Here is a 121,896-nt window from a genome sequence, read left to right as displayed (position 1 = left end):
CAAGACCTAGCTTATGAACATCTGTATAAACCTGCACAGCAGCATGCACGGAAGATGCCAGACACTGAAGCACGACACTGAGTACATTGTTCCTAGGTACTGGGATGGATACTCAGCCGCGTCTGCTCTAAGACCACCAACACCATATGTGTGGCCCACCCCTCTACCTGAAATGTACTTGTTTCCATAGTTGCTAAAATTCCTTCCTAGTAGGAGACATAGCAATGTCTACCCCTTCTCCTAACGTCTCGATGACATACTGAGGCACAATTCCACCAAGTTCATTTGGGGGAACCAATGATTGATTATATTGGGCTTCCTTACAGAGCATAGATGAGCAGGGCGGGGGGTGGGGGACTTGCAAGAGTGTGGTCACTTCTCCCAAGTGGATACACTTGGAGGTCTTAACCCAGCAGTGTTGAGGGCTTCCCTCATGGCCACAAAAATCAAACACACACACACACACACACACACACACACACACGCACACACACACCTCCTCGGCCATGAACAGTTTAAGTTGGTACAGAGGCAGCTGCATACTCAGGAAGGGGAGGGTATAAATTGTCAATAATCCCAGATAAGATGATTGTTTTCAAAGGGGACACAGATAAATGCCTAACATGGCAGTTACTTGGAGGACAGTCGCTCTCTATACCAAGTGGATACATTTCCCCACTTCAATCCAGGTTGCAGGGTGTAGTCTGAATGTTAGAAACCACAGCAGATAAGCATTTTAACATAGGCATCAGGAAACTGCCAGACGGGTTTACTCAGGGCCAGTTTGCAATTGTTCACAGTTCTATTCTGACCAGTGGCACAGGAACCACCTTGGAAAATGAAATCTGGGTCCTTGTCCTAGCTCTGTCATCCTCTCTCTGTGCGTCTTAGGCCTGTTTCCCCTAGGATTCCATTATCCTGCCTTTAATCTTCACAATCTAGGTGAGTTCTTTGGTCTTTCCCTCTCTAAAGTTCCATTCCATTCCATTCCCACCTCTGAATCTCCTCAAATACGTGCAAGTACTGGGGCAGAGAGTAGAGATGCCTTTGAAGGATGCCTGGTGAATTTTCATGCCTTCTCTTCTTCTTCTTCTTCTTCTTCTTCTTCTTCTTCTTATTATTATTATTATTATTATTTACATTTCAAATGATTTCCCCTTTTCTGATCCCCTACTCCCCGAAAGTCCCGTAAGCCCCCTTCTCTCCCACTGTCCTCCCACCCACCCCTTCCCACTTCCCCGTTCTGGTTTTGCCGAATACTGCTTCACTGAGTCTTTCCAGAACCAGGGGCCACTCCTCCGTTCTTCTTGTACCTCATTTGATGTGTGGATTATGTTTTGGGTATTCCAGTTTTCTAGGTTAATATCCACTTATTAGTGAGTGCATACCATGATTCACCTTTTGAGACTGGGTTACCTCATTTAGTATGGTGTTCTGCAGCTCTATCCATTTGCCTAAGAATTTCATGAATTCGTTGTTTCTAATGGCTGAATAGTACTCCATTGTGTAGATATACCACATTTTTTGCATCCACTCTTCTGTTGAGGGATACCTGGGTTCTTTCCAGTTTCTGGCAATTATAAATAGGGCTGCTATGAACATAGTGGAGCATGTATCCTTATTACATGGTGGGGAGTCTTCTGGGTATATGCCCAGGAGTGGTACAGCAGGATCTTCTGGAAGTGAGGTGCCCAGTTTTCTGAGGAACCGCCAGACTCATTTCCAGAGTGGTTGTACCAATTTGCAACCCCACCAGCAGTGGAGGAGTGTTCCTCTTTCACCACATCCTTGCCAACACCTGCTGTCTCCTGAATTTTTAACCTTAGCCATTCTGACTGGTGTAAGGTGAAATCTCAGGGTTGTTTTGATTTGCATTTCCCTAATGACTAATGAAGTTGAGCATTTTTAAGATGTTATTATTATTATTATTATTATTATTATTATTATATTTGTTTCCTCCTTAGGTATACAGTCTTGCAGAGTCGGCATCACCAGGAACTGGAGAAATTGCCCATACACAATGACCCAGAGTCCCTGGAATCATGCTTCTGATTGAAGACATGGCTTGCCATTTAGCCATCCATCCCCATCCGTGTCTGCACGAACAGGTTCCTCTGGAATCATTCCTGACCCTGGGCATCACCAGTGAAGCATGAAGCACGGGGAAGCAGTGCCCAGGGAAGGCATATAGGCGACAGTGTTGAGTGGGACCTGAACTCAGCACATCAAGGATTTCAGAACAGTGTGGGGATTTCAGCATCATCAGACCCAGAGCCCAAGTGACTCCTCCCATTGCATACTGACATGTGATCAGTCTCTGCTCACACCTCTCCAGGGACAGGAGTGCACTACCTCCGAATGTGGTGGGGATGCTCTAACTGTGTGGCAGTTCTGTCATTCAATGACAGACAAGTCCTGCTGTCTGGCTTCTGTGGGGACGGTACTGTTGGTCTTCTCTCTTAGTTGAGCACTTCCCACTTCCTCTTCACACTGGACATCCTCTTGACATGCTTTGGTGGGCTCCAGATGTCTGTCTGGAAGCTATGAAGTGCTAATAGCTTCAGGATTTTTGGTTTACAATCATTAACATCTCTCTCTCCCTCTCCCTCTCCCCCTCCCCCTCTCTCTCTCTCTCTCTCTCTCTCTCTCTCTCTCTCTCTCTCTCTCTCTCTCTCTTGCTCTCTATTATAGCATACCACTTGAGGTAATAGTTCTCCCTTGAAGATAGATTTCAAAGACTCTGCTTAGGTTTTGCCTTTGAATCTATTACCAAGAAGCCTCTATAGAGCTGGTGTGTGTATGTGTATGTGTGTGTGTGTGTAAAGTTGCCATTTTCCCCACTGGCACTGGCATGTCAGAAATTGAGTTATTTAGAATGAATCTGTTTACTTCCCTTTCATGACAGTGGACTAGGACCCTGTTTGCTACAGATGTGGACAAATAACAGTTTTATAACTACAGAATTAAGGGGTGGAGGTATGGGGCTAAAGAGATGGTTCAGTGTTTAAGAGCACTTGCTGTTCTGGCAGAAGACACAGGTTTGGCTCCCAGAATTCACATGGTGTCTCACAACCATCAATAACCCTAGTTCCAGGGGATCTGACAGCTCTTCTGACTGCCACAGACTCCTCCACACACATGGTGCACATACATACACTCAGGCACACACATACACATATATACTATAACATTAAAAAAAAGAGTTAAGAAGGGAACCTCATTTGATCCCATGAATGGCCTTTTAGGAATGATCAGGGTCCTATACTGAACAACCCAATGCTGATCCTAGGTTATTTTTTGTTTTGAGCATAAAATAAACTGATCTTTCTGTATCTGTAACTGTCATTGACACTTGCCTGCCTAGAAAGCTACTACGGACCCATTTTCAACACATTTTGCAGAGTGTTTTTTTGTTCCAAACTCCAAGAAGATGTGTTCTTTCCTATGCTAAACCATCATCACCATCTTTGTCTTGGGTAAGTTATTCCTTCAAGAGAGAGAAGACTTGAGACTCTGAAGACAGTTTTTGTTTCCTTCCTTCCTTCCTTCCTTCCTTCCTTCCTTCCTTCCTTCCTTCCTTCCTTCCTTCCTTCCTTCCTTCCTTTCTTCCCTCCCTCCCTCCCTCCCTCCCTCCCTCCCTCCCTCCCTCCCTCCTTCCTTCCTTCCTTCCTTCCTTCCTTCCTTCCTTCCTTCCTTCCTTCCTTCCTTCCTTCCTTCCTTCCTTCCTTCCCTTTCCTTTCTGCTGACAAAGGCCAGTTTGATTTACTGCTGGTAAAACGGAGGGAATGGCGAAGGTGACCATGGTCTGGCATCCTTACGCTGTGCATTGCAAGGTCAGGATGCAGCAACCAAAAGTTTTCCTTCCCTGTTTCAACTCCTTCTTTCTCTTCTCTCTCCCTCCATACATCCTTATTCCTTACTCCCCTTCTTTCCCCTTTTTGAGATAAGGTTTTTCATAGCCCAGGCTGCCTTCAAACTCAACTGTGTAGCTAGCTGTGGCTGAACTGAACTCCTGATCCTCCTACCTCCATCTCCCAAGTGTTGGAGTCACAGGCTTGGGCCACCACACCAAGTTCTACTTGCCTTTCTACTTCCTGGGATGACAGGTCACAATGCTTCCTTGTACTTGTTTAATCTATGAAAGAAGAATTCATCATCCAACTTTCTTTCCCCCATCTTCAGATAGAGTGAGAACGGGTGGCCATCTCTCACAAAGGAAAGAAGGGACCACCTATCCAGGTGTAACATTGGAAGTCTCACATCCTGAGACACTCCATAGCCCTTGGCAAATTCAAGATAGTCACCACCCTTATTGGGAACCCTCTAGTAAACCTCTTAGAGCTGAGTCCCCCTTTATTGAAAACTACTGAACCACTTAGAGCCCAGTCCCTTACTGTCTTTCCCTGAAAAAGAAAATTGAAGGGACCAGGAATGGCAAGCACGGGAATAACCCAAATTGAAAGTCCTGAGACAAGACTGGATCCATTCCATCTGCAGAGCTGCTAGCCTAGCATGGGCTCCATGCATGGCTTCCAGGAATCCAGATGATGCAGTGTGAGTAGGGAAGACTCAGAAGACACACAGCTGTCCAGGGTTCAAGGAGACCTAAATGTGCCTGTCTCTCATAGGCATCCCCTTTCAGGAAGTCTGTGGAGTTAAGAAGAGATGCTACTGGGGAAGACAGTGATGTGATCCAGCTACTGAGGCCAGGTGAACATTGGCAATCACTTGGATGTTTAATGGAGTCTGTGTCCACGTCCAGGATACATGGATTCACTGTGCTTTCTCTCCATTTGACTTTGTAGCCTGTAGGTTCTGAAGATTCCTCCCCAACCAGTTGGGAGCCAGACTGATCCAAGGCTCAGAGGCCCTCATGAAAGGGAAAAGGAATGTTATTTCTTTGCTGTTACCCAGGAGCAGACTTGGAAAGGTCCAGTCTAAGGCCTGGGCTTTGAAGGAGTTAAGATTTCAGTTCCTAAGAGCCCAGCTTTCCCCTCTGAGGGGCTGTGGTTATCAGTCCTAAGGCAGCTGTGTCTGAGGTATCTTGTGTTCTCTTTTTGAGCTTTCTGATTTAGCTTGCTACTGACCTTGGCCATTCTCCTTCTGCAAATAGTATAGAAGATGTTGTACTTCTTAATAAGCTAGCTCAGCTTAATACGTAGCTTGTGCGATACCTCCCAACCACAGCTCTCCCCTCAGGCCATCTCACTTAGAGCACTGTCACTCAAGAATAAGCTGCTGGTCTAGGTCACCAAGCCTCTCCATTAGCAACTAGAACGTAAAAGAAATAAAATCTATGTAAACAACAAAAAAACAACAGCTGAGATTTTACCTTCTTCTCCCACTAATATTTTTATTTCCTGCTACCAACTTGCTCTGTCCGGAAGCAAATAACTATCTGGGATATTGGGGAGGGTAGGATATTGGGGGTGAGAGAGGGAGGAGACTCACTGAGGGGAAGAGAATGGAGACAACCACATTACCTTTAATATTGTCTTCAAGTGAGAACACAATGTCTTCTTGGTGCTGTGCTCCCTAGCTATTTCTCTGTGGTATTGAGGCTCTCAGGTGAGAGATGGATGGTGCTTTTCTCTGTTTTTCTCTATTACTTCAATTTGCTGTGGTCAAAATCTGCTCCAAAACACTGGGCCTAGGAAGAAAACAAAGGCCAAGGCGCTTGGCTCTTTTGGCCAAACATTTTCCTATTTCCACACAGTCTAGAAAACTAAGACTGAGTATTTGATTTGAATGTAAACAGTGCAGGGACAGACTTGAAGATCTGGGTCAGGCACACTGCTGTGCTGGTCCTGAGTGGGACTTGCCTCACTCTCCTCTCCAAAATGCAGATGGTCTCAGAGCCAGGTGGACCTGTGCAAACCTTCCGACACAGATCCCCATGGGCCGCTGTTACAAGTTTTGCTAAGTACATGCTTTGCTTTGTACTACTAATTATAACCGTCAGTATTTTGCTCAGTCATTTAGTTCAGAAGGAGACAATTTTATCAGACGCAAAAATAGAAAGTCAGTTTTATGTACTGTAAATAGAAAGTAGTTCTAGAGAGAAACTAACAAAAATAAAACCAAACTACTGAATTCTAACCAGATGTCAATACTTGGAGAGTGTCCCCTGCCTCTGCACATACCAGGAAGACAAACCTGTCAGTAGCTTACCTAGCTCCTCTCTGAGTTGGATGTATCGAGAAAGAGGTTTAGAGAATGAATTGCAAACTATAGAAATTCACTGATTTAATAGTGTTCCATAGTTTTGCAAACGAAGACAGAAGAAAAAACCATCTGCTTAATATTTTTATTAGTATTATATTTAATTCAGATTAAGTATCTCCTCTCTCTTTTATTTTAGCTCCTTTAAACTTAATGAATAATAACAACAGAACAGAAAGAGAAGCTGACATCTATTATACTTCTGTCAGGCATTTGGTAGAGCTTTCTGTGAATTTACTCATAAAAACCTTTCCTACAAGTACTAAAATGACTCCCTCTTGGAAAATGAGCAAACCTCAGCAGAGATATCACGTGGTACCTGACCTGACAAAGTATGGATGTGGATTGTAGGTCCAGGCCTCCTGATTCTACAGTGCCACCATCTAAAACATTCTAGTGGTAGTCAATGGTAGGACGCATGCTCTCTACATTGAGTATTAGACTGTGCTAAGAGACAATGGGAGAGCTCTTTGCTTGCATGGCCTAAGTACTTTCTCTCTCCCATATTGATAACCTTGGGACCCAGACCTGTGCCTGTTCTGGTCCGAGTTCTGCCATTCACTGCTCTGTTTTCTCCTGCGTGTCATTTCCATATTTAAATGATGGAGATATTCTGGTTCATGACAGGGCAGAAGGAAGGCCTTGTGCAATGATCTTTTAGGATCTCCAGGACTCAGAGCCTGAGGTTACTGAATAGCCAGCAGCAGATTGAGAGGCAAATGGATGAGCCCCTGAATATTGCCAACTGTCAAGGTTGCCCTGAAGAAGGCAATTTGAATTTTCCTTATTTCTTGGTTGAATTGAAACTCTCTTTGGACCCAAGCCCAACTTTCCCAGTGAGTGTCCATTCACCCCTATAAGCACTTTACAATCTATCTGCCCGTTCACTGGGTCTCAGAGCCTCACAACAGCTTATGGGGAAGATTGCTGATTCAGTTTTATACACAAGACTTTGTCACGGCAAGTGACTTATTTGCCCAAGGACACATGGCAGAAGCCGGATAGAAAACACATTGGGTCCTCCTATCATAAATAAACACAGTGCTTATTTTCCTCCAACATAAATTATATATATATATAAAAATGAAGAAAAAATTGATGCAATCCACTTCCACTGTAAAGAGTCCCCACAACACAGATGCAGTAAATACTCTTGACCCCAGCTCGCTAGCATCCCATTCCCAAGGTATGTGTGTGTGTGTGTTATCTTTGGCATATGCCGTTCAGTACTTTGTGGTTTTGTTCGCTGTTCTGTATGAATAAGGTAATCCTGTATGTAACCTGCTACTTGCCCTTCAGTAGGAAACCCCATACATCGTTTCCCATCAACACTTGTGTGCTTCCTGCTGTCACCTTGCAGAGTGGGTGATGCCACTGTTCACTGCATCCAGGGTCTTCCACAACATCAGGGGGACTAGTTTCAGAACGAAGCAGCAGCTCAGACAGCAACTGTCCTGTTGGAAAGAGGCAGCCCCACAATGGTCCCAGCTTCCCTCCTGAGGACTGGCATGTCTTTGGAGTCTGACTCTGCTTCCCGTAATGCCTAAACATCCGCTTTTGACCAAGTTATCTAAACTGCTAAACTGGATGTACATATGTTAGTGTTGTGACAAGCTTAGGAGGTATTGAGTAATCAACCCCTCAAAAGGCTCAAACTGCCTCTGTGGCCTGACTAGTTCTCATAATCACTCTCTTAGGATGTGACTTAAGAGACATCATGGGGATACTAGGAGAGGAAAAAAAAACCCATGAAACTAAACTGGCAACACACACACACACACACACAGACACCCCCAGAAAACTGAACAAACCTTTCATAAATAAACCTGGGATTATTATACTGGATGATTTAACACACACACACACACACACACACACACACACACACACACGACCAGAAAACTGAACAAACCTGGGATTATAAAATAAATCGGGGATTATTATACTGGATGATCTTCTTGGGCCTCAGCATTGCCTGGTAGGGGTGGTGGGTAACTATTCATCACTTCACACATTAAGAAAAGTGGGGCTCCAGCACAGACAGGCTTGTACCTGCCTCCTGGTCACAGCTGTTGTCTGAAGAAGTTAAAATCTGAACCCAGGACTTTCGACTCCATGTATGGAGCCACTTCAAGCATCGCATTAGCTACTGTTTAAAGTATTAAACCCACAATCCAGGCAGCATGACATACATGGTTCTTTCTGACACTGACAGTCAGAGGTCATCTGTGAACTATTTAAAACCCTTTAAAAACAGGCCACTGTACCACAAAGTTGGTGACATAACCGTATGGCGAACTCACTTCTCCATCAAGTGTCGACAAACTGGCCAAGATGTGGTCTGTAAGCCTTCAGAATTTTTACTTTTCAATATGTCCAGGTAGAAGTTCCGGAGTAATAAATATTTTGTGATGTATTAGTGAAACTTAAATTTCTGTCTATAAATAAAGTTTTGTTGTAAAATAGCCATGTTTGTGTGTTCTTCACGGCTCTCGAGGCAGAGACTGTCTGTGGCCCACTGAAAACAAAATACTATCCAGCCCACAGTTTACTGGCCTTGCTATAAAGCAACCTACCAGCTATTTGCTCCTGCACACTGACGAAGTGCCTACCAGAGTGGGTAGCCTCTGGTTTTGTTTTTGGGTGTCCACCTTCTTTGTTGTGTTTGATGAGTTTGTGATAGGATGGGTAAACCAAGAAAAGAGCAGTGGCTGCTTGTGGCTGATGAGCCTTGCTTAGATGAGTTCCTGCCTAAGGCTACAGGCTGAGTCTTGCTGAGGACAGCAGATTATTGTTCTGTATTTATTCTTTGCCTCTTACTGAGCAGTTATAATCTCAACAGTGAATAAGTTAAATCATTGAGCTAAAAAACAGTGTGAGGACAGTCTCACATTTAAGATTGTTTAAAATCTTGTAGTTCAAGAATCTTAAAAGCCTTCAAGTAGACTTTGGACCCAGGCACCTGACACTCAGAGTCTGGTGTTAGGAAGTCACCAACACTCTTGCTTTTCTATCATTAGCAAGTCAGTACAGTTGGGATCAGAAACTGAGATTCCCGTCCTACCCAGCCAACACTAAGTCGTACCATGAATAACTAAGATTTTCTTTCTTGTTCTCAATTAATTACTAGAAAGGGAAGGGGCTGTACAAATCCTGAAAGACCTGACACTTTTCTACAGACCATAGTTCTTTTTGTCTTTAGCTGTTGGATTCTGAAGCCTGTTAAGGTCACTTATCTGTCAAATGGCAAAGCCACGGTGCTGCACTGAGAGCCAACTGTGCCATCACTGGTGCCGGGCAGGATCTCGCCGAGAGAGGAAGGCAGGCAGCTCCTCTGAAATAGCCCGAGTTATGGTCCCGGCATTCTGTCACAGTCGTGTGTGCTCTGTGTCTTCCAGCCACAGGTTTAAAATGGATGGAGAGTGGGCACAGGCACTGAGTTAGACTCACATATACGCCGCTTTCCCGGGGAGTACTTGCCACTGTGAATAATAAGTTTCAAGTCCATGGCAAGAATGAAGTTTTTACTAAATGTTTATTTTTATGTTCAAGATAAAGCATATGCACAATTGAATGTGGAAATAAATAACTAGAAATGCTCTGGAGACACTCTATTTGCCCTTCAAATTCATTTAAGTTCGTGAATCTCTTTTCATGTAAATGAATATGCCAAATATAAACACTAAGAAAAGAAGAACTACATCTTAGTACAGAAACATAATCTTCTCTAAGGGCTTAGTTGGCATTATGGTAACAAAAACACACAAGATGCGACACTCTTTAGCAGGTTGACTCAAACAGCTCTGCTGGAGAAGAAAAAGGCACAGACTGAAGGACGTGGTGAGAAGCAGAGGAAGCAGCGGGCTCAGATCCTGACACTGTGAACCAAGTCAGGAAAAGTGAACACAACCAGTGCTGAATGATTTGCCTTCCTTCAAATGACTTCTTTAAATTAAGATGTATAAACATAGGATATAAAGACGTTACTTTTGGAAGTATCTTTGTATATTTCTTCTATATATAAATCTTTGTATACAATTTCCATGTTCCTTATATATTTCCTATATAACAAACTGAGCCAGGGCCTCCCAATTCCAAGCCCAAGGTTCCTGTGTAGACTCTTGGCCGCTTTGGGCCAGAAGAGCTAGGAAAGGTCTATGGTCTACTCAAATGTAGTCGTCTTCAACTGGCTCTCCATTGACATCACAGTAGTGGATGAAAATCGCCACTACTCGTTGAAATACACCGCGCTTCATCTGCCGCATCTCTGAGATCTCCTCTCCTATTGTCTCCATGCAGATGTCTGCAGACAACTGTCCTTTCCTTCTAGGGGCATAGATGGTACCTGGGGAATGGGGAAGAGAGGAGAGATAGGATGATTAGAATCAGTCGGTCCATGAAATACTAGTACATACTCGCATGTGCTGTTGCTGATGTAAGAATAGCTCAGGGAATTTGTCTTCACAAATTCAGCTTCATATCAGATCTGATACCAAGGAGAGCAGAGACCATCAAAGTCTCCAGGTAAAGATAATGTACCGGGAATGAATTATACATAAACCAAGTAGTTTAAAAACTTGCCTCCTTTGAAACATTTGTTTCAAAGTTTTATCTATAAGTGAATATACAAATATGCTAACACTTCAAAAAAGTGTATTAAAAGCATCCCCTAATTTCTCTATTTAAACCACAATAAGTTGCTATGAATTAAAACAGTACTCCTAAGAAACAGGCAAATAATTAGTACAATTGAGCAACTCTGAAATATCAATGTTTGTAAATTCTTCAGTAAAGATCAGTGATTTTTCAGGCATGCCAAATGCAATTCTAGCAACTGGGATTAGGTGTTCGAGGTTAGGCTTGCTACACAGACAATTCAGGCAGGGTTGGGGTACATACATGAAATTCTGTAAAAACTTCAACAAGCAAAGTTATAAACAGTTTTATGATTGGCTCATGTGCTTTTCAGAGTCCAAGTACATGTATCTCATATATATACATACATACATATATATATCACATATATGCGTGTGTGTGTGTGTGTGTGTATATCAGAAAAAAATAGGAAAATAAGATAGAATTCTCATCATGTAGACATATTACCCACTGTGTAGACATGTTAGACCCACTATGTATCTCATGTAGATATATTAGAACCACTGTGTGGTAGCTGGGCCTTTTTTGGGACATGTTAAAATATTAAGGGAAACTAAACCAAAACTTTGCATCATTCCTAATTTATAAACAAAATGTTAACTGCTTAACACAGTACAGTCGATTCAATTTAGAGAACACAAGTCAAATCAGGTCATAATTACTCTCTTCATCATCTTCAAAATCGTATCTGGCAAAGCTGTTGGGCTCTGCTGCCCGCAGTGACCTCAGCCAAGGGAAGTCGGAAATCATGGAATACGGAGCTCCGTCCACCATACCTGAAACAAGCAGACAGCTGTGAGAGGTCCACTGGCTCGTGAATGCGGACAGCAGCAAGCTGTACTTGTGCAGCTACAGCGACATCCAGAGCCCGAGCCCGCTGCCTTCAAAGTCAGTGCTAAGCAGGACTCTTAATCTTTATTTACCTTTTGTGTGCCAACAGATTCTGCCTATCCTGGGGATGGCAAAGATACACAGACACACTAGTATATATCCACTCTCTGCGTCTTGCAGGGTGCAAACCTCTCATTAGCCTGATGACTGCTAAGACCCTTTATATCCCCCACTCAGGGATGCTCTCCCATCTAGTTCATGGCTTACAATTTCTGCCCTACAGTCTAGGCAAATCTTACCCTCTAAAGTGTAGATTTCTCTCCCCCAGGGATACTTAGGGTACTTCTTTAAATCTTCTTCAGTTCGAGTGGCTTCCAGGAAGAATTCGTATTTAATGAGCTCTCTGGAGGTAACAGGAAAAAAGTCAACTGAATAAACCATGGCAAAGAATGCTGGGTAAAAGCACCTGTCTGGACTACTCAGGCTTAGACTCCATCAACCATCTCGGGCAGGACAGATCTGACAGCTCCAGTCACCCCAACTACAGAATAAATCTAATTGGGTCTAAGGTACAGTCTTTAGTATCTTTCAAATCATATTAGGAAAGAAAATGTGAAGTTTTTAAGCCAATGGGTTGTATGTTGAGGATTATTAGTACAATGTTTGTATAATTTTCTGAGAAGTGAAGCATCAGTCTCAAGACAGTCATTAACTTGATTTCTTTTTCATCCTCTATGGCTGGAGAGATAACATGAAACATGCATGTAGTGTGTATAATTTCTCCTCTAAGTTTGAATAAAATATTTCACGAATACATGCATGCTTGTGAGTCACCAGTTTTTTACAAGCTCAATGGCAAGCATTTAAAATAAAGAACCAGGGTCTAATCCCAGGGGCCACCCGCCAGAGGACAAACAGTAACGACGGACCGCGGGCCACTGGGCCACTTACTGATTGATGTTGGCTATGGTGTCCATCCAGTTGCGAATGCGCACCTTGTTCCGCACGTTGGGAGGGTTGCTGAACTCGTGGATGATGCAGATGTGATAGGGGTAGGGGCCGCTAAAGAGCTTCTGCTCCAGAGTTAGGGTGTCTACCTGGAGACGACATCAGAAAAAGGTCTTTGGACCAAGCTTAGGGCTGAGACCCTTATCTCCAAGACCTTTAAAAGCTTCCTTTAAAAACCCCTGACAGATTTGAAAATCAAATAACAAACCCTGTCCCAGAGAACATCCTGCTGTGTTTGGAGGAAGACTTAGCGAATTCTCTACATGGCAGACTGAGCCATCGTCATGGATGCCCTTGCTCTCCTTAGCTCTGCAGTGTCACCCTGACCTTAATGAAGCATGAATGTAACCTTTACAGAAAGGTGAACTTCCTAGAGGAAGTCTAAATGTAAGCATGTAGTCAATTTTGAGTATCAAGTCACTTAAGAATTTGATGAACTTATTTTAAGGGCCTTCATCGCAGAATCCAGGAGATGTTTACTATTTCTTTTTAGTAACAATTATCCTACATATGCACTTAATTTTATTTTATTTATTTTATTTTATTTTTTTTGGTTTTTCGAGACAGGGTTTCTCTGTGTAGCCCTGGCTGTCCAACACTTAACTTTTAATAATAATTAGTTACATTATTGCTTATGAAATACCAGCAACTGTCCTAGTATATCATATATATTAATTAAAATAGTACAAAACTATAAGTATAATTCTAATTTCACATATAAGAGATTAGAGACAAAAGTTAAAGAACTTGCTCTATGTCAAAGCAGACTGTGGACTAGGAAGTTTGTGATCTGAGCACATACTCTTTGTCCATAGCCACTTCTAGCTAAATGAGTACTATGTAAATGCTAAGAATGCCTAGAGACTTAGTAGAAAAGCTTTAAAAAGCAATATTGACAGGACAATATGGCTTAATTATAAAACCTCCACAGATTTTAAAGAATCATTACTGAGAGTTGGACAAAATGGATCAAATAAACAAATATGCATTTTATCATAAACAGTAGAGCTTGTTACCTGCTGCATTGGGCGCAGGTAAATGATGCGGTTCCTCTCTGGAGGCATCCTCAGTATTTGGTCAAGTACCTGGTCCATATTTAGTTTCTTGCATTGTGCATAGTCAAATCGATTTACAATCGGTGCATTTTCTACCTTTAAATGCTTCAGTACCCTGCACCTGGTAGCTACAGAATAAAACAATAAGCTTTATAAATAATTTATACAAGAATACAAAGCATATTCTGGAAGACTCCCTGGAGTCTGGATGCTGTGCTTGAAAACACAGCAGCTATTCTGGTCATACAGAGCAGTTAAGATGTGACAACATGACTCAGATTCTGAAGAAGTCAGCAGTCCTCATGCAGAGGACATTAGGCCCTTCCTGCCTCTACTGTTGCCTGCTAAAGAAATTAAGTCCTAGAAGTTGGCTTGCCCAAATAGGAACTTCCCAGGAGCTATTTCTTTAACAGGAATGTGTTGTGACTATATAAATTCACAGAATTACCTTGTACTTAATGATAGGAACTGAACAGTTAATTTTAATTTCTGCAACAATATACAAACAGTATCTAGGGAAAGGCATAAAATCTGTGGTTTCTAAAATCTTTGGCTATACATTTTAGCATGATGGAAAGATCTACTGAAAGGCTATCTAAAACATGATTCTTCTAGTTCAACCCAGCAGACAGGAAGTCAGAGCACCCCAGCCTGCTCCTTCCCTGGCTTAAATTGCCTAGTGCAACTTCAGAGAGAATTCAGTGGATGCAATTATAAAGCCACAAAGCTGAACTGCTCAACTTTTTAAACTTTTCACAAAGGCTTCTTCTACGAGATCCTCAAGGCATACATCGTCATCTTCCAGAGGCTGGACCTAACTTCCATGGCTAAGCAGCGCCAGCAGCTTGCCTTCAGGCTCTGTCATGCAGAGGAGGCGGAAATTCGATAGAAAGAGAAAAGAGAGAGGACCAGATGGTGATAAGGACCTGATGGCTCTGTGCTGTAAAATCAGACACAGTGAAGAAGAAATCTAACCAGATTTCACCACCTCATCTGCCACTGACGTAGCTGCTGTGTAGAGTTTGAGCTGCTGTGTAGAGTTTGAACTACATACATGTCTAAGACCCTGTGTCTCGGGACAAGCTGAACTGAACAACTTGGTTTCAAGGGCAGAAAGTGAACCTGAGGACGCATGACCCACCAGCAGGTTAGGAAGGCATAGGAACCCCATGGGGTAAGGCCCAGCAGTAGAGCCAGTGAGACTCTCTGAAGCGCTTCACTGCTGAGAGGAGAGGATAGCTAACTGAGCATCAGGAGGCCTTTTGAGATGCCCAGACACAGACTGTGGAGACCCGAGCAACAGTCGGGAGCACGTGTCTGCTGTGCATCCTTCAGAGCTTTCTGTTTTAAGAAACTCAAAAAGGAGGTAGTAACTTGATTAGATATTCTTTGGCAAAAAACCTGGTCAGTTGAAATAAGACAAACAAACAAAAACTTCAAAATTTTGCAGCTGGAACAGCTGGACATCCTACAGAGTTCGGGAGAGGTCTTATCTGTTTTAGGCTCAGTTTTATGGTAGGTTTGGAAGGTGCCTTTTAATGGAATTCATGGAATTTCTTTACTTATCATCAATACAACAGGAAATGGAAAATGGAAATAATTTATTTTAACAGTAATTCTGCAATACTAACATAGCAGAAAGTTGTATTTGTTAAATGGTTCCTTGAACAAAGGTTTTGCTCTGTGGCACAGGACGGCACTAGGTTCACAGCAATCCTCCTGCCTCAGCCTCTTAAGTGCTATCATTACAGGCAGGAGTCAGGCCCTGTCTTATAAGGTGTCTTCCAGTAGTCACACCCTGTGCCATGTTGTGTACAAACATGTATGTAAATATGAATGTACACACACACACACACACACACACACACACACACACACCACTGCATTTAACAAAAACAAATGCCATATGGCTTAACCAAAATTATGTATACTTTACACACTTAAGAAAATGAACACATAACATATAATTCATTTAAGGAAGGGAACAAGGCAGATCTCGATCTTGATTTTTTTTAAACACATGCATGGTCTCCCTATGTAGCCTTGGCTGGCCTGGAACTTGGTCTGTCGACCAGGTTGGCTTCAAACTCAGAGTACTACCTATTTTTACCTCCAGGGTATTTTGGATCAAAGGTATATGCCACAACCCCAGCCTAGATTACTATTTGTTAAAATAGGGATATAAAAAAACTTAATTTTAAATTAAAAAATCTATTATAAATGGATATACTAAACACCCAAAACTTGAAAATCTCACTTAGAACAGCCTATTTTTTTTTAAAGATTTTATTTATTTATTATATATAAGCACACTGTAGCTGCCTTCAGACACACCAGAAGAGGGCATCAGATCTCATTACAGAAGGTTGTGAGCCACTATGTGGTTACTGGGATTTGAACTCAGGACCTCTGGAAGAGCAGTCAGTGCTCTTAACCACTAAGCCATCTCTCCAGCCCCAGAACAGCCTGTTTTTAAGACAGACATGTAAAGAAGGACATGGGAGGCATGCAAGAGAATATTAAATGAGTGGCGAAGGATGGTAGAAACAGAACTGTGTGTGGGCCTGGTGAATGGGGCTGGCAGCAGCAACAATGGGCCTGAACTAAGGATCTATTGGGCACATAACCAGACACAAGGCAGCAAAGCACAGGGACCCAGCCACTCTCTCCCAACGCTTTCACACTGCCTTAGGCCCAGAGCTGAGCAGAAGGGGAAGTGACTGCAGCCTGTGCAGCTGTGAAGCAGCTCTGCCACGTTGGGAAGCAGGTAACTTTCAAGGGGAGGCTACAGACAAAAGGGTCAAGCTTCAGCAGGGGGACCCTTGCTATGGAGTAGTTCTGCGAGAACCACACATCAAAAACAAAATTAAAGACAGCCCAAAACATTCCTGTAAGGAAGAATAATGTCACCGTTGCATGGGAGAACTTGTCATGTTTGCTTGGCACTACTGAGGTTTGAACCTAGGATGTACACGTATGAAGCAGCAAACATTCTACACTGAGCTAACATCTCCAGTTGCTACACACACACACACACACACACACACACACACACACACACGTTTTAATTCTTCAACTTTTAAATTTTGTGATTAGTTCTTATAGTGTGAAACAAGTTGACCTTAAATTTGTAATCCTCTAGTCTCCTGGGTAGCTGGAGTTGCAGCCTGCTTCAACTGGTCTGGCCTTAATTCTCTGAAGGTTTCATGATGTTCTTATACAATACAACCCCAGACACATACCATGGATGAACATCATCTTGGGGCAGTCTTTCAGCACTAGATCTGTGATCCCACAGTTGGTCATTGTGACTCCAACGAGATTTTTGGATTTTAATACAAGAACCTACGATGATAAAAGTTGAGGTTACAAGAAGCGCACCTTCCCAATGCTTTGCTTTCATAAAGGGTAAACGTTTTCACTGTGACAACCTAGAGGCTGTTGACCAAATGAGAATACAGACAGTATGTAAAGAGAGAAACTTCAGTTTCTTCACATGAACTGAGCTGAGCGGTGGGAGACGGCAGCCTTCCTCCTTACCTGGACGTGGTCATCCTCGATCACGGGATCACTGGTGCTGGTGGACTTATCTGCAGTTCGCTTCCGCTTCATGGCATGGCACGGCTTTGTTTTGGCAACTTCTATGAAAAAGAAAATCCAGATTGGATTCTTCTTTGTTGAGAAAGCTAGGTGCTGTTTCTAAAGACTCATCCCCCCACCTTAAGCACCCCATTATGTATGCAGTTCCCAAACCTTATCCATGTTCTTGGCTGTAGGCTGTGACTCAGCGCATTAAGGATACCTCTGGGGAATTAAACTCATTACTTCCCTACTGCAAAACCTTCCCAATGACTGCTGCGTAGTGAGCGTGTGTCAATACTGACAGTGGAGTAAGGGCCTCACAGGCACCGTGTTATTCCACTCTGCAGGCCTCAACTGTCTCCATCACCTACATCTGAAGCCATTCATCACTGTAGCTGTTTAGCTCAGAACATCTTTTGTGCCTCCAAGGTGCGAGAGATGTCCTGTCTTGGTCCTAGTCAATCATCATTTGGTTCTAACAAATTGGTTTGGACCTCCAACTAGTATGGATTGCTCTGCATTTCCCCAACACCTGTCTCCATATTTAAAGTAAAAGTTGAACCTTAGAGTGAACAACTGTCCTTTCAACGTCAGCCACTATCAAGTAAAATGAACACTGAGAACCTGGCACTCTACTCCCCGTGTCCTGCTCTGCCCTGAGTGCTTTCCTTGCGTCAGCTCACTTGACTCTTACAACAGCACTGTAATGTAAGTTATTTTTAAATTCTCCTCACAGACAGGCAGTGGTGGCACACACCTTTAAGCCCAGCACTTGGGAGGCAAAGGCAGCGGATTTCTGAGATCAAGGCCAGCCTGGTCTACAGAGTGAGTTCCAGGACAGTCAGGGCCACACAGAGGAACCCCATCTTGAAAAACAAAAACAAAAAAAAGAAAGAAATTGTCCTCATTAAATATATTAGGAAACTGAGTTATAGGAAGGAAGGTAAACTAGCTTGCCATGACGTCGTACATACCAAGAGTCAATCCACTCAAACTGGTTCTAGTCATGAGGTTACCAGACTTACAATATTTTCCAGTGAGGTTTAACCTCAATTTTATTTTACTAAAATAGTATAATTTAATTATAAGAACAAATAGAATTTTATTTAAGAGCAAGGTCTAAACATAAACCCACACAATTAAATCTATTAAGATGTTGAAAATCTCCTCATTTTTGACATGTAATAGTATGCTAGTGATGTGCACACAGAGTGAATACAGCCCTGACGCTAACTCATTAACCATCCGTCCTATAGGCACAGATCCTGCCAGTGTGGATCAAACACGCAGGATGTGACTAGTCTTAGAAGTACCCAGAGTGGTATTTTTAACCTACATTTTTCTTGGTTGGAACCTGCAATATTCTATTAATTCAAACTTCTGAAAGTAGATGTTTTACTGAAGGCAAAATGAGAGGTACTTTTATTCATCCAACAGTATCTTAAAGAAATTTCAGGCAAAACCTATCTCCATGACCAAAAGCCAGCTAAAGGCAGCACATTATACCACCACCGAAATTCAGAGACCTCTCAGAACTCTTCAGGACATCGTCAAAGTGCAAACAAACCCCAGAAGCCTGCTCTAATCATCTAGCAGTTAACTACAACAAGTCCTCAGGCTTCTCCTTTTCTGATCTGATCTCAAACTTCTCACCCTCCTGAACTACTTCTCCCTCCCATATTGCCTGTACCATAACCGTCCTGGTTATGCCCCCTGCTTTCCGCTGGGACTAAATTGGTTGTATTTTCTACAAACCTATAAAATGCAGCAACAGTTTATTTGTAGATGATTTTTAGCAAATGTTTCCACATGTTCAAGGAAAAGGGAATTTTCTAAGTCTGTTATTATTCCTTCATGTCTTCCTTCTTCCTTCCTGTCAGGGACCACGCCTAATGATTGCGTACACTCTCCACGTCTAATGACTGTGTATACTCTCTAGCATCAACATATCTTATGGAGGCTACACTTACTAAACACACATCATCCATTCAACCTCACACTGGCATAAATCATAGTACAAGAGACTGTGAAGAGAAAGGTAAACAAACACTGTCCCTGTTGTGTGTGGCTCCTGGTCTACTGTGCAGACCGACAACAAAACCCAACATTACAAGTGTGGGTGTTAAAGGCACTCCAGCAAGAGCAGACCAGACCAACCTCAGAGTACCAAGGAGAGCACAGCACCTAGGAGAACTATCTTAATCAATGCTACTCTTTCAGAACCACATTAGGTGTTCTGTGATATCTGTTTCATAAATAAAATACTTTTACAAAGTATTGATTTCTTTTCTTCCCAGAAAAACTTCTTAAAATTAAACTGGACATTTGCATATTTTTAAAATATTCAGAAATAATTTATGCACTAAAAAAAAGTTATCTCAAACAGAAAAATAAAAATGAGGAAAACTGGAAAATGTTAAAGTAAAATTTTTCTTGTTTTTATCCAGGGAATTATTTGACCTCTGAAAAAGTCAGACCATGTGACAGATGAGAATAAAACAGAAAAAGGAGTAAGAAAAACCCAAGCCGATAAAAATAAAATAAAATAAAGAGCATCAAAAAAAAACCCCAGCAATTAATATAAATGGTTCATGTTAAAAAAAAAAAAGTTCTAAAAATCAACTGAAAAACTTTAGAGACAGATACTAAATAATTGGCCATATAATAGTTCCTAAATAGGACTCAGTGTTTGAAAGATATTTTCATCAGTCAACTTAAAGTTACTACAAACTCTGACATAACTAAAGAGGACATGAACAGAAGCATTTAGCTGAGACAGTCTCTCTAAAGTACATGTGGGCAGCAGGCCTTTGACACAGTACAGAAACATACATCCAACTTCAGAGCCAAAACCCAGGCAACAAGGGTCTCCCGGGAGGCTTCGGGCTGAGGCTCAGGTTCAGGAGGATAAGGAAGTCGAACACTGGTGTCAGGTGCAGTGTGACTGTTCTCAACCTACTGAGCTAGCTGCAAACTTCAAAATGGCCATGCTACCTACTTTTTCATGTTTTTTAAGACTATCATAAAGCATCTAAAATTCAAGCTGGGAAAAGTATTTTTATAACAGATCAGAATTTAAAGAGCACACTGTATCTTCAAATACAACTTGTTTTATATGAATTTATGCCACCAGGAGGACTATGTGCCCATAGGTTAAGTCTTGCACTTCGAAACTTACTTTTGTGAGCTTACTGCCTCATAAATTCAGCGTATTTAGTCAATAAAAAAGCAGGCCCTGCCTCTGTTGTAGGACTGGTTTTAAGATTTTAAAATTGAGATGCTTAGAGAAAACTAAAATCCATTACTATCTGCTGGTATACATTTGTAATTTAATAAAAGCAAGAGGGATCATCTTAGGATAGATATATAAAATGAAGTGTGTGCGTATATGCACGTGTGTACCTTCACCCAAATCACCTGAGGAAAACGACTGACTTACCTGTTCATCTCCTGCTAAACCTAGCTGGGAGCTAAACAGATTCCAGAAAAAAACAAAAACAAAAAACAATTGCTAACACCCAGAGGCAGCCTCCTGCCCCTGCCTCCTGAGCGTGGGGCGGGCCTCCACTCCCAGCCTGTGCAAGCTCAGGCACAGAATCAGAACTGCAGCCAGGGCAAATACACACCGATTAACTTTTCTTTTTTTTCTTTTTTCTGTTTTTTGAGACAGGGTTTCTCTGTGTAGCCCTGGCTGTCCTGGAACTCAAGAAATCCACCTGCTTCTGTCTCCCAAGTGCTGGGATTACAGGCGTGCGCCACCACCGCCTGGCTGGATTAACTTTTCTTAAAGGTGAAATGATTCTCAATTTTCTGGATTCAGAATGTTTTATATCTGCTTCCACCAAAACACTTTAAAACTTAATTAAAGGTTTCTATGATCCACAGAACTCCCAAATAGAGTATCATTCACCATAAATTAGCTTTTCATAAGGAAACTCATGACCCCAGCTTGGGCCACTCTCCGCCCTGCCCTGCAGTGGCTCACCCTGTGGCATCAGCATCGGCATACCTGACTCAGATATCAGCGGTACATGGGACAGTCTGCTCCGGGCCCTCGTGAGGGGCCTCCGAGGGTAGTCTTCGTTAGACTGCAGGGCACCACTCTCAGGCGGGGAGCTCCCCCTCCTGTCCTCACCTGTAGCCCCACAGCCACTCCCGTTAGTCCTCTGATCATGTGCTGGGCCTGAGGACCCCCCTTGGGGCAGAGTCCTAAAGGAAAAGGCGGATCTCGTACCATCCGCGCCATTCACAACACAGGCTCGGCTGGTGGAAGGCCGCTCCTCATCAGAACACCTGCCCGGTCTCCTTTGAGACTCCTGGGGCCGGAGACAGCAGCATCTGGGGCAGACAGAGCTTTCTGCATCTCCCTCCTCCACGGCCTCAGAGTCCTCTGACCCAGCAGGGGAGCAGACACACTGTCTGGATACATCCACTTCTGGAGGGCTAGGCTCGGAGGAGCCGCCGCTGGTCACCGTCCTAACGAAGTCCGGGCTCTGGGAAGCAGTGCTGGGGGAGCTGGAGTTGCCCGCCGTGCTAGCGCTGGCGGCGCTGCTGCTGCAGCTGGGATAAACATCCTTGGATTTTTTCTTCTCAGAAACATCCCTAGCTGCTTTCATATCGGCTTTGATCTGCTCGCTGGTGACCTGACAGCCTTTCTCACAGCTGCTCTCCTCCAGGGGAAATGGCTTTGCCTGGTCCATCTGATGGGAGTTGTTGGACCTCTTTCGAAGTGGAGTCTTGCCTTTTCCACTTACTGCTTACAGAAAAAGAAGAATGACCCGGGGAAAAGAAAAGATTTCAGTACAAATTCCAGACAAAAGGCAAGAGTAAATGTGAACAGGAGACTTGTCACCCAGCCGTCTTCTTCACTGTCTGCACCTATCTCTAGGGCTTCGCTCCAGCTTGCCGGCTAAACGCCTCCATGTTCTGATTTGAATCTAACTTCCCATCCCCCCCCCCTACCTGCACCCTGCGCCCAGCCCAGCGTCTCCATCAATATAGGCCTTCCTTAGCACTGAAGGGCCTGGGGTACTGTGCAATCCCTTGGTGTGCTCCACCCTAAGGCCTGAAACGCTGTGGTCTAAGTTGTCTACCTGACTTCAACTGGACTAAAGGCTCTCAGGGACAGATGGAACCTGACCCTTCCCAGCACCTACAAGGTCACTACAGCACAGCGAGGCTCAATGGATACAGACAAAATAAGCAAAGACGGCTGGTTGCCGGCCAGCACAGTTTAGTTGCCTGCTTTCAAAACTGAATTTTCTAGGAAAAATTCATAAGTCAGCTGGTCCCATTCTTCCTACAGTTTAGTTTCCTTGAAAGTTTTCAGCCACAATGTATTATTTGAATTTTAAAAAGAGTGAACTAAAAATTGAATCGGCCAGTGGTCAGTAAATTACTCTAAGTCCAAAAAAACCTGAGCCTTCCAAAATAAAGATTATATATGATTCAGGTACAATGTTAACTGGGTACTGAACACTCAAACACATTAAGAGGAGGAAAAGAGCACACAGTTTAGAAAAAGTAAAAAGAGACTGAAAGAAGTATCCTTTGTTAACAATACCGAGCGCATGGCTATGAGCACGAGGAGAAGCTGGGTAAGGAAGCACTGTGACCCAAGACAGGAAACAACTATAGTATGAGCACGAGGAGAAGCTGGGTAAGGAAGCACTGTGACCCAAGACAGGAAACAACTATAGTTTCTTAGCAAGGCAAAGAGAATCAGCTGCTGCCTGGGATGAATGGGAAGCCAGGAATTATTTAAAAAACAAAGCAAAACAGAACAAAACAAACAAACAAAAACACCCAACTTATTTTAGGTCAGTGGCAGAGTGCCTGCCTGGCATGCTAAAGGCCTTGGTCCAAACCCTCAGCACCACAGAACCCACATAAACACAGGGAAGCCCTGCATTCCTGCTCTTCGGGACTCCCTCGCACTGCAGCAGCCACCAGACCCAGACGACAGCTGGACAGAGTATCGTAACGGCTGTTGAGTGACCGCTGATGACCTGATACCTACTCCCCACAGCGGCAAGGCCTACTCTCCTGCTCAGCCGCTGCCTCCCTCGCTCCGTAGCACACGTTAGATGTGCCAGCTGCACTGTAAGCTGCAGTGCTCACACATCATGGAGGCCGAAGGGAGCGGTTCTGAAGGCTCCCACTGCAAGCCAGAGTCGGGGGTCTTCTCTCTCACCTGCCGTTTCCCTGGACTGTCCCGAGTCTCCAGTTTTTTCTTCCCGTTCTGAGTAACGGCGGGCACCATTCTTAGGAATCCACACTTCTTGGAGTTCTAGACTGTCTTCCTCGTCATCGCTCTCTGAATCGTGAACAGCAATTGGTGTTGGTTTTACCACACGCTGTAGACCACTAGGTCCTGAAACAAAAAGCAGGAGACGAAGAATACTTTTTGCTCAAGAGACATTCTCTCAGCAAGTACTGTTTCAGAGATCCGGGGTCACAGAGATACTTTTGGCAGGGCAGCCTCTGTCACTTAGTCAAACACTCAGGTGAGATTCTGTCACAGCATTTTAACAAGTTAAGGCCATTATGACAGTATGGAGTATGCCTAGAATGGTGACTAGAAACAGATTAAACATGTCCCAACTTCACTACTTCAGAAAGCGTAACAGGTCATCCTAAGAGAACCAAAGCAACAGTGGCAGTATTTAAAGACTAAGCTACAGTTTCCCAGTTTTGCAAACATATCAGCCAAGCAAAGCAGACAAAGCTCAGAATGCATTAAGTGAGAGAGCGGACCTGCCCTGAGGGCCTCGTGCTGCCCTTTGGTAGGGGGAGGTGCCTGTATAAAGCATGCAGGAGCCCCATTCCAGACCCTCCGTTCTTCTGACCTGGCCCTGACAAGTGGCTGACATTAGTACGACTAACAAAACGCAAGCTGCAAGGAATCTGGTCTGCCTGACCCCCAGGACACTGTACAAGCCCAGGAAGCTGACACCAAGTCTACTGGGTGGGTGACTGCCTCTGTATCGAGGCATCGAGGTATCGTGATAACAAATCAGAAAGGACAGTGCTGCGTTCTAACCTCCCATCAGAAAGCAAAGAGCTGCTCACGGTCGCTAGGGGCCTATGGCACTATCCTGCCACTGCAGTCAGAGAGGAGGCTCTGGTCTACTCAGTGGCCAAGTTCAGGCTCGCCTCCTCCTCCCCCCTCTGAAATGAGGTCAGAGTGGAAGCACATTTTTTTTTCTTTAAGTTAAAAAAAAAAAAAGCTTCTGGGCCATTCATAAACGGGCATTTACTCACATCATTTTCACAACTCTCTTCTGACCTCTCACACTTATGACTTCCTGCGCAGACAGGCACACACATGTATACATACACACACACACACACACACACACGAGAGAGAGCAAGCTTGCTGTGTGTACTGAACACTGCTCATACAAACAGAAACATACTTAATGGGGTTCTTTCTCTCAACAATCTGACGGCTTTCTTTTTCTACATCCACACATAAGATAGTAAAGAAGAAAAAGCAGTTGTTGATGTTGTTTATTGCGGCTACAAAGAAAAGAGAAAAAAAAAGCAAAAAACAAAAGGACGCAATCACGTAAGCTATAGCTGCATACGACACAGAGACTAGCAATGACTTCTAACTTCTCCATAGTGAAGAGCAGCCAACACTGCAGAGCTGTTCTCGGTACTTCCTGTTCTCCGTTATGCTCGGCTCTGCTGCCCTAAGGATGGATGGAGGAAGACTGGCGTGGTTACCTGCTTGTTCCTCATCAGCGTCCACAGGAAGAGCTCCCTGATGGTGAGCTGCCATCCCGCTTCCACTCTCAGCCGCCACTTCTCCATCTTCCTGCACCATGTCTTCCATATCATTCAATGCTTAAATAAAAATAAAGTAAAAACTAAAGGAAACACAAACAACTACATTGTGTGCAAGACTGTGGCAGTGTTAAGGACAGAATACCCTGTCACTGTAACTGCTTCAGGAGAGAGATAAAGAAGTGGCCACCTAACAACAGAAAAGGAAATCACAGCTAGAAAAGGATTATTGCATCAACCAATGTTAGACAAAAGCAGGGGAAAAGGTCACAGTTGATACAAAAGACCGTTTTCATCTCTGAAGGGGACAGCTAGATGATATCTCCATTAAGGTGTTTGCTTGATGATCATTATCATCTTATGAACAATGACCCTTGTGGTACCCGCTGTCTTATCCAGGCTATACTGAGCATGCAAACTCAAATTCTATCATTCTTACAGATGTTCTTGAGGTTAGGCTGTGATCTATTGATTAATGCATAGCAAAAATCATTAATCAACTGCATATAGTTTATAATACTTTAATGGCATTTAAATGCTGGATCTTCTCTAGTGTTTACTATACCTAGTGTGTACCAACGATGAGAACATGAGGTTTTATTCTCACATTATTCCAAAGGATAAGTCTTGTGAAAACTTTAAGAGCAGTAAGTTTCAACTTACAACGGCTAAAAATAGCTGACATCACCAGTTGTTTAAAAAAATTAAGCGTAAAATCTCTCAAGGCAATATGCAAGACATTCATCCCTGCATTTAATCAAGCAACATCATACTTCCTCAAAAATCTTTGGATGATCTCAGTTTATGTCAGAACAACAGCAGTGTTGAATACAATAATGACATTTTGCAACAAAAGGTATTCTCCTCTCTGCTGAGCTATGGGCACACTTTCCCATTGCCCTCTATCACCACAATTGCACTTACAGGGTTTGTATAGTTTTGCACTGAATTGTAAGAACTTCCCAGAGATGAGTTGTGCCTTTCCAATCTGTGTCCCCGGTGCCTGTGACATGTACATGGCAGGACTCTTGGGACACGTCAAATGGACGATATGCCGTTCGCGCCTTACCTCATCTCTACTACCTACTGGCTCTACACTTCATTGTACCTCTTGCAGCTCGGGTCAAGAGGCTGACCAGACTCTACGCTTACAGTATCTATGAGTCTGTGTATGAAAATAACAAAGTCGGGAGCCATCTACAGCCTCATTTACTCAAAAAAGGGGAAAGTTTAATGTTAGAGAAAGATCTAGAGCTCAATATAGAGTTGGCATTTATGATGCTATTCTAAATGACAATGAATAAGGAGAGAAGAGGAGGGAGGGAGGGAAAGGATGGGAGGAGGAATGCTAAACAAGGTCGAAGTCAGAGCAGAAGAATGGCTAGAGACCCTGGCTTCAGAGTCAGTCTGGTGACTTTGCAGAGACAAAAAGGTCTACAGGTAACTCTCCAGTCAGGACATCTATGTTCACCAGATGCCTTCAATTACAAGTCTTCCCACAGGAACAGGACACCCTATTTCTTAATAGTTACAATGTCTACGGGAAAGACAAAGATGGGGTGTGTAGAAGGAACCTCGTGGCACCTGGGTTGACATACTGCAGCTGGCCAAGAACTATTAAAGCATCGGGCAGGTCATTACAGAGCTGAAATTTTACCAGTTGGAATTAGCACACGTACTTCTCTGCTGCAGAGTTGTGAAGCTTTAGTTTGTGAAACATGCCCATGACTACAGCTGGTGCTCATCTCTTTCTCATTTCAATAGTTGGAGAGACTGCTTTGCCACAGGCCTCAGAGTTAAAACTTGGTTAAATTAGGCCTCTAATGCTACCAGTGTACCCTAGTCCCCAGGATCTATCAGTCCTCCCCACTCTGAATTCTCTGATAGACTTTGTGTGTGTAGACAAAGAGTGAGAAGCCCAAACAAGAAAGACAAGAAAGCCGGGCCAGGGCCAGACAGGCCAGAGCAAAGTTCATTTGTCTCCGGAGCTCATGAAAGATCTGCATTACCATCGGCTGCAAACGGTGCCTCTCCTGGTTGTAGGTCTTGACGAAAGTCATTGTCCTCATCAGAATCATCTGGGTGATGGTGATTGTTGTCGTGGATGTTGGCGTTATTATTCTGAGCATTGTTATCATTGTCATTGTTAGAATTCTGGTTGCTGACAAGCGCTGAGGAAACCCCAATTCCAGTTCCTGCACTCAGACCAACTCGAGCACAGCCCTGGACAAATACATCATGTGCTTAGTAATTTGGGCTACTACACACAATACCTTATTAGTAACCTTTCATTTATCTTTACATAAGGACTAGTATTTAAAATTACAACTTAAGAAACGTTTTAAAATATATATAAAAGGATCATTCAAGGCTCACAACATTCCAAGCACTAAAGCCTCCCTAGCCTGATCTGTGAGCATCGGGTGCATCCTGGGAGAGAGCTGTGGACAGTACACACCCAGTAAGTGGGTCAGCTGGGAACTGAAAACAGCTTCTGTGACCTATGCTTTTTCAGTTCTAATAAACTGTCAACAGCGAGAACAGAGCCACAGCAGCACGGAGCACCATGAGCACAATTCTGTGCATGAGGCAGCTGTAAATTACATTTTATACAACTGCGCAACCTTGGACATATAACTTATTAGGAGATGGGGGTAAAGTCAAGCATTTCCAAAGGAAATACCTGCTCTTTAGACCTGAGTGCTTGCTGGCCCGTCTCTAAGCACTTTGGGAGAAGCCTCTGTCCTGCCGCAGATTTGTAGCTTCACCCCATCTTACCCTTCATTTACAAAAGGGAGGCAGCATCCTTTCCCTTCCCTGAAGAGTCCTTTATTAACATTCACTGATAATAACAAGAGGCCACCCATTACTACAAATGTTGTACCTTCTCTGAAGAAGGAACTTTTAAAAAGTTACAACTATACAACACCATAAAGGCACATTTATTAAGAAGAAATAAAACATCAGACTGTTTTCCTTTCTTCCATGTATCAGAAGAGACCGAAAAGAACACAATACAAAAACTTTTCTCAACTATGATTTACCTTGGGTGGCTCACGAAACATCTGGTCCAGTGAAATAAACTCCAGGCTGGGCAGTAATTCAACAAACTGGCCAAAAGAATCCAGCTTCAAAGCATGGCACCGCACGAGGTTGATATCGACCAGTCGAGTCCACCTTGAGTGGTCTGTTCAAAGTGACAAAACAGAACGTACTCAAGTAACTGATGAAGTTTTGCTGCAGATCACAAAAGACTTTCCTTGCAATCCTTTTCCTCTGAGTAACTTCTCCTTACTCATGGTCTTTAAGGCTTGATGACTCCCTACTATGATGCTTCCATAGCTAATTTCACTGTGAGAGAAACATGACACAGGAAACACTGATGTGAAACCAAGGTGGCCCTGATTTAGATGTCATCTCTTCATCAGCCTACAGCCTTTAAGCAACAGGACACTGGGTAAAGCAAGCACGGCACAGTCACTTGTCGAACAGATGCACCTGCTTTGACAGAATGAGAAGAACTAGATGCTTGCTGAGATGGACAGCTCTCCTGAACATACTTAGTACAAAAAATAAGGCACAGGACAGGTTACACATAGGAAGATCTGTCTGGCTATAAATCACTTTAAATGCTATAAATGTATAGGATGTAATATGCACAAAGTAATTTGTCCAGAAGAATATATAAGAAACTGTTGATGATGGTTACCTTGAGAAGAGGAGACTTTTCATTTTGTACCTTTCTGCACTGTCTGAAATTTATCAAGTGCATGTATTACTTTAATTTAAGTGTTAACAGGAGTTCTGAATGATGGGATTATAAGCCATTTTTTGTTTTCTTCTTTATACTCTTCTGTATTTAAGAAAAACAAACCAAAAACCCAATAAATGTTATTTTTTAAAATGATCTATACCTGCTATATACTAAAATTCCTAATTTCCAGTAACACGTGGGCCACTGATAGGTGAGGTGCAGCCACTGTGGCACGCCATCTCAGAGGAGGCTCGACAGCACTGAACAGTCCCGCAAGCGGCTCTGCAAAGAGGTGCAGGTTGTGGCCATTGCTCTGACAGCAGAGGCCAAGGACTCAGTAAGAAGTGCAAGGGTCTTTGCGTGGTTAAAGTAGACATCACAAGAAACTCATGCTCAAATTGCCTATCTACTCAAAGCCTTGTGAACACAGACATTTCAAGGCTATGAACAGCATTACTCTTTTAGAGAAGATGAACTTGTGCCATTAGGAAAAAATATCAAAGTACCGGAATTCACTCGCATACATGATAGGGGTAGGCAGGAGAGGCTGAGATGAAAACAGGACTTCTGGTCAATAAAAGCTTTCACTTCAGGTTAGAGTTCCAGAAGTCACAAAAGGAAGAGTTTAGAAATATGCCCATATTTGTCTTTCCAGATGATGTGCCATCTTGAAGGTAATTCTCAAGGAAACAACAGTCTAGGTTCTGGGCTGTGACTCGTAATCGTCTGTGAAAAGATGTGTGTGTGAAGACCAGCACACAGAAATCTGTAACCGGGGCAAGGTAAACGTCTATGCTAAGAGCTGTAAAAACTGAAGGAGATTTCCAGCTCACTGAATAATGGTTCTCAAAACTTTTATGAACAATCCACAAAAGATATATGTATAAAAGATATCTACATTAGGAATATAATGATATCACATTAAAAAAGACATTATTTCACTGCCAAAAAATATAGCGGTATTTCCAAGTTTACAGTACCTGAGATCCAATTGTACGGGTTGTGTAGATGAGGACAGTTATAAATTGCCAGATATTTGATACAGGAAAAAACTTCATTGACTGCCTTCATCCCGATATCGGTAATGATACCAGGATTTTCTACTACATCAGCCAAACCATACTTCACCAAATCTGCATTCGCCATTCTGCCTAGAAAGAAATCAATGTCAAACAATGTCTAGGTGTCACGGAGGGTTGCCAACTCTGTGCCCTACCCTTTCATGGGATTAAACTGTTCTGCCAATGGTCGGCGACAGGCTGGCTTCAAATTTAGAATGTACGGTAGCGTTCTCATACAAACAAGTGTCTCATACATAACATACGTATTGAACTCTGATGTGGCCATGGGAAACTAGGATGTGATTTCACTATGGAGCCCACAGCACAGGTGACAGGTGTTCACCTGTCCCCTGCGTTGTATTCTAACTCAGTTACATTTCACTGGTCAGGTCACAGGAGGAGGGTCAGGGGAAGGAGGGAAGACATATAAATCATCCTAAATCATGTCACTGGGAACTTCATCTCTTGCATATCCACACTCCCCCCACTCCAAATGGCTGGTCTTCATTGGGATAGTTACTCAATCATAAGAGCTCTTTGAAGGATCATCTGTTTACTTCAATTGTATCCTCAGTATGTAGGATGGTACTAGGAATTTAAGTACCACACACAGTCTATATTCCCTGAAAGTAACTGAATAACCCTACAAAGAAAACTCAGTTGCTCTTCAAGAAACTGTCTTAAACAATAGAGCAATGTATACCTTTAGCTAGAAATATGTGGAAATAGTTAACCTGTCACTCTACCCCAGCACTACCACATTTACTTTCCATATAGTTCACACTTCCTACTGCTACCCACCAGCAATATTTGCTGCTATTTCCTGCAGCAGTCATCTTACACCATCCTAAACATCAACCTCCTTGCTACTTTGTGGATTTGAAGACTAGGTGTTCCCTTATGATGAGTGAAACCTTGTACTGACTCTATTTACTAGGTGTTGTCCACATAAATGCTGCACTGTACAAGGACGAATGTATGTCCTGCCTTTAATTAAGCCCATCCCTGCTGCTGAGGCTTTCTACTGGCTTTAGTTCTTAAACCCTGATGTACCAGGAGTTCAGTTCTCTTGTTTTCTCTTCTTACAGGGCAGCTAAAGGTAAAAACCACTACTTACTGGACACCTCAAGTATTAAAGACTGCTATAAATGTATTTATGGTTTTGCTGTTATTTTGTTTCCACCCTGACAAGCTTCCCACAAAGCTCTGAGAGAACAAATGCATGTGAACAAAGACTCCTTCCTTCTCTAAGTGTTCCTCGGGGCCCTGATTGCAGCCATCTTCATTCCTGGTACATAGCAGCAGCTTTTAGTACTTGGTGGCCCGATCTGCTAGGGGACAAAGATGATGTTTCTACTTAGCTATTTTTCCAGACAAAAAAAGTGGCTTGAGTTCCAGCAGAGAATCCCAGTTCTTCACCTTCCGCTTCTAGCTAGGAATTACTAAGACGGCAGATGAAATGAAGGGCAAGAATGAGAACTGACTACGTGGCCCTCTTTAGCTTTTGCCTTGTGTGTATGGGGACATCTGTGTGCCGTGTATGTCTCTGATGTTGGTCTTTGTCTTCCATATTACTTGAGAAAGGATTTATATATAGTTCTGGTGCAAGGGCAGGCTAACTGTTGTGAGACTATCCAAGGACTCACCTGTCTATAGCCACAGCTGTCTAACAGAAAGCTGGCGCTGTAGCTGGGATTCTTCTACCCCCACCCCCCGCCCCCACAAAGACAGGGTTTCACTGTGTAGCCCTGGCTGTCCTGGAACTGTCCTGGAACTCACTCTGTAGACCAGGATGGCTCAAACTCAGAAATCCCCCTACCTCTGCCTCCCAAGTGCTGGGATTAAAGGCGTGCACCACTGCCACCCAACCTTATAGCTACGATTCTTAAGACGTGTTACCACAAGACCTGATGCTAGCCTGACAATCACTGTACCCAGTGACCCCTAGCTTTTATCCTTCTGAAGATGGCCTGTAACCTAACACTTATCCTTATAGACTCCCTGGTAGTCTTTGGAGAAGCAGAGTCCATATACAGGCATACTGAATAGTCTCAGAAGGGAAGAGCTTATAAAAAGGCTAACACCAAGAGCCTACTAAAACTATTATGAAATAATGATAGTCAAGCAGTAGTGTTTATATCATACTAAAAACATGCGGTGAAGAAATACAAGAGAAATACAGCAGGGCAGAACTGGTGAAAATACAGGAAGCGCCCCAGTATCCCTGCAAGTGGGGTTTTCACAACAGGTTACCCTTCAGGAGTCTTAAGGGCAGCTAACCTGAGGATAGGGACCTTGTTAAGCTATGAGATCTTTGGAGCAAAAAGTCCTATAAAGAACAGATTCTGACATTAGGGCATCTACACACCGATGCCACAGAAACAGGCTACTAGCAGCTTCTTTCTTAACCAGAAACGCTTGATAAGAAAAGGGTTAATTTTCTATGAAACCATTCTACTATCTTAGTCTCTTAATGATGTTCTGATAAAACCTCATAGTTTTCAAGCTACATAGATTAAAGTGGTTCTGGTATTAAATTGTCTACAAATGGCTACTTTGATTTTTTTAAAAGAATCCTGCAAGTATACTAATGAGAAGCTAAAGACAAGGAGGAGGGAAAGAAATGAACAAAAGCACAACCGCCACACTGTAGCACTCTGACATGAACAAGGAAGGAGTCATGGGTGGGTGCTGTCCAGGACTGTCCCATTGTTGTATATTTTAACTATATTACAAATGTCATGTGGGAAAAGTTTGAATAACGAATTTGACTGACTTAAATTCAACCCTGAGGGATGAGCCCTAATTGTTACGGCATACTCAAAATGCTATTAAGCCAGCATCAATCACTGTAAAATGGATACTAAGCACTGTGTGCTCATAGTATCTGCAAAGCCCAGAACCCCAGATGGCTTACTATGGAAATGCAAAAGAATGGAACTTCATCTGAGGAAACCATCAAAAGCAACAAGAAGTGTGGCAGATCAGAGTCAACAAATGACACTATGAAAGACATCCTGAGTAAATGAAACGCAGAGTCAGAAAGAAACGTGGATAGTAAAGTGAAGACAACTGCAAACCCAGATAAAGGTTTTCTTCGCCCAGGGTTAATCACTCCAGCTCCAATAGCATGCTCACACCAGCGGCCACATGGAAAAGGAAGCCAGTACCTGGATGTAAAACAACTCTTCTCCAGCTCATGCAAGCACTTAAGACATTAGTTCGGCTTATAGTCAAGAAAATAAAGACACAGACAATTCAGATTTCAGTATATCAAACACGCTCTCCACAGCACACCCACGTAATAAAGTATGACGTCTTACTCTGTAGCAAGAACTCATCTACATATCCCAGGTGAAGGGTTTCAAATTGGGGAAACTCCAATTCCGCCATCTTTAGGGCAGAAAAGACACCATCTTTGGTTAAAGAAGGCTGGATGCGAACTTCATGTAACCTACAAACAGAAAAACATGTTAAAGGAAAACAATGGACTTAGATTCTTCCTGATAACAGAATTTAGAAACAAGTTTATAATTTTACAAAAGTTACCACAGGTATCAAGAATTTTTCTCTCTTTCCATTAAAAACCACACGGCAGCAACAACAACAACAACAAAATCAACCAGCCAAACAACCCCCTGAGATTTCTCTTTTCAAGTGCGGCTTCACACTAGGCAGTGCACTTAGCTTTCCAATTCGTAACAATAAATTATACAGTAAGAATCCTAGAACCTGCCCAGGAACCTGTCTTTCCTCCCTATGAACTTCCTTAAGGATGACCTAAGTGAGGTACAGAGTTGGCGGACAGCTCAGTGAGGACCACTGGCTATGCAGGCCCGGCAACCTGAGTCGCTAAGTTTAATTTGAAGAACCTACAGTGCAAAGTGGGAATTGACAATGCAAAATTTTACCCTCTGTGTATCTGATGCTGGTATCTGACGGTTTTCTCATACTAGTGTTAATGCTTTAATTTAATAAAGGATACATGTCTGTGGAATGTAAAAAGAGTAAATTAAATTTAGAAACACTTGTTTTATTTTCAATAGTCTATTATTGGTATATATTGGTAAAATTTTTTGATAAACTAATAAAAAATTTCACATAAGGAAATTGTAAAAATATACGTCGAGATAGACCACTAAGAGGTGGGAAATTGCTAATGTAGTATAAAGTGATATGAAGATACATTTAAAAGATTATGGACATGCAACACTGCAAGGGCTACTTTAAGACAGATTTCTGACTAGGAAGAATATCATTGACTAAAACAATTTAGAAAACCTAGTACAGAAGGAGAATGGCTAGAGAGGCTTCAGATACCAGTATCACCAATGTCTATCCACACTACACTCAGACACTGCTTTCCTATGCAATGATACTATATGCCCTTCCAGGGCTGACCCACCTAGAATGCAGTTCAAAGGCTCCAGCTCTGAAGCCAGACAAACATGAAGTGATACCACCTGCTACTGAAGTAGTTCCTTTGTATATTAGATCCAAATGAGACAATCAAATTTTATATACAAGTATGTATTCATTAGCCCCCAAGTTTTCTAAAACTTGTAATTGTAAAAGAAGAAAATGTAAGGTAAAGTTAAGACATACCTACGGGCAGCAGTGATGATGAGGTAGCCAAGGTCTACTTCAAGGGCATTCTTGCAAGCTCCTAAGACAATAGTGTGCAAATTCCTAAAACCACCTAATTAAAGAAAAATGAAAGAAAAATAAACATGACTGCAGAACTTTTGGTAAAGGAGTTATAGATGCAGTAGAAAAGCAATTCCCTGTTTACAAGTAAATGCTTTGTTGCTACGATCAAATTACCTCAAGGTGAATTAGTCCTAGCAGTTACTCCCCAATTCTGGAAACAGACCTTGAGCACCTGAACACTTCAAGGCTTAGGACAAAGAAAATGCTGAAAAGCCAAGAGGAAGTACAGAAAGACTGCCACCTCCTGGTTAAATCCTGACCCACAGTGTAGCACAGAACAAGCCAGCACTGCTTTAGCTCATTGTCATGCTTGACTTTTCAAATTTTGTTGTAATTAGTCAATTAATTTCCTGTGTGCATAAACCAGTGCACACACCCATGTGGGAGCCTAAGGTTCCTTTATTCCTTGTCACCTTATGCTTGAAGACACAATCTCTCAATGAAACTAGAAGTTGTCATTTTGGCTATGATGGCTGGCCATTGTCTGCGTCTCCTAGTCTTGTGGTTACAGATGCAGGTGGCCTATGTAACATTATGTCTTTTGAGTGCTGGGCCAAGTCCAGCATGGTCATACACAGAGACATTTCTGCAGCCCCCATACCTTTTAAAAAAGGTATCACACCAAAAGGAAGGGCAGCAGACAAAAATCATTAATGTATAGCAAAATGATTTTGCTTGAACACAAAGTCACCAGGTATGTGCGCTTTCATGTCTGGCTTCACTGACTAAAGGCTCCTCTGTGACTCAACCACACTGCTGGGGTGTGGCCCTCAGTCTGCTCCTGTGCACTGTGCAGAGCGGCACGTGACGAGGCCACACTGTAATTATCTTATGGAATTCTTTATACGTTCTTAATGCAAGCCTACTGAAGAGATCCATCCTCCAGATCTCCCACTCCCTCCTCCCCGGCACAGACTGCCTTCCATGAGACCCAGCGTCTGTCAGCTCTCGTCAGGCCTCCTCTCTAATGGATGGACACTGTGGTCTTCTTTACTCTTTTGACTTTTATCTTGTTTACTGAAATAAAAATAAATGCCATGCTGCTGGTCTGGAGGGAGTCTATTCCACCTCTGACTTGGCGTGTGCAGGGACCGCTTCCGACTTGACTAGGTGAGAGCACGGCTACAGTGTGCTACAGCAGCATTAACCTCACCTTCACTCCTAACTCCCGGAGGAGTTTCTGCTCTATTAATTTTTTCATTTTATTTTCTTTTCCATCTTACTTTATTATTTGTATTAAGTGAATTTCTCGTTTTAAGTACTATGTATCTATGCCAATTTTTTCTTATCAATGAAATGATTAGCAGAGTGTTAGTTTCCTCTCCCCTGCAGCTAAGAGATATGAAGAGTTATTATCTGACAGATGCAGCTAATGTCCAGAAACAGGCAGGGAAACTTCTATACACTATAATAAATACCAAACATGGCTGCATTCCTAAACCCTGAGCTGTTCTGGAGACCTAAGTTGCTCAAGACATGCAGTATCTCTCCTTAAAGGGCCACTCGGTCAGCAGTTTTAAGAAAGAGCTCGATAAAAGAAGGCATGGTTTATTTACCAAGTAATAAATAACAAATCAAAAACCTGCCTCATCACTCTGTATCTTGAGAAGGTTTAACATGCACAAAAAGGCAAAGAATATGAGCCTGTGCTCATGGATACTTACCCTCATCAAATATACCATAAAGAAAGCAAAGACAATTACCAGTATTATTTAAAAAAAAATTAAAAGACAAGTAAACAAATGATACAAAACGAAAGAGACAACTAAACAACTAAACAAAAGAAATGAATACCTGATCTCCAGCTGTCTTCAACCACATGTTGGATAAGACCTCCCAGGAACGGGACTCGAACCATTTCCAAGTGCTCCAGGTTCCGGGCAGATGCCAGGCCTGTCACCAAGGGCACGTATTTCAAGGAATTTGTTGGTCCTGGAAAAAGTAAACAATAACAAATCTTAATATAGTAAACTATTTTAAAAGATGACTTTTTCAAAACAGAAACTGAATAACTTATAAATGACAGACTATTGGTCTGGGCGCCAAGCTTTTCTCATTCAAAGTGCTAACCATAAACTTGTTCAGCTAAGAACAGTTCAAAACTGGTGAGATATGCAGTATGATTTGAAAATATACCTAACTCAATTTTCATTTCAAAACAACAAATGGAACAAAACCCTCAAGAAGAAACTTTGACCCTTCACTCAAGTGGGCTGCTTTGCTCTCAGCATCTCTATGTCGAGAGTATGAGAGACAAGGGAAGACCAGAAAGCAATGTCCCTGTCCTTAAGACTTCCAATAGAGAAACAGCAGATAAATAACCCTGGAAGGATAAAAAGACTAAATATATGAGGTACCAAAGACATGCTGCACTCAGTAAAAAGGAATAAAGAGACAAGAAAGAGATGCCAAGAAAAGCAGGCTCTAAAGGCCATGAATAACCTTGCAAGAGGATGTGTGCATCTCAGGTCAGACAGCAGTGCCAACAACAGAACCAGGTAAGAAGACACACAGCCCAGGGTAGACAGCCACAGGGTAGACAGCCCAGGGTAGACAGCCACAGGGTAGACAGCCACAGGGTAGACAGCCACAGGGTAGACAGCCACAGGATAGACAGCCACAGGGTAGACAGCCACAGGGTAGACAGCCCAGGGTAGACAGCCACAGGATAGACAGCCACAGGGTAGACAGCCCAGGGTAGACAGCCACAGGGTAGACAGCACAGGGTAGACAGCCCAGGGTAGACAGCCACAGGTCTTAGAACATCAAGACTGGACTGGGAGAGGCCTGCAGAGAAATCACCCTCAGCAGTGCAGACAGCAGACTAGAGTGCTAAAGGCTTGTTTAGCCGAGGGGCCCCATAAAAACAAAGCTTGATATGGAATAACTGTTCCTCATATGTAGAAATCGAAAACTAAAGTCTGAGATGTATTAAAACAATCCAATGGACTAAAAGTCAAGCTTATAAAACACTAAGCTAGTTTGTTGGGGTTTGTTTGTTTTTGCTAACTAAGACAAAAGACATGCTGCACTCATAAACTGTATGAGTCAAAAAATGTAGATAGTAATAACAAAGTTTTCAGTACAAATGCAGAGTTCCCTATAACGTTTTACCATAGTGTATGCATAATTCACCCATACCTAAAGGATTACCTGCACAGTTCCTCATGACAAACGTTCGCAAGCTGATGCAAAGGAAATCTTTAAATGGCTGTGGCTTAGTGAGTCTCACCCACTTCATGTACAGGTGCCGTAGCATAGGGATACAAGGGATTTCAGGAACATTAACCCCTAGAGCACACACACACAAAAACAACAAAGTGACAAAAGTATTATGTAGTCTGTGTACGGTGTATTAGAATACAGTTTTCAATGGACAGTCTATCATTCAAGGAGAGTTCTATCAGAACCAATTACATAATTAAAGTCTACCAGATTTGGTTTATTTAAAACAGGTTATTAAAGAACTTTTATGTAAACTGTATTATAAAGAAAGGGACTTAAAATCTATTTTTGTGTTTAAAACACACATCTACCTCACAGCCATACCTTGTAAGATTCAAAAAAAAAAGTAAGTTTCTCAAAGTACAACTGTGAAGACAGAGGTGAGTTACACGATACCACAGGGCTGCCAATCACCTCAACTCCATCAGTAAGAAGAAATTTCTCAGCACAAAGTGAGGCCAAATACATTTCCATATTATGGTTTACAGTAGACAAGATACACCCTGATGTCATTTATACACTTATAGGGATTTTAGGCCTCTATAATATGTGGAAGAAGCTAGCATAGCTATGGGAAAAATCAGACACCTATTTATTTTACTATCTCAAATTATTAGGGATTTTTTGTCTTTGATGAATCTTATATACAGAGAACTCAATCTGGAAAGGGGAAGGTGTCAACAGGAGAGGCATCAGCAGATATGGAAGAAGAAAGAACGATACTTGTAAATCCTAAAGGAAGCAGGGAGCTTCAGAAACCTGTTCCTCAGTCTGCCTTCTCAAAATGGCAGTTTAGTTTCTGCTATAAGGAAAAAAAACCAAAGAGTGGTACAGAATTCACCTTTGTGTCATCACCAAGGTGGCCTGCTGGCGATATGAGTCAAAGGGCAAGCAAGCCAAGAAAGAGCCAAAGACAGGCATCTGATGCTCAGGCCTACTTTCTGCCAACCTTAGCCTATCAACAAAGGATAAGATGTATTTCTTCACATTACCACCAGTTAGTACAAAGTTAACTGTGAGTTAATCACGTAATTAATGCATTTCAGGGAAACTAAGAATTCCAATTACTTATAATTCCAATTAACTGGTACAGGCTTTATGGAAAATGTAAAGATTAAAAAAAAATCTTCTACCTTGAGGTTACATCATAACCTTAGAAGCAAAATCTCTTTATTACTTAAAAATCCAAATATTCCAATCCTTGCTCAGACTTACTCAACAATCTTACAAATGAGAGACAGAGGCCTCTAATAGCCTTCTGTAGTCACATATATGACTTAAGCACTATTCTGTATAATCCACCAGGTCCGCCTATGACTATTTGAACCTATTTGAACCTATTTCAGAAACTTCTAGATCCTCAGCATGTCTCCAATATCTGCAGAAATCTTTGGGCATATATTCAACATAAATATTAATAGAATAATAAAATAATAAGCTTAAAAATAAAATATAAACTTAAAATATGAACACAGTATGAAACTGAGAACATTTGGGCTGAGGATACAGCTCAGTTGATAAGAGTACTTTACTTGCCTAGCATGCACAAAGACCTACCTGAATTGTGTCTCTGTCTGACATCACATGAAACTGGGCATGGTACTGCATGCCTGTAATCCAAGCACGTGGGAAGAGGAGGCAGAAGGAGCAGAAATTCAGGGTCACCCTTAGCTAACTAGTAAGTTTGAGGCCAGCCTGAGCTACATAAAATTGTCTCTAAATAAATAAAAAATAAAACGTCACATTGTCTCTTAGCAGATTAAAATGGATGAAAAGTTAAACTTGATCAAATATCTTCCCATTGAAGATACTTCACAGTGCATGCGCATGGGAAAGTACAACATACCCATGCAAACAAGCGATCTCTGGAAATGACCACTCACACACTCCATCACCATGTCTGAGAGGAAAAGAGGGGAGACGGAATGCTCGTCCCAGTGCCTCTAGACTGAAGACCATGGTAAGTTTTTACTTGAGGAGAAAAACTAACAATTGCCTAGGGTTTTATAATGTTCTAGACTGAGGTTCAGTAGGCACTAGCTGTATCTGTCTCTTTGAACTTAAGTACATTAACTGGGCGTGGAGATGCACACACCATGCCAACACTCAGGAGCTGGAAAGACAAACACAGATACAGAGCTCATGGCCAACCTGAGCTACACAGAAGATCCTGACTCATTTCTTTTTTTAATAACAAGGAGTTTATGTAAATTGTAAAAGTTTAATTCCTTAGTTTCTGTATGCAGAATGGGCCAGTCAGCATAGTAAAACCTCACCCATGGCTTAGCAGATAAAAGCACTGTGGCGCAGGAGAGGCGCTTGTCATGCAAGCCGGATGACCCAGTTCCAGCCGTGGAGCCCAGTTACAGAGGGAAGGGAGAACTGACTATGCTTACACTGGCCTTTAACCTCCACGTGGGCACCGTGGCACATACATGCCCACCCACCGTCATACACACAAACACACAAAATATTAAATACACTTCCTCCTCTCAAAAAGTTGTACTTGAGATCTCTCCTCTACAGGGCATAATCAGAGTAAAGACAGAGTTCTAGCTTGATGCGAAAATACAAAACCAAAACTGTCTTCAACACAGCAACTGAAAAGCAACATGTGCTCATGAGAGATCTTTAAATAATGGAAAATCTGAGCTTTTATACAAGTCTCACAAGCATTTCTCTTCTACAACCAATCAATAAGATGATATTTAAAAGTTTATACCTGTTCAGTGATTATTCACTTACAGTGTTTCAAGGCATGACAAGGGAACCAGAAAGCACGTACTCACCAACTAAATGCAAAGTTTGGATTTTGGCTCCTATGGGGATTTTCAGTTTATTTTCAGGAGGAATTGGAAATGCTCCGTTACGGTTACGAAATTTCCCCAAAATATGAACATGCGGCATATATGTCCAAATGGATTCTACCAACTCCAAATGAGATGTTTCTACACCCTAGAAAACAGCACCATGGCAAGCATAAGGAGGGCTTTCATTTCATATCCCAAGTGTCTCTCTGTACAAGATGCTAACTGTGAAATGGAACTTAAGACAAGTGTGTCATGCGTGCAGTCTGCATGTGAGTGACTAAGCCCCACAGACCTTGTGGTCCACTATTCCATCAACCGGCTGCTGTTACTAAAGTGTTCCAGCAGCACACTTACCACCAAGTTTGGGCATGCTTGCAAAGCTTCTAGGACTCCTGGAATGCTGAAAGCCTCATGGCCCCTCACTCTCCGTCTCTCGAGGTATCTAGGGTGAAGGCCATATAGCTGCTCAACATCTGGCATCTTCTTCAAAAGTGTCAGGAAACTGGAATCTGTGAAGCCTGGGAGGTCAGAGCATTTGGAACAACTTCACATATATGTACTAAATACTTACAAGTTTCAACAAAAAATCCAAACAGAAAAGGTTCCCAGTGAAAGTTCTATGCCAGTCTTATTACATGGGGAATACTTCAACATGCTACCTGCATGCTAGGTTCATCCTGTTCTAACCATTTCCTTGCAGCTGCTCTTTTATATGTTTAACTATTATTTCCCATTATTTCAGACAGTTCATTAAAAAAAAAAAAGACAAAAGAAAGTTGGCTAAGAAAATAAGAACAATTGAAGGTGAGCAGATGCTGAGATGGTCACAAACAAACAAACAAACCACACTGTGTATCTGGGAGGCCAGCTGTGCTCTGTAGCAGAAATTACCAAGGTGCAAACAGAGACAAGCAAACCTTCACAACAGGAGCTACTGGTTAAATAAGTATGGAGACAAGTCACAGGCATGACATGTTTTCTATTACTGGAGTCTCAAAAGATCTGAAAGTCTGCCCACTGCTAACAAAATATTAAGTTTCCAACTAAATCAAAGAACTGAAGCCTTTAAAAAAAAATGTTCTATTTGTATAGGGCTAATCCAGAGTTGCTAACTATAAAAATCACAAAGGTAAATGGTAAGAGCCAAGCATAAAGTTAAGAGAGGTGGAATATGGCTTCAAAGAGTTCACATGTATGAACCACCAGGTACTTCTATCAAGATTCAGGGCTTCGGCTGGGCATGGTAGCACATGTACTGAATCTCAGCACAGGAGTCAGGAGCAGAGATAGGTGAATTTCTGTGAATTTATGGCCAGTGTGGTCCATATAGTGTATTCCAGCCAGCTGTGGCTATATAGTTAAGAACCAGTCCTAAAAAATGATCCAGGGCTTAAACTTTAGAAAACAGGCCGGCACAGCATTAAACACACTTAATGTGGATCTCCTCCTACAGACTGCTGGGCCACACGTTCTTTCATACTCACTGCAGAGATGAAAAGCTTTGGGCTATGGGTATTTATTACAGTCTGAAAATCGGCCATGTGCACACAGATTGTTGCTAATTTGATAAGTGCTCTGATGTTAATGCTAAGCTTGGAACACATGAGACCTCTGCTGTCCCCCAAAATCCTGTTTGCAACCTCTCCTAAAGCAAATCTAACAGAGAATGAGGTAATTATTCTCATGCTGCCCTGCCTGATTTCTTGCCTACCTCAAACCATAACTCTCTAGAGTTAAACGAACACTTTCCCTTCACACCGCTTCCCAAGTGACTAAACACAACTGTGTTTTGTCTCCTTTAAGCTAAGTTCTAGCCTGGCATTGCAATGTTCTTTCCAAGAATGTGTATGTCGGAATCTCTTGAAAGGGTCCCACACCGAAAGCTGCACATTACAGACCTCTAGGGGTAATCTACAGTTTGTCCAGGTATCTCCTCAGCCTCCACTTCTATGCTTCTGGTAAGAACTTCTTTGATATTCTCTTGTTGTTGAGTTTGTCTGCCTCAGCCTCAATCTTTGCAAAATCTCATGGTCTGAATATTATTTTTTAAAAGCATGATTTTAAAAGACTAGTTAATAGCAGCAGATAAGCATACTGATTAGCAGACAACTGTTAAGAGAAGGCAGCCCTTTCTAGTGCTATTTTAAGAAGAGGTTCCTATGACATGTGCATCATGGATACCCATCATCTTTTGTTCCCCTTCCTCCTGCTAGACTGTCCTTCTTCCTCCCCTCCAAACAGTCCCCCTCTGCTTTCATGTAAGTCACATTCTATGGACGCCATTTTTATCACTTTCAAATAGGGCTCAAATGTACCTTAAAAACCTGTGTACTTACCACTTGGCATATATTCCCACCACCGCCCTGCACAGAGATCCACCACTCTCACAACTCTCAGATACAGAGTAACTGCTTCCTTTAGCTTCCGAGAAAGACATTCCATGCACATGATATCCTGCAGTGGCAGGTACCTTTGTAATGGAAAGAAATATCAATCAAGTATGCAGGCGGGTCCTTTCCCTCTCTCATGTTCCCACCCTTTAAATGACGTGAGGTCCTAGGAACATTCCAGCACTTGGTCATTCATATGATTAATGTTTTGCGGGCATGTATGTATGTGAAAAACATGTACTGCTGGTGACCTTGGAGGTGAGAAGAGGGTTGGATGCCTGGGACTGGTGCTACACACGGTCGTGAGCTACCACATGGGTGCTAGGAATCAAGCTGCATCCTCTGCAAGAGCAACAAGTGCTCTTAACCACGGAAACAACTCCCCAGCCCCCATTCAGCTTTTAAGTAAATAAGGTAAGCCAGCAAATACTGAGTACCCAAATAAAGTACTAAACTCTGTCCATGCCACAGCTGATAAAACCTTCAGGATCCATATGAAGACCAAGCTACAATACATCCCACAAGGTTTCAAGGACAAACAAAATATGTAAATAAAGACAAAGATGAACATACCAAAAGGCAAAAACAGTGCGAAGAAGAGAACAAACAAAACCAAACCCTCAGCCCATTTCAAAGTAGACAAGGGAAGGAGAGACAGACAGACTGGGAGGCAGACCCAGACAGCATCCGGGTCATTTTCACAGCAGGTACCTACAGCTCCCTGCCAGCTCGCACTGCTCCTTGAATGTCTCTCTCCAATCAAGCACATGTGTGCTGACTTTTGGCACACACTGTTTCACATGCTCTGTCATACGTGTTGCTAAAGCCTTTCCTTCAATTTCCTCTCTTCCCATTCTTTAATATTTAATTTAATTTAATTTTGTTTACTTATTCACTTTACATCCCTCTCACTGCCCCCTCCCAGTCACCCCTCCCACAATCTTTCCCCCCATTTCCCCTCCCCTTCTCTCTGAGTGCATGGGAGCCTCCATGGGTATCCCTAACGACTCTGACACTTCAAGTCTTCAAGGCTTGGTGCATCCTCTCCCTCTAAGAACAGCTAGAAGAACATATCCCACATACGGGCAACAGCTTTTGGGATGGCCTCCACTCCAGTTCTTCAGGATCCATATGAAGACCAAGCTGCACATCTGCTACATGTGTGTGGGGAGGCCTAGGTCCAGCCTGTGTATGTTCTCTGGTTTTTGTGGTTCAGTCTCTGAGAACCCCAAGGGTCCAGGTTAGTTGACTCTGCTGGCTTTCCTGTGAAGTTCCTATCCTTGAGACCTACTATCCTTCCTATTCTTTTATAAGAGTCCCCAAGCCCTGTCCACTGAGGCAGATGAAAGGAGGGAACTTGGAGTGGGAGAGGACGGGAAGGGGAATGGGAGGTTGAGAATCAGGTGTGGGGAGGGACAGGAGAGATGGCCAGATGGCCATGAGAATGAATGGAAATCTTCAACTGGTGGGGGTGGAGAGGTGGGGAGCAGCTCCAGGACCAGATGGAGACCTGGGATAAGGGAAGACCCAGGAATCAGTGAGGATGACCATAGCTGTGACTAACTACACTGGGGATATGGAACCTGAAGAAGACACCTCCTGTAGCCACACAGAAACACCAGTGGAGCACTACAAACACCAGCCCATCCACAAGCATTTCAGCCCAAAATGTATCCTGTTTATAAGAAACACAGGCACGGGGAAAGGAAGAGACTGAGGAAATGGCCAACCAATAACCTGTCCAACTTGAGACCCATCCCATGGGCAAACTCTAATCCCTGACACCATTAATGATACTCTGTCATGCCTGCAGACAGGAGCCCAGCATGGCTGTCCCCTGAGATGCTCCACCCAGCAGGTGACTCTTCCAATCTTCTTTCTCCTTCGTGAAACCAACAACCAATCTGTTTCTATCTAGTTTTTAACTAACATCTATTTTTAAATAGCAGAAAACATCACCTTTGTCCTTAAAAACCCTCCACATGCACCTAGACTGTCAAGTGGAAGCTGCCTTTTGCCCAGAGGGTATTCCAGGGAGAGCATCTGGTTGTCTTTTGGCCACACAACCCTTGTGGTGGCACCCCGTCCCTGGTCCTCTAGCTAACAACTCCTGTGTCAAGGAGAAGGCAGGAGCAGCAGGGCTACTTCCTGCTGCCACCAGTCTTCTGGATGAGTCTGCAACATTCTTCCCTGGATCCTTCAACAAAGTCCTTATTTTCAAAGTCCTGCTGCGGGTATCTTCTTCATCCGATAGGAGCTTCACTCCTCAGGTAGGGCTACTATTGGGCCATTTTAAGTGTAGTGAAACTAGCTAGAGACGCTAAGCCTATGGCTAGGAAGTCCTGCAGCTAGGTCAGTGGGAAGAACAGCAATGCCCATATCCTGCAGGCTGACTCTAATTCCAACAGCCAAGTGGCCGTGCGCATGCTCAGTATCTTCCCGATGTACTGTGTTCCTTCCTACCACTGGCCCTTCCTCAAAGCTCTTCCTAAAGGGAGTAAATTCAAATTAAATTTCCACCAAAAGCATTATCATTACTATCTAGAGCTTAAAACAAATTTCAGAAGATATATGACTACACATTATATAAGCAATGAAAAACACTGGATTTAATTTCTAAATCAAGTTTTATACCGTTCCAATATTTTACTATTATCCAAAATATTTGCCTGCGTTAGTTTTATAACTTCTGAGTAAGATTTAAAAAGAAATCAGGATGATTTTTCATCAAATTTTCCCTAGGAAGTAGAAATATATGTTTTTCTATGATAGCTACGGTTAAAAACAACAGCATCAAAAGGGCATACAAGAAGTGGGGCGGGGCAAGGGAGGCAGGGGATGGACGCAGAACAAAAACAAATTTTACATGAAAAATAGCATAATAAAACCTATTTTTTCATAAGTTAATAAAAACCATATTATAAAAGTATATAAGTACATTTTAGAAAAGAGTAAACAAAGAATTTTTTTTTAAAGGGAGAACAACTTTTTTTTTTTGTCTCAAGAGCATTTTAAGTAATCACCACACAATTACAGCAGGAGTCTTCAGATAAAACTATTAGGAGCCTAAAAATAAAACTTAACCTATTTATTCTAGGAAAACCCAGACCACGAACTCAGGGCAGCTCAGAGTTTCTGCATTCAGTTAATGTGATCAAATTTATTAGAAACAGTACAAGACCTTTTAACTGATTCTCATCTTTACATTTGAATAATCTACCCAGCTATTAGCTACTGTCTGCTTCAACGTAAAATATGGCCCAATATGTCCAAAATATATCCAAACATTTTAAATTATTTCTGAGACATAATTTTTGTGCATTTTTATGGAGTTCGCATGATCAATCAAGGTAATATATAGCATGTAGTGATTATCAATCAACAGCTAATGATCGTAACTATGCTTCAGAAATTTAATGTTTAACTCTTCCCATTTATAATAAAGCTACATATAGATCTGAGATAGAGACATGCTTTTAGGTTTTTTTCTCCAAATGTTTGTAGGCTCTGAGATCATCACCTATCCATCTTTTCCACAATGATGTGAAAACCAACTTTTTATACTAGATCCCTTCATGAATTTGAATGCACACATGCAGCCTAGTTGGTCTGTTTTGCCCAACTCCTGCTATTTTCTTTAGCTCTTAACCTAACTACATTTTATTTACTGTATTTTTAAAATGTATTTGAACATCAGGTACAATTACTTGCCTTTCCTGAAACTTTTGACATTTCCACATGCTTTTTCTAGCACATTAATTTTAACATCATTTTGCTATAGTAGAAAAGATACCTACTGTTTTAATTGGGCCTTTTATTCTCAGATATTGACTATCAAAAACTACACTGTACTACATAAGATAAAAGCTACAAAGGATTAAAAAAATGCAACTGTATATTACAAAAGTGAAGTGGTCATGACTCCTTAAATAACTTACTACTACTTAAACACCTCATAATCTGAAAATATTAATAATGTGTAAAATTCAACACATTTCTGAGAACTTAATAGGTAGGAGTAGCCAGGCAGTGGTAGTGCACGCCTGTAATCCCAGCACTCTGGGAGGCAGAGGCAGGCAGATTTCTGAGTTCGAGGCCAGCCTGGTCTACAGAGTGAGTTCCAGGACAGCCAAGGCTACACAGAGAAACCCTGTCTCGAAAAAACAAAATTAAAAAAAAAAAAAAAAAAAAAAAAACCACAACAACAAAAAAAAAAAGGTAGGATTTTTTTTTTCTGGGCAAATAATCTAATGATAACTATCTAATAAAAAAAAAAAAAAACCCAGAGGTTAAGAAAATTTAATTATAAGCATGGAAAAAAGACAAACCAGAAATGAACCATATGTAAAACAAGGGAAATTTTAAGTACTATGTCACATGTATCATTGATAGACTAGAAATCAAAGATAACATGGTAATTAAAAGTATTGTTACAACATAAAGACTGGAGAACAAAATACAGGATCATTAAACTACACATCCATGTCTTATAATGTAATGAGCGCTTTGAAAACACTGGCCACTGAATCCTAAAACACCTCTGTCTGAATCATTGACCGTAGGTAGAGAATGGTAGTCCAGAATGCTAACTTGGGTCTCCAACTCCAGAGAAGTATTCTATCCTTTGAATGGTATGGATAAAAATAATGAATAAAAAGAACAAAAACTGGATTAAAATATTTTCTTTCTTGGTTTAATTAATGGTTCTTAAAATACAGTTTGAGTAAGAAATATAACTTTACAGTTTTTTGGAAGCTTGGGAATGGCTCATCAGTTAAGAGCACTTGTTCTTGCAGAAGCCAGGTTCGAGTCCCTGCTACCAATGTATACCATGTACAACTCCAGAGTTAGGGGATCCAAGACTCTCTTTTGATTTCATGGGCACTAGGCACACACATGGAACATAGACATACATGTCACATGGCACACAAACGGATATGCTAGCAAAACACTGATACATATATGGTAAAATAAAGGAAAAAAGCTTTATAAAACAAGTTTGATTTTACTTTTACATTATAGAAACATAAAAGTAATCCAAACGAAATCCCACCTGAAAATATGACACAACACTTCATGTGACAGTTGGTTCATGTAGTCCTTCTCTTCTTCCGCTGCCATTTCCTCGGGGACCTCACTGTCCATCACACACACTTTAGCACTTTTCTTTCGTGGTCCCATGGCTGTGCTTCCTTTAGTGTCAAAGATCAAATCTCTCCTATGATTTTAGTTCAAAATACCTGAAAGGCAAACAGAGTAGAATAGCTTAAAGCACAGCAAACTCAAACACAAAGTATCGCTATTACAAGTGGGTTAGAATATTCATTCGGGGTCACTAATGGGCAAAGGTTAAAAATACTGATGCTATTACAATAGTACATCATATGCAAATTTAAAAAGGTATTAATTTCCTCTAGAGACAGAACAGCTTTTCCTGAAGAACAGTTTGGAGTGAACAGAACCCAAGAATAAAGTCCCATTTCTCGTTTGCATTCTTGGGCTTGCCACTCAACTGCTTCATTCAGTTTCTCCAGGCATCAATTTCTTCAGTGTGGAAAGCAAGATAACTAAACTAGGCAACAAGACTGCTTCTGGCTAGGAGCTCATGATTTGCAACATGCACTCAAAATCAATATGTAAAGGCATGTCTGAACTCAGAGGACTGACCCTTTCAGCTATCAAGTTCAGTTGCACCCTCACCTGTGTGCCATTAATACCAGGGGAACCCAGCATTTTGTGTAAGTTAGCCTAACACAGCAGACTCTAGGACCCGAATTTTTAATCTGCCACAAATGACTACTTCCAGGAGAGGAATCAACCTTTTAAATTCTTCATTCTACTACCTATAAAGTGAGGGGATTAGACCTTATCTTCTGTGAAGGGAATAAAACCAAATTGTAGACACTCTCCTTAAAAAAACATACAGAACTTGCAATTTTGAAGGGCAAACTCACTTTTATATAGCATATATGCTTTGCTTTTCAAATGAAGCCTTAGTAAGGGAAGAAGATGGGAGAAGGAAAATGAGGCTAGAAACAATGTATTCTGTTCTATTTATTGGTGCGTGAGTATACCGCCCAGACTGTCAGAATGTCTGGAAATATTTTAATGATCGAGGTCCAGATATAGACTGGTTCTGAAATGTGGACCTCTTCAGCATTAATGGCACATTGTAGACTGAGTGGTCAAGGGAAATCAGATTTATTCAGGTAATTCTTAAGTCACACATGCCTTCACATACTTCAAAAGCCTGTAGTAAGCCTAGCATCATGAAGAAAAGACCTTGGAAGTCAGTGAGGAGGTAAGGAACCATGCAAACTAACTTAGAACTTCAAGCTGAGATAAGTGGTAAAAGAAAACACACAGTTTCAAACAGCACATAGCACACCAGCCTCATTCACTGCTGGCTTTTTTGAAGGAAAGGCTCATTGAAATGATAGCTGAAGGAAGATCAGCAAATAGGGCAAAAAGGGAGAGAGGAATCAAAAAGAGAAAAGAAAAAAGACAAGACAAGAAAAGAAAAGAAAAAAGAAAAGAAAAGACATTCTAGGAGGTCCCAGTAGCTGTGGGTGGCTCCCTGGGAGCTGGACCTTGCTGAGCAGACAGAAACGCTGAAAAGTCAGGTGGGCTGGGATCTGACTGGAAACTGCAGCTCCCTGGATGATCTGATCGCTGTATAGAGCTGAACAGGGAGGCAGGGCTGTACAGCTGGACCAAGGACACGGATTTAGCTAATCTCAACAGGCAAGCTGTCTCTGTAGGGGAGCAGACTTTAGACTGTGGACATTCAGGAGGGAGAGCTATGGTGGCCATTTTCTGCATAGATTATCACCATCCACACAGAGGAGGAAGGGTTTGCCATCTCCTCTCTGGGTTTGAGGCTAGGGTCCTCAAGAAACCACACCCATGTTAACAACACACATTCACTGAGGTCCTCACACACTCGGCTCCCCAATGAAACACCAGTCTGTCAAGGGGAGCATGTATTATACTTGTAGTTTGGGCCTCCTGTAATAAAAGGACACAGCTACCGAAATATGCATAGTTCCCAGGGATCCTCTGCTTCGGCAATCAACAGGAGCAAACATCGTCTAAATACATCCTTATATCCTTGTGCTTGTCTGTGTTCTCCTCTTCCCTCACTGAAAAGTCCAAGTGGTATCAGCAAGCTCTCCAGTGCCTGGGTTGCAGTGTTCCACATGTAATCCTATGCAAACTTCATACATGGTTACTTCGACTAGTCCCAACCCAGGAAACCACGGGATGAGAACCATGTATATGTTCTCATCCAAAGGCACGTAAGAGCATGGGCCTAAAACAGTTCTCAACCTATTGGTCGTGATCCTGTTGGGGGTCACATAGCAGATGTCCTGCATTTCAGACATTATGATTCATAACAGTGGCAAAATTACAGTTATGAAACTGTGTCAAAAATAAATATACAACCCAGTTTTTGACTATATCACACCAGTATTTTCCTGTTTATTACCCCTCTTCTCTAACTGAAATTCCTTCTATTATAGAATCTCCTGAACGTGCTTCCCAGGCTTGGGCTCCAAAGTGATCCTCTTCTCTGGGACTACTTGTCTCTAAGTTCTCTTTGTGCCCACTCTTTCGTCTCCGCTGCCAGTTCCCCCGCAAACCCACTTCTCACTGCCCAACTGTACCCATAGCTACAAATCAAACCCAGCACACGACACACACTGCCCTCTACTGTAGTTCACTGAACTCCTACACTATAAACTCTGACTGTCCTAAACACACGCAGGCCTCTCACTCGCCAATGAGCTATCACCCATTTTCCCACCAAACTATTATTACATCGTTTCCACTGGCTACTGGGATACTATCAATCCCCATCTAGGCTACTGCGGTTGGTGGCTTTCTATGTAGTACCCAGCAGGGTGCCCTCAAGGCTGATAGTGTAACCATAGGTAACCATAGCTCAGGCTTCAGCACATAATTCACTAAATAAGTGCTTATCACACTACATTTTACACTGAAGCTACAGCAATCTTTTCAACACATTCTTCTTACTAAGCTTTTAAAAAAAATCCACCCTGTGCTTACTTACTAGAACACACCTGTCAGATAAAGAGGCTTATAAGCCTTTGGTGAAGGCCGGACCTGAAACGACACTGGGTAAGAGGCAGAACTTAACTTCAGGACGTTTATAGCCCAGGGGAAGCCCTCTCCAATACAAGCAGCTATCTCAGGGAACATTCAGGAGGGATATCTTTGTCACTCAAGGGCTCCTTTATTTTTTCCTTAGCCTTGGGGCATGTTGACAAAAGACAAGAGAATTGTTCAACACAGGTGGGCACCAGCTCATTTACATTAAAAACAAACAAGCTAAGCTATGTGGATTGTTATCTCAAACACTGAGGAACAGGGGCCCAGGGCTCCAGGATGTGAGGAAAACACCTAGTGATTCAGGACAAAGTCCCAGGTGGATAGTGTCTCTGGGAAGGAGAAGATGATGTTTTTCCTTCCTGGCAAGAGGGATTAAAAAGCAAGTCAGGAGGAAGGAAACCACCACAGCTAGCCTTTCTTTTCCCTTCTTCCCAGCTTCTACATCGACACACCACCCACCATCTAACACTCTGCTTCCCTGGAGAAATGCAAAGGTTTGAGGGAATAGAAGGTTAACAGAGAGGGTGAAGGCAATACTAGTTCTCAGCAGCAGGCGAAGGATGTGTCATGAGGGTGATGGACGGATGACCATAAACAGCCCATAAATGGAAATATATGAACACGGCATTTTAACATGTCAAGCATTATTTCTAAAGTTAACTATTTTTGGAGGCTCTAAACTCCAAGAAATGTTAGTCTGATAGAAATGATAATCAATCCCTTAATAATAGTAAATGCTAAAGGGGCCCTCAGAGACTGCCTATTGGGAAATCAGGAAGTCACTTGCCTTGGGTCAAATGTTAGACTCAGAAGACCCAGACTTCCCCACCTACATAACATTCTCTCTGATTGCCAGTCCTCAGCCACCACAGCTGTCTCTCCACATTCCAGAGCCACAGCACAAGGCCTGGAGATTGGCTTCAGGATGCTCCTATTACAATTCGGACCATACCCTCCTCCACAAAACTGGGCTTACACACAGCAGCCGCACCACCTGGGTAGTCCATTATCATTCCACAGGAGCCTGTTTACCAGAGCTTGAGCAAAGGACGCTTCAATTTGGTCCTGGCATCCCAGGCACAGTCTTGAGCCTGAGTTCTTTGCCAAGGCCCTTTAAACCAGGTCTTTCTAAACTATGCCTCTCTAAGGCTTCTTCTTCAGCTGTGTCCTCAGCGGGAAGGCCACTATAATAACTGACATCACTTGGGTTGCTCCTCAAATTGTGCCTGTCTTAAGCTTTAGTGCTCTGTCATTCCCTTCCTTGAAATTAAGCTTTTTAACTTGTGTACTCTATCATAGATGTATTTACTTAACACTGCAGTGCCTAAGTCTGAAATCACCTGTGACTATAAATAAATACCCTACCTCCTGGACTCCTTAAGCCCCTTTCAGTTGTCAATCTTCCTCTACCTGATCTACTTTGTCAGTATTTTCTATCACTGACTAGTAATTAGAAAGGAGTAATTACTCCTCTCCTCAACTCACACATGGCCCTCTGGAACACACCAAGAAGAGCTAAACTAACAGAAACGAGCTGAAATGGCAGGGTTCTGTTAAGATTTCTTTTTCCAAAAAGTTGGAATCAAGGTCTTGATCTGTATCTGATCAACGGCAATTCTCTTGAAAAGACCCCGTTCTCTTGGTTACTGCTATCTCGGCATTCCTCCATCTCCTCAGTCATTCAGTTACTGTTTGGTGAGTACGAGGTGGCAGCAAAGCCTTTCCACATGGCTTATACTCTTTGATTCCATAGGTTCCTTCCTCAATCATCCCAACTTACCAAGATCAAATGGCATCTCATTACCCTAAACAACAAACATTAACATAGAACAAAGATCTTCAACAATTATCCCAATGGTCCTACACTGCCAAGGTCATTCCTGCCTAAGAGGTAACTAATGCCTCTTTTATCTTTTGTTGGCTTCAGTTTGCTGTGTCAATTGAACCCTTGCATATCATGCAATTAATATTCACAGAATACTTTACATATCCACTGTCTATGGTGTATCCTCTAGCTCTCAAAGTGTCATCCATCCACCACACTGCTTTGATTTAAAACAGGAGGAGGAACCTATAGTGATGAAAGGGCACGAAATCTAGAATCTAGTTCAACCCTTTATTTTACAAATAATGAAAATGAGCAGCAGAAGGGTTTGCTATCTGTCCCTGAGGCAGAATGCGCAGATTCTGAAATAAGGACCTAGGCCTTTAATTCCAGTTCAAGATCAGTTTTTAACACCACCTAACTTTGGAGAAACCTTAGTTTCCCCTTTCTCTTCTGTTATGTCCTTTTGAATAAAAATAAAGTGTGTACCTCAGGCACACAACCATTTAAACACACACACACACACAGTGTTGTCTGAATTCATTCTCTAGAGAGAAATAAATCTCCCTTATGAGGCCCCAATGACAAACTAAAGTACAATTCCACCAAAGTTTACCCTGGGGAACTAATGTGTTTATTGGGTTTACTTACACAGCATGGCTGAGGAGCTACAAACGAAAGCCTGCTGTACTGGAAAGCAGCCAGATTGTCAAGTCTCCACCTGGTATGGATGATGGCTTCCCTATAGCTGAACCCATGGAATTCTTTTCTCCTCTTCAGTCAACCTTCCCAGACTACGTATATAGTACCTCCCTACCAAGAGGCCATGGACAATCAGGGCAGAATTGCACACAAATGGCCAGAGGTATGGGAGAGAGAGTCCTGACTCTCAGGTGAGAAACTAATGATGCCCCCTCCCCCACCAATACCTTTTATAAAGGAATGTCAACACACAGCAGGGTCTTTTGTAAGAAGTCACAAATGCTTTGACAAAGACTGATGGCTATTAAGCTTGAAGTATAACACTCTACAACACACATACACACATCCCAACATCCTTCTCCCAAATACAGTACAATTGCGAGAGAGATGACAACAGAGATGGAGATCTTTCCGGTCATCTAAAAACGGTAATTCTCAAACGAAAGTTAAAGGTGGGGTAGGAGGTGAGAAAGGAGATTAAGCCAGTGTCTACTCCAATACTTTTCTCGAAAAGAAGAGACATTTCAGTTTCAAAACAATGAGAGGGAATCTGCTCGAAAAATGACAGTAACAGTGGGACAAAAACCAGGGTCTACGTTTTTGTTTTTGTTTTTTGTTTTTTGTTTTCTTTTCACACGATGAAGTAACCGCATCATACAAGGGCTACTTCCTCAGCGGACTGAGGGCAGGCGTTCCTCAATTTACTGGCCTAAACGACTCAACATTAAAAATCGTTGCATTGCTGACGCCTAGAGTGTGTATTGGGGGAGGGACCCAAAGTCTAGCCAAACCTCCCATTTAGCTGATGAAACCGAGATCTAGAGAAGGCTCTGAATGGCGGAATAGAAAGCTAGATGCCTTAGGAGCAAGGCCTGCAAGGCCAGAAATACATTTCAGACACTCCTCTCTCGGTCGCTCTAGGCCAAAGAGTTCCTGAACCCGAGATCGAGGATCTGGGCGGTGGGAGCCCCGGACCCCTCCATCTGCCCACAACCGCGCACCTCCACCTTCGCGACAGCCTCCCAGGCCGCGGCTCACTTACGCCGGCCCTCCGTCTGTTTTTGTGGTTGAGAGGGACGGAGAATCGCGACAGACTCTTCCTGCGGCCCCCACCTCCGCAGCGCTTCCGCTTCCGCCGCCTCTAGAGTCTTCTGAAGAAGTGTCATTGGGGGGGATGGGCCGGGGCGGGCCTCACTGCGTCCATGATAGGTGTGGCCCCGTCCCGGCGAAGCAGCCATGTTAAGCGTGGCATTTCTTAAAAACCTATCAGCCGGCCCCACTTCCGGTGACGTAGACGTCCCCTACCGGAAATACCGGGAATCTCTCTACTAGAGCTAGTTCCTTGCGGCTCTTCCGCAGTGCAGGTATTCTGCGATCCTGTATATACACTGGCTCCCCTCTTTTTCATTTGCGAAATGAATAGGTGCAATAAAAATATTTTCCAGCTAAAAATAGGACCCTTCATTTCGAGGTGTGGGTAAGTGGAGGGACATAAAGACTATTAAATCATTATGTGAGTGTTATCTTTGCATGTTTGTGGTTTGTAGTCTCTTGAACATCACGGTTGGTTTTCACATTAATGTTCCATTAATAAATGTGACACTGGGTCATTGACTTATAAGCAGAGATCTGCTTGATAGATTTTTTTCTCTGCCTTCAGTGAGGATTAGCTGTGACAGTGTCACAAAACTGGACTGAAATCTAGATTTTTTTTTTTTAACCTACAGATCTCTTGTTAATGCACTTACTGACCTGTACCTAACACGGATGGTATCTAGCTCTCTGTAGGGCGCCCCGGGGGGCAGAGATCATGTATATAGAACATTTAAGACTCAATTTGACAAGCTACAAGGCGGAGTGAGGTAACTGCTGATACTAAACAAAATAAGGCGGACTTATGGGAGCGCCGTGCACAATGTTCTAATTATTCTTAATTTTTACTTACTAGTTCTTTCCTTACTAAGGATTAGCATTAGCATCCTGGGCTGTAGCTCAGGGTTCCAGGTATCAACCATGTATCCCAATTTGGAGCTCTGGTGGTGGTGGTGGGGGGGGGGAACCCTTTACATGTAATTGAAGAATTGTGTGTACTCGTGTTACTTATTTCTGTCAATTTTTTTGGACCTAAGTAAATAAAAGTAAGCCTTCCCCCTTCCCCCCACCTCCTTTTCCCAGGTTGTTCTGAAGAATAAATAGGGATGAAATGGTAAAGTATATAGATAGGGCCTGGCATAATATGATAACAGTAGTTTATTTCAGCACAATTGAGTTAATTCTTTAATTCAATTGGGTATATTCTTTAATTTGGTGACCTTTTTGTGCTTTCAGAAACATAGGTATCACTTCATAGGAAATAAATAATAGTTTATTCTGGAGCTAAGTATGAGTTATCATAGCCTGGGAACACATACTGAGGACAGTCCCTGAACTACATGCCAATGTATAATGATTTCATAAAGTTTTTTTTAATAACAGAAATAAAATCAAAGCTTCTAGAATACACTGGCAGAAACATCAGGTAGGTGAGCTATAATAAAGCTGTTATGAGCCTCAGATGTTATCTCATGACATTTTTACCCTCCGGTTGGTAGGAGACAATGCTCTGTTTGTACATTCCAAAGTGATTTGATGCAAGAGCTATCACCTCATGTAGAGTGGCTAGTTCTAATGCTAGGAAAGACGAGCCTTTAATATCTCTCATTTGCGGACACTGTCTTCATCTATTTTATTCTGTTGGTATTATACCTGATTTAGTTTGTAAAATCAAATGAAAGCCACATCATTGTAGAAGAAAATAGGGGACAATGCGGTATTTTTTTTTTAAAAAAAATCTTTATTTTAATGGGTGTATTTTTATGTAACAACTGTTGATAACACCAATAGAAATGACATCAGCCCATTAAAAGTCGAACAATATTTTGAACCAAATATTGTTTTTTATTTAATAGTCAGATAAACAGAAGTAAAGAAGCACAACGTGGCATGCAAGCCTTGCTTATTAGGGTAGATCAGCCAAGCAGCAGACAGGGAAACACACACTATGCTTGAAGATAGATCTCAGCATTGACCCCAGGAATGTTAAGACATAACTTCATCTATTCATCCTTAGCAGCCTGAGGAGTTCCCCTAAGCAGTAGAGAACTCTTGATGCGGGCCAAAGCAATAAAAACCAAAAAGGTATCTGCCGAACAAGTTCTTTAAATAACCAGCTCAGAATGAACAAATGGTTAGTAAGACCAAACCAAGAGAGAGTAGAGAAAGCACCCCAGCGAGCACTCACCACAGTCCGCCCAAAGAAAGGATACCAACTGCTGTGGATGCAGTGGATCCATGCAGGTATCCTGCTTGCAACAGGTGACCTCTCCTGTGAAATGTGTCCTTCCTGGAGCTCCACACTGGGAGTTGTAATTATCAACATTCCACACCTCAAAGACAATAAAGAGAAAGAATTTGTCTGGAGCCAGATATAAGAGGTAATGGCTAGTCTGGAGAACACAGATTTTAGTTTTCCCAAATTCTGTGTTCTGTCTGGTGGACATTTCAAGAACTTTTCACAGTAACAGAAAAAAAAAAAGTCATAAATCAAGGTACTTTTCAAATACGTTGGTGGGTCCATCAGGTTGGGCAGTGAAAACAAGATTCTGCTACAGGTTTTGGATGCTATCTGGTGACACTTTTGACCCTTTGATTGGTGGGAAACTAGGGTTTTGTTAATATATTCCAAAGGGTTGCTAAAATGTTCTGTCTGGTGTACAGAGGAGCAGGAAATAACTATTTCATAGCCTAAAGATGGCCCTAGAGAAGTTGTAACTAGGGTCCAGAACTGTGACATTACAGCTTTGAGGCATCATTGATGTCTTAATCAGTCAATCAACCTTTGCAGATGTAGCTTATTTCCAGGAATTCTTGTTTACAAGAAGGAATTACAAGTAAGCCTCGAGGCTGCTATCTGCTACAGTCGCTTTCGAATTGTACTCTATTACCCTCCTATCAAAACAGATGCCACACTGCTAAGACCAGCTGTTTCTGCTTGCAAACAGTCATCACATGTGGCCTTGATTACTGCTGATATTCCTTCACAGGTGTGGGAGAGGACACTGAACCCTTACCTGGGTATCCAGACAATCCTTCCAGCCATCCTTATACCTTACCCCACGGGTCTCGGGGACATGCTAGAGTATATAGACTGGGGAAAGAGGGGTTTATCTGTGCATCCGTGGAGGGGTGATCATCTCTGCTGGATGCTGACTTTCATTACTTTAGGGCCACTTATGCTTCCGCCCACATCTCCTCACCCACAGTTTGTAAGTAAGCCTAATAAACTCATTGGTCCTCGGGGTGAACTGTGGTGCACTCAGACTTTGATTTGCCATTTCTTGGGCAGGGAGGCAGGATAAGAGAAAGTATGATGAGGTATCTGCTAAATAGCCCTTGCTGAGCTCTGAAACTTGGAACACATGGGGAGACTTAGGCTGTAAAGAAGGAACAATAGAGAGGTACATATGATAGAAAACAACAATCAGGTCTGAAGTGGAAGAAAGAGAAAGGAAAGAAAGAAAAGAAAGGGTCTGCACATGCACACATGCATGCCCCCCAACACACACACACACCCACACACACACACTAAATAAATTAGTAAATGTAAGGGGAAAACACTACAACAAAAGCAACAAGGGGGAAATATTTTGTTTCAGTGTATAGCCCATCATGATGGGGAAGTCAGGAGTCAGGGCAGCTTGTACTTAAAGAAACTGGTTGGTTACATTACACCCATAGTAAGGAAGAGACAAATGCTTTCTTCTGCTCAATTGCCTTTCTCCACTCAGTCTAGGATCTCGGCCAGGGAGTAGTGCCACATCCAGTTGGTAGGTCTCCACATTTCTATTAATGTAATCAAGAGAGTTTGCCAAAGGCTTATCTCCCAGATGATTGTAGGTAGATTCTGTCGCAATCAGAATTAATACTGTGACCAGGGGCATGTAAGCCTCTGGAAGGCTTGAAGGTCAATGAAGGTGTAAATGAAAAAGCAGCCCAAGTGAAAGATGAAATTCATACTTGGACAGATGCTAAGCCACTAAGCACAATCTGAGTACATTTCTCCCCCCCTGGAAAATATACTAGAAGGAGACATAATTTCCCAGTCTAGGGCTCTCTTGGCATCCACTTGTGGTCAGTGACTGTTTTGGCCTAGAGACTGCCAAATTCAGGGGAGCCTGTGTGGACATATCAGATGAGAGCACAGCCACACACCCACTTGGTTAAATCAATGAGAGCTACGCCCAGGTCCACCAGCTAACACTGGGAAGAGGCAGGTAGCCCCATGACATGACAGACAGTGCCTCAAGATAAGAAGCCTGGATGGCACTTGGGGGGGGGGGGGGGGCTTAGATAATGCCTCGTATCCACACTACTGTACCCAACATTGGTCCTTTAAGAAAACAGTTGTCACAAACAACGGGAGTGTTTTGTGCTGTGCCAGGCATCACTAACACTTTTCTCTAGTACCCCTTTAGTCATTTGCTGTGAGATCAGCTGGCATTTGCATGGAATTGTGCATGGCAAGCATTCAGTGACTCCCAGCCTCCACCCTCGCTTGAAATAATGTTTCATTTTATAGATGATGTAATACTAGCCTCTTGAGTGGCTTACAGATTTAGCAAAGCCTTTGGAAGACACAAAAGCACAGCTAAGAGAGTGAGGATGGTAAATCAGATCCAACAGAGTGAAAGGGCCAGACACTGCTATGGAATTCATAGGAACTTTGAGGAAAGGTATACATGGCACTCAATAAGGGGATTGAAAAAAACTCCTAATAGCTCGTGACTGTAGATGTTAACATAATGGTTGGATAGCCTGAATGAATGTATCCTGTGTAAATGGGAAAATCTGCTCCCAGAAGCCATAATGTTATAATGGAAAACTTAATGCCAGAGATGGGGTGTGTTGGGGTCAGCGGGCATCAGTAGCTCCAGAAAGACCACACCAGGCCAAACAGTTCCACATGAGGTTTATTAAGAGGGGAAAGGGCAAAGGTGACCGTGGAAAGAGAAGAGGGGAAGAGAGAGAGAGAGAGAAGGAGGGGTGTGTTTTTCTTATATATACATGGAGGGTGATGTGGTTGCAGATAAAGGTAAGCCCAATGGATTCTGGGAATATGGTGGCTGTTGCCTTGGCAACAGGTATATAGGTCGCACTGTTGCTTATGTGATACCACAGGTTTTGGAGGTTCTGGTACCAACAGGGTATATCCCTAAGAGTTGTTGGCCAGGAAGGTCTCTGAGATCCACCCAAACAATACAGCTATTGCCCTGCTGTTGACAGCCCAGCCCAAGTAGATTCTGAGATCCTATTGCAGAAGATGCTATATACTTTGTGTACTGGCTGTTTTTTGTATGTCAACTTGACGCAATTTAAGAGTCATCAGAGAAAAAAGAGCCTCAGTTGAGGCAATGACTCCGTGAGATCCAGCTGTTAGGCATTTTCTCAATTAGAGATCAATGAGGAGAGAGTACATCTATTTGTGGGTGGTGCCATGCCTGGGCTGGTGGTTCTGGGTTCTATTAGAAAACAGGCAGAGCAAGGCATGGGAAGCTAATCAGTAAGCAGCACCCCTCCATGGCCTCGGCATCAACTCCAGGCTCCAGCCTTGCTTGATTTCCGTTTTGACTTCCTCCAATGATGGATTAAGATCTGGACGTGTCAAACCAATTAAATCTTTTCCTCTCCAACTTGCTTTTTGGTCATGGTGTTTCTTCACAGTAAAACAAACCCTAAGACACTTTGATTGTCTTAGGCAGGGGAAAATAAAACTGGGACTGAGTTGGAAGCTTTCCCTCTGTTGGCTAGTGATGAGTGCAACTGTGCTAGGGCAGAACTGTTAAAAAAAAGTCTTATTCATCTATGAACACTTTACACAATACTACTAATATTCCAGGCAATATTTCCCATTATCATGATAGTGGCAATGTTCTTATAAATGCAAACAACTGCTCTCTGTCTGGATTAAGGCATGTTCCACCGGATGGAGTTTATATTTGGTACAATAAACTCAGTTGAAAGCCAGTGGATGGGGGTTCTATAGTTGTTTCGTTGACATAGCCATTCTGATTGAGTAGGTTGAAGTCCCAGACTTGGGTTTTTAATTTACATTTCTGTATTTACCAGGAACAATAAACATTTTTGGAAATATTTCTTAACCATTCATTTCCTTCTTTTGAAAAACTCTTTTTATGTGCCAGGCTCATTTTTTTAAAATGGGTCATCTGTTTTTGTTGGTTTGTTTGTTTTGACTCTTTGTTACTGAGTTCTTTATATATTCTGGATATTAAAACTCTGTCATATGTGTAATGGGCAAAGATTCTCTCCCTTTCTATGGATTTCTTCTTCCCTCAATTGAACTTCTTTTTCACCTGTGCAGAAGCATTTTATTTTTATGAAATCCCCATTGTCAACTTTTGTCCTCAGTTCTCTTTATCAATTCACAGAAGAATTCATCAGACTTTTTAAAGATCTGCAATCAATATCTTTTTTAAACTATTTTTTAAAATAGAAACAAAGGGATCATTTCCAAACTCCTTCTAAACAAGTATTGCTCTAAAACCAACTAAAACAAGATAACTACATAACAAAGAAAGAAAACTACTGGCTGATATCCTTACATAACGTAGGATATGCGAACATATGCGTAGGATATCCTTACATAACGTAGATGCGAACATCCTCAATAAAATACAAGCCAAACGTACGCAGGCTTCAGAAAGATCATCCACCATGATCAAGTTGTATTTCTGGGATGTGTAAGGATAGTCCAACATACACTAGTCAATAAATTCAATAAATTATATAAATGGACTTCAGACAAAACAATCACATGATCATCCAAGAGATTCAGAAAAAACCTTTGAGAAAAATCCAGTATGCCTCATAATCAAAGTCCTACAGAAAGTAGGGATAAAGGGAACACACCTCAACCGCTGTGCTAGAACCCCACCTGGCTTGAAACTGTGCAGGTTCTGTGCATATGCCATAGCCCCTGTTTGTTGGTTTTCTAAGGAAAGAGAGTAAGAAGGGGAGTGGAGTCAGATGGGTGGGAAAACCATGACCAGAATATATTGTATGATAACACATTTTTGTTTCAGTAAAACAGAGCAAAACAGTCACACCAACCAAACACCCCTAAATTTCACATTGAAACACAAAAGATGCTGAATAAGGAAAACAATCCTGAGCAAAGAGAACAATGTTTGAGGGATTGCCATTCCATGTTTCAAGGTATATTACAGGGGTATAGTAATAAAATCAAGCTTAGTAGTGGCACAGAAAGACATAGAGATCAGCAGAACCAAATAAAAGACCCAAGCATGAGTGCGAATAACTATAGCCATTTGACATTTGACAAAGATGCCAAAATAATTCATTGGTGACAAGACAGCATCTTCACCCAAATATTCTTCAATTGATGGATGTATAATTAAAAAATGTAGCACATTTACACAATGGATTATTGTTCAGCTGTTAAGAAAAGTAAGATCATGATGTTTTCAGGTGAATAGATGACATTAGGAAATACTATGTGGAGTGAGTTACCCAGAACCAGAAAGACAAATGCTACATGCTCTTTCTTATTTATGGATCCTAGGTTCCAGTATTTAAATGAGACTATATAGTTGGAGTAACCGCTGATCCCATGAAAACCGAAAAGGGAGTAAGGTTGGGTTATAGAAGGCACCGTGGAGAGGGAATTAATAGCAAACAGGTCCTATGAAGGAAGGGGAAATCTATTTTTTAAAAGGGGTTGTTTAACTGGGAATGAAGAAGGAGGTCAATACAGAGAGAGTAAGTTAGAATAAATAATACTAAGGGTGCTTGAAAATACCACAGGGAATCATATCCTTTTGTGTTTCACATATATATAAGTGTGTGTGTGTGTGTGTGTGTGTGTGTATGTGTGTGTGATGAAGTTAAACCACTTGGAGTACTCATGCTTCCTCTAAGAGCCATAAATTACAAAACTTCTCAGTACCAGGCATGAGAACCCTCTTTTTGAGTTCTTTTTCAGGGGAGTCCAAGATACCCCACCACCACCACCACGATCCACAAAACAATACATTCAATTGCTGTTGCCCTCAGTTCCTTCCCAGACATTGAAATGAAGTCCCCGTTGATGACGACATTATATACATTGGCTGCAGGACCAGGAGGAATCAAGCTGGAGCTGACCTGAAGACCTTCTCCTTGAGAACTAGCTTTCATAGTACAGATGGTGCTGTGGAAATTGCCGAAAGAGAAAAGCAATCCAGAGTTAGGCCTAGAAATCACACCTAGGAACCCTAACAATAACCGGCACAGTGAGATGTCCCAAAGGTGCAGTAGTGGCCCTTAAAGCCTGGTGGTAACCAATGGGTATCTAAATGGACCTAAGGCTTGATCGACAGAAGGGAATTCGTGCCTGGTACTGTAAACACAACCAACTATGTTTACATGGTTGATGAGATTACAGAACCTAGAGGAAAAACCTTCTATTGCCACTTTCCCCAAAACCATCATAATTTCTAACTTCATTCTAAATATTTGCCCTTCTTCCCATGAATTAGTATAGCTCTCAACCAACATTAAAGAAGCTTCTTTTTGCAGCAGACAGGGACTATCACAAAAATCCACTACTGGTCAAACTTTAAAGAACAACTGACTATGACGTTCTCAGCTGCAGCCCAATACATTTACAACATAACCCCTATACCTAAAGCTCAGGGGAAATCTTGGAACATGGATCCTGCACCCCTGAATGGATTGCCTTGTCTAGCCTCAGTGGGAGAGGATAGTCCTAGTCCTGTAGTAACTAGTAACTGCAGAATGATTTTAAGAGCCAGGGGACCAGGATATCTGCTGCAAGACTGTCTACTGTATATGGCAGGGAAGCCACAGTCAGGAAATCTCAACATATTTAGTTGCTTTAAAAAAGAGCTGAACAGGGGTCAGTCTCTAGGATGTGCCTGAAACCTGGGTTTGGGGAATGTGGGTGACTCTAGCTTAGACTTCTAGAAGTGGGGGATATAGATCCTGAAATGGCAACTTCCTGCAGCCAGGCAGGACTCCCAGTGGAGGAATAAGGTCAGCAACCCACCCATAAAAGCTTCAACCCAAAATGTGTCCTGCCTACAAGAAGTGGAAGAACCAAGATAGAGCAGACACTGAGGGAAAGGCCAACTGATGACTGCCCCAAATTGAGGCTTATCCTACAGGCAAAAACCAGTCCCTGACAATGTTGATGATACTCTGTTATGCTTGCAGCCAGGAACCTAGCATAACTAGGTCCATATGCTAGTCCTCTGAGAGGCTCTGCCCAGCAGCCAATGGAAAGTGATGCAGAGACTCAAACTTAAACATTAGATGGAGCTCTGGGATTCTTACAAGAGAGTTGGGAGAAGGATTGAGGGACCCAAAGAGGACAGGGACGACTCCACAGGAAATCAACAAAGTTAACTAACTTGGATCCTTGGTGCTCCCAGAGACTGAATCACAGTTAAAGAGCAAGCACAGGCTGAGCATAGGCCCCCTGCACATGTGTAGCAGAAGAGTTGTTTGGTCTTCATGAGGGTCCTCCAACAACTGCTCTGGGGGCTGTCCCTGAGCGTGCTGCCTGCCTGCCTGTGGATCCTGCACCCCTAAATGGACTGCCCTGTCTGGTCTCACTGGGAGAGGATGTGCCTGGTCCTGCAGTAACTTGATGGGCACGGGGGTGGGGAGGGGTTGGGGGGATGGAGGGGGATAGTAATGTAATGGGGTGACACCCAGAGGGGGGCTTCCCTTCTCAGAAGAGAAGATGACAGTGGAATGGAAGGACTGGCGTGAGAGGGTACTAGGAAGGGGGCTGTTTTCGGGATGTAAAGTGAATAAATAAATATTTATTTTTAAAAAAGACCTGAACAATGGCAACACCATTTGTCATGCCAAAGTGGATGGGGGTGGGGGGGAAGCAATTAATTACTGCTGAGAAAGGGAGAATCAGAATCAATCTTTCTCAGGGATGAATCCCCTAGTTGGTTGTCTAATATCAAGTAGTCAGCCCTGAATATGAGTAACACTATAATGAACTCATCAGTAGTATATAACAATATCCTACTGTAACAATAATGATCAAAGAAAGAGAGACTATGGGTCTAAGATTGCAGGGAAGGAGAGGGAGGGATGGTGGAATACTGTAAACTCAGCATTCGTACATAAAATTCTCAAACAAAACTATAAAATAAATGACATTGTGGATGAAACTGCTAAGGAGAGAGAGATTCCTGGCCAAATGCAGGGAGATTTTTCACACAATCATGCCTGAATTTCAGTTTTTTTTTTAACTTTAAAGTTTTCTATGTTTTCATAGAATCCTGTTTCCAGGCATTCTTGCACCTCCAATGCCATGCATCTCCTCATACTTCCTGTCTTTTATTCTTTCTTTTTTTAATTACAGAGTCCAATGAATACAGAAGATGATAAACAGGCTATTTTAAGGGAGGGGAATGATTGGAGAATGGATGGAGAGAAGAGGACTTATGGGACATCTGGGGAGGGGGGAACTGGGAAAGGGGAAAGCATTTGGAATGTAAACAAAGAATATAGAGAATAATATATATATATATATATATATGTATATATATATACAAAAAAAATAAATAAAAGTTCAAGATTCAACCTCTGAGTTCCCCACTAGATGGTGCAGTTCATGTATTGAACTTGAAGTAGGCAATGGTAGTAAATGCTCTGCCACCTTTACCAACAAAAGCTGCTGGCTGTGTAATAAAATGCATTCCTTTCTATGCTAACTTCAAATGTCAATAAAAAGAACATCAATTAGGAAGGTGTACTCAGTAAGTTATGACTGCTTAGCAGTAGATCTGATCCCCAAGAGCCTTTGCCATAGAAGGATTCACACAGCTAAAGGTCTAGAAAGGAAATAGCCAAGCAGGTTTTTGTTTGTTTGTTTGTTTGTTTGTTTGTTTGTTTTTGATATTTGCTTTATTTACTTTTAAATGGTATCCCCTTTCCGAGTTACCCCTCCAAAAACCCCTATTCCATCCCTGCTCCCTCTGCTCACCCCCCCTCTCCCTGACTTCCATTCCCTTATTCTGGGGAATCAAGCCTTCACAGGACCAATGGCCTCACCTCTCGTTGATGTCTGAAATGGTCATCTTCTGTTATGTAGGTAGCTGGAGCCATGGGTCCCTCCATGTGTACTCTTTGGTTGGTGGTTTAGTCCCTGGGAGTTCTGGAACTCTACTGGTTGGTACATATTATTGTTCCTCCTGAAGAGTTGCAAACCTCTTCGGCTCCTTGGGTCCTTTCTCTAGCTGCTCCATTGGGGACCCTATGCTTATTCTATTGGTTGGCTGTGAGCCATCGGTATTTTGATACACTTTCCAATAAGGATCAACATATCCACACTTTGGTCTATCTTCATGTGGTCTGAAGTTGTCAAGTTTAGGAGTTCTCTGATTGAATTTAGGGGGTCACTTAAGTATACTATCATACCAACTGCAAATAGTGATACTTTGACTTCTTCCTTTCCAAGTTGAATCCCTTTGACTTCCATATGTTGTCTAATTGCTCTAGCTAGGACTTTGAGTACTATATTGAACAGGTAGGGAGAGAGTGGACAGCCTTGTCTAGTCTGTGATTTCAGTGGGATTGCTTCAAGGGTCTCTCCATTTAATTTGATGTTGACTACTGGTTTGCTGTATATTGCTTTTACTATGTTTAGGTATGGGCCTTGAATTCCTGATCTTTCCAAGACTTTTATCATGAAGAGGTGTTAGATTTTGTCAAATGCTTTCTCATCATCTAATGAAATGATCATGCATTTTTTCTTTGAGTTTGTTTATGTAGTGGATTACATTGATGGATTTCCGTATACTGAACCATCCCGGTATCCCTGGGATGAAGCCTACTTGATCATGGTGGATGATCATTTTGATGTATTCTTGGATTCAGTTGGCAAGAATTTTATTGAGTATTTTTGCATCAATATTCATAAGGGAAATTGGTCTAAAGTTCTCTTTGTTGGGTCTTTGTGTGGTTTAGGTATCAGAGTAATTGTGGATTCATAAAACGAATTGGGTAGTGTTCCTTCTGTTTCTATTTTGTGGAATAGTTTGAAGAGTATTGGTATTAGGTTTTCTTTGAAGGTCTGATAGAACTCTTCATTGAACCCATCTGGTCCTGGGCTTTTTTTGGTTGGGAGACTATTAATGACTGCTTCTATTGTTTTAGGGGTTATGGGAGTGTTTAGATCATTTAGTTGATCCTGATTTAACTTTGGTACCTGGTATCTCCCTAGAAAATTGCCCATGTCATCTAGATTTTCCAGTTTGTTGAGTATAGGCTTTTGTAGTAGGATCTGATGTTTTTTGGATTTCCTGAGAATCTGTTGTTATGCCGCCCTTTTCATTTCTGAGTTTGCTGATATGGATACTCTCTCTGTGCCCCCTGGTTAGTCTGTCTAAGGGTTTATCTATCTTGTTGGTTTTTTTCAAAGAACCAGGTCCTGATTTGGTTGATTCTTTGTATAGTTCTTTTTGTTTCTACTTGGTTGATTTCAGCCCTCCTGAGTTTATTTCCTACAGTCTCCTCCTCTTGGGTGTATTTGCTTCATTTTGTACTAGAGCCTTCAGCTATGCTGTTCAGCTGTTAGTGTATGCTCTTTCCAGTTTCTTTTTACAGGCACTCAGAACTATGAGTTTTCCTCTTAGCACTGGGTCCATTGTGTCCCATTGTGTCCCATAAGTTTAGGTATGCTGTGCCTTCATTTTCATTAAATTCTAAAAAGTCTTTAATTTCTTTCTCAATTTTTTTCTTGACCAAGTTATCATTGAGTAGACTGTTGTTTAGTTTCCATGTGTATGTGGGCTTTCTGTTGATTTTGTTATTATTGAAGACCAGCCTTAGTCTGTGGTGATCTGATAGGGTGCATGGAATTATTTCAATCTTCTTATATCTACTGAGGTTTGTTTTGTGACTGAGTATATGGTCAGTTTTGGAGAAGGTACCATGAGGTGCTAAGAAGAAGGTATATTCTTTTGTTTTAGTATAAAATGTTCTATAGATATATGTTAAATCAATTTTGTTCATAACTTCTGTTAGTTTCACTATTTCTCTGTTTAATTTTTGTTTTGCTGATCTGTCCATTGATGAGAGAGGAGTATTGACGTCTCCCACCATTATTGTGTGAGGTGCAATGTGTGCTTTGATCTTTAGTAACATTTCTTTGATGAATGTGGGTGCCCTTGTTTTTGTAGCAGATATGTTCAGAATTGAGACTTCATCTTGGTAGATTTTTCCTTTGATGAGGATGAAGTGTCCATCCTTATCTTTTTTGATTACATTAGGTAGAAAGTCTATTTTATTAGATATTAGAATGGCTACACCAGCTTGTTTCTTGGGACCATTTGCTTGGAAAATTGTTTTCCAGTCTTTTACTCTGAGGTAGTGTCTGTCTTTGTGCCTGAGGTAAGTTTCCTGTAGGCAGCAAAATGTTGGGTCCTGCTTATGTATCCAGTCTGTTAGTCTATATCTTTTTATTGGAGAATTGAGTCCATTGATACTAAGATATACTAAGGAGAAGTGATTGTTGCTTCCTGTTATTTTTGTTATTAGAGGTGAAGTTATGTTTGTGTGGCTCTTTCATTTTTGGATTGTTAAAAGAAGATTAATTTTTTGATTTTTCTAGTGTGTAGTTTTTCTCCTTTTGTTAGTGATTTCCATTCATTATCCTTTGTAGGGCTGGATTTGTGTAAAGATATTGTGTAAATTTGTTTTTGTCATGGAATATTTTGGTTTCTCCATCTATGGTGATTGAGATTTTACTGAGTATAGTAGTCTGGACTGGCGTTTGTATTCCCTTAGTGTCTGTATGACATCTGCCCAGGATCTTCTGGCTTTCATAGTCTCTAGCAAGAAGTCTGGTGTAATTCTGATAGGTTTGTCTTTTTATATTACTTGACCTTTCCCCTTGCTGCTTTTGTTTGTCTTTGTTTAGTGCATTTGGTGTTTTAATTATTATGTGATGGGAGGAATTTCTTTTCTGGTCAAATCTATTTGGAGTTCTGTAGGCTTCTTGTAATTTCATGGGCATCTCTTTCTTTAGGTTAGGGAAGTTTTCTTCTATAATTTTGTTGAAGACATTTACTGGCCTTTTAAGTTGGAAATCTTCACTCTCTTCTATGTCTATAATCCTTAGGTTTGGTTTTCTCATTTTGTCCTGGATTTTCTGGATATTTTGCATTAGATGCTTTTTGCATTTTGCATTTTCTTTGACTGTTGTGTCAATGATTTCTATGGTATATCCTGCATCTGAGATTCTCTCTTCTATCTCTTGTATTCTGTTGTTGATGCTTGGATCCATGACTCCTGACTTCTTTTCTGGGTTTTCTATGTCCAGAGTTGTTTCCCTTTGTGATTTTTTTTATTGTTTCTATCTCCATTTTTAGAACCTGGATGTTTTTGTTCAATTCCTTCACCTGTTTGTTTATGGTTTCCTATAATTCTTTAAGGGCTTCTACCTGTTTACCTGTGTTCTCCTTTATTTCTTTAAGGGGAGTTATTTATGTCCTTCTTGAAGCCCTCTATCAGCATCATGAGCTGTGATTTTTAAATCCAAATCTTGCTTTTCAGGTGTGTTGGGCTATCTAGGACTTGCTGTTGTGGGAGAATTGGGTTAGGATGGGTACCATGTTGCCTTGATTTCTGTTGGTAACGTTCCTACCTTTGCCTTTCACCATCTGGTTGTCTCTGGTGTTAGTTGGTCCTGCTACCTCTGGCTGGCGCTTCTTCCCCTTGTGGTTCTGCAAGCCTGTCTCAGCACCCCTGGGCAACTGGCTCTCCCCTGGCACAGAGTACTGTGGCACTGCCCAGGTCCTGGGTACAGGTGGAGCCCGGATAGACCCTGTCTCAGCTCCTCTGCCACTCCTGTGTTCCCTGCACTCCTGGCTGTATCTGCCTTCTCAGTTGCCGGAGAGAAGATGAACATCTCTGTTCTTACAACAGAGATGGGAAATGTTTCTCTTCCTTGGGGTCTGATGAGAAAACTTGCCAGTGGCCCTGTTTTGAGTACACATCTATCTCTGTAGAATGGGCTCTCATTGATGACTGGCATCGTGTGTGGACATGGAAAGCAGAAGGGGTAGAGACAATGGACAATTGTCATCCAAGGGGGTGGGGGGGTAGGTGTTTCTTATAGGACACCGTTGGCATTTGGCAAGGTCTCTTTTGCTTGCTTGCTTGTTTGTTTCCAGTAAGGGCAGAACATTGCAGAGCTTTAGCCATTAAATCCTAGTGGTCTCATTCTTGATGTAGAGATAAAGATCAAGGGAGAGAGGGAGAATAAGAAAAGGGCATGGAGTTGGCTGAGGGGTGAGATGGTAAGGACCTGGGATGGGTCAGGGAGGGCGGTTGAAGGCCGGTGAAAACATGAGTAGAATACATTGTGGGAAAAAAATTTTAATAAAAAAGAACACCATGTACAGCAAATGCCTGGTATGAAGCTAGCACTTCATGTAGTAAAAATTTAATCTCAATTGGGGATTTCTACACAACCTTTGAACATTCACTGCCTAGATAAAAGACACACACTCTTTTATGTTTATAATAAGCTTCAATTAGCACTAGAACTGGACAGATATCTTCACTCTAAGGTATTAGTATCTACCTCCCTATCAACAGCACTGTGTTATTACTTGCCCTATTCTATCTGGGCCACTCTAAACTTCAGTTGGCCAGCCTTCGTGGCCATGTTTTCATGCCTCATCTACCCCATGGTGTCTTCTCCTCTCTCTTCCTCTTTTCTCCTCTCTTCCTGATCCTTCTCCCACCTCAAGCTTAGGAATCAAAACCCCACCTACGTCTCTTCTGCCCAGCTATAGGCTGTTAGCATCTTTATTCAAGTAATAGTTTTAAATTAAGGAATAACATTACATACAGGTGCTACATCCAGACAGATAAAAGATGTTCTTTCTACAACCAGTAGCTCAATTAATTTCTTTAAACTATAAATTTTTCAGTCAGGAACAATTTTCAATTTAACTTTTTATTTCTAGAATCAAACACAATTCGAATGTGTCTGATTAATTAAATCTCAAGCCAAAGAAGAGCTTTCCAAATGATAAAATTTATTGACTCTTTTAAACAAGGTAATAACAAATTTTGTCTTATGAAGAAAAGATGATGCTTGCTTTAAGTGCCTCACTTCTGCTGAATGAAGAATAATCAGGAAGTAGACTTCAGACATTTTCCACTGTACTGGATTTGAAGAGTGAGACCCAAAGCTCTAAGGAAAAGTGATATAAATATTTATACACAATTTCTATGAAATATAATCTTTCTTTTTCTAATACAATTGTACAATAATTTTAAGGGATGGGAACCTTGATGTGTAAACTCCTGGATTACATGTAGGCCTTAGCTACAGAGATTTGCTTCTCGTCTCACTAAGGGTGTTTCCACTACTCCCTTCTGCCATGGAGATCCCTTTGTTTTTGACCATAGTGTATAATTATACCAGCTTTTAGCAAAGATAGAAACTTGTGCCCCAGGACTTAGAAGGAAGGGAAATCAATATGTTGCTGTATCCTGGAGAAATCTTTTTCACTTCTCTGGGTTATAGTAATCAGATCTATACAATTATGACAATTTTGGTAACCTTCTAAGATACGTTTCGGGGGCTTGATCTGAAAACACTGAATAAACTATAAACAAGAAGATGCCTATCAGGAGAAAATTAACATAATGGTCAAGAGATAAAGCAGAGGAGCATGGGAAACAGTGAAAATATTGTCACCAGAATCTTAGCTCCAAGAGAAATCCAATGAATCCATTTTACCCTAAATTGTTGTCAGTGGGCTTTACTTGCACATTCATATAAAAGTGATTCTTTAGAGTCAAAATATCTATATAAACCCCACTTGAATTGATGAAAACAGGAAAGAAAATTAAGTTTGTTGTTAATTTATATACAGAAAAGGAAATGCCTCCCTCATTCAACCCTTCTATAGATTACTGTCATGAGTATTATAAAAGCCCTGTGTTTAGTAATTATTTCCTCATAAAAGAAAAGGGGAAATCATTTGAAATGTAAATAAAAATATATCAACTTAAAAAAAAGTATGCTTGTCTCCATATTGTTTGGCATAATAGTCTGAGGACAATAGTACTTTGTTTGGTGTTTGCCTATCTTCCACTACACCTAGCTTCAGTGTCTGGAACTTACCAGGTGCTTGTTAAATGCTTTTAAGGCAAATGACAGTTGTAAGATTTTTTTTTTAGTGCTTTGGATAAGACTTAGGGCTTTATATTTGCTAGACAGGAACTTTACCCCCGAGGTACATCTCCAATCCAAGAAAGTGCTTTTGTAAAATTCTAAATTTCTGTACAGATATGAAATTCTAATCTTCAGATAAAAATATGGGAAGGTAAGCCAGTTTCTTCTATGAATCAAATTAGCATATTTATTTCTAAGTTAGACAAGTCCCGAGTCTCACTAGGTTTCTTTTATTATATGTAAACTGGAAGTAGATATTTTATACCTACTTTGTAAGACTGCTTTGAATAGTGAATGAGATAACTCCTAAGTAGAACCAAGCACAATGTCTGTTATATAATACATCTTAAGGTACAGCTGGGTATATTGATTAATCTTCAAAAGATTACAGTCATGTATTTTTAATACTTTATATTTGCTTATATATAATTCATATATTTTAAGTCCAGTCACCATATCCATCATTTGGTAGTTTCCTTTTAAAACTTAATATTAGGTCCCAGTTGTCTTTAGAAAACTTATTGCTAAATACATAATACGATTTTTACAAATTATATATGGTGTGTGTATAGCTCTGGGTATAATTCAATGGTGGAATTACTGCCAGCATGTGCAGTGCAGTGGATTCAGCTCCAAACACTTCAATGAACAAGTTAAATAAACACGAAAAAGTAATGAATCTTTAAGCAAAACATAAAGCCAAAGACTTTGGGTACACAGTATTAAGCAGGAGCATCACTGAGGCCCAACATTAGGCGAGAGGCACACATGCAGCTAGAGGAAAAGTGTCTTTGCCCTCTCGTTTTATCCCAGAGATGACCTGGGCTCACAATTTTTAACTACTTGAAAATATGAGAAGAGAAGAACTAAAGGCTTAAAGAAGCTAACTGTGAGAGTTGTGGGTTGGACAACTGTTATGAGGGAATGTGTTCTGAAATGGTGCAGGACACATGGAATGTGTTCTGGGTTGGCGAGGAGGGGGAGACTGAGACAGAGACAGAGACAGACACACAGAGAGAGACAGACGGGAAAGGAGAAAGGGAGGGAGAGAGGGAGGGAAGGACGGAGGAAGGGAAAGTGAGCAGAAGGGCAAAGTTGTACTAAACACCAAGGCAGACCATGGGCAAGGGTGCTTAACTAACAGTACCACCATGGCCAAAGATAGATATTTCATTTGAGGAAACAACACTTTTTAGTCCCATTATTGTGTGAAGAGATGCTAAGCACTCTGAGAAATAACGAGAAATATTTGCCAGTAAAGGGCATTGAAGTGCTGATAGTCATAGTCCTGTCATGCAGGGCAATACAAGTATATTAACACAACCAAGTGTTTCCCAGGAAATATTAGCTATAGATGTACAGTAAACTATAGAAGGTAGCTGTGGTTACATCTAACTTTGCCTGGTATTTACTTTCAGAACTATGATACCAAACATCTGTAAATGATTTTTAAAAAACATCTCTACTGTTTCGTAAGTACAGGATATAAAATAAATAATCTGAAACTGCAACATCATGAGCCCATTCTTCTGATTCCAAATGTAAGAAAAGAAATTATCATAACCAATGCAGTGGAGTAGTGAGGCAAAGGGCATATACGTTTGAAGAACTGAGAGTTCAGAAATGAAATATTTATAATCAAACAATTTTCAATAAGGGAAGTAAGGGTGTTTTATTTTCACCATGTTTCTAGGATAACTGATTGATATTCATATAAAAAACAATAAAACCAAATAATGCCTTAACACTATTGGCAACACAGGAAACCAAATAAACTACACAGAAAAATGACATTGTGACAGGAAAATGGTTACAACTGAAAATTTCGAGGGATAATGGGCCTCCTCCATCTCTCTTACCACAGCAACAGACTCAACCCTAAGCCTTCTGACTTCAAAGACAGAGACTTCTTGCTTTGATCTGATCTTGTCAAGGGTAATTTTTCCAATGTTTTTGAAAGAAAAATTTTTTCACATCCACTCTCCTAGTAAAGCTAATGTTCAATGAATATACAGAACGGCTTTTCTTAAGAATATGGAGGTGGGACTCAGTTTCCCACTTCTCTCCCTCGCCCCACAACCTTCAGATGCAACCAGTGCCCTCCCCATTCTTAGTTTACAGAGTCATTTCTTGAGTTATTAGTATACATTTTTCAAAATAGTAAATATGAATCTGCTCTTCTGGTTGAGTACGAATCAGACTCTCCGAGGGGCTCTGACTTGGGCGGCATGTCAACTCACATGTTGGCGAAACAGTACACGCAGGAATTAGGATATGTAATGTTGTTAGAAGCACACAACGGACTGACTCTTATGGAGCATATGTGTTTCCTCTGTACCAGTTTCTTTTGATAATGGTTGCACGAAATGACCTAAAACAAAACCTACAGGTTAATTTTTTCTCTCCTCCAACCATCTGTTAATGGCTTCTAACATAAAGTGTTTGCATTTTGTTTTGTTAATGTAAAGGAGAACAATGGTAAAATGTTTCTCTCATTTAAACCTCAATTATCAAAACTATATGCTGATAAATTCACCAGGCAGGGCCCCTGTGATTATCATTTTGCAATGTGACTGAGGCTGTGTAGCCCTGACTCTTGGCTGCACCAGGAATTTGTTAGGAAGGAAGAGAGCCATTGGGGGAGGTAATATGAAGGACTGAGCACTTTATGTTTGTTGTGGCGATGATTTTTGTTTCAACAATGCCATAGTCTGACTGTGGTGTCTGGAACAGTGGGCAGTATGTGTTCCTTTCCCAACATTGGCCATAGTTCAGGCCTCTGAGAAGTAGGTTTCTGAAACAGAAGGGGGAGGAGTTGTGATGGCTAAATCATCCTAATATTCATCTTTTTTTTATTTTGTTTCTTCGACAGCATAAAAGTGGAATAAACTTTGTTTAGAACATCGTGAATATTAAAATAAGATATCTAAAGAAAGAAGGGAGGCTGAAAAGTCGGACTCTGTATAGCTCACTGGTCAGGCAGGTACCACCAACAATGTCTTTCTCTACTAGTGGTGCGGACCACAGGATAGTCACATGCAGGGTACACTACACTAGGTGATTCTGTGCTCTGGAAGCCTCCAGTACCCACCCCACCCCCCATTACAGAGCTCTTTACAAAGCTTCAACCACTTCAATCATCACTCCTCTCCTAAGTTCATGTGCTCTTTCTCTTGAAATTGACAATTATTTATTAATACTTTTCTTTATTTACATTTGAAATGTTACCCCCCTTCACGGTCCCCCCTCCCCTTCACCTCTAAGATGGTGATCTTCCATCCACCTACCCACTCCCGCCTCACCCCCTAGCATACCCCTTCTTTGGGCCATCAAGCCCCCACAGGACAAAGTGCATCTCCACCCACTGAGGCCAGACAAGGCAGTCCTCTGCTACATAAGTAGTGGGGGCCACAGACCAGCTCATGTACTGTGCTAATAATGGTAAATTTTATCTTAAACATAGTATGTTAATAATACATTTGAAGTTACAATTGCATTTTTCTAAAACATTAAAGAATATCAGTAATCTTTAAAATAAGAGTTTCATTATCAAGTTAAGAAAAATAATGACACTATTCAAGTTCTATCCTGTTTCTATCTCCTTTTTTGGTGGCTAAGTCAGGATGGTGTGTTTCTACCAAGTATGCTTTTGCAGGCCATTCAAATATGCAAAAGTGACTTCTTAAGTTGGATATGGGCATAAGAAAAATAACATTTGAAGATTTATTTTTATTCTATGCATATGAGTGTTCTGCTTACATGTATATATGTGCACGGTGTTCATGTCTGATGCCCTTGGATGGCAGAAACGCTTGCTGCACTCCAAAGAACTGTAGTTAAGAATGCGTGTGAGTCACCATATAGGTCCTGTAAACTGAACCAGGTTCTCTGGAATTGCGGCCAGTCCTCTTAAGCACTGGGCCATCTCTTCAGCTTCTATGGAGATATTTAATTTAAGAGAAGTATAGGGTTTTGTTGTTGTTTGTTTTTTTTTCTAGTAAGCTTTTAAAACAATGTTTCCCCGTGCCTTCAGGGAGGGGGAAAATGATATGAATGTATTACTCATGTATGCAATTCCCCTCCAATTTAAAAATTAAATAAACATTTATAATACTCAGTTTCACAAATTGAAATAGCATGTGCCCCCCCCCAATAATTTCTATTGACTAGAATCTAGAAAAATGAGGGAGGGTCCTCAGAAAGAAGAAAAGACACTGTGAAGCATGCAGGACTTCATCTTAACAGCACTAGGTATCACTGACTTGAGTAGAGAGACATTTCACTTAGTTCTATGTTGCTAGATCCCATTCTCATGATTAAAGTAGACGTTGGCTAACATTTTCTCTTCAGATAAATGTGGTAAATATTTCATCATCATCATCATCATCATCATCATCATCATCATCATCACCATCATCTCCAACACCACCATCATCATCATTATCATTTAGACCATGTGGTTTCTGGGTAACTACCAAACTGGCAACCTGAAAACAGCCACAGCTACAAAGGAAGCAGTAGGAAGCAGCAAAAGTAGTTCCCAAGCCATCAAAATCCCAACTCAGTTCTTCACAGAGTTAGAAAAAGCAATTCTCAAATTCATCTGGAATAACAAAAAACAAACAAACAAACAAACAAACAAAAAACAAAAAATAGGATAGCTAAAACTATTCTCAACAGTAAAAGAACTTCAGGGGGATTCAGTATCCCAGACCTCAAACAATACTACAGATCAATAGTGTTAAAAACTGCATGGTATTGGCACAGTGACAGGTAAGTGGACCAATGGAATACAATTGAAGACCCAGAAATGAATCCACACACCTATGGTCACTTGATCTTCGACAAAGGAGCAGAAAACATCCAGTGGAAAAAAGATAGCCTCTTCAACAAATGGTGCTGGTTCAACTGGAGGTCAGCATGCAGAAGAATGCGAATTGATCCATTCTTATCTCCTTGTACTAAACTCAACTCCAAGTGGATCAAGGACCTCCACGTAAAACCAGACACACTGAAACTAATAGAAAAGAAACTGGGGAAAACCCTTGAGGACATGGGCACAGGGGAAAAGTTCCTGAACAGAACTCCAATAATGTATGCTCTTAGATCAAGAATTGACAAATGGGACCTCATAAAAGTACAAAGTTTCTGTAAGGCAAAGGACACTGTCAAAAGGACAAAACAGCAACCAACAAATTGGAAAAAAAACTTCACCAACCCTACATCTGATAGAGGGCAAATATCCAATATATACAAAGAACTCAAGAAGTTAGACCCCAGGGAACCAAATAACCCTATTAAAAAATGGGGTACAGATCTAAACAAAGAGTTTTCACCTGAAAAATTGGATGGCTGAGAAGCACCTTAAGAAATGCTGAACATCATTAGTCATTAGGGAAATGCAAATCAAAACAACCCTGAGATTTCACCTCACACCAGTCAGAATGGCTAAGGTTAAAAACTCAGGAGACAGCAGGTGTTGGCGAGGATGTGGAGAAAAAGGAACACGCCTCCACTGATCGTCAGGTTGTAAGATGGTACAACCACTGTGGAAATCAGTCTGGAGGTTTCTCAGAAAACTGGACATGAGACTCCCAGAGGACCCTGCTATACCTCTCCTGGGCATATACCCAAAGGATTCCCTGGCATGCAATAAAGACACATGCTCCATTATGTTCATAGCAGTCTTATTTATAATAGCCAGAAGCTAGAAAGAACCCAGATGTCCCTCAATGGAGGAATGGATACAGAAAATGTGGTATATTTACACAATGGAATACTACTTAGCAATTAAAAACAATGAATTCAAATGATTGGATATGGAAAATATCATCCTAAGTGAAGTAACCCAATCACAAAAGAATACACATGGAATGCAATCTCTGATAAGTGGATATTAATTTGTCCAGAAGCTCTGAATACCGAAGGCACAATTAGCATAAGAAATGACTCCCATGAAGAAGTAAGGAGAGGGTCCTGATCTTCGAAAGGCTTGATCTAGCATTGGAGGGGAGTACCAGGACAGAGAAAAAGGAGAGGTGATTGGAGAATGGGTGGAGAGAAGAAGGTTTATGGGACATATGGGGAGGGGGGGACTGGGAAAGGGGAAATCATTTGGAATGTAAACAAAGAATATAGAAAATTAAAAAAATAAAAATAAAAGAAAGTCTCTTTTCTAAAACAGGCGGCCCTGCTGTGCCAGTGCTTAGAATAAGTTATTTGTAAGGAGGTCAGCAGAGATGAGAGAGGAAATGAAAAATTAAATTAGAATGTTTCTTTGCCCATGGTACAAAAGTTATGAGAGCCTGTGATCAACACCCAGGATTGGTTGTGACAGCAATACTGAGCCTGAATCATAGGGAACCGAAATCATGAAGATGGAACACAGCCAGATGCTAACTAACTTTCTTATGCCTTAAATAATAGACACTCCGCAGGTATTGAGAATTATTCTTGTACAGAGGCAAACTTACCTTAAACGAAGTTTCACCCATAACATCTGTAATGAAAATTTTAGAATACCTAATAAAACAACGAAGTGTTGAAATGTGTAGCCCATTAAATCAGTCACATGTTTAAATTAACCATGGAAGTCATAGAAAATTGCCTCCATTGCACAAGGTTCTTCTGAAACATGTCTGATCCCCAAACTTGTTTCCTTCCTCTCATCTTGTTCAAGAACCCCTGGGGCTAGAGAGCGGGTTCAGCAGTTAAGAACATTTGTTGCTTTACTGACCACCTGCGGACTAATTCCAGTATCTACACAGCAACTGACAACCATTTGTAACTCCAATCCCAGTTTATCTGACACCCTCTCCTGGCCATCATGGACACCAGGCACAGACATACATGCAGGCAAAACAGGCATATAAAATAATATAACTTTTAAAAGACCCTTAAGATTTTATCTGAAAGCCCCTTGGCCTATTTCTCTATTTTATGCTGGCCTCAGCAGGAAGGACACAACCTCTTGCTTCATTGTCAGGGACTCAACAATGTTATACACTACCGGGGCCCCCAGGTATGGAGCAGATTTGTTTCAGAGAAAGGTCTAATTTTTCATAGTTATCCTAGCTATTTGTTGACAGACACTGCACACACACACACACACACACACACACACACCTTCATAAATAATTATTTCTGTCTCTAATAAAACCTTTCTCTCTATTTTTCTTCCTGTTGATAAGCTTCTTTCTGTGGAAATTCTGTCAATAATTACCCAAATTCTTCACAGCTTTGTATTTTGCATTCTGTTTCACAGTCTTGGTTTCTTTCAAGCAATGCTCTGGGACGACCCTTTACCTGTCCTCATACTCCAGCATTGATATAGCAATTAAACCACCTGCTTCTATTGTATCAGGTTCATACTGAGACATCCAGAGACTTGATAGCCAATAGTCTTTTAATAGCCAGTGGCCAACGCTGATGCTACTTTGTTTAGAATGCTTTGTGTGTGCATATGAGTCACAAACACACTACTAGTGTGTGTGAGAGTCAAGGGGAAAGAATTAAAAAGAAGAGGTCAAACAAATGCTGATAGTCAATACAGAAGGCCAAATTATCTCTCGTCTATTGATTGAAGTCTCCATGGACCATTACTTAAGAACCTAAGTCCAGAGATGACTCTGGAAGATTTCTTGGAATATTAAAAAAACAACAACAAAACAAACCAAAAAACTGTGTCAATCAGTCATACTCATTCTGGTTAAGATATTAAGTTCTTTATCTCGGAGGATGTCCAAACATTCCTACACCTAGGCAGTAGTAATGATTCATTTGTTCCACCACCCTGGCATGCTCAGTGCCCATTCCATTCCAGGAGATCTTTGACAGATGCTTACATGAGAAATAGTAGCTAGTAACCAAGAGAGCCAGGAGGAAAGCTGCTGGATTTTCCATGAGAAGCAATACAATTCCCCCCCCCCCCCCTCTCTGGATTCCTTCACCCAAGTGTTCCTTAATAAGAGCCCCAAGGCTATTCTGCTACGGAACCAGTGGCAGTGGCCCTGTGATGAGAACCCCAGAGCTGATTATGAAATCACTCTGCAAGTGTTCCATTTCCACGTGACACCAAAAGAAGAGTCAATAGGTTCTCAAACACCAAGAAGACTTCCCTGGGCAAACATTTCTTATTAACAGATGGGAGAGTGAGACCCTCTTGTTGTATTTTCTTTCTTGCCATTTGGTTGCATAGCATTCTGATTTATCTCAATAAGGAAGAAATGAAGGCATACAAGACTAACTTAGGATGAGGACCTCTGGGGATTCTTTTGAGCAAGACTTAGACATTTGCCTCTCACTCTCTCTTCTCCCAGTCTGAAGATTGCGATTCAGTGAGTCCAGAACAAAGAGAATAGAGGGCCCATAGTTTTTTGTTGTTTGTTTTTTTTCCACACTAGATAGAGGGTTGCCATCCATCCCTTCCTCCTTCCTCCTTCCTCCTTCCTCCCTAGAGGCAATTGCTAGTTTTTTCTCTCTCTCACTATACCCATCCCTCCTTCTCTGGACATATCCATATTTAACATAAGACATTTAGATAAGCAGAGCCCTGGCCATGGAAACTCAAGAGCATTATGTGCTATTTCTATTAATAGGTCTGAATTTGAAGATCACACACACACACACACACACACACACACACACACAATCAGTGATTCTACACTGAAGGGTCTATCATGACAGATTCAATGAGACCTAGCTTAGATCTTTACCAAAATGACCTTGTGAGAAACTGAAGCCTACCTCGTAAGAATGTAAGTTTCTAAAAACCCAAGATCTGTTCTCAGATTACCTAGGAACATGAAGTTAAGGGTACTGTGGCCTGTTGGCCAAAGTGAACTGTCTTGGAACAGATGGTTCTTTCCGTAGAGCAATGGAGTAAGAAAAAAAATGAAGCCAAGCCACTTAGTTGTTCCATACCTAAAAACATTAACAGGGTAAGTTCTGCCTCTTCAGAGCCTCAGTTTCCCAGCTTATTGTGAAATAAGCTACCAGTCTTGTGGATTTTGCAGTTCAATTCCAGATTGTGAGGGACAATGTACAATCCACTTAGAACCTATATTCCCTTCAGCCCATATTTGGGGTACCATGATAAGTTTTGGATTCTCTTCTTGGAGTGGGACTTTGTGGACTGCCAATATGATAAGAAATCTGGATACTAAGTCTTATGAATAGTAGTGAACCAGGGTTATTTGCTGAGAAATACAGATGTAGAAAGACATTAGAAGATCTTTGAGTATTTTGGGGATTTCAAGTAGAATACCATGGTCATTTTCTAGTTTAGGGGGTAAAGACAGCAGGAATGGCACCTGGCATTCACACTATTTTTCATAATAGCTTGCAGTCTTTCCATCCCACAGCTTAGAAAACTAGTGCAGAGAACAAGGAATTTCCTCCAGGTTCCTGCTACGCTGGTTAATAGCTGCTGTATTCAAATTTAGAGCTACTTCCAGAACTTACTAATCTAATATTCCATTATCTCTCGATCTTTGAATTAGCATAAAAAGCACAGAGGTCAGGGAACATCTTATTCTTTATTGCATCTTGTGCTTCTAGTCCTGTGAGGGCACTTTGTGCATCAATTAGTGCTGCTCAAAAGATTATCTGAACAAATTGTTTTTCTGATTACTCAAGACGCCTAACTATAAGCAAGCCAAATAATGAGTCCATCCATGAGTTCCTTATTTTAGAGACAAAAATCAAAGGTTTAATCACAATCTCTTAAAGGTACTGACTCACCCTTCTCTTTGAATTATAAACTAGAGAAACTTCTGTTTTGTGGCTTTATGGCTTCTGCCTCTGGCTTCCCTCCCCACCTCTCTCCATAGAGTCTAACAATTCAGGCTCCCCTCCAACCTCACCCCACAACCTCAGCCTCAGCCTTCCGAAGGCTGCATTCACAGGTATGGTCCATCCCATCTGGCACTTTTTAACATCCATTAATGACAGCCATGAAATGCATTTTTCAAATTGTCCTCCACCTGAAAAGCATTACCTCACCATCTCTGAGATGACAGTGTCTCACGACATTCCTTAGGTGGTAGGAAGCCAGAGGACTGCTGTTGTCTGGTAAAGGTAGCAGCACATGGGAGCAATAAGTCAAAAACAGGAAAAGTAAGACGAAAAAGTGGAGGGTGCTGAGCTGAGGAACCTAGCTCTGAGGTGGAAGAGACCACACAGTATCAGGGAGGTGTCATCCCACCCTGCCCCTGTATTTGCGTTCTTTCAAACCAGAGGGCTGAACTTTAAGACCCAACCATACATCAGTGCAAACCATCAAAACCCAAAAGCATACAGCCTGGAACCATGTCTCATTGTTCTTTTAATTCTCAAAGCATGGACAGTAGAGATTTACAAGATAGAAATGAAATGAGGTGGCCATCAACTGTACCTTGTGCTTTTTGTGATGTCTTTCCCAGTGCACGGCAACTAAAATTTCTTTTCCTGAGACACAATTGCCTTCCATGTGTATTCAGAAGCACTTCATCTCCCCAAAGGCAAACATTTAAATTACTTAATATTTGCTTCATAAAAAAGAAGGTGAAGACAAATAACAGTTATTAAGTCTCTAGGCATTTTCTCAGTCCTATGCTTCACCATTACAGTCCAGGAAGCTTGTCTCTGATACAGAGACTCCAAAAAGAGGGACTACAAATGAAGACTGTCATACAGGCTGATGTAGCATACTAGAGAACAGAAAACAACTTTCAATCTACCATATTAAATTCAGATTCTTTGAAGTTACAATTTTACTTTATTTTCAACAGAATCAAAACAAAGCTTTTTATTCTAGGTTATAATTTGGGGGCCAATATAATGTGGAAGACGCTGAATACAATGCCAAGGATGACACGTATGTGTTACCCTTTACATATGTTTAAAAATGAAAGCATTGAGTAAGTCAGAGTCTCCTGGATCCTGATTAGCTACCTCTTTTCTAACTGTCAGGGGAGGTCTGGAAGACACTTGACTGCTATGAGGAATGGTTTCCAGCCTTTGAGGGATTCAGATCTAGGAGGTTGTCTGATCCTGTCTTGCCTGATTCCCTCGGAAGATTCATTTCCACTTATAAAAAACACAGTTGAGATGGAAGTCCACCCTTCACTGTTTATGATGCTTTGGAAACACAAATCTGTGGATCAAACTGCCTTAAAAAGAGATGTGAGCATCTTTAAGACTGGGGTGTGGCAGAGACCCCTAAAAGGCTATTCCAGTGGGATGCTTCAGACTCTAGTCTGCTCTCTTGAGCTTTGTTGGGGACTGTTCAGAAGTCCAGGCCCAGTCTATCTCACTGCTAGGGCTAGCTGTGGGTCACAGTCTGACCCTGGCCCACACCATCTTCTCTCTGTGCTGTGTTTGGGTGACTCTTTCTAACTTCTAGACTTGTGGTAAAATCTGAAGCTGCTGGAAAATTTCAGCTTACTTTTCACAAAAATCTTTAAGTGCTCATACTCAGGATATGTTACCTTTTTCTGTTTCTGTTCATCTGGTTCTTAAGGGCACAGAACCATCTTGCAGGTTTAAAAGACCCAATAAAATTATGAATTACTAGGTATTGTTCTTGCATGTAGATGGAAGGGGGTGAAATGGAATGTAGAAAATGATTGTTGGATGAGTTTGGGGTTCAGCTCCTGGATCAATGTTTGCTGAGCCTGTGTGTGTGTCAACCCTGTAAAACAAAGCTGTTTCCTGGATTATATCAGTTTGGATATCTTGTTTCCAAATGCACCCCCACCTCACAATACCTGGACTATAGAATGAGACTGCATCTCACTTTACTCCCTAAATATACCCATGATCTTACCTAGTAATTGATAATATACTTTTACTTGAACCCAAAGCTATGACATCAAACTTCATATTCTTAACTTTCATACTAAGTGATTGTCCCTTTATCTATGAGGCATGGATTCAAAGAGAGCAAGGATGCTGCTTAAATTGCTTAAAAGGCTTTATTACTGCATAAAACAATTCTGTGGACTATGAAATATGTTACTGAATCAGAAAAAAAATGGCTAAATCATGTTCTTGAACAGTAAGCCCTCACATAATTATTTTAAAGTAATAATAGTTAGACATTCTTTAACCAAATGCACTGAACTCATAAGAATGTGGTATTTGGATTCACCACAATGCAGTGCCTTAGTCAGGGTTTCTATTCCTGCACAAACATCATGGCAAAGAAGCAAGTCAAGGAGGAAAGGGTTTATTCAGCTTACAGTTCCACATTGTTCATCACCATAGGAGGTCAGGACTCAGACTCAAGCAGGTCAGGAAGCAGGAGCTGATGCAGAGGCCATGGAGGGATGTTTCTTACTGCCTTGCTTTCCCTGGCTTACTCAGCTTGCTTTCTTATAGAACCCAAGACTACCAGCCCAGAAATGGCACCACCTACAAGGGGCTCTCCTACCTTGATCAGTAATTGAGAAAATGCCTTACAGCTGGATCTCATGGAGGCATTTCCTCAAGGGGGGCTCCTTTCTCTGTGATAACTCCAGCTTGTGTCAAGTTGACACAAAATCAGCCAGTACAACTGACCCCTTGTCAACTTGACACATAAACACATCCCCATTAAGCCTCAACCCTTACTTTCTTATTCATCCCCAAGGTCTAAATAACTTTAAAAGTCCCACAGTCTTTACATATTAAAAGTTCAATCCTTTTAAAATATCCAACAGCTTTTAACATTCAAAGTTTTTTAAAAATTCAAGGTCTCTTTGTTTAATTTTTGTTTTTTATTTTTATTTATTGAAAAGGGAAGTAAAACACTTTATGATAAAATTATAGATTTACATGGAAAATATTTCAGATAAACATTTTAAAATTGACATTTTCACAGAAAATTAAAGAGTAAAGTGGTAGACATGTAAAACTGCTAAATTAATTGAAATATGGGATAGAAACATGATAGAATTGAAGATTTATGTGGAAAATATTTCTGATAAAATTGTAGGAAAATGTAGAAAAGCATGTTAGAATTGAAGATTATCATGGAAAATTTTATGTAGATATACTAATGGTAGGTATAAAAGTATTCCTAAGTTGATTGAAAGTGGAATTATAAACATTTTCTGATAAAGTAGAAGATTTACATGAAAAATATTTCTGATAAAATTGAAGAAATATATAGAAAAACCATGTTCAAATTAAAGATTATCATGGAAATTATATAGATAAAATGATAGGCATAAAGATAATTCTAAGTTGATTGAAGGTGGAATTATAAACATTTTTCAGATAACATTGAAGATTTACATATAAAATATTTCTGGTAAAATTCAAGGAATAAATAGACAAACACATTAAAATTGACTATTTTATGGAAAATTTTACATATAAAATGGTATATATAAAAACTCTTTCTAAATTAATTGAAGATGGAATTAGAAACATTTGTGATAAAATCAAAGATTTACATTGAAAACATTTCTGATAAAATAGAAGTATATAGAAAGACATTAAAATTGAAGATTATCATTAAAAATAATGCAGATAAAATGGTACACATAAGGGCTGCTCCAGCTGAAGGGCCATCAGCAGTGGAACCAAGGCGTCACAGGGACCAGTTAGGCCCTGCGCCCACGACCACTGACCTTCGCTGACCAGCCGGGCAGCAAGCAGCTGCAATTGTGCGGCGCCTTTCCTGCACGGAGGCCACTTCAGAACTCGGCCTCCCACCAGTCAGGAGAGGAGCATCCATCTTGGTTCCGTACTCCAGGAATCGGACAGACTGAGGTACACAAACATAATCCGAGGCCAACACCGCGGTGGTCTGAGCCCGACGGGCGTTGGCCTGCACCCAGGCCCTGGGCGGGTCGGGGGGCCATCGGGGTGCCAACCCAACCAGGAGGTTTTTTGCCCAGGCCTGCGAGCGCGCCGCCGCCATTTTGCCTGCAGGACGACAGAGAGCTCAGGCGGGCAGACCTGTAACAGGCATAGCCTAAGGCTAACAAAGCGGGGGTCCAGGCCCCAAAAGGCACAGGACTGACCCCAAGAACGGGGCGGCTTGGTGGGCCGTCTGTGAGTCAACCCGCCCAGGTGATTGTTAGCAAAGCAGACTCTCCCGGCGCTTTCAGGGAGCGCGGGCGCGCACGCCCGCCATCCTAGTCACCTGGCAAACCCAATTAACAGTCATAGCCCTAGGGGAACTTTGCTCGGACATTGGCCTCCCAGGCTTTTGCCTGGACTCAGGGACTGGGCGGCCAGGCTAACCTTGTGTGCGACAGCCCGGTTGGCAGATCGGCTGCCCAGCGGAGTGAGCGGAACACAGGGGAGGTCACAGTAGCATACACCATCGGCACTCCCTGGGAGTGCACACGGGCTCCATCTGCTCCACAGACACAATCTGGGGCAAGGCCTCAGGCAGAAGCCCTTAGCTCTACTCTCTCCGCTTCCGGATCCAGATCAGTCTGGGCGGCAGCATTACATCTCCAAGTCCTGCAAGTGGCTAGCTGGGCTTCTGGGCGGCCAGCTGGGAGAAGTCAGTGTGCTCCAGTGAATCCAGCGGGCCCCAGCGGGAGCCTTCGGGTGCCTGCTTTGGGATCAGAACAGCCTGGGCAGCAGCACACTGTCTACAAGCAGTGCAGGAGGTAAGCTGTGCACCAGAGGCCAACTGGGAAGGGGCAGCTTGCACTGGTGAGTCCAGCACTGACAAGATAAACTAACACCAGTGAGATCTAGATGGCAAAAGGCAAACGCAGGAACGTCACTAACAGAAATCAAGGCAATATGGCAACATCTGAACCCAATTCTCCTCTACCAACATGTCCTGGATACCCCATCACACCAGTAAAACAAGATTTGGATTTAAAATCACTGGTCATGATGCTGGTACAGGAACACATGAAGGTCATACATAAAGAAATTCAGGAGAAAATGGATCAAAAGTTAGAAGCCCTTGCAAGGGAAACACAAAAATCACTGAAAGAAATCCAGGAGAATACAAAAGCCGACAAGGAGGAAATGCAAAAAACACTTAAAGAAATACAGGAGAACTTTGCTCAACAGGCTGAGGTCATGAAAGACAAAACACAAAAATCTCTTAAAGAAATACAGGAGAACTTTGGTCAACAGGCTGAGCTCATGAAAGAGGAAACACAAAAATCTCTTAAAGAATTACAGGAAAACACAAACATGCAAGTGAAGGAGCTAAGCAAAACCATCCAGGATCTAAAATCAGAAGTAGAAACAACTAAGAAAACTCAAAGGGAGACAACTTTGGAGATAGAAAGCCTTGGGAAGAAATCAGGGGACAGAGATACAAATATCAACAACAGAATACAAGAGATAGAAGAAAGAATCTCAGATGCTGAAGATTCCATAGAAACCATGGACTCAACAGTTAAAGAAAATGCAAAATGCAAAAAGCTTGTAACCCAAAATATCCAGGAAATCCAGGACACAATGAGAAGACCAAACCTAAGGATTATAGGCATAGATGAGAGTGAAGATTTACAACTTAAAGGGCCAGCAAATATCTTCAATAAAATTATGGAAGAAAACTTCCCTAACCTAAAGAGAGAGATGCCCATGAATATACAAGAAGCATACAGAACTCCAAACAGACTGGACCAGAACAGAAATACTTCCCGTCACATAATAATCAAAACACCAAATGTTCTAAACAAAGAAAGAATACTAAAGGCAGTAAGAGAAAAAGGCCAAGTAACATATAAAGGAAGACCTATCAGAATCACAGCAGACTTTTCACCTGAGACTATGAAGGCTAGAAGGTCCTGGGCAGATCTCATGCAGACTCTAAGAGAACACAAATGCCAACCAAAACTACTATATCCAGCAAAACTCTCAATCACCATAGATGGAGAAACTAAGATATTTCATGACAAAACCAAGTTTACCCAATATCTATCCACAAACCCGGCCCTAAAAAGGATAATAGGAGGACAACACCAATACAAGGAGGGAAACTTCACCCTGGAAAAAGCAAGATAGTAACCTTTCATCAAACACAAAAGAAGTTAAGCATTCAAATTTAAAAAATAACGTCAAAAATGATAGGAAGTAACAATCACTATTCCTTAATATCTCTTAACATCAATGGACTTAATGCCCCAATAAAAAGACACAGACTAACTGAATGGATACGAAAACAGGACCCTACATTTTGCTGCTTACAGGAAACACACCTCAGGGTCAAAGACAAACACTACCTTAGAGTAAAAGGCTGGAAGACAATTTTACAAGCAAATGGTCTCAGGAAACAAGCTGGAGTAGCCATTTTAATATCAGATAAAATTGACTTTCAACCCAAAGTCATCAAAAGAGACCCTGAGGGACACTTCTTGCTGGTCAAAGGAAAAATACAAAAAGAAGAACTGTCAATCCTGAACATCTATGCCCCAAATGCAAGGGCACCCTCTTTCGTAAAAGAAACTTTATTAAAACTAAAAGCACACATTGCACCTAACACAATAATTGTGGGTGACTTCAACACTGCACTTTCCTCAATGGACCGATCAGGAAAACAGAAACTAAACAGGGACACAATGAAACTAATTGAAGCTTTGGACCAATTAGATTTAACAGATATATATAGAACATTCTATCCTAAAACAAAAGAATATACCTTTTTCTCAGTACCTCATGGTACCTTCTCCAAAATCGACCATATAATTGGTCACAAGACAGACCTCAACAAATATAAGAAGATCGAACTAATCCCATGCCTCCTATCTGATCACTATGGAGTAAAAGTGGTCTTCAATAGCAACAGAAACAACAGAAAGCCCACATACACGTGGAAACTGAACAATACTCTACTCAATGATACCTTGGTCAAGGAAGAAATAAAGAAAGAAATTAAAGACTTTTTAGAACACAATGAAAATGAAAACACAACATACCCAAATCTATGGGACACAATGAAAGCAGTGCTAAGAGGAAAACTCATAGCCCTGAGTGCCTCCAAAAAGAAAATGGAGAGAGCATACATTACCAGCTTAATGACACACCTGAAAGCCCTGGAACAAAAAGAAGCTATTTCGCCCAGGAGGAGTAGAAGGCAGGAAATCATCAAACTCAGGGCCGAAATCAATCAAGTAGAAACAAAGAGAACCATACAAAAAATCAACAATACCAGGAGCTGGTTCTTTGAGAAAATCAACAAGATAGATAAACCCTTAGCCAGAATGACCAAAGGGCACAGAGAAAGTATCCAAATTAACAAACTTAGAAATGAAAAGGGAGATATAACAACGGAAACTGAGGAAATCCAAAAAATCATCAGATCCTACTACAAGAGCCTATACTCAACACAACTGGAGAATCTGGAGGAAATGGACAATTTCCTTGACAGATACCAAATACCAAAATTAAATCAGGACCAACTAGACCATCTAAACAGTCCCATAATGCCTAAAGAAATAGAAGGAGTCATAGAAAGTCTTCCAACCAAAAAAAGCACAGGACCAGATGGCTTCAGTGCAGAATTCTACCAGACCTTCAAAGAAGAGTTAACACCAATACTCTTCAAACTATTCCACAAAATAGAAACAGAAGGAACACTACCCAATTCCTTCTACGAAGCCACAATTACGCTGATACCAAAGCCACACAAAGATCCAACAAAGAAAGAGAACTTCAGACAAATTTCCCTTATGAACATCGATGCAAAAATACTCAATAAAATTCTTGCCAACCGAATCCAAGAACACATCAAAACGATCATCCACCATGATCAAGTAGGCTTTATCCCGGGAATGCAGGGTTGGTTCAATATACGGAAATCCATCAATACAATCCACTACATAAACAAACTCAAAGAACAAAACCACATGGTCATTTCATTGGATGCTGAAAAAGCATTTGACAAAATTCAGCATCCCTTCATGCTTAAAGTCTTGGAGAGAACAGGAATTCAAGGCCCATACCTAAACATAGTAAAAGCAATATACAGCAAACCGGTAGCCAGCATCAAACTAAATGGAGAGAAACTTGAAGCAATCCCACTGAAATCAGGGACCAGACAAGGCTGCCCCCTTTCTCCTTATCTTTTCAATATTGTACTTGAGGTACTAGCTCGGGCAATTCGACAACATAAGGAGGTCAAAGGGATACAAATTTGAAAGGAAGAAGTCAAACTATCATTATTTGCAGACGACATGATCGTCTACCTAAGTGACCCAAAGAACTCCACTAGAGAGCTCCTACAGCTGATAAACAACTTCAGCAAAGTGGCAGGTTATAAAGTCAACTCAAGCAAATCAGTGGCCTTCCTATACTCAAAGGATAAGCAGGCTGAGAAAGAAATTAGGGAAATGACCCCCTTCACAATAGCCACAAACAGTATAAAGTATCTTGGGGTGACTCTTACCAAACATGTGAAAGATCTGTATGACAAGAACTTCAAGACTCTGAAGAAGGAAATGGAAGAAGACCTCAAAAAATGGGAAAACCTCCCATGCTCATGGATCGGTAGAATCAATATAGTTAAAATGGCCATTTTGCCTAAAGCACTATACAGATTCAATGCAATACCCACCAAAATCCCAACTCAATTCTTCACAGAGTTAGAATGAGCAATTATCAAATTCATCTGGAACAACAAAAAACCCAGGATAGCTAAAACTATTCTCAGCAACAAAAGGAAATCTGGGGGAATCAGTATCCCTGACCTCAAGCAATACTACAGAGCAATAGTGTTAAAAACTGCATGGTATTGGTACAGTGACAGGCAGGAGGATCAATGGAACAGGATTGAAGATCCATAAATGAACCCACACACCTATGGCCACTTGATCCTCGACAAAGAGGCTGAAAACATCCAATGGAAAAAAGATAGCCTTTTCAACAAATGGTGCTGGTTCAACTGGAGGTCAGCATGCAGAAGAATGCGAATTGATCCATCCTTGTCTCCTTGTACTAAGCTCAAATCCAAATGGATCAAGGACCTCCACATAAAGCCAGACACTCTGAAGCTAATAGAAAAAAAACTGGGGAAGACCCTTGAGGACATCGGTACAGGGAGAAAGTTTCTGAACAGAACACCAATAGCGTATGCTCTAAGAGCAAGAATTGACAAATGGGACCTCATAAAATTACAAAGTTTCTGTAAGGCAAAGGACACCATCAAGAGGACAAATCGGCAACCAACAAATTGGGAAAAGATCTTCACCAATCCTACATCAGATAGAGGGCTAATATCCAATATATATAAAGAACTCAAGAAGTTAGACTCCAGAAAACCAAACAACCCTATTAAAAAATGGGGTACAGAGTTAAACAAAGAATTCTCACCTGAAGAACTTCGGATGGCGGAGAAGCATCTTAAAAAATGCTCAACTTCATTAGTCATTAGGGAAATGCAAATCAAAACAACCCTAAGATTTCATCTTACACCAGTCAGAATGGCTAAGATTAAAAATTCAGGAGACAGCAGGTGTTGGAGAGGGTGTGGAGAAAGAGGAACACTCCTCCACTGCTGGTGGGGTTGCAAATTGGTACAACCACTCTGGAAATCAGTCTGGCGGTTCCTCCGAAAACTGGGCACCTTACTTCCAGAAGATCCTGCTATACCACTCCTGGGCATATACCCAGAAGACTCCCCACCATGTAATAAGGATACATGTTCTACTATGTTCATAGCAGCCCTATTTGTAATTGCCAGATGCTGGAAAGAACCCAGGTATCCCTCAACAGAAGAGTGGATGCAAAAAATGTGGTAAATCTACACAATGGAGTACTATTCAGCCATTAGAAACAATGAATTCATGAAATTCTTAGGCAAATGGATGGAGCTAGAGAATATCATACTAAGTGAGGTAACCCAGACTCAAAAGGTGAATCATGGTATGCACTCACTAATAAGTGGATATTAACCTAGAAAACTGGAATACCCAAAACATAATCCACACATCAAATGAGGTACAAGAAGAAAGGAGGAGTGGCCCCTGGTTCTGGAAAGACTCAGTGAAACAGTATTCAGCAAAACCAGAACGGGGAAGTGGGAAGGGGTGGGTGGGAGGACAGGGGAAGAGAAGGGGGCTTGCGGGACTTTCGGGGAGTGGGGGGGCTAGAAGAGGGGAAATCATTTGAAATGTAAATAAATTATATCGAATAATAAAAAAAAAAAAAACATTTCCAAAAGCTTTGAAATACACACAGCATCACAGACATACAATTTTTAATTTGAGCTGCAATACAACCATGTAAGTACTTATATTTTTAAATGTATTTTAAAAGTATGTTTACATATCAGCAGTATGAAATTACAGGTTTCAAGACTCTAGACTAAGTTCTCTCGTGTGTCTAAAATGATGATTTTCTTTACGAAAATCATGCAGCACAATTTGGATCCTTACAGCGTAGCTTGCCCCAGCTCCATGACTCTGAAGGAACTAGGTACTACGTTGAAGAGTGCCCTCCAAAAGCTCTTGCCTACTTGGAACCTGTGAAAACTATTCTATGTAAAACTAGAGTATCTGCATAAAATAAGTTAGGCTGAGATCATAAAAAAAAATGGTACACATAAAAACATTACTAAATTAATTAAAAGGGGAATTATAAACATTTTCTGATAAAATTGAAGATTTACAGGAGAAATATTTCATTAGCCTATGTCTTTTTATTGGGCAGTTGAGTCCATTGTTGTTAAGAGATAATAGGGAATAGTGATTGTTGCTTCCTGTTATTTTTATGTTTGTGTGGGTGTCTTCTTTTGGCTTTGTTGGAAGAAAATTACTTTCTTGCTTTTTCTAGGGTGTAGTTTCCCTCCTTGTGTTGGCATTTTCCATCAATTATCCTTTGTAGGGTTGGATTTGTAGACAGATATTGTATAAATTTGGTTTTATCATGGAATATCTTGGTTACTCCATCTATGATAATTGAGAGTTTTTCTGGGAATAGTAGCCAGGGCTGGCATTTGTGTTCCCTTAGGGTCTGTATGAGGTCTGCCCAGTATCTTCTAGCTTTCATGGTCTCTGGTGAGAAGTCTGGTGTGATTCTAATAGGTCTGCCTTTGTAAGTTACTTGCCCTTTTTCCCTTACTGCTTTTAATATTCTGTCTTTGTTTAGTGAATTTGGTGTTTTGATTATTATGTGCTAGAAGGACTTTCTGTTCTGGTCCAGTCTGTTTGGAGTTCTGAAGGCTTCTTGTATGTTCATGGGCATCTCTTTCTCTAGGTTAGGGAAGTTTTCTTCTACAATTTTGTTGAAGATATTTACTGGGCCTTTAAGATGTAAATCCCCACTCTCCTCTATACCTATAATCCTTAGGTTTGGTCTTCTTATTGTGTCCTGGAGTTCCTGGATGTTTTGGGTTACCAACTTTATGCATTTTGCATTTTCTTTGACTGTTGAGTCAATTTTTTCTATGGTATCTTCAGCACCTGAGGTTCTTTCTTCTATCTCTTATATTCTGTTGTTGATGCTTGCATCTATGACTCCTGAATTCTTTCCAAGGTTTTCTATCACCAGAGATGTCTCACTTTGTGATTTCTTTATTGTTTCTACTTCCACTTTTAGATCTTGGATGGTTTTGTTCAGTTCCTTCACTTGATTGTTTGTGTTTTCCTGTAATTCTTTAAGGGACTTTTGTGTTTCTTCTTTAAGGGCTTCTGCCTGTTGACCCATGATCTCCTGTATTTCTTTAAGGGATTTTTGTGTTTCCTCTTTATGGGCCTTTACCTGTTGACTGATGTTCTCCTGTATTTATTTAAGGGAGTTATTTAAGTCCTCTTGAAGCCCTCTATCAGCATCATGAGATACGATTTTAAATCCAACTCTTGCTTTTCCTGTGTGTTGGGGTATCCAGGACTTGCTGTGGTGGGAGAACTGGGTTCTGATGTTGCCATGTAGCCTTGGTTTCTGTTGGCAGGGTTCTTGTGCTTTTCTTTCACCATCAGGTTATCTTTGGTGCTAGTTGGTATTGTTGTCTCTGGCTGGAGTTTATTTCTCCTGTGGGCCTGTAAGCCTGTGTCCTTACTCCTCTGAGCTCAAAAGTCAAAAATTCAAAAAGTCTCTTAACTGTGGGCTCCACTAAAATACTTTCTTCCTTCAAGAGGGAAAAGTATCAGGGCACACTCACAATCTAAAGCAAAATCAAGCTCCAACTGTCCAATGTCTGGGATCCACTCACAATCTTCTGGGCTCCTCCAAGGGCTTGGGTCGCTTCTTCAGCTCTGCCTTTTGTAGCACACACCTTGTCTTCTAGGCTCTGGCTGCCTGTACTCCACTCCTGCTGCTGTTCTTGGTGGTCATCTCATGGTATTGGCATCTCCAAAGCACTGTTGTCTTCTGCTGTAACTAGGCTTCACCTATAGCCTCTCATACGCTTTCCTCGTGGTACCAAGCCTCAGTTCCTTTGCATGACTCCTTTAGTCCTGGGCCATTGTAATGGGTAGTAATTAATAAAAGTATTGCCCCACCAGGCCTCTGCACCGCTCTTTCCAAGTATCCGGTAAAGCATGACTCCTAAACTCGAATAGTTAACCAAATATATTTATGTCTATAAAACTCCCAATTACATAATGCCAATTTACAATGATAAAGTATTATCTCAACATTTCTAACTTCTCCAAAATACCAGAAATACATCTGAAGTCATCTGGATATCTGTGTCTCCTGCTCTGCTCTGCTCATCTGGACCTCCCTTCTCTCTCTCTCTCTCTCTCTCTCTCTCTCTCTCTCTCTCTCTCTCCAGCCCCCCCCCCCCCCCGCCCTTCACTTCCTTTAGCTCTTCCTCCTCTCTCCCCTCCAGTCACTGGCCTCTCACTGCCTCAGTGTGAATGGATAGGAAATATCTTGCAACAGGCCATCAATTGCAACTGAGGTTGAACCTTCACCAATGGCCTTCCATGGCCTCTCACAGTGCAGAACCTCAGCTGCTCTTCATGACCCTTCATGCCTTCAAAGCCAGTACCACCTGGGTGATTCTTACACATTATCAAGTCCAGCCACTATACGAGGTACAACCTTGTCTATCTCTGGAACACAGCTTCTTTGTGCTTTCAGAAAACACTTTCCAGAAAATGTCACCTCAATGATGCTGGTCTCTTCTTGATCACCACTAATTTCTCAGCTCCAGCTAATCAGTATCAATAGTCCCAGTAATGCAAAGTTTCTGCTTTAGTAGTTCTAGTATCTTGTTAATCACAGCTGATTCTTCAGGCCCAGCTAACCAAAACTACAGAATCTTCACAATCAAAATAGCAACAGATAAGAGTCTTTAATCTTCCATCTGAAATTTCACAAGCCAGGCCTCCATTTCCAAGTTCACAACATTATCTTCCAAGTTCCTATACAGCATGCCACAGAGATCTTAACACCGAATGGATCTTCTAGTCCAAAGTTCCAAAGTCCTTCTACAGTCCTCCCCAAAATGTGGTTAGATTGTCACAGGAATACCCCACTATGCTGGTACCAATTTGTCTTAGTCAGGGTTTCTATTCCTGCACAAAACATCATGACCACGAAGCAAGTCTGGGAGGAAAGTGTTTATTCAGCAAATCCATAACCATAATGAGTATCTGCTCCACTAAGAACAAAACATTGTCCTTTCCACAGAGGAAGTGGTCCAACGTACTCAACCTGCTACCAGGTTGCTGGCTGGCCACCTCGAGGAATGGTGCCATCTCTGGGCTGGTAGTCTTGGGTTTTATAAGAAAGCAAGCTGAGCAAACCAGGGGAAGCAAGCCAGTAAGCAACATTCCCTCCATGGCCTCTGCATCAGCTCCTGAATCCTGACCTGCTTGAGTTCCAGTCCTGAGCTCCTTTGGTGATGAACAGCAATTTGAAAGTGTAAGCTGAATAAAACCTTTCCTTCCCATCTTGGTTCTTTTGTTTGTTTGTTTGTTTGTTTTGGATTTTTTTTTTTTCTGAGACAGGGTTTCTCTGTGTAGCCCTGGCTGTCCTGGAACTCACTCTGTAGACCAGGCTGGCCTTGAGCTCAGAGATCCGCCTGCCTCTGCCTCCCAGAGTGCTGGGATTACAGGCGTGCACCACCACCGCCTGGCCCCATCTTGGTTCTTGATCATGATGTTTGTGCAGGAATAGAAACCATGACTTAGACCTGCAGTGAGTATGTATTGTTTCCTGTCCCTTCCCCCCACAGCATTTAGCTGTGACCCTCCTGGCTGGCAACCCCCACTCTTCCCCTGGCATTATCTCTGGCCTATTCAAGCTGCGACATTCCTGGCCTACAGCCTCCACCCTTCCCCTGGAGTTATCTCTGGACCACCCTTGTTCCGTTGGGAACAATACAGCCACTTTCACCTTAACTACCAAGGCCGCCTCAGGGCAGTTTCACCTGGAGACCAGCAGAAAACTGCGGGACTGGAAGCCGGCAACCCGCCTAGAAGAAGATCCAACGAATTCGCGGCCATTTGGGGGGCAGGGTGGTTTTCCAAAGACTATAAATATTGGCTAAATAATAGTAAAGTCAGTCTCTATAGGCAACTGTCCTCTTGACTCATTTCTCTTTCGCCCCCTTCCTGTTACCCCCAGAATTCTCTTCCAGGGATCCGGTTCGCATGTGGCCGCGGGCAGCTACAGTTTCCCTGTGTAAAAATGAGGGAACATATTATGACAAGGCTGTAGACCAATAGAATCTTACTTTAACCTCAGTCCATTTGACCTGTAATCTATTGGCATTAATTGCCATTTGAATCTAAAATAATTTACATATAACAGCCAGCTCTGGTATGAAAAAGTTAATTCTTAGCAAAACATAAAATTCTATGGCAAAACAAATGAGTTTGTATGACTATGTATGATCCTAAGTTACATCTTCCACACAAAACAAGGTATAAAGAGGAGCTTTTGTTATAGATGGAAAAGTAAACCTGTGATGGCTGGTCTCCGTGGTCAACTTACTGGATTAAGAATCATGTATCTGGCTGGGCGGTGGTGGCACACGCCTGTAATCCCAGCACTCTGAGAGGCAGAGACAGGTGGATTTCTGAGTTCGAGGCCAGCCTGGTCTACAAAGTGAGTTCCAGGACAGCCAGGGCTATACAGAGAAACCCTGTCTCGAAAAAACCAAATCCAATAAACAAACAACAAAAAAGAATCATGTATCTGACATGTGTCTAGGTGGGTTCATGCGGACATTGCCAAATTGCCTTAAACTGAGGTACCAGAACCTACCATGGGTATTGCAGCACCATCCATGGAATACAGCTCTGGACTGAAGAGCCAAGAGAAAAGGGTAGAACAGCTGAATGCCCACATTCAACTCTCTGCTTCCTGACTGGACACAACGTGACTAGGTACCTTATGCCTCTGCCACAATGAGGGGCTATGACCTGTCTATCTGTGAGCCACAGTGATTTTTTCCCCTAACAATGAGAAAAGCAATGAACATGTCACCTTTAGATTATGTAAATTTATTAATTCTGTACCAGATGTTTAAGGATAAACATTTATTTCTAAACAAGTTTTCATGTAGAACAAAATTGAAATGACTTATTTGGTTTTTTTTTTCTTCCAGCTCTTAATTTGTGCCAGCTGACATGGAGTTTTCTTCAAAGCTTTGTATAAAAAAGTAATTGCCAGATTCAGCTCCCACAGCAAAAATGGGATTATCATGATTGTCCTTCTTGAGAAGGTAGAGAATGGAGAAAGGTCCTTGTATTTATATTCACATGGAAAGATAAGTATATGAAATGATTCAAAAATATGTTGCAGTCCTCAATAGTGATGAAATGGACAAGTGTATAGACTTTGACTTAGTGTGGAGAATAGAGGAAACAATATTGTTATTGAGCTAGGGTAAAAACAGGTCCAGAATGACCATTGAGGCAGCAAGATGGGCAAGACATAAGATGGCATTAAAGGGCAGTCGGTGAGTCAGAAACCCCACTCAGACGACAGTAGTGCCCTTTCACTACCAGATGACTACTGCCCAGTCCTGAAGCTCTCCACCTTGAAAATAATGGAAAGACACTGGAATGTAGACTAAAATATCCATCTGCCCAATAATGTGTGGACAGTGGACATCCCCCTTCAATGCTGTGAGGAAAATGAAGCCTTGGATTTTGTCTCTAATAAGCTTCTAAAAACTAAAACAGTTTTATATGAAAACAAAGAAAAGAAATTTTAAATCCTGTGTTGATCATAGATGATGAATTAATGCTCATTTCTACCCAATAAAGTAACAATAGCCCGCTGACACAGACTTGTCATGAGCATGCCAGATTGATTGTTTCCTACAAGAGAACTGCTGTCCACAGCAGAGATTAGATAGATACCTTTCAGGGACCTCTTGGGAGACTTCATTGTACAGAAGGGAGTGAGGTGGATGGTTGATTCGGTTCCGCAATCAAGGACTTATTGTCAGACTAATTTAACTTTGTTGTGAAAGAACCAGAAGATTTTCTGGACATAACTTCTCAGTTGAGAAGAGTTGAGACAATAAATGGAAGTAATAGGGCTTACTGTTCTTTTTTGGCATGGAAATGTACACACTACTGTTCTTGAAGTGCTGACAATAGTTAAAGGCAGCAATACTGGGGTGAGAGAAGCGAGCTGCTATGAGTCACGGAGAAGTCATTTAAGTCCTGTGTTACATCCTGGCCAGATGTGTCATCTTGATTAAGAAATGGCTATTTCCATGAACAGAACCCTAAACTAATTTAAAAAGACTTAGTGAGTCACTGGGAAAGAATTCCTTCTGAAAGATGATTACATAATATGACCTAAATTAACACCAGTTTACATTTGGCTGGCATATTAGCATTCCTTAGTGTGTTCACATCTTCTTCGTCAGTTGACTACAGCTTGAGATGGGCAGTGTAGTTTTTGTTTGTTTGTTTGTTTGTTTGGTCTTTAGAGATGTTAAGTGGCCTAAGACCTCAGAGCTACAGAATGCTGACAGGGCACCGCTTTAGAGGCAGGTCCTTGGTGCAGTACTCGCTTTCATTCCTTTTTAGTTTCCTCTTCATGTAGGTTTGGTGCAGCGATCGGGATGGTAGTTATCACCAGCTAGTTGGTTCTCTCGTTTATATTTCTCTTCAACTGGAAGGCTTCTAGGACAGGTCACAGCATGGCTCTAAGCTTGTAAGTGCATCCCTTAATCCTAGTTGCCATGGTTTGTGTGACGACACATTCTCCAATACAAAATGTACAGTTCGCATACAGTGAGTACAGCCAGTGAGAGAGATAGCCAAGGGCCCGTGGATCTACCTGTTTTCTGTAGGAACAACATCTAGCATTCTTGAAGCACTGGGATTACGATCTGTGTGGATATGTTAATGAGCCACTGTGCAGACTGAGTGGTCCATGACTCTCTGACAATGATTACCTTGTTTCCAAGCACGGTTGACTAAAAGTTCAAGTATGTGTGGATGGATCAGGAACTAGAGATTTAAGCGACAGAGGTTGTGTGGTGGTTGAGGACCAGGTCTGATCCCTAGCACATATGGAGTGACTCAGAACCATCTTTAAATCAATCTCGAGGGGACTCAATGCTCTCCTCACTGCTGAGGGTATTACATGCACATGCTAGACATACACACGCAGGCAAAATATTTATACATAAAATCAAATAGAAATAGAAATAAATAAAATTTTCAATTTTTTGAAGAGCTAGAAGCATTTATATACAGCCTCAAAGGTCATACTTCATAGTTATCAAGCCCATTGCTGCTTTTTTTATTCAATATATTTTTATTTACATTTCAAATAATTTCCCCTTTCCTGGCTCCCCACTTCCTGAAAGTCCCATAAGCCCTCTTCCCTCCTCCTGTTCCCCCATCCACTCCTTCCCACCTCCCTGTTCTGGTATTGCCATATACTGCTGCACTGAGCCTTTCCAGAACCAGGGGGCCACTCCTCCGTTCTTCTTGGACATCATTTGATATGTGATTATGTCTTGGGTATTCCAAGTTTCTCGACTAATATCCGTTTACCAGTGAGTGCATACCATGATTGATCTTTTGAGAATCAGTATCCCGGACCTCAAGCAATACTACAGACCAATAGTATTAAAAACTGCATGGTATTGGTACAGTGACAGGCAGGCGGATCAATGGAATAGGATTGAAGATCCAGAAGTGGACCCACACACCTATGGTCACTTGATCTTCGACAAAGAGGCTGAAAACATCCAGTGGAAAAAAGATAGCCTTTTCAACAAATGGTGCTGGCTCAACTGGAAGTCAGCATGCAGAAGAATGCGAATTGATCCATCCTTATCTTGTACTAAGCTCAACTCCAAATGGATCAAGGACCTCCATGTAAAGCCAGACACACTGAAACTAATAAAAAAGAAACTGGGGAAGACCCTTGAGGACATCGGTACCGGGGGAAAGTTCCTGAACAGAACACCAATAGCTTATGCTCTAAGATCAAGAATTGACAAATGGGACCCCATTGCTGCTTTTAAAAGGAAGGAGAACATTTGAACTTCTTACTCTGCCCAGGAGGGAGCAACTTGTCCTGACTCAAACTTTTACAAAGTATTCTTGACACAAAATATAAAATGGCATTTCAAGCGTTTCCACCACCATTTGTGGAAGATGATAGCTTTTCACATATACACATACACACACAGGGGGAGGGGAGGGAGAGAGAGAGGGAGGGAGGAAGTGAGAGAGAGAGAGAGAGAGAGAGAGAGAGAGAGAGGAGAAAGATTTGTCTCTCTATTAAATATCAGATTCCTGTTCTAGTCTTCTGTTTTTTTCTCTTACACTCCATATCTGCTTGTTGCAGGTAAATGGGTGGATTTAGAAAAGATTTTATTGAGTAAGGTCACCCAGAGCCAGAAAAAAACAAATGCTGCCTATTCTCTCTGATCTGAAATTCCTAGTTCCAAATCCTCAGTTGTGAGCATACAATGGAGTAACCACAGAAGTCAAAAAAGTGTAAAGGGACCATAGAAGGGGAAGGATCCTCAGAGGGAAACAGAAGGATGCAGGTGATACTCAGCAGGAAACAACAGGGATGGAGGTCCAGCTGGGGAGGAGGGAGGCCGACAACACAGAAGGGAAAGAAGGGATAAGGGGTAAATGGCACCAAAGATGTTTGATAAAGCCTCAAAAATCTTATCTTTACTTATTTTATAGCTACCTAAAATTATATACAACACATGTAAGTGTGTTTATGTATGTATATATATATATATATATATATATATATACATATGTGTATATTATGTATGTATATACACACATACACATATTTTATATATAAATATATATATGTGTAAGTGTGTATGTATGTATGTATATATGTATGTATGTATGTATGTATGTATGTATGTATAGTGGAAGAAAGTTAAGCTGCTTGGATCAACAATGCTCCCTACAATTTTCTACTACCAATCTTATAATTAATGGTGCCCATAGGTACTGTAGACTAACAAAACCCCCAGTACCAGGCACAAGAAACCCTCCTCTCAAACAGGTGATCAGTATAGTCCAGGTGACTCCTAAAACATTATAGATTATTGATGTAGCCCTCGGTTGCCTCTCAGGGTTTGAGGCGATGCCTGCCTCTATTGCTGAAGACACTGTACACTTAGAAGATAGGACTCAGATGATTTGAACTGGGTCTGAACTAAAAGTCTTTCTTATGGTCTGGTTTCCATGGTTTCAAAAAAAGTACTATGCAATCTCCCAAGGGAGAAAAGCAATGAACCAATCCTACTCAGCTGTAACATCCATAAATCGTAGCAATTGCCAGCATGGCAAGATATGCATAAAGATGCTGTGCATGGCACTCGCATGTGGATGGGAACCAACAGTGTCTGATTGGACTTACGATCCAGTCAACAGGAAGGAAGCCATGCCTGGTATTGGAGATGCAGCCAACTATTCAAGCCTAGTGGATTTTCAGAAAAGATCTGCTTTCTGCCACTTTGGTAGACCAACATAATTCCTTAGTGTATTCTAAATCTTATTCTTATACCACAGGTAAATATAGCTACCATCCCTTACCAAAAGTGCCTCAATTAACAGCAAATGGAGACTACTGCAGAAAACTGCAGCTGGACACAATGTAGAGATCAAAGATTAGGGGGAACCCAGCCTCAGTGGATACATCTTCATCACAGTCCTACATTGAGGAAGAAAAGGTGGAAAGAATGTAAGAGCCAGAATACCAAGGAGTCTGTGGTAGAACAGCCTGTCCTAGAAATGCCTAAATAAACAGGACTTGAACAATGGCAATATCAATGTATGGGTGAATATGGAAGGAGTAAAATTTTGTCAAGTCCCACACCTATACCAAGAGCTACAGGTAACTCTAATGAATACTAAGAGAAGGAGAATTAGCCTCTCTAAGGAATGAGCGCCTTCATTGGTTGTTTAATGATGAGCGCTCAACTTTGAACCCATGTAGATAACACAGACAAAAATAGACTCATCAAATTATATATATATATAGACATACACACACATAGATGTATGTAATGTAATACATATGTATGTATGTAACAATGCTTAAAAAAGAGTCTATTAATGGGAGAGTTGTGGGACATGAAAGGGGTTTGAGGGAGGTTAGCTGAGAGTGGCCGGAAAGGGAGAATAGGGGGAAGTGATGTAATTCTATATTAATTAAAGCATTCAAAATTAAATTATATTTACCAATCCATCCACAGCTTTATGAGAAAATGATGGAACGTCACCTTACTCTTATGGTTCACAGGCCAAAAGTCATGGTCAGTAACATAGTGACAAAGGCCTGAGAAATCTGACAGAGGTCACAGCTAGGAATTTGTCTCAGTGTGTTGTTATAAGAATTGGCACTATGATGCTACTGGGAAGCAAAATATGGAGTTGTTTAAGAGCTTCATTCTGAAGCCAACACTGTTGTCAAAGTTCCATTATTTCCATTTTATGTTGAAGAACATATTTGTCCTTAACTCTCACTGTTCTTAAGTAAGGAGAAAGATATGGTAGGCGTTAACTTGTTCGGCTTCTGTTTTTGAGTCTTACACATTAAGCTTTTAACAAAACTACTTCTTAGATATACTATGGTGAATGTTATGGATATCATCAAGAATTTTGTGATCTGGACATAATATAAAGCCTGTACTCATTGGATTGTGTGGTTTTTAAATTTTCTTTTTAATAAATGAGATCATGATATTAAGCATTGAGTTCAGGAACTGACCAAGATTTTTTTCAGCTAGTGTTTGTAAGCTTAGGCACTACACAAGAAGTACCTCAGAAACATCAAGAAGTGCCTCAATTTGATGTTCTCTCTGACCTGAAGAGCTTTTAATTTCAATTGACATTGATAAAAATAAGAACTTTGATAGGGGTTCTGTCTGCTTCAAGTAGTGAGCACCTGCTTTGCCTCAGGATGGAAGAACCCACGTTGGTATCTGATGAATCATAGGAAAGCCATCCCTGCCTTGCATGTGAGGATGGTAGCCCTCCATGTCTTGTGCTTGTCAACACTGATAAAGATACTTAATGAAATCTTGCAGTGCTCTTGGGCAGTCTAAATACTTTCCAATTATGATCTCATTTAGAATGTATGTAAATCTTATGCAGTGGATACAAAGATAATCCAAACATAACTGAAGAGGAAGGAAGCTGAGCCAAAGAGATTAGAAACTTATTCAAGTTTACATAGCTAGACAATAGCAAGCAGAAGCATTTCTGAGACACAGCAGGAGACCAGGGTGGCTCATTGGGGCACTTTCTATTCATTTATTTGCTGTGCCATTCTAGGGTCTACTAGAACTCATCAGAGTGCTGTTGGAGGACAATTGGTCTTCATGAGGTCTTAAGTGCCAGGTCTTGAAGCAGTTGCAGTCCTGAAAGAGATAATGGGGGAAAAAACAAAACATGTAATCACATAAAAATGGTAGCTACTATTTCATGTCATGAAATCATTATAAAGCAAATGTCACTTTTATTAATATGCTTATATAAAAATTGAAATATATTGTTATTTTTATAGTTACATTTTTAATGCTATTATCTATCCCAAATATCTTAGCAAGTCACCATTTAGGGTGGAGAGGAAAAAAAAGGCCGTAGATATGCAAATATTCTTGTGATTTATATATAAATATAGTATAAGTAAAATCACATTTATAATGTTTGTGTCAATATGTAAACATCAGTTATGCATGTAAAAACTAAATGGCTTCTTAAAGGTTGTGATTTTCCTGAGTCAGAAGGACAGATAAGGAAAATCTTCCTTGTGTCTATAAAAATTTATTCACCCATAAACAAAATAAATTATAGCATTTGCAGAAAAATGAATAGATGTGGGGATCACCATACTAAGCAAAATAAGCCACACCGAGAAAGAGAAATATGTTAGTTTTCCACTTATCCACTCATCAATGTAATTATATATACACATATGTATATATAATTAAAATATATATGCATGACATGAAAGCATAAAGTGGACTATTAAGATCAGGAAAGGAACCAGTAAAAGAAGGAAATGCGAATGAAGGAAGATAATGAGCCTTGACTAGGGGGAGGGTATATGACACACAGGTTGTAAAAAGGTTGTAAGAAAACACCTTTTTGTTTAATGGATATTCACTGATAATCAAAAACAAAACTATCTTATGAATAAAAAAATATGTGAAAAGCATGATGTGTTTGTCTTGACTTTCTATTGTGATTCTTGTTTTATTTCTAAATAGTTTTTAAAAGGCACTACAACTTGTTGGTGAATCCCTAGACCCTGATGGATTATAAGATTTCCGTCTTAAGCTGGATCAATTTCCACAGTTGTTCTTTTATCAAAACCTTTAGGGGCTGGAGAGATGGCTCAGTGGTTAAGAGCACTGACTGCTCTTCCAGAGGCCCTGAGTTCAAATCCCAGCAACCACATGGTGGCTCACAACCATCTGTAATGAGATCTGTTTCCCTCTTCTGAAGTGTCTGAAGACAACTTACAGTGTACTCACATATAATAAATAAATAAATCTTTTTAAACAGTTTTTTTTCTAGAAGTTGTCCTGAATTTTGTTTCGTTCATCATGGAAACTTTTATAGAGAAAGAAGAAAGGTAACCATAAGATACACTCCTGCTACGTCTTGTGCTTTCTCTGATAATTTGGCCTTTTTAGGTTGCTTCCATGGCCACACCCTAACTATTTTTGCAAGCTAATAGGTCACTTGAAACAAAATGTCCTTATGGTCAAAGAAGCCTATAATATTTAAGAAAGCAGCACATTTTCCTTAAAAGTGTATTGATGCTCTTAGCAAATCCCAAACTCAGAGCAAATTTACACTCAGAACCATCTTCTTCTATTGCCTGGTCTGCTCTGTGTCTTTACTTATTTAATCATAAGTCATGAGTGACATAAGGATGCATATGGTAGACATGCGCTTTAATAGCACAAACATTCCAATGTCCATCAACCAGATGCATAAACTGTTTCTTCACAATGTTTCATTAGCTTATTCCCTCACACCTGTTCTTTACTGATTGATACTCTGGCCACCAGCTGTCCCCTGAATCCATCTCTGCCTCCTTCCTTAGGTTAAAACACTCATTAACCATCATTAGCTCATTAGGAAACATTTCTTCATGTGTGGAGGCAGTAATAGAGCTCTCCTGCTTTTTGTATTTGCTTGTCCCATTTGCTGTTTTCAAGCAATATAGAATTTAGCAGGAGGAATCTAAGGCATTAGAATAGTGAGTATATAGCATTAAAATACATTCAAAATTGGGTTTGTTTTAATGCTTTTTTTCTCTGAAAGTTTAAAAATTACATATTAGAGTGAGACACCATTACCTATAGGGTTGGTAGCAGAAAAATAAGATCACCAAAACCAGAACCCTGCTATGAGAAATCATAAAAGCGGAAGATATACATTGTAGCTTTTTAAATCAAATCAGAAAATGCCATAGCTCTTCCAAAGTCTCTGATAGGTGGTTGTATATTTTTATTTCGTCACAGTCAAGGCACTTGGTTGACTTCTGGTATGACAGGTGTGGTAGTTCAGGGCAAGTGCAGGCTGGGATGGCACTTAGGATGGAGGTTGGGCAAAAAACATAAGTTCAAAATTACCTATGTAATTAGCAGGAAATCTATGACAGTCACAGATGTTTGCAATTGTTTCTTAAACCCACCATTTGTTGACTAACCACATATCAGGCACAGTATTACATATTCTGTGGAGAGCTTTTGGGACTACTTGGCAGGAATCTGACATTGGGCCAGGACAAGGAAATGGACTTCAGGCAGGAGCCATGACAAGGGAATGAACTCAGGTAGAAATCTAACTTTAGGCTGGAACAAAGAAGTAGGCTTCAGGCAAGAATATGACTTTAGACTAGGGCAGGGAAGTAGGCTCAGATATCTTGGTCATCCTGATAAACTCTTAGAAACAGTGATCACAGGAGTGATCATGGGACTCTGTTTATTGTCTTGTTTGTTCCTTGCCTACTTATGTTTATTGTCTTGCTTGTTCCTTAACCTAGAACTGACCCTATTACTTGCATGTAATTAAAATGGTATAAAAGCAGAATGGGAAAAAAAATAGACCCACCTCAGCCTCAGAACTGGCTGGGGTCATGCTACAATGTTATCTAATTGTCTTTTTGCTTTTTAATCCTTGCTCCTGCACTGGAGAACCTGTTGACTGACAGAGCTGACTTGGTCAATATTCTGTATACCTTGGTTGAAGCCAACCCTAAAGAAACAGTATACTTGTTTTGGGAGCTGGGCGCTAAAACTCAAAAGACAAACCATCTACCTGGGGTTACTCAGAAATGGCTAACCTAGCCTTGACCTGAGTGCTTTCCACCTTTGCAGTCTCCTGGAGGCTAACCATTGCATCATAGCAACCTTACAAATAATTCACAGGCTAGGGAGGATCTAATGGGTGTGATGATTACCCCAACAAAAACTTGTGGTAATCTCTGGAACTCATAATTAAGGAAGTGGAGCCCAAACTGACAGGTAGAGAAAAAGCATGGTAAATCTTCCAATCTGTGGTGGCTTTGAGTGTGTGTCATTAGACTTCATTTCTTGAAGGAGTAAGGTGTGGGGGAAAAGGGAACACACCGCAGAGGCACAGAATGTAGGTTCTGGGTGCAGGAAGCCACAGAGAATAGGTGTGGTGTGGCCATCCTCAGAGCAGAGTGCTCACATACAGGCATTTAAAACCACAGATGAGGAGCAGCGTGTTTAACATAATCACGCTCCAAAGCCACACTTGTTCTTTTTTTTTTTTTTTTTTTTGTGAAATATGTGCAATCCTTTTCCTTTTTTTTATTCGATATATTTTTTATTTACATTTCAAATGATTTCCCCTTTTCTGGCCCCCCATTCCCCGAAAGTCCCATAAGCCCTCTTCCCTTCCCCTGTCCTCCCACCCACCCCTTCCCACTTCCCTGTTCTGGTTTTTCCCTATATGGCTACACTGAGTCTTTCCAGAACCAGAGGCCACTCCTCCATTCTTCTTGTACCTCATTTGATGTGTGGATTAGGTTTTGGGTATTCCAGTTTTCTAGGCTAATATCCACTTATTAGTGAGTGCATACCATGATTGATCTTTTAAGACTGGGTTACCTCACTTAGTATGATGTTCTCCAGCTCCATCCATTTGTCTAAGAATTTCATGAATTCATTGTTTCTAATGGCTGAATAGTACTCCATTGTGTACATATACCACATTTCTTCCATCCGTCCTTCTGTTGAGGGATACCTAGGTTCTTTCCAGCTTCTGGCTATTATAAATAGGGCTGCTATGAACATAGTGGGTCACGCTTGTTCTTTGAGGAGCCCCCAGAGTGTGGCCAGTTAGCTTTAGTTGTTTGTAGCCTCTGAGCCTGCTTGTGAGTATCAAATGCTTCACAATCCAGAGAGGATTCAACAACTCAAGTGATCTGAGCTTCCAGGAACATTTTTATAGGATCTTTCCTTTGTTTACACAGAGCTCTTCAAAAGATTACTTGCATATTGGCTCATGACTTTGGGTGCCTGAGTATGCTGGATGCACCCATGACTGTGTGTTTAATTAAGGACATTATCACTCTCTAGCTTCTATAGCCAGGATCTGCATGCATACTGTTAAAAAACATTGCAAAGTTATTACTTCGACATCTTGCTCTCTGACACAGTCTTGGGTTACTTGTTTCAGAAAGACGGTATATATTGGGTGAAGTAATGTCTGCTTTACTTAAATATGCAGACAATCTAGTTAGAAATGAAACAGGGTGAGGTGTCTTAGGATATGTGTCAACTTCAGTTCTAGAAACAGATCTTTGGCTATGTAACAGATTCACTTTAAGTTACTTTATTTGTGCATTTTTAAAAACTTACGGCAATTTTCTTTTCTAGTTATAAAGGAAAATTCCAAAATGGTGTTACAAGAGATGGCAAGAAAGTATAATAAGAAGTCTTAGATTATGGCATGTAAAAGCTCTCCCTGCCTGTTGGCTACTCCCTGAATGTTCTTAGAGGCATTAATTGCTCTCCATTGTTTGTGTATTTTTTAAGTCCTTCAGGAAGCGTGATGAACCATTCAGTGTGGATTGGTGCAGAACGCCAACTCACAAAGCTAGATCATGCGTTGATACTAGAATTTTGGTTTTTGGCTAATTTCTTATTTTGTACCAAAATTCAATTTATTTAAAATTTGAACGTATGGTTCTCAATATAGCATAGAAGGCAGACAGAGACTAGAACAGAAGTAGACTATTATAAGAGCTAATCTTGGAGAAAAAACACAGAGGTCAAGCCTTTTAGAGATGATAGCGTTAGGGCTGAAAGGTGGTATAGAAACCAGAAAGCTGGGAAGAGGTATAAGCATGTGCTAACTTGAAGTGATCATAGGGGTTTCTGAGTGAGAGGGGGACTAGACTGGAGGAGAGTAGAAAACGGGGAGGATGGTTTGGGGGCGCGAGAGGCTGGTACTGGAAAGCTGTGGGAAGTAAGACTTGCCAAAGCACTTGTTAGTGATAAATGACGGATGTGGTCTTTGCTTTAGACATAATTCTCTGGAGATGACTGGAAAATAGAGGGGTGAGCACTTGGGGGAACAAAGAAGAGGCTGAAGTATGTGACCAATGACAGTCTTTTTGTGAATTTTTTCCTGATTTCCCACTATCATGGTCCTCACTTCTTTTCTACATTTTTACAGATGCACATGGAAGTTTATTCAGTCATAAATAAAAATGAAATCATCGTATTCACAGGAATATTTGTGGAACCATGCCAGGTAAAGTAATCCAGACTAAAAAAGGCAAAATACCACATATTTTTTCTCATGGGTGGAAACTGTTTTTTTTTAAATATTTTTTATTCGATATATTTTTTATTTACATTTCAAATGATTTCCCCCTTTCTGCCCCCCCCACTCCCCGAAAGTCCCATAAGCCCTCTTCCTCCCCCCTGTTCTCCCATCCACTCCTTCCCACTTCCTTGTTCTGGTTTTGCTCTATACTGCTACACTGAGTCTTTCCAGAACCAGGCCACTCCTCTGTTCTTCTTGTACCTCATTTGATGTGTGGATTATGTTTTGGGTATTCCAATTTTCTAGGCTAATATCCACTTATTAGTGAGTGCATACCATGATTGATCTTTTGAGACTGGGTTACCTCACTTAGTATAATATTCTCCAGCTCCATCCATTTGTCTAAGAATTTCATGAATTCATTGTTTCTAATGGCTGAATAGTACTCCATTATGTATATATACCACATTTTTTGCATCCATTCTTCCTTTGAGGGATACCTGGGTTCTTTCCAGGTTCTGGCTATTATAAATAGGGCTGCTATGAACATAGTGAAACATGTATCCTTATTACCTGCTGGGGAATCCTCTAGGTATATGCCCAGGAGTGGTATAGCAGGATCCTCTGGAAGTGACGTGCCCAGTTTTCTGAGGAAACGCCAGAATGATTTCCAGAGTGGTTGTACCAATTTGCAACCCCACCAGCAGTGGAGGAGTGTTCTCTTTCTCCACATCATTGCCAACACCTGCTGCCTCCTGAGTTTTTAATCTTAGCGATTCTGACTGGTGTGAGGTGAAATCTCAGGGTTGTTTTGATTTGCATTTCCCTAATGACTAATGAAATTGAGCATTTTTTAAGATGCTTCTCAACCATCTGAAGTTCTTCAGGTGAAAATTCTTTGTTTAGCTCTGTACCCCCATTTTTTAATAGGTTATTTGGCTTTCTGGGGTCTAACTTCTTGAGTTCTTTGTATATATGGATATTAGCCCTCTATCTGATGTAGGGTTGGTGAAGATCTTTTCCCAATTTGTTGCTGATTTGTCCTTTTGATGGTGTCCTTTGCCTTACAGAAACTTTGTAATTTTATGAGGTCCCATTTGTCTATTCTTGATCTAAGAGCATAAACTATTGGTGTTTTGTTCAGGAACTTTCCCCTGTACCGATGTCCTCAAGGGTCTTCCCCTGTTTCTTTTCTCTTAGCTTCAGAGTGTCTGGCTTTATGTGGAGGTCCTTGATCCATTTGGAGTTGAGCTTAGTACAAGGAGATAAGGATGGATCAATTCGCATCCTTCTGCATGCTGACCTCCAGTTGAACCAGCACCATTTGTTGAAAAGGCTATCTTTTTTCCACTGGATATTTTCAGCCCCTTTGTCGAGGATCAAGTGGCCATAGGTATGTGGGTTCATTTCTGGATCTTCAATCCTATTCCATTGATCTGCCTGCCTGTCACTGTACCAATACCATGCAGTTTTTAACACTATTGCTCTGTAGTATTGCTTGAGGTCCAGGATACTGATTCCCCCAGAATTTCTTTTGTTGTTGAGAATAGTTTTAGCTATCCTGTTTTTTTTTTTTTGTTTTTTGTTTTTTTTTTTTTTTTGTGTTATTCCAGATGAATTTGAGAATTGCTCTTTCTTTTGTTTTATTTTTATTTTTTTATTCGATATAATTTATTTACATTTCAAATGATTTCCCCTTTTCTAACCCCCGACTCCCTGAAAGTCCCGTAAGTCCCCTTCTCTTCCCCTGTCCTCCCACCCACCCCTTCCGACTTCCCCGTTCTGGTTTTGCCAAATACTGTTTCACTGAGTCTTTCCAGAACCAGGGGCCACTCCTCCTTTCTTCTTGTACCTCATTTGATGTGTGGATTATGTTTTGGGTATTCCAGTTTTCTAGGTTAATAACCACTTATTAGTGAGTGCATACCATGATTCACCTTTTGAGTCTGGGTTACCTCACTTAGTATGATGTTCTCTAGCTCCATCCATTTGCCTAAGAATTTCATGAATTCATTGTTTCTAATGGCTGAATAGTACTCCATTGTGTAGATATACCACATTTTTTGCATCCACTCTTCTGTTGAGGGATACCTGGGTTCTTTCCAGCATCTGACAATTATAAATAGGGCTGCTATGAACATAGTAGAGCATGTATCCTTACTACATGGTGGGGAATCCACTGGGTATATGCCCAGGAGTGGTATAGCAGGATCTTCTGGAAGTGAGGTGCCCAGTTTTCGGAGGAACCGCCAGACTGCTTTCCAGAGTGGTTGTACCAATTTGCAACCCCACCAGCAGTGGAGGAGTGTTCCTCTTTCTCCACACCCTCTCCAACACCTGCTGTCTCCTGAATTTTTAATCTTAGCCATTCTGACTGGTGTAAGATGATATCTTAGGGTTGTTTTGATTTGCATTTCCCTAATGATTAATGAAGTTGAGCATTTTTTAAGATGCTTCTCCACCATCCGAATTTCTTCAGGTGAGAATTCCTTGTTTAACTCTGTACCCCATTTTTTAATAGGGTTGTTTGGTTTTCTGGAGTCTAACTTTTTGAGTTCTTTATATATATTGGATATTAGCCCTCTATCTGATGTAGGATTTGTGAAGATCTTTTCCCAATTTGTTGGTTGCCAATTTGTCCTCTTGATGGTGTCCTTTGCCTTACAGAAACTTTGTAATTTTATGACGTCCCATTTGTCAATTCTTGCTCTTAGAGCATACGCTATTGGTGTTCTGTTCAGAAACTTTCTCCCTGTACCGATGTCCTCAAGGGTCTTCCCCAGTTTCTTTTCTATTAGCTTTAGAGTGTCTGGCTCTATGTGGAGGTCCTTGATCCATTTGGATTTGAGCTTAGTACAAGGAGACAAGGATGGATCAATTTGCATTCTTATGCATGCTGACCTCCAGTGGAACCAGCACCATTTGTTGAAAAGGTTATCTTTTTTCCATTGGATGTTTTCAGCCTCTTTGTCGAGGATCAAGTGGCCATAGGTGTGTGGGTTCATTTCTGGATCTTCAATCCTGTTCCATTGATCCTCCTGCCTATCACTGTACCAATACCATGCAGTTTTTAACACTATTGCTCTGTAGTATTGCTTGAGGTCAGGGATACTGATTCCCCCAGATTTTCATTTGTTGCTGAGAATAGTTTTAGCTATCCTGGGTTTTTTGTTGTTCCAGATGAATTTGATAATTGCTCTTTCTAACTCTGTGAAGAATTGAGTTGGGATTTTGATGGGTATTGCATTGAATCTGTATATTGCTTTTGGCAAAATGGCCATTTTAACTATATTGATTCTACCGATCCATGAGCATGGGAGGTTTTCCCATTTTTGAGGTCTTCTTCCATTTCCTTCTTCAGAGTCTTGAAGTTCTTGTCATAAAGATCTTTCACATGTTTGGTAAGAGTCACCCCAAGATACTTTATACTGTTTGTGGCTATTGTGAAGGGGGTCATTTCCCTAATTTCTTTCTCAGCCTGCTTGTCCTTTGAGTATAGGAAGGCCACTGATTTGCTTGAGTTGATTTTATAACCTGCCACTTTGCTGAAGTTGTTTATCAGCTGTAGGAGCTCTCTAGTGGAGTTTTTTGGGTCACTTAGGTAGACGATCATGTCGTCTGCAAATAATGATAGTTTGACTTCTTCCTTTCCAATTTGTATCCCTTTGACCTCCTTATGTTGTTGAATTGCCCGAGCTAGTACCTCAAGTACAATATTGAAAAGATAAGGAGAAAGGGGGCAGCCTTGTCTGGTCCCTGATTTCAGTGGGATTGCTTCAAGTTTCTCACCATTTAGTTTGATGCTGGCTACCGGTTTGCTGTATATTGCTTTTACTATGTTTAGGTATGGGCCTTGAATTCCTGTTCTCTCCAAGACTTTAAGCATGAAAGGATGCTGAATTTTGTCAAATGCTTTTTCAGCATCCAATGAAATGACCATGTGATTTTGTTCTTTGAGTTTGTTTATGTAGTGGATTGTATTGATGGATTTCCATATATTGAACCAACCCTGCATTCCCGGGATAAAGCCTACTTGATCATGGTGGATGATCGTTTTGATGTGTTCTTGGATTCGGTTGGCAAGAATTTTATTGAGTATTTTTGCATCGATGTTCATAAGGGAAATTTGTCTGAAGTTCTCTTTCTTTGTTGGATCTTTCTGTGGCTTTGGTATCAGCGTAATTGTGGCTTCATAGAAGGAATTGGGTAGTGTTCCTTCTGTTTCTATTTTGTGGAATAGTTTGAGGAGTATTGGTGTTAACTCTTCTTTGAAGGTCTGATAGAATTCTGAACTGAAACCATCTGGTCCTGTGCTTTTTTTGGTTGGAAGACTTTCTATGACTCCTTCTATTTCTTTAGGCATTATGGGACTGTTTAGATGGTCTAGTTGGTCCTGATTTAATTTCGGTATTTGGTATCTGTCAAGGAAATTGTCCATTTCCTCCAGATTCTCCAGTTGTGTTGAGTACAGGCTCTTGTAGTAGGATCTGATGAGTTTTTGGATTTTCTCAGTTTCCGTTGTTATATCTCCCTTTTCATTTCTAAGTTTGTTAATTTGGATACTTTCTCTGTGCCCTTTGGTCAGTCTGGCTAAGGGTTTATCTATCTTGTTGATTTTCTCAAAGAACCAGCTCCTGGTTTTGTTGATTTTTTGTATGGTTCTCTTTGTTTCTACTTGATTGATTTCGGCCCTGAGTTTGATGATTTCCTGCCTTCTACTCCTCCTGGGTGAAATAGCTTCTTTTTGTTCTAGGGCTTTCAGGTGTGTCATTAAGCTGGTAATGTATGCTCTCTCCATTTTCTTTTTGGAGGCACTCAGGGCTATGAGTTTTCCTCTTAGCACTGCTTTCATTGTGTCCCATAGATTGGGGTATGTTGTGTTTTCATTTTCATTGTGTTCTAAAAAGTCTTTAATTTCTTTATTTCTTCCTTGACCAAGGTATCATTGAGTAGAGTATTGTTCAGTTTCCACGTGTATGTGGGTTTTCTGTTGTTTCTGTTGCTATTGAAGACCACTTTTACTCCATAGTGATCAGATAGGAGGCATGGGATTAGTTCGATCTTCTTATATTTGTTGAGGTCTGTCTTGTGACCTATTATATGGTTGATTTTGGAGAAGGTACCATGAGGTGCTGAGAAAAAGGTATATTCTTTTGTTTTAGGATAGAATGTTCTATATATATCTGTTAAATCTAATTGGTCCAAAGCTTCAATTAGTTTCATTGTGTCCCTATTTAGTTTCTGTTTTCCTGATGGGTCCATTGAGGAAAGTGCAGTGTTGAAGTCACCCACAATTATTGTGTTAGGTGCAATGTGTGCTTTGAGCTTTAATAAAGTTTCTTTTACGAAAGAGGGTGCCCGTGCATTTGGAGCATAGATGTTCAGGATTGAGAGTTATTCTTGTATTTTTCCTTTGACCAGCAAGAAGTGTCCCTCAGAGTCTCTTTTGATGACTTTGGGTTGAAAGTCAATTTTATCTGATATTAAAATGGCTACTCCAGCTTGTTTCCTGAGACCATTTGCTTGTAAAATTGTCTTCCAGCCTTTTACTCTAAGGTAGTGTTTGTCTTTGACCCTGAGGTGTGTTTCCTGTAAGCAGCAAAATGTAGGGTCCTGTTTACGTACCCAGTCAATTAGTCTGTGTCTTTTTATTGGGGCATTAAGTCCATTGATGTTAAGAGATATTAAGGAATAGTGATTGTTACTTCCTATCATTTTTGACGTTATTTTTTGAATTTGATTGCTTAACTTCTTTTGGGTTTGATGGAAGGTTACTATCTTGCTTTTTCCAGGGTGAAGTTTCCCTCCTTGTATTGGTGTTGTCCTCCTATTATCCTTTGTAGGGCTGGGTTTGTGGATAGATATTGGGTAAACTTGGTTTTGTCATGAAATATCTTAGTTTCTCCATCTATGGTGATTGAGAGTTTTGCTGGATAGAGTAGTTTTGGTTGGCATTTGTGTTCTCTTAGAGTCTGCATGAGATCTGCCCAGGACCTTCTAGCCTTCATAGTCTCAGGTGAAAAGTCTGCTGTGATTCTGATAGGTCTTCCTTTATATGTTACTTGGCCTTTTTCTCTTACTGCCTTTAATATTCTTTCTTTGTTTAGAACATTTGGTGTTTTGATTATTATGTGACGGGAAGTATTTCTGTTCTGGTCCAGTCTGTTTGGAGTTCTGTATGCTTCTTGTATATTCATGGGCATCTCTCTCTTTAGGTTAGGGAAGTTTTCTTCCATAATTTTATTGAAGATATTTGCTGGCCCTTTAAGTTGTAAATCTTCACTCTCATCTATGCCTATAATCCTTAGGTTTGGTCTTCTCATTGTGTCCTGGATTTCCTGGATATTTTGGGTTACAAGCTTTTTGCATTTTGCATTTTCTTTAACTGTTGAGTCCATGGTTTCTATGGAATCTTCAGCATCTGAGATTCTTTCTTCTATCTCTTGTATTCTGTTGTTGATATTTGCATCTCTGTCCCCTGATTTCTTCCCAAGGCTTTCTATCTCCAAAGTTGTCTCCCTTTGAGTTTTCTTAGTTGTTTCTACTTCTGATTTTAGATCCTGGATGGTTTTGCTTAGTTCCTTCACTTGCTTGTTTGTGCTTTCCTGTAATTCTTTAAGAGATTTTTGTGTTTCCTCTTTCATGACCTCAGCCTGTTGACCAAAGTTCTCCTGTATTTCTTTAAGTTTTTTTTTTTTTTGTGTTTCCTCATTGTTGGCTTTTGTATTCTCCTGGATTTCTTTCAATGATTTTTGTGTTTCCCTTGCAAGGGCTTCTAACTTTTGATCCATTTTCTCCTGAATTTCTTTAAGTATGTCCTTCATGTGTTCCTGTACCAGCATCATGACCAGTGATTTTAAATCCAAATCTTGTTTTACTGGTGTGTTGGGGTATCCAGGACATGCTGGTAGAGGAGAATTGGGTTCAGATGTTGCCATATTGCCTTGATTTCTATAAGTGACGTTCCTGTGTTTGCCTTTTGCCATCTAGTTCTCACTGGTGTTACTTGGTCTTGTCAGTGCTGGACTCACCAGTGCAAGCTGCCCCTTCCCCGTTGGCCTCTGGTGCACAGCTTACCCCCTGCACTGCCTGTAGACAGGGTGCTGCTGCCCAGGCTGTTCAGATCCCAAAGCAGGCACCTGAAGGCTCCTGCTGGGGCCCGCTGGATTCACTGGAGCACACTGACTTCTCCCAGCTGGCAGCCCGGACCTGGTGATGTGGTGCTGCCGCCCAGGCTGATCTGGATCTGGAAGCAGAGAGAGTTGAGCTGAGGGCTCCTGCCTGAGGCCTTGCCTCAGATTGTGTCTGTGATGGAGCCTGTGTGCACCCCCAGGGAGTGCCGAAGGTGTATGCTGCCGGGACCTCCCCTGTGTTCTGATCTCTCCGCTGGGCAGTCTATCCCCCAACCGGACTGGCGCACACAAGGTTAGCCTGGCCGCCCAGGCCCTAATTCCAGGCAAAAGCCTGGGAGGCCAACGTCCTAACCAAGTTCCCCTAGAGCTATGACTGTTAATTGGGTCTGCCTGGTGACCAGGATGGCGGGCGTGTGCGCCCGCGCTCCCCGAAAGAGCTGGGAGAGTCTGCTGTGCTAACAACCTCCTGGGCGGGTTGACTCACAGATGGCCCACCAAGCTGCCCAGTTCTTGGGGTCAGTCCTGTGCCTTTTGGGGCCTGGACCCCCGCTTTGTTAGCCTCAGGCTATGCCCGTTTTGGCTCTGCCCGCCAGAGCTCTCTGTTGTCCTGCAGGCAAAATGGAGGCGCACGCGCAGGCCCGGGCAAAAAACCTCCTGGCTGGGTTGGCTCCCCGATGGCCCCCCCAAACAGCCAAGGGCCTGGGTGCAGGCCAACGCCCGTCGGGCTCAGACCCCCACGGTGTTGGCCTCGGATTATGTTTGTGTACCTCAGACTGTCCAATGTCACTGGATTTCGAAATCAAGATGGAGAGGCCGAGTTCTGAAGTGGCTTCCGTGCAGTGATGAGAGTTGCTCTTTCTAACTCTATGAAGAACTGAGTTGAGATTTTGATGGGTATTGCCTTGAATCTGTATATTGCTTTTGGCAAAATGGCCATTTTAACTATATTAATCCTGCCAATCCATTAGCATGGGAGATTTTTCCATTTTCTGAGGTCTTCTTCCATTTCCTTCTTTAGAGTCCAAACAAGTGAAAGATCTGTATGACAAGAACTTCAAGACTCTGAAGAAGGAAATGGAGGAAACTGTTTTTAAGAGTGCATGTTTGTGTGTGTGTGTGTTTTCTTATTTTTTTAATCTCAGGATCACTTCGCCCACTCTAGCTCAAACCCCTCCTCCAATAGTTTTCCTTGTAAATGTAGTGACTTCAAAACAACTTTAATGCATGCACTTATATGCATTTATAAAAAATGTAAAAATGAAATTTATCATTTTATATAACTAACAGGCTAATTAAAAACACTTTGGAGATAATGAATATAACCAAACTAACCTTGTTCGTTATCAACTAAAAGGAAAACAATGAAAAGGGAAAATGCAAAATATTCTTCTCTAAAATTATTTGCGTGGTACTGGAAATATGGCCCAGCGATAGGGAGTATATGCTGCTCTACCAAAGGACACAAGTTCCACTCCCTGCATTCATGTTTGGACGCTCACTGGGACCTATCACTCTTGTTCTAGATCCTTCATCTGGACTCCATGAACACCTGCAATTGTGTGTGCAAACACACACACACACACACACACACACACACACACACAGAGACAGAGAGAGAGAGAGAGAGAGAGAGAGAGAGAGAAGAAAAAGAGAAAAAAATTATTTTCAAACTACAATTTTTTCTTTAAATTGTAGTCAATGGCAAGAATTTTTTTTTCACTTTTCATTATATACTTGTGTTGGGTGATTCAATATTCATGGGTTTTTCTTCCTGAGTAAGTTCCTAACTTTTCCAGAAAGAATGTTCATTACTACCCAGAGACTTCCTCCATGAAGGAAAAGTGATACTGGCAGGGTGAGGAGACTGGACCAAGATTTGACCATCACTATATCATTTGTTTCTTTAGTAATGGCTCAGCAGTGAGTGGGTGTTCTGGCTGAGGCTTCTGGTGTATGTGTGTATATGAAGAATATTGTTTTATGCGTCAATTTCTATAAAAAATAAAAAGTAAAGGCCGGAATCAGTTCCTACTCTCCATTCTTGCAAATAGGCACAACTCAGATCAATTTTACCTTCACCAGCCATTCTTGTCAACCCACTGCTTTTATTCTCTTTAGTGCTCAGTTCTGGGAACTCCCATATAAAAATTGGCCTGTGTTTCTTGGGCTATGTGTTCCCGTCAGAACTACCAAAATTAACCATCCAGTGACAATGGGCAGAAACAGGTGGTTATCTTTGTGTCCAACTACATATCCATCTTAAGATGAGAACAGCTCATCACCTCAGCTTAAGTTGAGTCCACGCATACTGAGGATTAGCAGGTTAGAGAAGGGGGTCACAGGTGATATAAGAGACATTGGCTGATGAGGTCAAGGCCAGAAACACCAGAGATGTCATGTGATCAGTGACGTGAGTTGAAATCTGATTCCGTGGGCTCAACAGTTTAGAGTACTTGTTGCTCTTGCAGAGGACCCAACTTCAGTTCCCAACACATACATGGTGGTTCACAACTATCTAGATCTCCATTAATATTATCATATTAATATATAATGTAATATTCTATATTATATATATAAAATATTGAAACACTTTAAAGGCAAGTGTTTGCTGTGCTGATAGCATATTTTGGGCCCTATATATATTAATATTCTATATCCTATATTCTATGTTCTATGTTCTATATTCTATATATTAAACACTGTTTCATTTGAAATGACAAATGAGATCAAACTAGCATAAAGCCATTAAAAGAGTTACTGGTCCAATTTGCAGCAGTCGATTATGAACTTGTGACCTATTCCTCCAACTTGACCCTTGCTTTGAGGTATAAAAGACATCAATTTATATCATATATGAGAGGAAAGTCAGTAACAAATGCACATGATCCCTTTAGGTATTTTGTCTAGCCTTGTAAACACTGGATGTCGTTTCTATTCTTACCTAATTCCTTCCCCTTTTGCCTGCTGTTATGTTTGCAGGCCAGGTAGCGTAGAATGAAAGAAGTCTGATTTCTGGAACTATGGTAAAAAGATAAAAATAAACATGAATATCATCCACAGATTAGCTACAGACTGGAAGAGGGGAGGACTGAACTGAACATCTGTGTGTGTTTTGTTTTGAAAACCAGTGTTTATTGTTCAAAACTGTTTCCTGAACAACAACTGTCTATTTCTCTAATTACTTTATATTTGAGTTCCTGTAACTCATCCATGAATCAAATACAAACAGAAGTAAAAGTAAACTTTCTGGAGGGATTTATTTTAATCCAGATGCCAAAAATGGTAACATATCAGGAGACACGAGTTGATAGGAATGATCACCAGGACTTTCCACAGTCAGTGACGGTGACTGAATCTAGATCCAACTCCACCAGAACATCAGCAAAGAAGGGACCTCCATCAGCACCCACCCGTAATGCACATGATGAAGGTGTCACTGTGCTTTTCTTTGTCTGAGGAGAGGTCAGCAGTGCCCTTCATGAAGAAACTGAATTGTTCCATTACTTCTCCTGAGGGAAGACATAATAAACAAGACTGAACAAAGGCAGAAACAAAAGTTGAAAAGAAGTACAGAAACATTGAAAGCAGGGGTGGGCCTCTTTATGGCCAAGAACAGGACTCTCTCCAAAACACAGTGAATCTGAGTTCTAGAACACCACGCCACAGAGCAAAAGCTCTCTGCTTCAGTCAGAGTTCCATTCCCATCCACTGACTCCGGAGGCAGGAAGATAACTCAAGGTAACAAAAGAACAAAGAAAACTCCACAAAAGGAGTTGAAGCAGCCCTTCAGCTTTTCTTGGTCAGCGGGGCAGTGATGGAGCCTTCTGCCATGTCTCTCTCTCAGAGCTCATGGTCTTGAACATGCCCAGTTTCATAGTCCAGGGCTGTATAGGTGTCTGTGTTAAACAATCTTTCCTTTTGTGAACTGAAACTTTCCAAACATAAATGTCTATGTAGACATGTTCTCTGGGCTCAACCTCAACCTGTGATTTTAATTTGCTAAAATAATCACAATGACAAGACTCGGGACATGAGATAACTGTCCCAACACCAATGGATTAAAAGATAGTTAGCAATGATAACAATTAAATCTGGTATATGATAGCAAGTGCTAAGTTGCATTTTACATTTTAAAAAGGTGGTATCTGCCCAATAACTATTCTTTCAAACACTGTGTAGGCCAAACAAAATACTTAAACAAACCATGTCCAGGGGATTTTGATCCAATAATTTCAAACTGTATCCCTCATTTGATACAAAAGGAAATCCAATTAATTTCAATGGCTATCTCCCTTAAGACTACTGATACTTAAGAGTCTATAGGAACCTGACACTAAAGACCAGATGCATTAAAGATGTATAGAAATAGACCTTATAGACCTTTTTTAAAATAGGAAGCTGTATGGAGCTCCATTTCATAAAATAATAAAAATTGAACGTAGGTGTGAGGATCACTCCAAATGGCCAGTTTTGGTGACTCCTGACTTGCCTTTAGATTACAGAGGCAAATAAGAGTTTGAAAACTTAAAACCTTCTCAGAATTACAATAATTGGATCTGTGGGCGGGATAGGAGCAGTTCAAGCTGGCAGAATAGCTGGCCAATTTTTGTTCCCACATTCTATTCTGGGGGGGGGGGGTTGGGAGGGTTGGGAGGTAGTAGTAAGGGGACATTGTTTCTTTGTATTGGATACTCACAAGATCTCTGTACACAACTTGCATTTATTCCCATAAGTGATATAGTCAGAGCCACAAACTGGTATGTTTTCAATGGGGCAAGGGATAGCCACCACTGGGTACTTCTTGTAGATGTCACAGTCCACCTAGTCAGACACAAGAGAATGTCCTGATTTTCTCAAATACCACAAGGATAACTACCTTGAATCAACTAGACAGGCTACAACTCAGGTGTTCTAATGCTGTTGAAGTTGCTTTTATAAAGAGTCATATCACCATCATGACAAATACCAATAGTGCCAGAACTCTTCCTACTTTTTAAGGCCACACTTGGTGAGCAATCACTGGCCATTTCTGTGACTTACAATTATGTAGTGGGTTGGCCTGTATTCTAATGCTAAATACTGGCTTCTCAAGATGTGGTTGCCTCTCCCACACCCATTCCTGCCACTCCTCCCATGAGCAGATCCTCACCTACACCAAGTGATGCTATGAGAACCTGCTGCTCAATTTAACTAGCCAATAAAAGGCTAGAGCCTGTGATTGGGCAGTGGAAGGAGAAAGGTGGGACTTGAGGATCCAGTGAGGAGGGGGGGTTGCAGATAGAGGGGGAAGGGGAACAAGGAAGACAAAGATGGAGGAGGCTGCCCTGAGAGGAGATGGATTATGAGCATGTGGCCAGGAGAAACAGCAAGTAACAAGGGACATCATAGCTGGGGAATAAGTTAGTATAGCTCCAAACCACCCAATCTAGGCTTACAGTTTATAAATAAAATACTTTTATACAGACTAGCTAGGATTATGGATTCTTTCCACGTCATTAACTTTGTGTTACATGAATTCCCATTATTTAATACTTAGGAGACTTGCATAAGAAACATTCTACTTATATTGGCCATTTACAAATTTGG

The 121,896-nt window shown here is 41.2% G+C and overlaps 2 protein-coding genes across 8 annotated transcripts in view; both read right to left on the bottom strand.

Moving 5' to 3' along the window:
- Positions 1-9,738: 9,738 nt before the first annotated feature.
- On the bottom strand, positions 9,739-54,898 carry Fbxo38 (F-box protein 38). Of its 7 annotated transcripts, none has more exons than XM_052155206.1 (22): positions 54,798-54,898; positions 48,149-48,335; positions 43,042-43,175; positions 41,060-41,223; positions 40,685-40,850; positions 37,812-37,961; positions 36,465-36,602; positions 34,566-34,659; positions 33,284-33,414; positions 29,880-30,050; positions 28,190-28,332; positions 27,155-27,368; positions 25,086-25,205; positions 23,548-23,727; positions 21,364-22,110; positions 17,313-17,413; positions 17,015-17,117; positions 13,734-13,900; positions 12,661-12,806; positions 12,009-12,112; positions 11,541-11,654; positions 9,739-10,567 (listed from the first exon to the last, which is right to left on the bottom strand). In XM_052155206.1, the coding sequence occupies exons 2-22, from the start codon at positions 48,274-48,276 to the stop codon at positions 10,389-10,391; spliced, it is 3,594 nt and encodes a 1,197-aa protein (XP_052011166.1). In that variant the 5' UTR covers positions 48,277-48,335; positions 54,798-54,898; the 3' UTR covers positions 9,739-10,388. The 7 variants fall into 7 exon arrangements, with proteins under 7 accessions (XP_052011166.1, XP_052011165.1, XP_052011170.1 ...); XM_052155205.1 differs by having other exon boundaries at positions 54,757-54,893; XM_052155210.1 differs by having other exon boundaries at positions 21,589-22,110; positions 54,757-54,893.
- Positions 54,899-119,773: 64,875 nt separating this feature from the next.
- The window catches only part of LOC127698099 (serine protease inhibitor Kazal-type 7), a 3,290-nt gene continuing 1,167 nt past the window's right edge, over positions 119,774-121,896 (bottom strand). The window contains exons 3-4 of the mRNA XM_052201352.1: positions 121,007-121,131; positions 119,774-119,819 (exon numbers count right to left, since the gene is read on the bottom strand). Of these exons, the coding sequence (XP_052057312.1) occupies positions 119,774-119,819; positions 121,007-121,131 (171 nt within the window). The remainder of the gene's footprint in view (positions 119,820-121,006; positions 121,132-121,896) is intronic.

The sequence above is a fragment of the Apodemus sylvaticus genome, chromosome 13 (genome assembly GCF_947179515.1).
Source record: "Apodemus sylvaticus chromosome 13, mApoSyl1.1, whole genome shotgun sequence".
NCBI lineage: Eukaryota > Metazoa > Chordata > Mammalia > Rodentia > Muridae > Apodemus > Apodemus sylvaticus.
Note: the sequence above shows the minus strand (reverse complement) of the source record. Positions and strands in the feature narration are given on the sequence as shown.

Excerpts from the sequence above, each read along its gene's own strand:
- Fbxo38 (XM_052155206.1), bottom strand. The coding sequence starts at position 48,276 with ATGGGACCACGAAAGAAAAGTGCTAAAGTGTGTGTGATGGACAGTGAG. Across the intron at positions 25,206-27,154 it reads GGCACCGTTTGCAGCCGATG|CATTGAATGATATGGAAGAC; the intron begins GTAATGCAGATC and ends TTTTTATTTAAG. Across the intron at positions 13,901-17,014 it reads CAAGATGATGTTCATCCATG|CTACCAGGTGCAGGGTACTG; the intron begins GTATGTGTCTGG and ends TTTATTCTGTAG.